The sequence below is a fragment of the Vulpes vulpes genome, chromosome 13, assembly GCF_048418805.1.
Source record: "Vulpes vulpes isolate BD-2025 chromosome 13, VulVul3, whole genome shotgun sequence".
NCBI lineage: Eukaryota > Metazoa > Chordata > Mammalia > Carnivora > Canidae > Vulpes > Vulpes vulpes.
The window spans coordinates 15,336,186-15,458,081 of record NC_132792.1 but is presented as its reverse complement, the minus strand read 5'-3'; the positions used below and the strand labels follow the sequence as shown (position 1 = coordinate 15,458,081).

Here is a 121,896-nt window from a genome sequence, read left to right as displayed (position 1 = left end):
TCTTTTTTTTTTTTTTTTTTAAAGATTTATTCAGTTCAGAGAGAGCAAGTGAGCACGGGGAAGGGATAGAAGAAGGAGAGAGAGAATCCTAAAGCAGAATCCCCACTCAATGCAAGACTTGATATCATGACCCTAAGATCATGACTGGAGCCCAAACCAAGTCAGGATGCCCAGCCAACTGAGCCATTCAGGAACCCCCCAAATATGTTCTTTTACAGCATAGGAGCTTGATAAATCTAACAGCAGTAGCTTCTAAAAATATAATCAAAATAAATTTGTATCTTTTAAAAAAATTAGACGCTATTAGCTAGATCCTACTCTTTTTGAGGCATGGGCCTCCATTTTCAACTTCATATCTTCCCATTCTGCTCTTAATCTTCTGCTTTCCTTATCCATTACCCATTTGACCAAATGATATTTAGCATTGACAATGGGTATTATGTAAGTGCTGGATCTATAATCATAAAACAAAATAGTTCCTGATTTATAAAGCCTATAATCTCATGGTGAGACAGATGTCAAGTAAACACTGTAAAGTAATTGTTACAAATTATAAAAATGTCGTGTATTAAATGGAAGATTAACATAGTAAATCTCATTTAGATTGAAGGGGCTATTGGGAAAACTTCTCTAAGATAATGACTTTTATGCTGAGAAATGAAGGATAGGAGTTAGACATGCATTGGTGGAGGGAAAGGCATTCTACACAAACAGAATAGCATGTGGAAAAGCCCAGAGGTAGGAAAAAATAACACTAATGAGTATGAGCAAATGATATCAGATCTAAGATCCGTAAGAGTATTTTGACTACTGAATGGAGAATTAATGGCAGGGCAAGAGTAGAAGCAAGGCAAATCAGCAAGCTCTTGCAGTATAGGCATGTGATTATGAGTCAAGAGAGCTAGCGGAAGAAATGGAGAATTGTGAGGTATTTGGGAGGCAGAATACAAAGACGTGGTGATAAGCCGGAAGCTGAAAGAGAAGGAAGCTTTAGGTTTCTGGCTTCAGCATTTGGTTGGATGGTAGTAGCATTTATTGATAAGAGGAATTCTGAAGGAGCAACAGATTTCAGGGAAAGATCAAGATAATGGCGTTTGTCTCTAGTTCAGGAAAGGTCATAAAGATTTGTCTTTATTTTCTGTGAACTTTATAATTTTAGGTCAAATTTGGGTCTTTGATCCATTTGTGTTAATTATCATATATGGTGTGAGGCAGAGGTCCAACCTCATTCTTTTGCATGTGGATGTCCAGCTTTCCCAGCACACCATTTCTTGAAGAGACTATTCTTTTCCCATTGAAGGATCTTGGACATCATTTTCAAAAATCAACTGACCATAGATTAATGGATTATTTGTTGACTCTCAATTCTATTTTATTGATCTTGTATCTATCCTCTATGCCAATGCCATACTGTCTTACTGATGTAATTTTACTTTTGAAATTGGGAAGTAGGGGTCTTCCAAGTTTCTCTTTTTTCAAGATTGTTTTGGCTATTCAGGGTCCCTTGCAATTCCATTATGAATTTAGGATAGACTTTCCCATTTCTGCAAACAAAGCCAGTGGGATTTTGATAGGTATTATACTCAATCTGTAGATTGCTTCAGTGAATATTGCCACTTTGACATTAAGTCTTCCAATATGTGAATATAGGATATCTTCTCATTTATTTAGGTCTTAATTTTTTCCAATATATTTTTTTAAAGATTTTATCTATTTATTCATGATAGACAGAGAGAGGCAGAGACACAGGCAGAGGGAGAAGCAGGCTCCACACAGGGAGCCCAATGTGGGACTCGATCCTGGGTCCCTGATCACACCCTGGGCCGAAGGCAGGTGCCATACCGCTGAGCCATCCAGGGATCCCCAAGTCTTAATCAGTGTAGAGAGTCTTGTACTTCCTTGGTTAAATTTACTCTAAGATGTTTTATTATCTAAGATGCTCTTATAAATGTTCATTGCTAGTGTATAGAAATACAAATGATTTTAATGATCTTCTATCCTGCCACTTTTTTTTTTTTTTTAAGATTTTATGTATTATTCATGAGGGGCAGAAAGAGGGGCAGAGACTGGCAGAGAGAGAAGCAGGCTCCCTATGGGGAGCCTGATGAGGGAGGGACTCGATCCCAGGACCCTGGGATCATGCCCTGAGCCAAAGGCAGCCGCTCAACCACTGAGCCATCAAGGCATCCCATCAACCTTATTTTTAAACCTTTAGTCTAGGTGAGAAATGGTATTCCAATGTGGTTGGATGAATTTATTTATGGATTTATTTTATTTATTTATTTATTTATTTATTTATTTATTTATTTATTTATTTATGAAATGACTGAATGTGAGACAGAGAGAGGCAAAGACACAGGTAGAGAGAGAAGCAGGCTCTCTGCGAGGAGGCTCTTGCAGGGACTCAATCTCAGAACCCCAGGATCATGACCTGAGCCAAAGGCAGAGGCTCAACCACTGAGCCACCCAGGTGCCCCTATCCTGCCATTTTGCTGAATTTATTAGTTCTAATAGATATTTTGTGAATTCTTTAGGATTTTGTACATATAAAATCATGCCATTTGTGAATAACTTTAATCATTTCCAATTTGGGTGTCTTCTATTTCTTTTTCTTGCCCTAATTACTATAGACTGATTGTATTTTAAGCAACAAATGATAAACATTCTAGGCTTGCAATTTCAGCATGATTTTGTGAGTCTACATAGAAAATGTAGATCTATTACTTCCCATGTCTGCAGACAGTACATCATGAAAAGGACAGGGAGCACATTCATCTTTGTAGCTAATGAACATATACCATATCAAGATTCAAGTGTCAACAGTATTTTAAACCATACACAGTAATAAAACAGATTTTGTACTTGTTTTGCATTAGATTATCTTTAGTATGCTTTAGAATAATTAAAAAATAGAAAAGTTTGAGAAGCATTTTTTACTTTTAAAATTTATTACAGAAGCTATACATACAAAATGAAATCCTAGTTATAAAAGATGTATCTGGAGGGACGCCTGGGGAGCCTGTTTTTTCTTCTGCCTATGTCTCTGCCTCACATGAATAAATAAATAAAATCTTAAAAACCTTAAAAAACCCCACAAAAGATGTATCTGGAGTAAGTTATAATAATCTTCAATAAAGAATGAGTATGTGTGTATACATAAAGGTAGAAATACACTACTTAAAATTTTTTCAGTGACTGGCACTGCTTTATGCATTACATAAGTGGGTATCTATTTATTAAGGTATCTAAATTATTAGGTTTTATAAGGCTTTAAATAAAATATCCACATAAATCAACAAAAGGTAACTCAATTCTGTAACTGTTTTATTAAAAATTTTTTTTTCTCGAAACTGTTTCAAAATCCAGAATCTCTCATATGAGATCATTATCTCCTATGCCCCTTGAAAAAAGTTTCCAACTATTTTACAAACTAATATTAGAATGTCTCTGTAAAAAAAACAACACAAGAGAATATGCATGGCAGTGAACAGTTTTATTGCTTTAAGAAAGAAATGTATTTTTGATATCATTAATACAAAATTTATAGTATTTATATTTATATAATTGTATATAAAAGCTATCTACAGTATATAACCTAAACACAAATTTAGAAGGATATAAAGCATTTTCAAATATAAAATTTTTGTGCTATTAAAGATATTTAACAAACTAGTTATTAATACATTTGCTGTGTGTATAATCATAAAAATAAACCAAAATATATTTAAAATCTTTATTAATCCAAATGAGAATTATAAAAATGTTTATGTAAATTTTGACATTCAAGTACAGAAACTGTTCTGGGGGGGGCCTTTCCACAAAGTATGACTTGAACCCTAGCTTTTAAGTAAACAGAGAAAGAAAGCTCAAGGCAAATGGGAGATGGGCACTGAAAAAAAGGAGAACAAAAAGGGTGACAAAGACACAAAGATACAATGGCTAAGTAAATTTCTAGTCCAATACATGAAACTATTTTTAGGAAGGAAAAGCCTTAAAAGTGCTTAAAACAAAAAGGATGTCAATGTCACTAATTACTCTTACGTGCCATAAAACATTAGTTATCAAAATAACTTTTAAGAGTTGGCCATACTTCAACTATTAATATGCTACAGAATTACTATCACTACAGTGCCCTGTTCAAAGTTCCAATATTTATTAGTTATCTCTGTAATTTATCTTACACATGTACATAAATACCAAGAAAATTTAAATATTTTTATTTACTATTTTAATCTTTTTCTTAAAGATGCAGGATTTTTGTCTTGCATCAGTTCTACGAACATAACAAAGGTAAATTAAATAGCAACTAAATATAAAGAACATTTGATACCATGACATCATGATCTGGAACAACTGAAGTTTTCTACCTCTTGCTCCATTTTCTAGATAAAGGGTACAAAGGAAAAATAGTAACTTTCAGGATGAAAAAAGTTGAAGAAACATGACTCTATTACTATTTTTTTAAAGTCAAACTCAAGAGTATTATTAACTCATTTATATATCTGAGAGTGAAAACAGAAATTTAGTTTAGTATTTATGACTGTTACATAAAATTGATACCACCAATGGGACTTCATTATTTTAAATCCTCTTGAAATGAGTCTGAGATGCGTTCATCTTATGTTAAGTTCAAGTAGTTATTATAATCAAGTCACTGGTGTATTTTTAGATATTAATATTTTGTAATTTGTAGGTACTAATATTATATACATATATACTGTGTAGGTACCATAGTACTCTTAGTAGGTATATTAATTACTATGTATATTATATACTAGCAGGTACTAGAAATAAGATCTATTATTATACTGTTATCATCCAATATCTTAGTACTAATGCCCACTATACAGCAAGATTAAGTAAAGACACATGGGTCTGTCTTAAGTATATCTTAAAAAGGAGCTCTTCATTAATACATACACAATATAGAGATTTTTTTATAGTCTGATACTATAGTTCCAATGTTTATTGAAGAAACACCAAACTCGATTTTTAGAAGTACAGAACTTAGCTGTATCTACAAATAATTCCTAGTCTTTATATTAAAAAATAGTCTTTAAAAATTCTTATAATCTTATTAATTTCTTATATAGATTAGTTTACCTGAATAAGTCTTGTTTTGTCATAGTCCATGCGATGCTGATAAATACACTGGCTGATTACTGCATATAAATTTTCCAACTGAAAAATATTGTATTCTTGACTTTTTTTAACAACAGTCTTCAAAAGATTCTAAAAGAAAACATGAGTGTTTACACATGTGAGAGATAAATTCTGTGAGATATTCTGTAGATTTTGGGAATTTTTAGCATATAAACCAGAGAGAGGGCACACCTAATTATCTGATGAGACATGGTGACCTCTGATAATGGCTCTGATATTTAGCAGTAGTTAACCATCATTCTATGATCCTTATCTTTGCCTGGGTAACTCTCAACCTAAAAACTATAGCTGAGGAGGTGGCCAATTTCAATTTTAGCCATAAATCTCTATAGACAAATTAAATATAATCTCAGAGTAGATTAATAAGGAGAAAAGCAACATTTTTTTTGCAGGGTATTTTATGGCACTGCAGGTACATTGTAATGTGGAAAAAAAAAGAGACAGTACATAAAAAATGAACCACTTCACTACTTCAATTATTTTTAAGATTTAGTTATCTATTTTAGAGAGAGAACACGAGTGAGTGGGGGGCAGAAGGAGAGGGAGAGAAAATCTTAAGCAGACTCCCCACTGAGCACAAAGCCTATGTGAAACTTGACATGGAGCTTGATCTCACAACCCTGAGATCATGACCTGAGCCAAAACCAAGAGTAGGATACTTAACCAATTGTGCCATCCAGGTGCCCGTTCTTTTTCTTATAAAAGACTTTTCCATTTACTCAGTGTTTAATGATTGAAATGGACTCACTAGATTTCTGTGACTCTTCAACCTGGTCCTATGGGAATATATGCCATTACCTCTCAGTTAACAACAACAAAAAAAATGCCATTATGGTTGAGTAAAAACCAACTAAAAATGGTTACTGGTAATGGTTAAAAAATAATGTATATGGGAGCCTGGGTAGTTCAATCAGTTTAGTGTCCAACTCTTGGTTTTGACTCAAGTCATGATCTCATAGGTCCTGAGACTGAGCCCTATGCCACCAGGCTCCATGCTCAATAAGGAGTCTGCTTGTGATCTCTCTCTCCCTCCCCACTATGTTTGCTCACTCTCTAAAACAAATAAATCAATCTTAAAAAAAAAAAAAAAAAAAAAAAAAAAAAAAAAAAACCAATACATAGGATCAATAATGCAGACAAGTATGTTAAAAACCAGAATATCAACACATTAGCCATCTCCAAACACTGCTTTTATGAAAGTTATTCTATACCAAGTTCAACTTTTCAAAAAAGATTATTTATTCCATGTCAAAATGACACAATGTACTATCACAAGTCCAGTTTTGGTGGGTTATGTTACTAATCTGCATAGCAAAAGCATTACGATTTCAATTCACATACTTTTATTTTTTATTTCTTTTTTATTTTATTTATTTATTTATTTTTCAATTTACATACTTTTAATCGCTCATGGTCCACAACAAGTGAGGGCGTAGGCTGGGAAAGAATTGCTAAAGCCTTTTCAACACTGATCAGCTGCTGCTGCTCTACTTGGGAACGTCTAGCTCGAGTCATTCGCAGAATACACATTTCTAGAATGAAAAGTTAAATAACTATTATTTGGTTCACAGACATTACGATTAAAATAAACATTAGGCAGATTAAATAGCAGGACTAAAACAAACACCAACTCTGGCGTATTGGGTCTGCTGTAAGATTAAGATGCTGCTACTTCTACTCTTAAAAAAAAAAGAAGTACTTCTTAAATGGAGTATTTCAAAAGATCCTCAACAGGATCCTTTGCACAGGATTACTTCAGCATGAGATTCATAGAATGAAAATGCTGGAAAGGACCTCAATAATCTAGGAGTTGCAAACTACCACTCATAGGCCCAATCTGCCCTACTGGTATACATGAAGTCTTATTAGAACACAATCATGCCCATTTTACATGTCTGTGTCAATGTGGCTTTTCTAACAGGGTTGAGTAGTTATGACAGAGATTGTACCACTAAATCTTTATTATCTGTCCCTTTACAGAAAAAGTTTGCCTATCTCTGATGTAGAATAATCCACCGCTGGTAGATAAGAAAAATAAGGCCAAGAGTGGTGAAGAGACTCTTCTAAGGTCAATGTACCTAACTGTTGTAAGAGCCAAAGTAAGAACTGAAGTATGCTGATATGTAAACAAATATCTGTCCCCCATTAAATAGTGTCCTTAAAAAAAAAGATAATGATAAAAAAAAGATAATGATAAAGGAAAAATAAAACAATTCTGAACCTAAAGAAAACATACTACATTATGTAGCCAGAGGATTAACATTTAAAATACTCATATTGGAAAGACTATATATCCTAGTCCATTCTGTTATGATTTTTTTTTTCATTCTGCTATGATTATTCAAACACACTTGAACTCATTTTGAGGAAGTCCTTGAAAAAGATTTGCCTATAGTCTATAAGCCACTGAAAAAAAACAGTCTCATTAGCACTGTCAATACTTGTTTTTGACCAAAACAAATTTTTAATTGTTACCCCTCTTTTTGCTTTATAAGACTAAATAATGCTTGACTTTTCCAAAACCCAAACAAATCTGCTAAAGATCTAAAAAGATGCAGATAGAAGACAATTCTAAAAGACAAACTTTGGGAGAAGGATCATTAGAATGGATAGAAGGATCATAAATAATCTTGGACTTAACGTATAATAGAAACAGAGCAATGATCGGAGTAACATTTGTTCTATACCACTCAGCCAGAATTACAGAGAATCGCTGATCTTGCTTAAAAAAGAAGAGGGTATCCTGCCAGTTTTTGAAAACTGTATAGCCAAGCACTTTGCTACATGCTTTAAATGGATTATTTAAGTTTCAAAATATCTGATTACCTGACCACTATCTACCCCAATTTTGCAGAAGTTAGAAAATAGAGAATGATTCGTCAAGACCTTGCCCAAGGTCACAAGTTACTGAGTAGTGGACTAGCACTCAAATCCAGGCCTAGTGATGCCACACTGTGCTTTTAACAACAGTGATTTATAAGCTCAATAGTTATTAAGATAATACTATTTTTCCTAATTAACACCTACATTCTGGAAGACAAGAAAAAGGAATAAACTGAGATAGTAATTAGTCATTTAAGAACTTTGAGTGAAACCTCTTTTTAAAGATTTGAGAGAGAGAGAGATGGGGGGGAGGGAGAATGAGCAGGAGGGGAATAGGGAGAGAATCCCAAGCAGACTCGGAGCTGAGTGAGGAACCTGATATAGGGCTCACTCTCACAACCCTAAGATTATCTAAGCCTAAACTAAGAGTCAGGATGCCCCGAAACATCTTTTAAAAATCTTTTAAAATTAAAATTAGTAAATTGCTTGAGACTTACCCTTTGCTTCATTTTCATTAGAAATATCTATTATCTGAGAACCAGAAGCATCTCCATTGCAAACAATTTTATCTTTCCTCACTTCTGTGCATGCTGTGGTCTTCTCAGATTCTTCAAGCTCATTCTCAATACCACAAATACTTGAATTATTATTCCTCAATTCTATTCTGCTTTCAGAGGCATTTTGGTGTTTCTCATTTTCTTCCACTGAGGACTCTCCTGTGTTTCCAGTCTCATTGTGGTCTACACTTGTATCTTGATTTTCTTCTGTATCACTCTCAACTTTGTCATCTGTGGTATTCTGGCTCTCATCTTTCACCTGTGAAATCCTCCTTCGTTTTGTTATGGTGCCTAAGTACCACTTTGACTTTTTGCGGATTTTTCTCTTCAACTGAGCTTCAAAAAATTTAAGAAAACGATAAAAAGACATTTGACAATTTTCCAAGTAACTGGGGGGAAAATACCTCCTGAGATATAAAAGGGTAGAGTTTGAGAAACTGCTGTAGTTTTGTATGGCTGAACACAGAAACAAGGGTAGAAAGTACTGTGAGAAGGCAGAGAGTAGTAGGCAATAATGTGTCATTCTAAGGAGTTTGAATTTTATCTTGAATAATTTTAAGGAGGGCAATGATATGAATCATCCGATGACTCTAATTCAACAATCACTGTGGCAGGAATACAAGGAATGAACTGGAGGAAGGGTAAGGCTAAAAATGGCCTATACTTACTGAGTGCTCACCACATAGTGGGGACTCTTCTAAGCTCTTTATGTATGTACTGACTCCCTGAAATTTCACTTTCCCTGATCAGGTTTGCTATCATTATCAACATCCTTTTATAGATGAAGAAACTAAGCTATCCATAGATGAAACATTCTGCCTGGACCAGATACAGAATGACTACACTGTAATATTCTGTTTGGGAGATTCACTCATATGGCTGCTGCATGTGTTTAGTCATTCTCACTGTTGTTTAATAATCTATATTTTCCCAATCTGTTGTTGTGGGCATTTGGGTTGTTCCCAGTTTTGGGCTATTAAAATATTGGTTCTAAGAACATTCTTGTACATGTCTTTCAGTGAACACAATGTATGCAGTCCTGCTGGATATATAGCTAGGGATGGACTGTTTGAGAGGAGACATTTTCCATGTCCTCAATTTCCACACACACACACACACACACACACACACACACATTTGCTCAAAGCTGATTTGACCAAGAACACCTGCTAGTACAGGTTCCTTGCTCATTTGCTATTCTCATCCTCCCTTTTCTAATTGCCTCCTTACATTTTTACAAAGAAGGGCTTACCCTACCTATCTTAAGTGATTTACTCCAGGAGACAAACATGCAATACAATAAAGGAATGTTCCAATCCCAGCAAAACATACACAAACAGAGTTTTAAAAATTCTGTTTAAAAACATCTGAGATCAGGGCAGCCCGGGTAGCTCAGAGGTTTAGCGCCGCCTTCAGCTCAGGGCCTGATCCTGGAGACCCGGTATTGAGTCCCATGTCAGGCTCCCAGCATGGAGCCTGCTTCTCCCTCTGCCTGTGCCTCTCTCTCTCATGAACAAATAAATAAAATCTTAAAAGAAAAAAAAAAAAAGATCTGAGATCTAATTAAGGCACTGAGGAATTATGATACCAGACTCTGGGAAAACAAATGAATAACACAGTCTGAGGTGCTGAGGAGAGTCAGGACATTCGTGGGCTTAACAAAAACTGGAATTAAGAGCCTGCCAAGGAAAGGAGGCCTTGGGAAAACCCATGGGCTCCAAGTTAGTACCCCCTGGAGTTATACCCTAAGAATAAGAAGGAACAGGAAATAGACTAGAATTTATAGAAATGAAAATCAATTTCAAATGAGTTAATCTGCAATTAGATGAAGGTGAACTGGGACTGCAATTGGTATGTCATTATAAACCTGGGTTTAATTATATGGTCTCATTCATTTGGGGAATATAAATAATAGTGAAAGGGAATAGAAGGGAAAGGAGAAGAAATGGGTAGGAAATATCAGAAAGGGAGACAGAACATGAAGACTCCTAACTCTGGGAAATGAACTAGGGGTGGTGGTGAATGGGTGACGGGCACTGAGGGGGGCACTTGATGGGATGAGCACTGGGTGTTATTCTGTATGTTGCCAAATTGAACACCAATAAAAAATAAATTTATTATTAAAAAAATAAAATAAAAAAATAAAAATAAACCTGGGTTTACTTTAAGAATGCAGAGTTGCCTTAATATTTATTAACAATATCAAGGTAATTTACCACATCAACACAGAGAAAACTAAGGAGAAAGTGAATGGCATCAGCAGAAAGTGAAGGCTAATGTCCTAAGTGAAAATTACCCAAGTGCACTTACCAGGAGTACTGCAAGCCACAGGAGTACTAGGTGTCTTGAGTTTTTCATTCTGCTCTGGATCTGATCTTTTTTCACCAGCAGAGGTGGAATTTTGCTTTGGCATCACATGATAGTAAGATGGGGCATATTTGGAGGAGCTACAACCTTATAAATAGACATGGAATATCAAGTCAAATGTCCGAATTTCAAAATTACATGAAGGGTTAATTAAAAGGAATAAGTAATACATGACATCAGAACATCAGAAACATCATCAGAAACATCTTTTTCTGATGCCAAGTCATTTTCCTACCTCTCTTCTTTCTAGATTCCTGAATTTCTTCACAAAGCTGCTCAAAGTCTTCATCAAGTTCTTCTTTAATTATTGCATAGGCAGTATCTCTTAAAGCACAGGCTCTATGCCTAATGAGACGATCTGAGAAATGAATAAAGAATTCAATTTAAAAATATCTCCTTTTAATAATTTACCAAAAATAAACTCAACATGTTAGGCTAAGATTGTAGTCATTAAAATTCCTTTTTTACTTTTACCATGAAGAGTAAATGTTACTGGAATTGTATTGTTCTGTTTTTGCTATTAATTGTTCTGGATGTTATTGGATGTTTTGGACATCCAATTCAGTATGGCAGACTAAACCCAAACAATTTTACTACTCTGTCCTAGATCTAGCTCCCCTTGACATATCAGGAAAAAAAAAAAATCAACAGCAGGACTATACAACAACATGACAACAACAAAGACAGCAAGGAAGGCTATTAATGTCATTAGTGAGCCAGAGATGTTAAAGAATTTTAGAAGAGAAGTTGGTACTGCATTGACAGAGAAACTAAACAAATAGCAACCTTACACAGGAAAACACTAGAAAAGCTCCTCTACTCAGAATCCAAGCACCATAAGCTGGAATATGCTTTGAGATAGAGAGCAAGTAATAAGCAAATGTAAAATTGCTTGAACAATCAGATCAGTTCCCTCACAGGGTGGTAGGCTGCAATATTCATGCCTAGATTAGAGTTGGCAACAATAGTTATAATATCAGGATTCTTCAGGGGATTTCTAACATGGCATTTGGGCCTGAAGAAAAGCAGAGGCAAAAGTCTAAGCACTGGTTCCCTGAGTAGGGTAGCATCACGTAACCTGGAAACTTGTCAGAAATCTAAATTCTTAGGTCCCAACCTACATCTACAGAATCTGAAACCATGGAAATGGGGCTTTGCAAGCTCCATCTTAATAATCCTCTTAGAAGATGCTGATTGCCTGCTAAAGGCATACCACTGGTCTAAAGTAATTTTAGATTGTCACAATGGACAGAAGGAGACGTAGCAGCAGCATGAGTGCAAGGATACAGAAAAAGTCCTCAGGTTCCAGGGTAATGCTTCACTCTACAATTAAGGAGTGTTCTCAGGTTGGTAGCCTGTTCCCAGTGCTTACCTACAGATGTGAACTACAGGGAAAAGCCTTGGGGAGGTGAGGGCAGAGGCCTGGGAGAGGAAGAACAGTGAGCTTTTCAACTGTTGAAGAAACTCTCAGTAGTTCTCTATGCTAATCAGTCTAATTTATAAACACTACCAAGAAAAGAGAAAGCCAATGTATTGGGGGAGAGAGGTAACACAGCAAACAGGACTATTAAAAAAAAAATTATCCACTGAAAGTTAAGGACACTATCCACAAAACAAAAATAGGAAGCTAGGAAAAAGAAGTGCCTAAGAAAGAATATTTCTGGATATGAGTAAAGATTATATCAAATATGTAGAAAGTTGAATATATTATTACATATATGAAGTTAAAAAAATCCCTTACTTTTAATTTACTTATAGATTGTGTAGGTGTAGACAGAATGGGTATATGTCTAGAAAAGGTCTAAAAAGATATCTCCAAACTTAACAGTGTCCACCTTTGGAGAGAGGAAATGAGGGACTTAATTTTTATTTAAGTGTACTTGACTTACAATATTGTATTAATTTCAAGTGTACAACATAATGATTTGACATTTATATATTATGAAGTGATCATCATAGCAAACTTAGGGGGCTTAGTTTTGCTATTATTAGCAAGTTGGAGTGTCTCAGTCAGTTAAATGTCCAACTCTTGGTTTTGGTTTGGGTCATGATATCAAGGTCCTGGGACAGAGCCCCACGTCCGGCTCCATGCTCCACACAGAGTCTACTTGAGACTTTGTCTCCCTCTCATTCTGCCCTTCTCCCAGGTTGCTCTAAAATAAGGAAGTCTAAAAAATATATTATGAGCAAATATTATATATGTTACTTTTGTAATAAAAATAATAATGGTCCTAACTAAGAAAATTCTTTCAGATCTTTCTTACTACAGAATGTTTCTACTACTTGGAGAAAGAGCACTGATAAAGAAGCTAAGTTGTTATGCAATTCTGTGTCTTGTTAGTAGATACACCATGAAACTCTTAATTAATAGAGGTATTTTGGAGACAAAGAAACCCACATTCAAATTCTGCCTCTGCCACTTCCTGGGTGTATGACCGTGAATAAGTTTTTTAACCTAACTTCATTTTCCTTAACTGTAAAGTGAGAGTAATGCTCACTTTGTAAGTGGCACTGTGAAGGTAAAATGTTTATATCATCTGGTATGAAGTCAACCCTCACTAAAATGTTCGCAGCCCCTGTTCCACCCCCCTGGGGGAAAAAAACCCACTAATGCTCACCTCCAGGATCTCTATCTGGATTGTATTCTAAAGCATTACTACAGATTAGATCAATATCACTCAAATAGTCTTTCACAGTCAGATACTTGTGGAGATCAATTTTACTGATTACAGATGAAAGGTCCATTGGTTGCTTTATCACAGTGACATAATCAGGAACCTAAAATTCAAGCAAATGACCAAATCACTAAATTAACTGTGAACATCAAAAACATTTGAGTCCAGTTGCTCTGCCAGGCAATATAGGGGAGGGAGAATAAATATATAAGAAATGATGTACTAATGTATTAATATGAAACCTTTGACTCTATTTAAAGCTGGCTTTGTTTTATATTTACTCTTGTTCTTGGGCACCTGTCTCCAGTAATATCTTATACCTCTTCCCTTATCCAAATGTCATTCATCTTTCAATGTCAACTTAAGACTTCACTCTCAAGCTCACTCTAAATCCTGTAGATCACAATAATATTATGTAGCATTAAGTCACTCTTAAATCACATCTAGAATGTTTGGGTTGGGCAGATAAAGTTAACAGGCTACTCTCTGGAGAAAAGGAAAATGCATTACATAGCTCCATGTGCTTAGGACACTACTCTGTATATTCTATACAAAGAAAATAAGCTCAGAGTGTAGACAAGGAACCACATAAACTACCCAAATATTCCCTAGTTCATTACAGTTTAGAGCACATTTGATCCAAAGATTAAATCAATACCTCATCAGGGTCAACAGGTTTAGTAAATACTCTGAATCGCTTGTCAATAGCAAGCCTATGTGTAACATTTCTCAAGAAAATCCTCAGTTCTCTAAATGTGTCTTCTTCTTGTTCTTCTAGTCGTTTCACTTCTTCTGCTGTCAGTGGTCTTGGCTCAGGTGGTGGTGCTACAGGGAGTACCTCCAAGGCCTGCAAAACTTCACATGAATAGAAGATACTAGTTACTACTCTTCTATCATATCAAGGATAACAAATGATTCAGTGAACATAGTGGCCAGGCTTTCAACTGTTATCCTCCTTATATTCCTGGCAATCAGAGGATTTGAAATACTCAAGTGCTACCATAATCTCTATCCTTACCTCCCCCTCTAGCAATAATTGTAATTTGTAACATTAGTTCCTACATCATTCCCTCTGTTCCATTTTAAGATCATTTGAGAGGTTATCAAAACTTTCAAAATGTATTCTTTCCAATATAAGAATATTCTATTAAAAAAAGCTTTTAATAGTTAATTTTTGAACTAATAACAAATTGTGGCATATTTCAAATGTAGTAAGTTTAATTTTGTTTAAACAGAGATGCACTGAGTACTCAGGACAAGAAAAAGAAGTATGAAAGTGCTGCTACAATAAACTGGCAATCTATTAAGGGAGTAAGAGACAATTATTACATCATTGTAATGTCATATTAGTAGTATGAAAAAAGTACAGTGGAAGGAGGAAAAAATGAGTTATAGTAGAAGGACAACTGGTTCCTTAGGCAGAGATAGGCAATGAGGATAGAAGCATTGCTGACAGGGAGCAAGCATGAATGAAATTATGAAAAGCAATATGAAATATGCTGCAAGTAGTGTAATGACAGAATGTTTTGCAAGGAAAGAGACGAGGGAAAAAGAGAACAAAAGTGCCAAAAATGGGTTTGGTAAGACAGACTGGGGCTTTATTATGAATTCCAGCTGAAATTCTATAGACTAGGATTACACTAGGAAAGGCCTTGTATGCTTTAAGATCTTTTTTTTTTTTAAGATTTCAATTATTCATTCATTCATTCATTCATTCATGAGAGACACAGAGGGAGGCAGACATAGGAAGAGAGAGAAGCAGCCACCCTGGTATCTGGTATGCTTTACGATCTTTGGTCTATTTTAATGGGAAGCATAGAGACTTGTAATCTGTAGAGATATCAACCTAATGATCGAGGTTTTTGAGTTTGTGTTATTAGAAGACGATAATGCCATTAATATTTTATTCCCACCTTCTTGAAATTAGTATATGTTAAACTTTGATGGAGAAACTAACCTGCTTTCTTTTTTGATATAGGAGGCTTAGCAGCTTGCTTCAGAATTAAATCTTCAAAAAATTTTGTTCGTTCTTCTTTACCAGGTAACTGGACATTAAAAATTTCTCCATAATCACGGATAAATAATTCTTGCACCTTAAAAAAGAAAACACATGAATTATATATGTGTATAAACAATACTATGGGGATGCCTGGGTGGCTCAGCGGTTGAATGTCTGCCTTTGGCCCAGGGTGTGATCCCAGGATCTAGGATTGAGTCCCACATCAGGCTCCTTGCAGGGAGCCTGCTTCTCCCTCAGCCTGTGTTTCTGCCTCTCTCTCTCACTCTCTCATGAATAAATGAATAAAAATCTTAAAAAAACAAAACAAAACAAACCAATACTACATATGTATCATTCAGTGTTAACAGGTTATTATACACAAATTTTTAATGCCCCCCCCCCAAAAAAGAAAGAATAAAAGGAAATAAGAAAGAAAGAAAGAAAAAGAAAGAAAGAAAGAAAGAAAGAAAGAAAGAAAGAAAGAAAGAAAGAAAAAAAAGGAAATAGTAAGTGCTGGTGAGAATATAAAGAAATTAGAACCTTTGTGCTGGTAGGAAAGTTAAAATGGTATAGCCACTGTGGAAAACAGAATTACCATGTAATCCAGTATACAGATCTGAAGAGCAAGAAAAAAAAAACACAATAAAAAACCCACTCAAATACAACTTGTATGCATAGTAGGCAAGAGGTGGAAATAATCCAAATGTTTATCACTAGACGAATGGATAAAACTGTGATATATATATATATATATATATATATATATATAATATATATATATGAATAAAATAGAGTATTATTCAACCTTAAAAAGGAGTGAAATTCTAATGCATGCTACAATACTGATGAACTTTGAAAACATGCTAAGTGAAATAACCCAGTCACAAAAGGACAAATACCATAGGAGTCCACTTTTACAAGGTATGCAGAATAGGTAAATTCACAGAAAGAAATTTATTACAACAGAGGTTACTAGGGGTTAGGAAAAGGAGGGAATAGGGGAGTAACTGTTTAATGGGTATAGAGTTTCTGTTTGGGATGATGAAGAAGTTCTGGGAATGGTGCACAACATTGTGAATATACTCAATGCAATGTACTTGAGGTCACTGAATTGTACACTTAAAAATGGTTAAAATGGTAAATTTGTTATGCATATTTCACTACCAAAAGAAGGGCAAAGGAGATCCCAAAAGGACGTTTCTAAGCAACCTCTTGACCTTTTCCAGTATTTTTAAAGATTTTTAAAAGATTTTTTTGAGAGAGAGAGAGAGTCAGCACAAGTGGGGGTAGGGGAAGAGAGAGAAGGAGAGGCAGACTCCCTGCTAAGCAGAGAGCCCAATGTAGGGCCAATTCCAGGACCCTGAGATCATGACCTGAGCTGAACGCAACACTTAACTGACCAATCCACCCAGGCACTCTTGTTTTTCCAGTATTATTATTAGAGGATAATCATGTTTATTCCTTGTGTGATGCTTATGTATTTTATTTTGGGTTATCTTTGACATACAGAAGTTTACATTCATAGATTTAAATAACCTGATTTATAGGGTCTTCCACGTTTCCATATATGAAAATGTTCCAAGTATGTTATATGAAGCTTTTCCTATTGTCTCAACATCATTTAAGAAATGTCTCTATTTTTGCTAATTCATTTACTAAATTATGTAAACAATTTACATCAATTTCTCAATGCTGGCCCAAATCCTACAGTTTTAATTTCTAATTTTTAATATGCAGGGACCCTGAGATCATGACCCGAGCCAAAGGCAGGTTAACCGATTGAGCCACCCAGGCACCCCTTGTTACAAGTTTTAACAGACATATCTAAGTTTCCTTTTCTAGCAAACTCTAAGGTTAATCAATTTCTATGTATCAGGCAAAAATCTGAATGTGCTTTTACTTCTTTAGTCTCCTTTGCTATGTCCTATGTCCTTCCTGCCATTATCAAGTTCAGACCAACAGACCAACTTAGCTTCACATTCCTTAAAAAATTTTTCTATCACAATTTTGTGACAGTAAGTTTGTTTTCTTTGTTCACTGCTTTTGTTATGCAACTTCTACAAATAAAAATCTCAGAGAGGGATCCCTGGGTGGCTTAGCGGTTTGGTGCCTGCCTTTGGCCCAGAGCGTGATCCTGGAGTTCCAGGATCGACTCCCACATCGGGCTCCCTGCATGGAGCCTGCTTCTCCCTCTGCCTGTGTCTCTGCCTCTCTGTGTCTCTCATGAATAAATGAATTAAAAATCTTAAAAAAAAAAAATCTCAGAGAAATAATCCTTTAATAATTCAGTCAAGGGTTTATGAGTAATAGTTTCTTAGGAATTGCATATTCAAAAATGTCATTGGGGCTCCTGGGTGGCTCAGTCGGTTAAGCATCTGACTCTTGATTTCAGATTAGGTCATGATCTCAGGGTTGTGACACTGAGCCCTACATCTGGCTCTGTGCCAGATATACAGCCTACTTAGAATTCTCTCTCTCAAAAAAAAAGTGAAATAAAATATTTGTTTTGTTCTTTCACTCAAATGCTAACGTTGTTGGGAAGGAAATTATAAGTCTAAAGTTATTTTCCTTAAAAACTCTGGAAATACTGCTCAGTTGTCTCCTTAGTAGCTAGTGTTCACAATGAGAAGGTAGAAGCAATTTGACTTTCAGTCCTTCCTAGTAATATTTTTTCTCTCGGTTGATTTTTAAAATTCTCCTCTGTACTTCTGAAATCCTAAAATTTATCTAGATGTGGGCCTTTTTATATCCATTAGTTAGAACACAGGAACCCTTACATCTGGACTTAAGGTATTCTTTAACTCTACAAACTGTTTTACTATGTGAATATTTTCTAATTTTTTCCTCCCATAAGGCCCACTAAATAGGTGTTAGACCTGAATTGAATTCTATTTTAGCTTTTTCTCTTCTTTTTCAAATCTCTGTCCTTTTGTACCATATACTGTAAGAATTCCTGATCTCATGTTTCATCTCACTAATTCAGTCTTTATCTGTGCCTGTTCCTTTTCAAAAGCCTCATGGACTTTTTATTTGGGGGGAAGGGGGAGTTATTTCATTTATAGTATCTCCAATTGGTTCTTTTTACAACAAACAGTCTGTTAAGTGATGCATGGATATGATTATTCATTGAGCTGTCCTTCTCAAATGCTTATTTATAAGCTCATCTTTGCCTTTGAATTCTCCCCATAGATGCTTTTTCTGTTTATTTTAGCTTCTACATCCAGTGATTATGAAGAAGCTAGCTTATACTAGAAATAGAATGTGCCTGTAATTTTCTTTCTGGACAACAGGGTCTCCCCATTCCTCCTGATATTGGCAGCCATAGATAGTGACTGCTGACACAGTAGTCTTTGGGCCCATCCTCACTGCTCTAGCTAAGGATGAACAACTCTGCTAATTACTGCTTGGCACGGTCAAAAGTGAAGAAAGCCAATTAACTTAAAGTTGTCCAAGAGCTCTTTCAATTCCTTTCTAGCATTGACTCAGAGCTAGAAACTACTGCCATCTTTCAATACAGCCCTCTCATGCACATGCTTTGAACTGTGGTTACCCTCATCAGTCTAATCCCCACTTTGCCTTTCATGGACTCATGAAAATTTCTAATCTATTCATAACATTCTTTCTCACTTTCCCCATACTGCTGAATTGTTAAGTGCTCATACATATAGGTACTCTGACTGCAATTCTGATATGGACGGACTTTAATGCAGCTAAAAATGGTACACACAGTGTTCTCATTTATTATATAGAACATGCTACATTGACAGCATCACAGAACCACTAAAAGGCTCAAAGTGGACTTGCTTATTTATATGTATATAAATTAGATTATTCATTTTTAAAAAATAAACAACTCCCGGTCCTGTACCCATTCCTCCCTACCATGCAGTGTAGTACTGGGATACTTTACCAAATTTATATGTTTAGGAAATACTACCCTAAGAAAATAAAGTAGCTATTCTTTAAAAAAAGATCTTTGAGTGCAAAATTCCCATATTCTTGATAAAGTGATCTTAGATTAAAAGGACTTGTTTTTCAATCTTCCTACATCCATAGAAAGAATGCTCAGCTGGGGGTGCCTGGGTGGCCCAGTCAGTTTAAGTGTCTGACTGTTGATTTCTGCTCATCATGATCTCGGGGTTGTGAGACTTGAGTCCTGTGTATCAAGCTCCACGGTGGGTATGGAGCCTTCTGGAGATTTTCTCTTTCCCTTCTTGTCTGCCCTGGTCTCAAACAAACAAACAAACAAACAACCAAAAAGAAACTCCCACAACTCAGCTAGTTTGTCTTGTTATCAAGAGTATAAACTTATTTTGTTTCAAATTTCAAAATGATTAACAAAGTTTTAACTGACAGTGAGTACAATAAGCCAATGGTATAACATGGCTACTAAATAGTAGTTCTTTACTCTGTTAACCAGAACAATGCTAGAGTACTTAATTTATTCTGAGTACAGCTTTTCAAGAGGAATATAAAGACATTCAGGAGAGTGACTAGAATTCTGAAGAAAAACATGTGTTGTGTAGCAGAGCCTGCTATTATCAAGCCCATATCCTCTTCTTGGGCACACTGTTCTGTCATACTTTCTAGTCTCCCTTGCTGTTGGTACAGTCATGAGACGAAATGATATAGATCTTTCAGATCAGGCACATGAATGGGCTACACTTTCCAGCGAGGTACAGTGAAAGCAAACTGGAAAGCCATGTGATGAAAATGAGAAACGTCTCTCAGCCCAATGTCTGGAACGACTATACGGGGGAGGATAGACCTGAATGTAGTCACCTGAGTAGTACAGTTAAGCAATCGAGAAATAAACTTGTTGTATTAATAACTCTAAGGAGGGATCCCTGGGTGGCGCAGCAGTTTGGCGCCTGCCTTTGGCCCGGGGCGCGATCCTCGAGACCCGGGATCGAATCCCACATCGGGATCCCGGTACATGGAGCCTGTTCTCCCTTTGCCTGTGTCTCTGCCTCTCTCTCTCTCTCTCTCTCTGTGTGACTATCATAAATAAATAAAAAATTTAAAAAAATAACTCTAAGGAATATACCATATCACAGAAGCAATGTTTACCATACCACAGAAGGAATGTTTAATGTGAAGCATGGGTCAGAGTGGGGAGATACAAATAAATATAACAGAGTATTCAAATATCAAAGAGTTGTCATGATGAAAACAGATTCAACAGGTTCTATATAGTACCTACAAAACAGAGACTAAGAATAAATAAATAGATTTTTTAGGAGTCAGAGCTAACAAACTGAATAGTGAAGAAAGTGTCTCAACAAAGGTGGGATATCCACATAAAGGAGCCAATATGGAAGAGTCCAGAACCAGATTAACTAATCAGAGGTCTTTGACTCCATAACATATAACACATTGACGTTTATTTCCCAGCGTTTTCAACTTTTAGTTGAATAATTCACAATCAACCATTAAAACAGCCAGCAGGGACATCATTTTGTCCTCTTGATGACTTATCTCATGTCCTTAATTCTGCTCTTCTCACTCACTCTGCTCTAGCCACCCTGGTTTCACTATTTTTCCAACACACCAAACACACTTTTGCTTCCAGGTCTTTGCACTTGCTTTTCTTCTGCCAGGAACCTTTGTCCCTCAGATGCCCAAATGGTTTACTCACTATCTTACCTTTTTCAGGTCTTTCCTCAAAAGTCACCTTCTTAGTGAGGCCTTACCTAAGACTATTAACATTGTGACCCTATCACACTCTACTGGTATTGTCTAGCTAGAATTTTCTCTATAGCGATAGGTTAGTATTATATTTTATTTATTTTTCTCTCCCCCTCAATTATAATATAAGCTCTAGGAAGAAAAATTTTTGTCTCTATCTTTCAATGCTATATGCCCAGTATCTAAGAACTATGCTTGACAAAGAATAAGTACTCCATAAATATTTCTTTAATATTTGAACTAAAAAAAAAAATATTTGAACTTATTTTCCTACTCACATTCTAAAAAATGCAAACCAATTATGTCAAAAAGTATGGAAAAACTTAGTAAATAAAAACAAAATATATAGAAGCCTACAATATGATTATGTACTCTGAGAATTGAAAAGGTGGGAGGAAAAAGTCTTGCTTCATGTACTTTATATTCTCTAAGGGAGACAGAGTCAAACAAATATTTAATGGCAGAGAGTGATAAAAACAACAGAGAAAGGGAAAAGAGAGTGATGGGCAGAGGAGCTAGTCACTATAATTGAGAAACTGATCAGGGAAGGCCTCTCCAAGGTGACACCTGGGTAGAGACCTGAGAAAAATAAAGGATTGTGCCAGGCAATTAAGCATGAACTTGTGTCACTGGTAGTTGTCTAAACAGGCACAAACCTGAAAGTAATTTAGTGACGTCAAAAATAGTATATGTGTGTACTCTTTGATTAAGCCACAGTTATTCCACTTTTAGGAACGGATGCCAGAAAAATCCACACAGTAATGCTTATACAAAATAAAACCCAAGGATGCTCACTGTAACAGTTCAACAGAAAAAAACTAAAAAACCACCAAAATATCTATAAACAAGAATCTGGATAAATTCTGGTACATGAAGACAGTGGAAAAATCATGCTGCTTTTAAAAGGAATGAGATTGTGTACTGAAAAACACATTATATATATATATATATATATATATACACACACACACACACACACACACACACACACACATATTCTGCAAATTGCAGAACAGTATTCAACATATAACTCCTATTTTTGTGAGAAAAATATTTATAATGTAGCCCTACTATACACCTATATATACATCATCCTGTCCAACAAACAAGTCTATATACTACATAGTTAACACAGCATTTCTGGTAAGAAAACTCTTCCATATCCTTTTATTCATCTCTGTAGCACTTGAATTCTACAATAAATTCTTTTTTTTTTTTTACAGTCTAAATTAGATTTCTCACCTTTTATTTTTTAAGATTTTATTTATTCATGAGAGATACAGAGAGAGAGAGAGAGAGGCAGAGACACAGGCAGAGGGAGAAGCAGGCTCCATGCAGGGAGCCCAATGTGGGACTTGATCCCAGGACCCCAGGATCATGTCCTGAGTGTGAAGGCAGATGCTCAACCACTTGAGCCACCCAGGTGCCCCTACAATAAATTCTTAATAAGTCTCTTTTTAAAGTATAGTGATTTCCTTCCCCCTCAAATTACCTCTTCTGGCAGAGCAGAATGGGGTTTGTCAGAAGTTGCAAGTAATAAAACTGGAGCAAATGAAGGAATATTCTGTAACAACGTAGTAAATGTGGCTTTGAGTGTTGGTCCAACTATTTCCCACCACAAGTGGATATGAGGAACATAGACTATACTTGGTGCTGTTCTCTTAGCTTCACGAATCATCTAGTAGAGAGGGAAAAATAAATTATACTCAGTTGAAGAGTCATTAAATTAATTATGCTTGATTAGTCTGGAACTTCCTGGAATTATCATATAAAACCCTCAAGTTTTTAAAATGCTTCCCCCAGTCTCATGATCTTATTTTTAAATGTTTTATAAAAGTCTCATTTTTAGGAAAACATGGTTGCTTCAAGCAATTAGAAAGAAAACACCTTAATAGATCTAGAAGATTTGTGTTAAATATAAAAATATAAAACTTTTACATGTGAAAACTTTTAACATGAAAATAGCAAAAACATAAGCAGCAGAATGAGTACATATCATGTAGCAGTCACTGTTTTAAGAACTTTATTCACTTAATTCTCAAACCAGCCACATAAGGTTAGTACTATATTACCTCCATTTTGCACATGGAGAAAACATGGCAGAGATCTAACAACTTCCCTAAGGTCAAACAGATATTAAATGGTGGAAACGTGATTTTAAACCCATACTCTTTAATGACTAGCAATTACATATAGTTCTGTGTCATAAGCCTGGAGGTAGGAATCGGAACAATAAGAAAACACAGCTCAAAAAGCATAAGGCAATTCTAGATTGTCTCTGAAGCCTGGATACTCTTACAGCTTATTTGGGCAACAATGAATTACCTGGGCACATGTTTCTTCAGGAGATGTAGCACTGACTCCAAAAAGAACAGGAATGTCTAATGTATACACTGCAAATTTTTCCAAAGCATGGATGACAGCTGGTGCCAAATGAGAACCTTGCCCAAAGCCTGGTTCTCCTACTATCAATATTCTTGGTCGAAAGGATATAGGCTGATAACATGCATTTCTGAAAGAAATTTAGCTGTATTTTAGAAAAAAGCAAAAATTTAAAATTTCCTCCCAAGTAATAAATTTTTAACTCTCTTAAGGCAAAAGCAGCTGGTCAATCCATAACAGCATGGTTCACATGGTTTTTGGAAAATATCAGCCTCCACAGATTTTAGGAATAGTTTATACAGTGAAATTTCTACTACAGTGACAACTGTCATGATAAAAATACTTGATATTTTAACTTAGAAAAAGATCAGTTAGCATCTTTTATCTTTACAAGCACCATCTTTTAGTTTCAGGGAATTTATACACCAAAAAATTATATATATTCATTTGCAGGGGAAATATACCTATTCAAATGAAGAAAATTAAAATTTTCTTTCGACTTATTAAAGGATTTTTGAGAAATCCCATTTTCATAAACGGATGGAACATCATCATCACTGTATGCCAAATCACTTTCTAGCAGAGGACATGAAATATCTATAAAACAAAAAGATCACACATTAGTAACTTTTCTGGATTGCAAAGCAAATGTTTACAAAATGCTTTAATTAGCAAATCAATGAACATGAATGAAATGTACAATAAAATTGTTTAAGAATCACAAATATTTGTGTAGATACGAACAATATAAAAATGCCATTTCAAACTTAAATTAATTTTAATTGAGGGCAATCTGTGAAGTGAATTTCCTTCAAATATTCAGGCAAAGTATGACTAAATTGCTTCCAAGAGGCTTATTATTCTTTTTTAACAGATTTACTTATTTATTTTGAAAAAGAAAGAGCATGTATGTAGACAAGTAAGGGGTATGGGCAGAGGAAGAGGAAAAGAGAAACTTGAGCAGACTCCAGGCTGAGTGTATAGAGCCTGACACAGGGCTTGATCTCATGACTGCAAGATCATGACCAAGCTGCAACCAAGAGTCACATGCTCAAATGATGACCACCCAGATGTCCTGAAAAGGATCTTTTCTAAAGAAACGTTTCTGGGATTTATAAAACATTTAGCTTTACTTATTATGAAAACTAACCTTAAATGGCCAATCAAATTTCATACCTGAGTCTAATGCTTTATTTGTTCTGATTTCTGCATGTGGGAATACTCTCTGCAGGGCTTCTAAGATCTTGTGAACAGTGCTTTGCAGGAGTGGTTTCACAACAGTAGACAATGCCTGCCCAGGTGATGTCACAGCTCTCTGGGCAGCTGGTATCATCTTTTGCATAGCTACCTCAAAATCCTTAGCTGAGATGTTAATTGAAGAGAGATCCAACTGTAGTTTCTCACTTGTAGTATAGATTTGTGGGTAGCGTCGACGCAGAGCACATAAAGCAGCCTCAGAGCATATCGACTTAATATCTGCACCACAGTATCCTATCCAAGGCAACCAAAAAATTTTTAAAATGAGTATCTTTATCCTATTAGCATGATCATGGTTAAAAGAAAATTAAAACTCAACCCAGCAATACAGTAGGAAAATATTTAGAAGTAATAAGGCTAACTAAAATCTCTCAATCACCCAGTGAACTTATAATGCTAGTAATAACCATCAACAAATCTACCAACTTTTACAAGTGACATATACAAACACTTAAGTACAACATAGCAGTCAAGAACAAGGGTTTTAAAATCAGACAGATGAGGTTTTAATTCCAATATTCCAATTTATCATTTACTACGTGTATAATCTTTGGAGAATCATTTATGCCCTCTCAGCTATTTCCACCTCTGTAAAATAGGGGGAATGCTACCTACCTCACATGACTGATAAGAGAATTTCTTGAAATAGTATATATAGAATGCTTAACACAGTGACTAGGAGAATGTAAACTGCATATTATTTTCTAACTTTGCTTTCAAATTTTCCAACAGCTAGTTCATCAAATATCTCTATTTAACATCCCCGATTTTGGAAAAAGAAAATATGCCACAAATAAGATATTAGAAACAAATATAACCTGTATTTTTTTTAAACATAATTTGCAAAGCTACAACTTGTTTTATCTCTGAAATGCACGCATTTTATCTTTTAATGTCTAAAGCAATGTTTACCAACACAGTTTTCTGCTAGTTCTTCTAGAAATATGTCCAGTGGTTTAGGATTCCAATCCCTCGTGTGAATCTTAAGAATTTCTTTTCGAGCCTATAAATGAGAACAATTAAATTTTTTTTAATAACAAGGTGCTATTCAGATTTTAATAATTTCAATTTAAAATAATTTTATCTAAAATCATAAAGAAATCAATTCCTATTAAAATAAAAATATGAAACACTGAAAATGAAAAGACGTATTTGTAAAAGCATTTAAGGAGTTTATGTTAAAGATTTATGTTGGGGCAGTCCTGGTGGCTCAGCGGTTTAGCGCTGCCTTCAGCCTAAGGTGTGATCCTGGAGACCCGGGATCAAGTCCCACATCGAGCTCCCTGCATAGAGCCTGCTTCTCACTCTGCCTGTCTCTCTCTCTGTATCTCTCATTAATAAATAAATAAATAAAAGACTTATGTTTATAGTGCTCAAGTTTTAGTCACCATAAATGTGTATGAGAGAAATTAAATAATGATAGGACTAGTGTTCATTCTGGTACATATTAAAAATTGTAGGTTTTTTAAAATTTAAATTCAATTTGCCAACATACAGTACATTAGTTTCAGATGTATTTTATTTTTTATTTTTTTAAATTTTATTTATTTATGATAGTCAGAGAGAGGGAGAGAGAGAGAGAGAGAGAGAGAGAGAGAGATAGAGAGAGAGAGGCAGAGATATAGGCAGAGGGAGAAGCAGGCTTCATGCACCGGGAGCCCGACGTGGGATTCGATCCCGGGTCTCCAGGATCGCACCCTGGGCCAAAGGCAGGCACTAAACCGCTGTGCCACCCAGGGATCCCTCAGATGTATTTTCAATAATTCATCAGTTTCATATAACCCTCAGTGCTCATCATATCATGTGCCCTCCTTAATGCTTGTCACCCACTCATCCCCCACTCACCTCCCCTTTAGCAACCCTCAGTTTGTGTCCCAGAGTTAAGAGTCTCTCATGGTTTTTTTTTTCATCTCTGATTTTCCTCATTCAGTTTCTCCTCCTCCTCTATGGCTCCCAAAACTTTCTTAAAATTTATTCATTCCAGAGCGAAAGCACGAGTGGGGAGAGGGCAGAGGGAGAGAAGTGGACTCCCTGCTGAACACAGAGTTCAATCTCATGACCCTGCGATCATGACCTGAGCTGAAATCAAGAGTTGGATGCTTAACTGACTGAGCTACCCAGGTACTCCTCAAATTGAGAAAATTTAAAGAGTATTTTTAGGGAAAGCATTATTTTACTTAAAAAGAAAAAAAAAAAATTCAACTTCTTTAAATAAAACAATGCCTCCCTAAAAATACATGCATACATGTTTTGATGTTAATCACATGACTTTTGCTTTAGAACATACAAAATTCAGTCTTTAAATTTTCACTGTGCCAAGATTTGTTCATGATATGGGCAACATATTCTGTCAAAATTTGAATGTTAAATTCCTACATCTTTGTCAGGTAGGCTGAAAAGGAATTCTCTGTCAAAGCGACCAGGTCTTCGTAAAGCAGGATCGATAGAATCCAGTCTGTTGGTAGCACCAATGACCACAATTTCTCCTCTGCTGTCCAGTCCATCCATAAGAGCTAGCAAGGTGGAGACAATGGAACTAAATGTAAAAATAAGAGAGATTAAACATATAATACTGAGTGTATTATTTCTACTTTTGCTAAGATTTAATAAATATGTGAACAAATTTTCTCAGAGCATGCCATTACTTCTAATAGATTTAAAAACTGTAAAATAACATACTAAGTGGCATAGAGGTTAAAATCAATAAAAAACATAAATGGTCTTTAGAATGCCACAAATGGATCCTAGAAGACATTTCATTAAGCATAACTTCACATAGGAACTTGAGAGTTTATCCCAAAAGGATAAAATATAAAAAAAAAACTAGGCAAACTATATCTAAAAAATGTTCCATTGTGTATACATTATCAAAGAACCCCCCAAATAGAATATACATAACGTATTAAAAAAAACAGAACTTTAATTACATTTTAATTATGGATAGAGAATAGTAAAACAACCTCCACATCTCTATCACCCCATTTTTTTTTATCTCTACACTCACTGTGGGGCTCAAACTCATGACCCCGAAAATCAAGTCATGTGCTCCTCTGAGCCAGTCAGGCACCCCTTCATCACCCACTTTCAACAATTATCAGTGTCCTTTTTTCTGACTTAACCCAATAGTTTTCTAAGAAAGAAAACCCAAGAAACTACACACAGATCATTTAATCCATACACATTTCATACTAACTACTTCATGTATTTATTTCTGAGATAAGGACTTTGCACAACTCCCACAGTACTAGGACACCAATGGAGATGACAGTAGTAATCCTTTAATATCACTTAATATTTAATTTTCCTGATTGTTTCAAAATATCTTATGTTTGATTTTTTAAAGCAAAGATCCACACACTGCACTTGGTCAAATGTCCCTCAAATCCTAAACATTTCCCATCGAACCTTCCTTTCTTTTTATTCCTTCATGTCATTTATTTGTTTTTGTTTTTTTAAAGATTTTAATTATTTACTCATGAGAGACCCAGAGAGGGAGAGGCAGAGACATAGGCAAAGGGAGAAGTAGGCTCCCTGCTAGGAGCCCGACGAGGGACCCAATCTCATGATACCCAGTCTGGTATCATGACCTGAGCCACAGGCAGACACTCAACTGCTGAGCCATCCAGGCGTCCCATGCCATTTATTTGTTAAAGAAACTGAGTCATTTGCCTTGTAAAATTTCCTCCCCAAATTCTGGATTGGGCTGCTCGCTTCCTCATAGGGTCATTTAACCTGTCCTCTATCTTTCATATTTCCTATGAACTGGCTGTTAGATCTAGAAGCTTAACAGATGCAAGCTGAACTACTTGTGATAGCTTCTATCAGAGGAGTAAACCATGTACTTGCTACTGTATACTCATGTTTAGGTGAGGTCTTATGAGCTTACTACATTTCTCATAAACTTCACTATCAACCTTTTTACCTCATTGTTTTTGCAGCTGCTGGTAATTAATCTTTAGATCAAGGTTTCTTAATCTTGGCACAATTAACATTTGGATGAGATAACTCATCCAAATGTTGTACAGAGCAGAGCTCTAGTGTACAGAGCAGAGCTGTCCTCTGTACTGCAGGATGTTTAATAGCAACTGTGGTCCTCATCCAGTAGATACCAATATTGTACCACCCACATCCTCCACTTTGTGACAATCAAAAATGTCTCTAGACATTTGTCCCATGGAGCAGCGGGGAAAATCCACTCCCAGTTGAAAACCACAGATCTAGATCCACTATTTCATCAGGGGTTGTGAAATGGTGATTTTCTATTTCAGTAATTTCCTTTCCATTTATAAAAACAATGACTTTCCTATGAAGAACAATGTTACTCCATCAATTATTACTCTGAATCATGACCTGAATCATAGTTACAGGACAGGAAAAAGAAATGCGTGATTCATTTTATCAATTTTCAGAGTAATGAGTGACTATTTTATTCAGCATCCTTTGGATGACCAATTAGGTTTTTATTTTTTAAAAAAGAGATTAAAGGGATCCCTGGGTGGCGCAGTGGTTTGGCGCCTGCCTTTGGCCCAGGGCGCGATCCTGGAGACCCAGGATCGAATCCCACGTCGGGCTCCCAGTGCATGGAGCCTGCTTCTCCCTCTGCCTGTGTCTCTGCCTCTCTCTCTCTCTCTGTGTGACTATCATAAATAAATAAAAATTAAAAAAAATATTAAAAAAAGAGATTAAAAACTAACAATCTTTATGTATTTAATGCATTTTACTCTTGTAGTATTTTGTACTTATCTTGTATTTTGTAAATATCTTATACTATTTTGTAGTATCTTGTAGCATTATTTTTGATGCTCAAAAATTATCCTGTCCTGGCAGTGGAAATACCTTCAAAATTGACTATTTCATTCTGATGTGACCCCAGTAGTTTTTGTTTCCTTGCTTCCAGGAATTCCATGATAGTCCAGGCCTGCTTGTCGTGCTTATTTCCAGACTCATTTCTATTATCCACCATCTCTCCTAAGTGTCCTAGTATGTAGAGACTACATTTAGGGTGCTAGGGGTACGAACTGCTATTGGACTGTAATAGCTTCTAGGCCTTTTTAAGTGTCTAGAGCTAGGAACCATTTTTTTCTTAAAAATATTCATTGTGAGTTCATACTAATATTTTCAATTCAAAGTAAAGGCTAAAAAAATCATAGGCTAAAAAATCATATTTTCTAAGGCAAACTTACTTCTTTGCATTACCTTATTACTAACAAAAAAGTCATGTAACTTTTAAAAATACTTTTTTCATTTTTATTTTTTTAAATTTTATTTATTTATTCATGAGAGACACAGATAAAGAGAGAGAGAGAGGCAGACACAGGCAGGGGTGGGAGAAGCAGGCTCTATGCAGGGAGCCTGACATGGGACCCGATCCCAGGTCTCCAGGATCACGCCCTGGGCTGAAGGCAGGGCTAAACCGCTGAGCCACCTGGGCTGCCCCCAAAATACTTTTTTTTTTTTAAAAAAAGATTTTTATTTATTCTATGAGAGACACAGAGAGAGGCAGAGACATAGGCAGAGGGAGATAAAAATATTTAACAAAAATGTTTATGCTCAGATTGTTTGAATCTTTGGTTAAACGTCCCCAACAAAACAAAACAAAACAAAACCTCAAAACAAAATTTGCACATTTTCTCATATATATATATATTTATTTTATATATATATATATATTTTATTTTATATATATATATTTTTATATATTTTATATATTTTATTTTTATATATTATATTTTATTTTATATATATATATATTTTATTATTTTATATATATATATATATATTTTATATATATATATATAAGAATGTAGCCACTTCTTTTTCCCAAAGCCATTTACTAAAAAGACTATCATTCTACTTCTTATACACCATGTCCCCATTGCATACTCTTGCCTCCTTTGTCACAGATTAATTGACTCTGTAAGTGTGGGTTTATTTCTGGTCTCTCTATCCTGTTATGATCATGTATTTTTGTGCCAGTGCCATACCATTCTGATCACCATAGCTTTGTAGCATGTCTTGAAATCTGGGACTGTGATACCTCCAACTTTCCTCTTTCTCGGACTGCTTTGGTAATCTTTGAAACTGGACCACTTTCTTACACCATTCACAAAATCCATTCAAAATGGATTAAAGACCTAAATATGAGACCAGAAACCATAAAACTCCTTAAAGAAAACATAGGGAGTAATCTCTTGGACATCAGCCTTGACAACATTTTTCTAGGTATATCTTCCTCAGCCAAAGGAAACCAAAGCAAAATTAAACTATTGGGACTACAGCAAAATAAAAAGGTTTTGCAAATCAAAGGAAACCATCAACAAAACAAAAAGGCAGCCTATTGAATAGGAGAAAATATTTACAAATGATATATCTGTAATGATAAGGCGTTAATATCTAAAAAATATAAAGAACTTCTATAACTCAACACCAACCCCCCAAAAAAATCTGATTTAAAAATGGGGCAGAGGGATCCCTGGGTGGCGCAGCGGTTTAGCGCCTGCCTTTGGCCCAGGGCGCGATCCTGGAGACCCGGGATCGAATCCCATGTCGGGCTCCCAGTGCATGGAGCCTGCTTCTCCCTCTGCCTATGTCTCTGCCTCTCTCTCTCTCTCTGTGACTATCATAAATAAAAGTTAACAAAAAAATTAAAAAAAAAAAAAAGACTTAAAAATGGGGCAGAGTACATTCTTTGAAGAATAGACGTTTTCCCAAAGACGTACAGACAGCCGACACATGAAAAGATGGTCAATATCACTAATCATCAGAGAAATGCAAATCAAAACCACAATCAGATACCATTTTATATGGACTTCCCATTCAATGGGGAGTCTGTTTCTCCCTTTCCCTCTGCCCCTCTCAAATAAATAAAATCTTAAAATAAAAAAAAAAATCATCTTATACCTGTCAGAATGGCTAATATCAAAAAGAAAAAATTAGCATTGGCAAGGATGTGGAGAAAAGAAAACCCTTGTACCTTGTTACTGCGAACGTAAACTGGTATAGCAACTATGGAAAACAGTATGGAGGTTCTTCAAAAAGTTAAAAATAAAAATATCAGTGCCCCCCAACAATCCCAAAATCCCAACCCATACTACAATCCAGTAATTCCACTAGTTATTTACTCCCCAAAAACAAAAACACTAATTCAAAAAAATATATATATATGTATATATAAATATCCCTCTATGTTTATTATAGCATTATTTACAATAGGCAAGATACAGAGGCAACCTAACTGCCATTGATTGATGATGGATGGGTAAAGAAGATGTGCTATACATGTATACGATGGAATATTACTCAGCCATTAAGAAGAATGGGATCTTGCCATTTGCAACAACACAGATTGACCTAGAAGATGTCATACTAAGTGAAATAAGTCAGAAAAAGAAAATACCATATGATTTCAGTTATATGTGGAATCTAAAAACAAAAACAAAAAACATAGAAACAGAACCATAAATATAGAACAAACTGGTTAATTGACAGAGGGAAGGTTTTTGGGGGGATGAGAAAATGGGCAAAGGGAATTAAGAGGTACAAACTTACAATTATAAAATAAATCATGTGGATGAAAAAGTACAGCTTAGGGAATGTAATCAATATTGTAATAATGTTGTATGGTGACAGATGGTAACTATACTTATCCTGGTATGAGAGCATAGCTTAGTGTATAGAACTGCTGAATCACTATGTTTTAACACCTTAAACTATTAACAGTGTATGTCACTTATCCTTTAATTAAAAAATACATGTATGTATTAGAGATGGCATGTACTCTCTAAACTGTGCTATAAATTTTGTTGCTAAAATTTCTCCAATCCCCCCCCCCTTTTAAAAAAAGATTTTATTTATTTATTCATGAAAGACACAGAGAGAGGCAGAGACATAGGCAGAGGAAGAAGCAGCTCCCTTTGGGGAGCCCAGTGTGGGACTTGATTCCAGGACTCTGGGATCATGATCTGAGCCAAAGGCAGACGCTCAACCACTGAGCCACCCAGGCATCTCTCTCCAATTCCTTTTAGAACTATTCCAAAACACAGTAAGCACTCAGTTAGTTTAACATAATGAATATAGTATGGCTGATGATGACATGTGTCGTGTATAAAAAGTCTATGTGATTACTGGTAGGATATTTTAGACACAGCTATTTTTACTACAGTATTTAACATTTTAATTTACTGAGGGCAACAAATGAAATTGTGTAGCATCAAGTCAAAGAGGGCCATCAGACTACAGTAAATATTGTTAGGTATTAGAAAAATAAAGACCTATCTATTACATTTTATGTCTTGTTCCCTTTTATATTATTTGGAATAAATAAAACAATACTGGCCTATATGAAGGCATACAAACATTTGCTTTAGGGTATTCCAAATTAATTAGCAATTATGGATAACACATGAGACCAGCTAAAAAGAAGTTGTGAAAATCTGAAGATGAACTAGGATTAAAAGTAATTTAGATTCAAGTTGAAGCAGGCTCCCCCCTCCCCTTGGGCAGTCAGCTGCTCACAGAGGAGGTATAGAGTTTTCCCATCCTAAAACTGAAAGAGTTAGGTTAATCTTTGAATCTCAAACTAGTAGTCATACACTAAGACATATTTTGTTTAGCCAAGGCAGTGTCTTAAAAATACCTGCATTAGTTGGCAGCATTTAAAAGATACCTAACACAAAAATTTGAATGTAACATTTAAGAAAGAGAGCAAGTTCATTTTTCAAGTCTGAGTCAGCTTCTGCACTTCAGTAATAGGCTGGGGCTAAAAACAACTGGCTGCACACAGGATTAGATGCTCAGCCCCATTCCCAACAGTAGCCCCATTCTTACTATTGGCCTGTCTCACTCATTTCATTTGCCTTACACCTCACTGGCCTGTGGACTTTTAAGTTTGTAATCATGAATTAAACCTGTAACCAAGAGTTTAATACTGTGCTTGTTAACATCTTGCCATGCAGAACAGGTCTATTTTTTTCTTTTCATACTATGTATTAGGATTCTACCCAAAAAAGGGAAACTGTTGGTTTGTAAAGTACCTTTCACTACTTAACATTCTATTCCTCATGCAGCATCAATACAGCTCAGAAAGTGCCATCAAGCAAGTTTTACCTGTGAATCTGATCTTGCCTGCTTGATCGTACTGGAGCCAGACCATCGATTTCATCAAAAAAAATAATGGATGGGCGCATCTGATAAGCCTAGAAAGCAGGTCCAGTGGTTGCATGTTATCATGAAAAACTTCAAATATATAGACTTATTATGAACCATTTTAATACATTTTCATTTCAACTTGATTATAAAAATTTTATTTATAATTTATAAATCTAAATGTAAATCCAAGAACTGTATTTTAAGGATCTAAACTATTATATACAATTTAATTTTATTTGCATTCTCAATTGGAAATATTCAAAATACATACTCCACTGATCACACACCTTAGGTTTCAGATACCTTAGCTTTCATATAGCTATAGTTACTGGGGCACAAAATTACCTATTCAAGACTAACTGTTGAAACAAGACAAAGACCAGAAGACAATGACATAGCCTTCCTCCAGGTAAGGATAGGAAAATGTTTAGCAAGATGCTATAGTTCGTTTTTGTTTTTTTAAAGTCTATTTCAGTAAACTCAAAGAAACTATAAAGAGATTTTTAAAGCATTTGCAGCAGTATGCCTTGGTATATCAGAATGCATTATCTCACGATGTGCTGTCAATACAATCTGAGATATGAAATTGAAAGCCACACTAGGGCAGAACTAATCTTCAACCACATACTGAGACATAACACACTGCTGCTAAGTATGAGACTACCAGTCATGCTCTAGATATGAGACCTAAGAACGTAGATCTAATGATTCCTTTGTCTTTTTCCTATAAAACTGTTCATCGAAGGTGAGTATTATCATGACATACAAAGGAAAATAATCCATAAGAAGTAGATATTTGGTCTAATTCTTCTGAATTCATTTCTATGAAATGTGATTAAATACAAGACTTATCTAATCCTTACATCTACATTGATTATAGATCTATGTAGGTAAATCTTAATATCATACCTGATCAAATAGTAATCGTAGCTGTCTTTCAGACTCTCCTACCCATTTACTTAGACAGTCAGCACCTTTCCTCATGAAGAATGCTACTCTCTTATCCCCTTGACTGCACTCATTAGCAAGTGCTCTAGCAACCAGAGTTTTTCCAGTTCCAGGTGGGCCATAAAACAAACAACCTCTATAAAAGAATAAGTATTATTATAGTACTACATTGAAAGTAGACTATTTAAAAATCAGAAATCAATTTCATGAAATGTAGTTAATTTAGGAATAAAAAAGTAAACAAGACAACTGTATTGTTTCAATCCACAAAGCACAACTTAAAACCTGAAAATATCAATACTACAAAATTAATATTGAAATAAAACCCTTTATTTGAAACATATTTGCTTTTATTCACTCATTATATTCATCATATTACTTGCCTAGAAGTCAGGCTTAAAGACTTGATAGTTTACTTTTGTAACATATCAGGGGAAAGAATGGCAGATTTCATCTACAACTCTGGTCTCAGGGCCAGGAATACAACACCAAAAGTTTTGCAAGAAAACATGCTGGGAATAAACAGAAAAGAAAGTAAGATAAAAGAAGAGATCTTAGAGAAATAAGTGGTGTTTGAACGGTAGGGACTAGGACAATGTAAATAATCTGAAATCAGTCTTGGTGACATCACTGTAATGGGGTAATCTATAGTTTTAAACATATTTCCAAAGTTATTCATTGCTCTTCAGATAGAATTCCAAAAAAAATAGGCTATACTCATAATTCTTATTAGAAATGTAAAAAGGGTATAGAAATAGAACATGTCAAAGATCAAGTGCTACTAAAGTAACATGAAATAATCAATTTCAGATCATACAGCTCCTCTTGAAAAGTAACATTAAAAAAAAAAAAAAGAAAAGTAACATTAAAGAAGATTTCAGAAAAACAAAAATGACAAAATGAGAATTGTGGGGAAAAATTCACATGTACTAGATGAACTCTATTCAAAGAAAATATAAAAAAAAATAAGAAATAGATATGATCAAATGCAGATAGAAAAAAAACAAAGCAACTGTTAAAAATGAATGGAATAGGGGGGCACCTGACGGGATGAGCACTGGGTGTTATGCTATATGTTGGCAAATCGAACTCCAATAAAAAAAAATACAAAAAAAAAAAAAAGGAATAATAAATGAAAAATTCAAAAGCTAAGGAAGGATCAGATTTTTAAAATGTATCTATTGAGCTAACAATGTCATCTGTGGGGCTGTATCTTAAAGATGGAATTAAGGATTCACACAGAGGAAGCAATGAGATATGTTCCATGCTCAATGTGGAGTCCGCTTAAGACTCATTCTCCTTCTGCCCCTCCCTCCTGCTCTTTCTCTCCCTCTCTTAAATAAATATTTAAAAACAAAAACAAATATGATCAAAACTATTACATCAAAAACATAATAAATCCAGGTGTTAGCTATATACTACCAATTTTTGGCATAAAGTTCTTCGGCTGCAAGGAAGAACATTTGATTTCCTTCACTAATAGGAATTTCATCTGTTTAATGCTGGGATGGCCTCTTCTTGGTATTTCTTCTGCTGTTGGTTTTTAGCTTATAACTAACTATCTGTGATTATATGAATGTTGTTGAGTGGACAGAGGTACTCATCATGTTTATTTCGAATAAGAGTTAATAATCACTACAGTAGTGGGAGGAGATAGGCAATGCAACTGCCCTATATTTCTGAAGCCAATAGGTTTAGCCTAAGCAGGTTAGCCAAGATTCAGGAATAAAAAACCCACAAAAAATGTAGTATATAAAGCCAAATTGGGAGCTTAAGAAAAAAACCATAAATCGCTCTTTGTGGCAATGGGGACGGTGAATTTTCCACCATTTTCCTGTTGCTTTAGACAATCTTGGGTCCTTGAAATGCCCATTCAGGCGCCTCTTGACAGCTCTGCGACCTCAGTGGCAAATCACAGTGGGGGCAGAGAGGGAAAATTGAGGGAAAGGCTGGGTCATGACAGGCCCCACCCACCTAGACTAATTTACTAAATTATCTTAACTAGGTACTTCCAATACTTACTTATAAGCAGTAATATATATTATAATATTATTTAATATAACTTCCTTGCAAAAAAACCTTTAACTTCACCAATATTTAACTGTGATTGACGTATGGTATACATAACTTTCATAATAAAAAAGGAAAAAGCTTAGTAATTTTATTTTTTTTTAAGATTTATTTATTCATGAGAGACAGAGAGAGAGAGAGGCAGAGACATAGGCAGAGGGAGAAGCCCGATGGGGGACTTGATCCAGGGACTCCGGGATCATGCCCAGAATCAAAGGCAAACACTCAACCACTGAGCCACCCAAGCGTCCCAAGCTTAGTAATTTAAAAAAGTTTACTTAAATCAATGTTTCTGCACAGGATGATTCAGGAAAAAAAGTTGCATAAGGACAAAGGAATAAAGTGATTAGGGTTTAAAAATGGGTTAATGAGTAAGGTATAAAAACTAGAAGAAAAAGGAAGAAGATAAAAAATGTGGTGATATGAAAGCTAAATAAAGCACCCAATAAGAAAGCTAATTTGTGGGACAAATTAGGTGGCTCAGTTGCTTCAGTGGTTGACTCCTGATTCTGACTCAGGTCATGATTTCAGGGTCACGAAATTAAGCCCCAGAGGGGCGGGGCACTCAGCGCAGAGTCTGCTGGAGATCCTCTCCCTCTGGCCCTGTGCACACCTGTGTGTGTGCTTTCTCAAATAAATAAATCTTAAGAAAAGCTTCACTCTTAAATATTAACAGAGAGCCAGGGATCATTAGACACTTAAGGAAATCCCCTAAAAGAGGTGAAAATAAGAAAAAAAAAAAAAAAAGATTAATCTAGAAAGTCCAACATTCAACTGACATGAACTGAGGGAAGAGAAAATATGGGAGTGGAAGTTACTGAAGAAGCAATAAAAAAAACTTGTCCAGAAATCAAGGACATGTAAACGCATAGTACAATGAAAAGTGGTAGGGGAAAAAAAGCCCCATCAATAGAGTGTGGTTACATGACCACTCTCAAAAAGAAAGTAAAAATAACCTCTTATGCACTCTTTTTCTTTCTCAGGATATTCCTTGAATGTAGTCCATCAAAACACAGCTGTAAAAAAAGGTCTTAGGAGCACCTGGCTGGCTCAGTTGGTGGAGTGAGTGGAAGACTCTTGATCTCAGGATGTGGGTTCAAGCCTCATGTTGGGTGTGGAGATTACTTAAAATTAAAAAAAAAAAAAAAATCTTAAAAAAAGGTCTTAGCTGATTCCAGGAAGCAGGTATCCAGCACTGAAAAATGAAGGAAATCCCATCGATTGTGATGAGAAGTCCCAAAGCTTAGTTGTGCTTCAAGAATAGAATAGTCTAGATGGGAGCAAGGAAACAAAGTTCTAAGATGAGTCTAGAAAAATAAGGAAGAATCAAGAAATTATTTTATATATTTAACTGTACTAAGGAGTTTTATCTCTACCAAAGACTCTGTGCATGAACTGAAAAGTACATATAAAACTAATTACAAAAAAACAACCAAAAAACCACACACACGGGCAAACAGTACTAAAGCTGAGGGGAAAGAGCAGGGTTGTAAAAGAGGGAAAATGTAGTCTTAACTGTAAGAAATATTTATATGATCATAAAGCACACACTAAAAATTGATTCAACATTATTCTATGTGTGTAAAGCAGCTGCCAGGAGCATATGAGCATGGGAAAAAAAATGTATATATTTGGAGGGTGAGGAAAGCAAAAGAGAATGTTCATGTTAGAAATCAATAGATTCTGTCTAAAACAGAAAGACCAAAGATTACAGTATAGAGTATTATTTAAATATGTATTTAAATAGGTAAACAGGAGTTGAAAGTAGTTGGTTCTGGAAAGCGGGAAGAGGAAGAGAAGGGACTACTACCATTTTTTCCTTTTTAAGACTAATAGTAGTACTATATGACTTTAAAAAATATTTACATATATTACTTTGGTATAAAATTGAAACTAGTTTTTAAAAGTGAAAGAAAAAAGTAAAGAATATGTACGGGGAAGAATTTCACTAAATGTATGAAAAGCTGTGGAAATTATTTTTCTTTTCATGTAGACTCAATTCTGAAACCATTTTTCAACTTAAATATTAAGAAATTAAAAATATTCAAAGTACCCAGGAAAGCATAACAAATTACTACAGACCTGAAAAATGTCAACGAAGAAGTGTTATCTTTCTGTACAATAGCACAGCCCAGATTTTGGCTAAAATTAAATTACCTTGGAGGTTGAATTTTAAATTTTTCAAAGACTTCTGGATAAAGTAATGGAAACACCACCATCTCTTTTAGAGCTGCTATATGATTAGACAGACCACCAACGCTATCAAATCGTACCTGATAATGGAAGGGAAACAGACATTCTCAGATTTGAAGTCAAAGTTAAAATGTCACTCACTCCCTAAACTATACTCAACCCATACACAGTCAACTGAGTAACAGCATTTTAGCTGTAGCCTGAAGATTTGAAAAGAAAACAAAAAGGTCTGTAAAGTTTCTGAATTAAAGGAAGTTGGTTATTTTAACTTTAAAACTAAACTACGGGATCCCTGGGTGGTGTAGCGATTTGGCGCCTGCCTTTGGCCCAGGGCGCGATCCTGGAGACCCGGGATCGAATCCCTCATCAGGCTCCCGGTGCATGGAGCCTGCTTCTCCCTCTGCCTATGTCTCTGCCTCTCTCTCTCTCTCTCTGTGTGTGTGACCATCATAAATAATAAATAAAAAAAAAAATTAAAAAAAAAATAAAACTAAACTAAAACAAACATATATATGTTCAAATACACATTTCAAGATAGTACTCACTGAAGAATCTAGTTGCATTGGATCGACATCTGCAAGACTTGCTCCAATCTTCATTCTATCTTTATAAATTCCTTTTAATTCATCTTTCCGAAAATTTAGTGGAAGGCACCTAATTAGAAAAGATTTTTAAAAACACCCATCAGTTCACCTTTCTCCCCCAAATTCTATGTTAGAATATGGAAATTTTTCTTAAAAATTAAAAAGTTAAATTTCAAACACAGCAATTGTGAAATTATGTATTTCAACTTCCTCATTTGCTTCTTTAGGTTGAGAACTTCAATGTTGGAAATATTTATCTCTGTTGTTTTATTATTAAAGATATACAGTCAAAAAAAAAAAAAAAAAAAGATATACAGTCAAATGAAAGACCAGTGTTCAAGATGCCACAGCACCGTAAAGTAATAATTCCCGTAATTCATGTTTGGGAATCCAGTATCAATATACTTTATAATGACTGCGTTTCACATATACAGAGTATTTACTATTGCCAGGCTGCTTTAGGTGGCTTGATATGTAATAGTTTGTTAAGTCTTCACAATAGTCTTAAGGAGTATTATTATTTCCCTTATTTTAAAAGAAAACTGAGGCGCAAGAAGGTTAAATAAAATGCCCAAAGTAGGGCAGCCCCAGTGGCACAGCGGTTAAGCGCCGCCTGCAGTCCAGGTGATCCTGGAGACCCTGGATCGAGTCCCACGTCAGGCTCTCTGCATGGTGCCTGCTTCTCCCCCTGAATGTGTCTCTGACTCTCTCTCCCTGTGTCTCTATGAATAAATAAAACCTTAAAAAAAAAATGCCCAAAGTACACAACTAGTAAGTGGCATATCTAGGACTCAAACCAAAGCAGTGTGTCTCCAGACCTGCAACAACTCTGCTACTATACCTCTCAGCAAAACATTCACAGTCCACTAAGCATTTGGATTCACATCAATCCTGTCAAGCAAGAATGAATCATTCCTTTTTTTTTTTTTTAAGCTACTTTCAAAAAACAGTTATGGTAAATTACACAGAATACACCTAGAAGAACCTGCTTGTTTTATAGATGGAGAATGCAAACGGCTCATGCTGGAGGCTGAGACACATCAGAGCACCTAAGCAAAGAAAGATGCTACAGCTGAACACGAGTAAAAGTACTCCAGAACCACTCGAGGGCCAGCTCCTGCTAGCCCCAGACTCTGTAAGAAATTTACACTGTGAAATCTGAGATGGACATTTTTTCAATTGGGCTTTTTAAAAGGCATTTCTTAAATAATTCTTAATAGAAATGTAACTGTATGCTATAAAGTCCATAGGATTAGATGCACATTTCTAGGAATGAAGGCAAAGAAAAATCCAAGTAGCCTAAATAATACAGGTTGTGGATGATCTAACAACTTATTGCTGCCAAAAGAAATGAAATGCAAGTCAAAATTTTGTATTAGACACACTAAACAAAATTTTAAAACTAATTTTAATAATATACTTTACTTATCTAAAACATTACTGTTTCAATACACAACATATATACAAAATTGAAATAATTTATATTCTTGTACTAAATCTTTGTAATCCAAGAGTATATTTTTGAAAAAAAGTGTAACATTTCTCAATTCAGATTAGCTACATTTCAAGTGCTTAGTAGCCATGTGTTAACAAGTGACTACCACATCAGGGAAGCTCTAATGTTATCAAAGAACAGAGCTTAGGATACAAAGAATGGTTGGGTTACATACCTCTTCAACTTTTATGTTCTAATTGTTTCATTGAACATTTTTTCTACTTTATAAAAATATTTTATTAGGATAGCGGCATTGCATTTTTCACTCACCCACTCATATCTGTAGAATGGGCATTATTATCCTTGCTATGAAATTATATATGAACTTACACTACAAAGAACTATGAAATGAGAAAACTCCTTAATTTTCCTAAGGAGTTTTACAATAAGAATGCACTATTAAATTATTATAAATAGAAAAAATATATTTGAAAAAAAGTTATTTCCTCAAATGAGCGTTAACCAAGCACCATTTTGAGCTATACAATGTTTGTGTAAGAAAATAATCTATTGCTAGTTTCAAATACAGGTATTTCAAACAAGATGGCATTCTGGTTTATATGTTAACCTCTTAGTAATTCTGAAATTTGGTCAAGTTGTATTTATTCCCAAATTATTCAGCCTTCTCATCACTTAAAAAAAAGTTTGTAGTTTTAAAAGGCATCACTATGACACTTACCTGTTGATGGCTCTATTACGGCTCCTTTTTCTTCGCCTCTCAAAGTGCTGTTCATCTTCAGAAGAGGAAGATGAAGTAGAGTCACTACTGTGGATCGCATGCCTTCGCCTAAAGCAAAGAGGAAAGCTGAAATCATGACGAAGGAGGGCAGGAAAAGCAGGGGCATAAGATGCAAACATCAGAAATACCTAAGGATCCAAAAAGGTTTATTATAACACTAATACATTGCTGAACCAATGAAGTAGGCTTTGTTGGTTGAATCTTTTGAAGATCTTTAAAAGATGTGGATAACTGAGAGAAGGGGGTGGGGGGGACAGGCAGGTGGCTGTGATAGAAGTGACAATCACATGTTCATTATGATAGGACACAGTCCAGGCAGAATGACTTCTTAGTCTTAATAGAAATCCATTATTCCCAAAGAGAAAGGTGAGGAAAAGAGGGTATTAGACTCTTTGGGACTGTAATTTCAGAAAGTATTTTCAGTATTATGCTATATATAATTTCACATTCAGAAGGGACTTGCCTTTTGAAATGTCAACCTTAAAAGGAGAACATGAAAATTTTTATGTAAACCAAAAAGGATCAAGAAGTTAAAAAATACTAGGAAACAGTGAGAAATAAGAAGGCCTTTTATCTATAGCACATCACCAAGTGTAAATTCATAACTGCCACTTAACAGCTGTGTAAATATGGATGTGTTACCGAAACCACAAAAGCCCTAATTTCCCCAAATTCTTAGGCTGGTTGGTAGTTATTAACTAAGATGCCAAGGGCTACAAATACTGAAAAAATTTTCTATTACTTCTACCTTTGTATTGTTGCAAAAGACCGACAGGAAAGACAAAGGATCTAAATTTTTTTTTTTTTTTAATTTATGATAGTCACAGAGAGAGAGAGAGAGAGAGAGAGAGAGAGAGAGAGAGAGGCAGAGACACAGGCAGAGGGAGAAGCAGGCTCCATGCAGGGAGCCCGACGTGGGATTCGATCCCGGGTCTCCAGGATCGCGCCCTGAGCCAAAGGCAGGCGCCAAACCGCTACGCCACCCAGGGATCCCAAGACAAAGGATCTAGATAGGAAAACCTTTAATCATTCTATTGGCTCAGGGTCTAGAGCTCTTCCTGAGTTAGAGTGCGATCACAGTTAAGTAGGTATTTCCAAAAATATAAAAGGTTCACATTATCTGTATAATGTAAGTCCAGAATCTTGTACTCTGCAAACAAGTTTTCCCACTATTCACATAGGAGGATCTGAAATATCTTAAAAGGCAATTCATAGCCTCTATTTGTTCCATTTATTATGATTATTCATATGTTCTACTATAAAACACACCTGACTAGGTGGTACTAGCCCAGATACCCTTAGAGATGTTAATATTGCACATTACCTTCGTGACTCCCCCATTCCCTTCAACCTGATTTCTGAAACACAAATAGCCCCAAGGACTTTGGATAGGGGTTCTAGAAACACAGATATAAATGAGAAGGGATCCTCTACTGCAATTTTAAAAGAGAGTCTGCAATTTTATATGAGAGAAATTTATTTAATATTCCCATTAATATTACAAAGACTCTAACTTGTAAGCACATAATTCACATAACTGCATGTGAATTCAGTATGTATTCACATAATTAAGAACAACTTCACAATAAAAAGGACTAATACTTATTAAGAACTTCTTGTTCCAGGTAGTAGACATATTACCTCATTTAATCTTAATTAAATTTTGGACAGGGATCCCTGGGTGGCGCAGCGGTTTGGCGCCTGCCTTTGGCCCAGGGCGCGATCCTGGAGACCCGGGATCGAATCCCACGTCAGGCTCCCGGTGCATGGAGCCTGCTTCTCCCTCTGCCTGTATCTCTGCCTCTCTATCTCTCTGCGACTATCATAAATAAATAAAAATAAAAAAAAAAAAATAAATAAATTTTGGACAAGTACATATTGGCATGCTCATTTAGAGTTGGGGCTAGTGTGGTTGACTCACAGTTCAAATTTGCTCAAAATTAGGCAATGATGGTGTCAGAATTCAAGCCTTTGTCTATTTCAAAAAAATCCACATTCTATATACAATGGTGATTTCCAGTTGTTTATTTCACAAACCAAAAAACAGTTATAGGCAAACAACAAAACCTGTGGACTGAATCAATTTTCCATTTGGTTTGCAAAGTAGGTAGGATTTTTAAGCACTGAAATAGTTATTATAACAAAAATAGCACTCAATATGAGCCAGATAGTATTCTAAATGCTTTACATGTATTAACTCATTTAATTCTCACAATAGTGTGAGATAGTATCATCTCCTCATTCTATGGGTCAAAAAACCGAAACAAGAGAGGTTAAATAGCTTGCTAAAGGTCACTAATAAATGGAAGAACTGGACTTGCAATCTCGGCAGTCCTGGTTATGGGTCCTGGTTCTTCATAACTCTATACTGTAAAAAAGCCATTATTTCAGTTTTAAAAAGATTCTAAACACACATACCCACACTCACTCATTTTTTTCCACTTTGTTTTTTAAAAACATTTGATTTTTTGGCATGGATAAGCACTGGATCAGCACTGTGAATCTAATCAGTGTCTAGAATTGGCAGTTCTAACACTTTGATAACAGGTGAAGGAATTGTACTTTTATGTTACCTTCATGTTCAAAGGGACTAGGCTTGTTCCAGAAACTGCAGACTGAAGCTAAAGAATAAACCTTAGATGAGTAGAGGTTAGCAATCATTAAGAAAGAAAATCCTGTTTAAAGGCAGCATTTCTGAAGCTCTGCTAAGTATACCAGAAGATCCTGTGCTGTGGGTGCAAGGTTTCTTGACCATTTGACATGGATACCAAGGAGCAATGTTCAAATGATTCTTTGGATGTGTGTTTTGTTTCCATGCCTATGTAGATGAAGTAGGATATAAAGTATACACATGCTGGTCTCTTCAAGAAAACGTAAAAAGACTGAGCAAAATTACCATTAAGGTTGTTAAAGGGGAAGAGATGTTTACACAGTCTTGGCAAGGGTGTTACCAAAAAATCCAAAGTTTAAAGGGCTATATTCAAAAGGTCAGATAAAGGGGAAAGGAGAGAAAATGAGTGAAAATATCAGTGAGAATGACAGAACATGAGAGACTCCTAACTCTCGGAAACGAACAAGGAGTGGTGGAAAGGGAGGTGGGCGGGGGATTGGGGTGACTGGGTATGCACACTGAGGGGGCACTTGATGGGATGAGCACTGGGTGATATGCTATATGTTGGCAAATTGAACTCTAATAAAAAAATAATAAAATCAGGAAAGGAACCTCAAAAAAAAAAAAAAACCCACAAAAGGTCAGATAATAAATGTTAATTAAGATGTGGAGAAACTGGAACTCTCATACATTACTTGTGGGGACATAAAATAAAGAAGCCATTCTGGAAAATAATCTGACAATTCCTTGAAATAGCAAATATAGTGAGCATTTGATCTAGCAATTCCACTTCTAGGTACATACTTAAGAAAAGTGAAAACATAAGTCCACACAAAAAGTAGTTTGCAAATGTTCATGGCAGCATTATACACTGTAGCCAAAAAGTAGTAACAACCCAAATGTCCATCAACTGATAAATGGGTAAGCAAAATATAGTATATTTATACAATGGAATTGTATTTGGTAATAAAAAAATGAAACACTGGTACATGCTAAATGTGGATGAACCTTGAAAATGTTGTACCAAGTGAAAGAAGCCACTCGCAAGAGAATGCACATAAATGAAATACCTCGAACTGGCAAATCTATGGAGACAGAAAATAGATTACTGGTTGCTTAAGGCTGGGGGTACAGGATGAGGGGGGATTAGAGAAAACTAAAGGGCATACTGTTTCTTTCTGAAGCAAGAAAAATGTTCTAAAATTGTTTATGGTGCTGTTTAGGCTGCACAACTGTAAAAATACTAAAAGCCCTTGAATTGTACACTTTATATGGGTAAACTATATGGTATGTGAATTATATCAATAAAACTATTATCAAAAAGCAAAAATCTTTACAAAGCTATCAAAACCAAAACCAAAATCATTAAGTCAAATAATGTGACTCAGGGTACAATTTGAATCTCTTAGTTCATACTTTAATTTAAAGGTATCAGAATGCATAAACAAAAAGGAGACTCAGACTTATAAATACAGAGAACTGATGATTGCCAGACCCAGCGGGGAGGGTGTGAGAGAGGGGGATGAGCAAAATGGGTGACCAGGAGTGGGAGATTCAGGCTTCCAATAATGGATGAATAAGTTACAGGAATTAAAGGTACGGTATGGTGGGACGCCTAGGTGGCTCAGTGGTTAAGTGCGTCTGCCTTTGGCTCAGGATCCTGGGGTTCTGGGATTGGGTCCCACATTGGGCTCCCTGCATGGAGCCTGCTTCTCCCTCTGCCTGTGTCTCTGCCTCCTTCCCCCAGTCTCTCATGAATAAATAAATAATTTTTTTTTTAAAAGGTATGGTATGGAGAGTATAGTCAATAGTATTTTAATAGCATTGTTACAGTAACAGATGGTAGCTACACTTGTGGTGACCATAGCATAACATAAAGTTGTTGAATCACTATGTTGTATAACTGAAACTCATATAACATCATGTGTCAACTACACCTAAAGAAAAAATTAATAAAATACATAAATAAAAAAATGTTAGAATCTTATAGTCTACAAGAGCCAAGGGCAGGAATCCTGACTTAAGTCATTTTTATATATATAGTGCTTAGCACATGGTAGTACTCAAACATTTGTTAAATTGTAGTGAAAAAAAAAAAAATCCTGTACTCAAAAGAGCTATGAAATGCTTTCCATAAAGGGTAGACTCTGTGAACCAGATATGGGAACTTGAGCACCAAATGGGCAAAAAAATATTCCTACCTGCCTTAAGATATATTGTAGGTGGTAAGTACAGAGGCAGGCAATCATTAAGTATGTTACTTCCACAAACATATATCCATTAAAAATGGAAGAAACTAAATCTCAAAGTGCCAGCCTTTGACTTCTGTTGGATCTAATAGAGAGGTTTGTCCTCTGAGACAGGCAACCAAGACAGCTACCCCGGGCCTTATGTTTGGTGGGGATTCCAGGGAACATTACATCGTACCCTGCTTTTCTGAAGATCATTAGGTTTCACTACCAAAATACTGGTCTTTAACAATACCCTAAGGGGCCTATGAAAAGTAATGACAGTGTGGCCTCCTTTCAAGTGCAATTTATCTTGGGCAGCCCTGATAGGTTGCCCCCTGATCCTCCATCCTTCTGGGCTCTGTATGTATGTATGAAAAGGGATGACAAAACAGGAAATCTAGAATGTGCACATTTGTGATGTTTTGACACTCAATGAAATTAAAAGACCCAGAGACACAGTAGTATTTCATATTTTTCCTAGAAGAATTTGTCAGTGTCTACAAAAGTGTTGCTTTTCCTGATCAGATAGTCTGCTTCAATGAGGAGACTTCCAAGAACTGTGCAAACAGTTGAAGTCTCGTAGGATTTCAGTCTTACCGTTGAGCAAATTAATATTAGGAAAAAGTAACACAATGTCATTTTTTTCTGCCTTCTTTCATCTTCACCAACAAACTCTCTCATTCATGAACTACTATAATGTTACTATTATCCAGAAAGTTGTAATGAATCAGAAAATCTTTTACTACTTGGGAGAATAAGAAAATAAGGAGAGTTCCCTCTTTGGACTTAAATATGACAACCAACAAATGTTATGATGTAGAAGTAAAAAAAAATCTACAAATAATCTGAATGATCAAAGAAGATTAATATTTCCTACTGTAAGAGACAAATGGATTTTTAAAAAGTGGAAATAAAATTTGGAAAAAAAAAAAAAAAAAACGACCCAGAAAAGGATGGTCACCATCATGAAAAGTCTAGAAAGTTATATAACCTAGAATGTTTGTCATAGTGAGGAAATATGTCTGTGATACTATGTGGAAGACAAGACCTACACTTGAGCAATGTGAAGATTAAATGAAACAGTCTACGTAAGATGCTTAACACCAAGCCAGGAATACAGTAAACACTGAAGCAAAGGTAGCCTCTATTATTAAATTGTGGAACAATAGAATCAGCTACCTTACCATGGTAGTTATTAACAATTTCTATTAATGGAAGCAAAAGCAAAAACTAATCAGTGGTAGTAGTGATAAGAGCACTATAAGCATAGAGCTAACTCTCCCAAATATATGATTCTAGAATCTTATTTGGATATACCCAATCCTAAGACTCTAGAATCCTACGCTAACATAGCCACAATTATGTTGTCATAAATCAATCACTACGTCAGAACCAAACCTGTTCATTCGTTTACAATAAGGACTTCTTGGTCCAGCAGAGGATAATCTATATCTTGGTCTTGCAGGAGAAGCTGGGCCACTATAAAATATGTTGGGCTTTCTCTGGTGACGTGGTTCTAAAAAGAAGAAGAAAAGGTATGTGACATATGTAATTTTAAGCTAGTTGAAAAATATAATTTTGGTATTCATCTAAATACAAAGGTGCAGCCTTTCATGAAAATACTAGTAATATCTACCTTACACTGTTTTACTTTTCACGTTTTAAATCATTTACATCTGCAGGGTTGCTGTTGAAAATATGTATAGCAGACACCAACCAACCAAAACATACACTGGCCATAAACAACCATTATGATTATACTGATGCATAACAGCTGGTTATCAGCCCTGCATATATATGTTCATGAGTACTGAGGTACAACATCAACATAAATCAAAACCAGTCCTATTTACACAAAGTGGCAAAATAAACTAAGTAGAAAGCTGTAAAATATGAATAAATAAATCTCAAATAATTAAAGACAGACACGAAATTTCAAAATAGCCCATTATTTGCTTTGGTCAAGGATAACATCTAACTTTCTTGCACATTTAGGATAGTTTATGAAAGACAACAGCCATGAGTATTCTGCAAAATGAAAACATGAAAAATAAGAATAACAGAGAAAAAGGCAGTAAAGATAAAGGCAATATATTTACAGCTTCTCCTGGAAAAAAAATTATATAGCACTTACTTTCCAGTGGAGCTTGGTAGTACACAGTAGCTTTTCTCTGTCTAAGATAATATCGTTTCTGATTATCTTCTTCCCCATCTTCTTCATCATCATCATCTTCATCTTCACCATCATCATCTTCTTGGTCTTCACCCTCTTCAGATGATTCTACATTTAAAAAACACTTACTTTCAAGATACTCACCAAAATATTAACAATTTTTAACACAGTGGTACTGAGGAAGAAAGAGACCCTTCTCTAAAAATTTATTTACTTCTAGATTGTTCATAGAAATTATGTTAATGCATTTGCAACATTAAATGAAGATTTTTAAAAATGAAGTAAATTGTAAAATTAAAAATAACTAGAGGAAGGAAAAAAGGAAGGAGGAAAATACGTTTAAAGGCTACTATCAGTAGAACCAAACTAAAGTTTATGGTATTGCTAATTTTATTATTATATATAAGTGACTATACTTAAATTTCTAAGTTAATTTCACATGTGGAGAAATTAGAGTATCTCCTCCATTCGTTTTCTTAAAGTTTTAAATTCCATCCAGACCTTCTTGCTGTTACTTAGTTACATAAAGTGTAACTCAAACAATCTACTTATGAAAATGTGAAACACCCTCACCAAATATTTAAAATCCATTTCAGAAAACTGGTTTTCACTTAAGAGTCTTAATAAATCACAGTAGTAATTTCTAAACAGAAGAGCAAAATTCAATTTTAATCACCTTTTAACTAGAACAGGTAGAGGTGTGTTATCTGCAGGTGTATCATACAAGCAAACCAGGTTTATTTGCTTTAGGTTTGATTTCAAGTACTTTCCCAAGTAAGACATAGTATCCTTTTAAGCTCTCTACTGCCCTCACTTTTCCATTATGACCAATCCTTTAATCTCTCACAAAGTACCATAAATGTTACAACTTCTGAATAAAAAAGCTATTTCCTATTAAATAAAAGTGCTGAAATTCAAACCCAGAAGTAGAACAAAAGACTAACCCACACTGCCTTCTTGATTGTCAGTTGTTTCCTCATCAGTTCTTTGAATACCTTTTTGTTTTCCTCTTGTGTACACATTAAGATTCTCCTAAAAATGTTTAAACAAAAGCCATTAATATTTAGTATATTAAAAAAATTCAATAGGATCTTCCTATCTTGCTTAAAATGAAGATATTTACAGTTATAAATTCTTACAACTCCAGCAATAACTAGTGACAGATCAAAATGCTGGACAGTTTAAAAATGTTGAAAATGATGAATAACAATCAAAAAATGGATAGGTACCATAGAAAAAAGGTTAAACTGGAGATCATTAAATCATCCCTTATATGGAAGGAGATATATATATTCTTTTTTACTGAACTGTAGTTGACACACAATGTTACACTAGTTTCAGGGCTAACGAAGGATATATTTACTTCTTCTGTTTCATTAAACACTCCCAAGTCTTCAAGTTCCCTCATTCTCTGTCTACGCATCTTCTTCATGTCATCCATCTTCTGAAGTACAGCTTCGGCAGTGCTTTAAGAAAATTGACATAACAGAAGCTAAAATTTTAAGAGTAGTACACATTTTTAAAGACTTGATTTTTCTTCCATTGTATTTTTTGAGTGCTGGGATTTTAAATATATCTATATAAGGCATTGATTTCCATATGTAAAAATATTCTAAAATTTCTTTCCAAGAAATTTAAATACATACATAGAACTATTACTAAGCCCTGTACTAATTTATTTTCCTTTATGCTTTACACAGCTGAATGTATTAAATATTTAAGCTAGTTGAAATTTATGATCCCTCCCCAGCAAAGTTTTGCCAGTTAAATCATCTTGATCTAAATAATTTTTACTTACTTTGTTATAAGTTTGTCAAACAGCACAGACTGGTTCACACTACTGTAGCGACTTCTAATCCTACAACTACGGCGAACTTCAATGTCACCATTCTCTTCATGCAAGTGTTCTTTAGTTTGAACAATGTTTCTCGTCCTCAATGACCGAGTAACTGGAATCACTTTGTCTTCAAGATGTGTTCATAAAAATAAATGCAAACGTTTTAAATAATGGCATTTACAAAACAATTCTAAAATGAACTGAACAGCTAGACTGTCATAACAAAATCATTGTATCTTGATTTTTTTTTTTTTAAGATTTTATTTATTTTATTTATGAGAGAGAAGCAGAGACATAGGCAGAGAAATAGGCTCCATGCAAGGAGCCAGACATGGGACTTGATTCTGGGTCTCCAGGATTACGCCATGGGCCGAAGGCAGGCACCAAACCGCTGAGCCACCCAGGTGTCCCATTGAACTTATCTTTCTTAAAAATAATAGAAAACAAAAATAAAGTTATAACATACACCTACCATATGATCCAGCCATTCCACTCTCCAGAGAAAGGAAAGATATGTTATATAAAATCTGTACACAAATGTCCAACAAAGGTTTGTGATAACCTCAAACTGGAAACAACCCAAATGTCCGCCAAAGATGAATAAGCAAATTATGGGAAACAACCTAAGTGTCCATCAATGAATGAATAGATACAGAGGGTGTAAAATACACATACACAATAGAATACTATTCAGCCATGAGAAAGAAGAATATCCTGCTGTTTGCAATAACATGGATGGACCTTGAGGGCATTATGCTAAGGTAAAAAGTCAGAGAAAAACAAATGTTGTGTGATATCATTTAAATGTGGAATCTAAAAAAAAAAAAAAGCCAAATTCATAGAAATAGAGACTAGAATGTTAGTTAACAAGGACTGGCAGGTGAGGGAAAAAGAGGAATGTTGTTTAGAACATAAACTTCCAGCAATAAGACAAGTCAGTTCTGAGGATATAATGTATAGCACAGAGATTATAGTTAATAATACTGTATTATACACTTCAAAGTTGCTATGAGAGTGGATCTTAAATGTTCTCATCACAAAAAAGAAATGGTAATTATGTGACATGATGCTGATGTTAGCTAAAGCTATGATAATCATTTTGTGATATATAAATGTACCAAATCAACATGTATTGTACACTTTAAACATACACAATGTTATATGTCAATTATATCACAATAAAACTGGGGTAAAAACAACTGTGGTATATCTATATAATGGAGGATTTGGCAAGAAAATGCAACCACATGAATGATACTCGAAGTAATTATGCTGAGATAAAGCAGGCCAGACAAAAGGAATGCAATTGTATAATTTTCATTTATACAAAACTCTAGAAAATGACAATTACAGTGATAGAAGGTAGACTGGTGATTGCTCAGGAAGCCTGGTGCATGGAACGTCTGGAAAGGAGCTGGGGGAGTGATTATATAAAGAGGCCTGAAGAAGTTTTTGGCAGTGACAGTTACCTTCACTATCCGACTGTGGTGGTGGTTTCATGGTATATACTTATGTCAAACCAAACAAATTGTACACTTTAAATATGCACAATTTATTGTATATACCTCAATACATCTGTAAACAAAATATGAATTACATGTTTTCAATTTGAAATGTCTTTAACATTACTTACCTTCTTTGCATTCTTCTTTTTTCTTATCAGCCTGCTGTCTGGCCAATTGCCTATATGAAAAAATATATTAAATAATTCAAAATAATTGACATAATTTCAAAACCTGTTTCCTAACACTACAAAGTAGGGTAAAAAGATGTATCAGCTTAGAGAGTAAATACTCATAGATACTTAAAAGCTTAAAAAACACTGTAAAACAAAAAGCTTTAGAATATAATATTTATGCTTATGTCAGTTACGGCTAAACAAAGTCTGAGAACCCAGTTGTGAAACGCAATGATTCATGTATTAACTCTTGGTTAAACAGAATAATCAAATCAAAATATCTTACTTAAAACAAAAAAATTATGTCTGTAGCCTACGTATTTAGTTATAGTTTAAGTACTGAGCAAAAACAAGACAATGTGTTTTATACCACAGGGATATAGTGATCCCACATACTTGAGATATTTATAACTATAAACAGAACTAATGTCTCTTGGTGATATGTTAATTTCCTTCTAAAAACATTTGCTGGCTACCACCTCTGTATGACATGCATTATCATTCACATGCAGAAACAGTCCCATTTGTAAATCAGATACCCTACTTACAAACTGGCAGACGGAATCTACTGAAATTGGAAAGAATACTTTCCAAGGCTTTAAAAAAAATAAGTATCCTCCCTTCCACTGAGCAAACAAAACAATATGTTTCATTAACTTATTTTTAGGGACTCAATTTTCCATACTTGGATAGCTACATCTATTAATCAACCTATGTGTCAAGCTATTTCCAAGTGGGCTGGTTACACAGGGGATTTCAAATGTGACATTTTAAAATAAAATGGGATCATCTTATCTAGAAGAGTTAGATCATGTATTCTCACAGCAATATAAGTCATCATTCATTCATTATCTCTTTTGGTAAGAACCAAGAACAAAATAAAACATTCGTGCAATCCATCCACAGGTCAAGGCCTAGTTTTTCATTGGCTCATAGACATTTCTCATAAAGAAGCCCCTCCCGGGATCCCTGGGTGGCACAGTGGTTTGGCGCCTGCCTTTGGCCCGGGGCACGATCCTGGAGACCCGGGATCGAGTCCCACGTCGGGCTCCCAGCATGGAGCCTGCTTCTCCCTATGCCTGTGTCTCTGCCTCTCTCTCTCTCTCTGTGTGACTATCATGAATAAATAAATAAAATCTTAAAAAAAAAAAAAAAAAGAAGCCCCTCCCTCCATACCACGTAGGTCTAGATTTCTATAAACAAGGCCCCAATTAAATGCTAGAAACATAATGATTGAAGCAATGTCTGTCTCTCTGCCTTTCCTCCTCTCTTTTCTCCTTCCTTCCTTCTCACCTATAGGGAAATGGAAGCACCTTGGCCCTTATAGGGGTTGATAAAACTTCTTAAACAGGTAGTCAATGTTTTAGGCTTGTGAATCATACAGTCTCTGTCACAACTACTCACACAACTTTAACACTGAAGCAGGAAAACACCCATAGAACAAATGGGTATGGCTGTGTTCCAATGAAACTATTTACAAAAATAGGTGTCTGCAAATCTGATAAAAGCTATGGATCTTTTCTACCTAGAAAACTGCATACACACATACAAATTTATACATTATTTTAGAGGTTTCATGTGCCCCCTTAAAAACTATGATTACTGGGTCCTAGTTAGGAACTCCAGAACCAAAGAGGTGTAAGATCCTGCTATCAGGTACAGTTACTCAACTCTTTCTGTATTATTCTAACAGTTTTGGTTTCCTGGTCTTTGAGCCTCAGATAGAAAACAAAATGGATGGAGGGACACAAAGGAAGTAAAAAGACTACTACAGTCAGGCAAACTAGCAAGAGCAAAAGGGGTCACCCTGATAAGCGGGAAACTACATAAAACAAAATTCAACAATAACTAAGGGTCGGTTTATCTAAGTCTTCCTGTACAAACAGATCCAAAGGTTATCACTATGTAATATAACAGTCTTTGTAATAATAATCTGAATATACAGATCATTTTTAAGAAGTTCTTCACAGAAGACATATAAATGCCCAATGAGCACGTGAAAAGATATTCAATGCCATTAACAACGAAGGAAACATAAATCAGAACCACAATGAGGTATTTTCACACCCTCTAAAATGGCTAAAACCAAAAAGACAGACTATGACAAGTGTTGACTAGGATGTGAAGAAATTAGAACGTTCATGTGCTGCTAATGGGCATGTAAAATGGTACAGCTGCTTTAGCCAACTGTTCAGCAGATCCTCAATGTTAAAACAGTTACCATTTGACCTAGCAATTCACTCCTAGGTATATACCACCCCAAACAATCAAAACCTTATGTCCACACAAAATCTGAGCACCAATGTTCACAGTATCACAAAGCCACAACCCAAATGTCCATCAACTAATGACTGGATAAACAAAACATGATATATTTATGCAATGGAAGCTTATTCAATGAAAAAAGAATGAAGTGCTGATAGGTACTACAATAAAATGAACCTTCAAAAACATCATACCAAGTGAAAAGCCAGATACAAAAAGACATAAATATGATTCCATTTATATAAAATGTCCAGAATAGGCAAATTCATAGAGATGGAAAGTAGATTATTGGTTTCCAAAGAGCCACTGGAAAGGGAGAAGGGAAAAAAAAAAGAAAGGTAGAAGGAGGAGGGAGATAATATAACAGGGCTTCTTTCTGGGGTGATGAAAATGTTCTGAAATTGGATAGTAGCGATGGTAGCACAATATTGTGAATATTCTAAAACCAATGAATTATACATCTTAATATTGTGAATTTTATGGTATGTGAATTATATCTCCATAAAGTTGTTATTTAAGAACAATTTTTGAGGTGCCTAGGTGGCTCAGGTCATAATCTCACGATTGTGAGATGGAGCCCTCTGTCAGGTTCCACACTGAGCATGAAGTCTGCTTAAGATCCTCTTTCTCCCTCTTCCTCCCCCCTCCCTCTCTAATAAAATAAAAATAAACTTTAAAAGATAGCAATTCGGGCAGCCCGGGTGGCTCAGCGGTTTAGCGCCGCCTTCAGCCCAGGATGTGATCCTGGAGACCTGGGATCGAGTCCCACGTCAGGCTCCCTGCATGGAGCCTGCTTCTCCCTCTGCCTGTGTCTCTGCCTCTCTCTCTCTCTCATGAATAAATAAATAAAATCTTAAAAAAAAAAAAATAAAAGATAGCAATTCAATATATTGTAAAAGGAATCAAATTTAAAAATATAATATAATATAATAAGTCACTCATCTTTAAATCTAGATTGAAACAGCACTTATTTTAATACTCCTTTAATACATCTTGAGCATAAAGGACAGTATGATGTTTCATATATTTGAGCAAGCTACATTAACTTTTAAAGGTATAGACTTTAAGGACTTCCAACATTAAATTTTTAATAGTTCTTTTTTTTAAGATCTATTTATTTGAGAGTGAGAGAATGCAAGTGAGAGTGAGCAGGGGAAAGGGCAAAGGAGAGGGAAAGGAACCTCAGGGAAACTTCCTGCTGAGTGCAGAGCCTAATGTGGCACTTTGATCCCAGGACCCTGGATCATAACCTGAGCTGAAATAAAGAGATGGTTTTTCTAAATTTTATTTTATTTTATTTATTTATGATAGTCACACACAGATAGAGAGAGACAGGCAGAGACATAGGCAGAGGGAGAAGCAGGCTCCATGCACCAGGAGCCCGACGTGGGATTCGATCCCGGGTCTCCAGGATCGCGCCCCGGGGCCAAAGGCAGGCGCCAAACCGTTGCGCCACCCAGGGATCCCAAGAGATGTTTAACTGAATGAGAAACCCAGGTGCCTCCCAAACATTAAATTTTTTATGACTATGTACAAGACAAATTAGAGAGAAATTCATTTATATTTTATACAAATAAGCCAACAAAACCACTAACAAAAATATTAACATGAGGTTTTGGTGAAACAAAATAGCCATTTGCTCTGTGAATGTGATAGACTGCTATCAGTTTCTTTTGCGTTTGGTATGTTGTACATCATGTTTGTATTTCTCTTTATTTCAAGTGCTCCAAATATTCATATGAACAGCATGTTATGACATCATATCCATGGCTTCCTCTTCAAAGCATCATTTATATATTAAGGTCAGACTCCATTTTTATCTCATAAACCTGAGCTAACTCAAGCAGTACTAGCTGGTATCGACTTAGTTGTAAATACAAATATGGGGCCTGAAATTTTATGACTATTCTCTACAAGGCAGCCATTAAGACGATCTAGAATGTTTACTTTTTCTTCAGATCATGAAATAAAGTCTAAAATTCTTGCAGAGAACCCATGGGCCACTTTCTCCACTCCCAAGACTTCAATTTTCAGAAATACTTAGGTAGCTTGAACTGTATTTCATCAATTCTGTAAGTTACATTTCCCTCCATTTTAACATCTCTGAAATTGGGATGTGTCTTAAAATTGATGGAATGTCATAGCTTAACTTTCAGTGTTTTGTTTTTTACTGTTTCATAAAACAATGAGTGTTTCAATTGTTGCTATCTTGGATCCTACGAAACACGGTAGTAAGCACACCATAAATAATGGATGAAATGATGCCAATTTTAAAATACATAATGAAAGACTATTTAAATAATACAAAAAAAAAAAAAAACAAACTTAAAAGGGCACAATGTCACTTATCTGGAAAATCTGCTACACAAAATAAAGTCTACCTAAGAATAGGAGTGTCCTATGTAGGGGTGCTTGGCTGGCTTGGTCAGTGGAGCGTATGACTCTTGATCTCCAGGTCATGAGTTTGAGCTCCATGTTGGGCATAGAGATTACTTAAATAAATAAGTCTTTTAAAAAAAAAGGTAGGAGGGTTCTAGTCTCTTAAGTCAGTATGAGAAATATTTTATGACAATAAAACAATTATTTCATCAAAGAAATTTTATTCTAATTGGCACCCTCCCCCATTTATGTCAGGCCCACCAAAGTGAGAGGAAAAGTGAAGAATTTTTAGCTAATTAAATTTAAATCTGCCCCAAACCAAACAAATCCAAGTTCCTTGAATTACTAACTTACTTAATTCACTGAAAAGAATTCCTTGAGTACTATTATTATTTTTTTAAGATTTTTATTTATTTATTCAGAAAGAGAGAGGCAGAGACACAGGCAGAGGGAGAAGCAGGCTCCTCACAGGAAGCCTGACATGGGACTCTATCCCAGGGCTCCAGGATCACACCCCAAGCTGCAGGCGGCACTAAACCACTGCACCACCGGGGCTGCCCTTCCTTGAGTATTAAAATGGAATTCATGCCATCTACCTCAGGGTTCTTGAGAAATGAAATTTAAATATGTATAAAACATCTCATCCCCTTAGACAAGTCAAAAAAAAAAAAATCACGTTCCACTTCCTATGTGAAAACTACTTTAGGAGCACACCAACACACAAATTCATAAATGACGCAGAATTAACAAAATACTTGATAGCAAGCGATCACAAGTATAAACCACTATTTTGAACAGAGGCTTTGTGTAAGTATGAAGAAGAATCACATCACAAGCAAGTTAAAAATCACAAAAATAAGTAGTTATCAAGCGACTTTGTCAGCTATACTCACACATACCACAAATACTGTCTTTGAACAAGAAAATAAAAACTGGTTACATATTAATATTTCAAGTCAATAATATTAATTTGTGGCAATTTCATTTCAAATTACATTTTGTAACCCTGGAATCTTGATGACTGGTCAAGAGTACACTTAAAAAATTAAATACAAATCCTAAATTACTTTAAAACTATTTAAAATTAGCATTCAACCATCGTGTATTACCTTGTAAAATGCCTTTGATTAGCATGTTTTTCTGTTATTTCCATATTCTTATCAAAACTAGAATCTGAAGAATTCTGTGCTTTTTTTCTCAAAGACCTTGAAGCACGTGTCCGGTGGTAAGTTTCAACTTCTTTAACCGAAGACCCATCCTTTAAGAAAAATTGAGAAAGTGATCTAAGTTTTTCTTTAAAACCCCCAAGTTAGGGCAGCCCTGGTGGCGCAGCGGTTTGGCGCCGCCTGCAGCCTGGGGTGTGATCCTCGAGACCCGGGATCAAGTCCCACGTTGGGTTCCCTGCATGGAGCCTGCTTCTCCCTCTCCCTGTGTTTCTGCCTCTCTCTCTCTGTGTCTATGAATAAATAAATAAAATCTTTAAAAATAAAATAAAATAAAATCCCCAAGTTAAACTCCTAAGAGTTTTCTTTGATTACAAGTTTGTAACAACTGTTTTTTATGCAGCATCATTCTGTATCTCCCCAAGAAACTATAATCATATTTAAAACAATCATGTTATGATAAACAAATACCAGCAATGTCTAGTCTAAGATTTATTGATGGTTTATAGCTCTATTTCACAGCAAGTGGCCTAATAAAGTTTTCCACCACTGACAAAAATTTGTAATAGTTCATAACATTAAATACTCCTTTAAGGCTACAGAAATTAGAAAGATACACAAACCATTGCCTGCCATGCAACCACTGGCAACAACTTTAAAAAATAACTGGACCATCAGAATTGTAATTTGGGCTTGGATGACAAAAAGGAGTTATTACTTATCTATTTCACAGTTTCACCCAGATGATATAACACTTGAATTCAAAGATTGTTTATATGTATGTTAATCTGGTGTAAAAACCACAGTGCTCTACATGACTTTATTCTTACTCAACAGACTATAGAGTTTCTTAGTGGCAGCTTTATGAGCTATAGAGGCTCTGTCATAAAGTATTCAAAAGTTCACAAACATTTCTCTGAAATCATATAAAGGCTACTTTTACATGAGAAGATAAAAGTACCTAACAACTCTCTAATTATATGCCATATTACTCTGAAAATTGATAATTTTAGAAAAATGGTCAGTATTTTAAGAAAACCTACAATATAAGTATACCCTTCCACTTAGGCTGGCTTTACACAGTCATTTCATTTTATCAGGACATTCTGTCATCTAATTTTGCTTTGAGCAGAATACTTATTGGTTCACAAGTAAAATAAGGATATTTAAACCACAGGATTTGTGTTAAGAATTAGATAGGTACTTTATAAAATATTAGTAATATGTATGATTTGTTAATCACTTTTATCTGTGTACCTATATATAAGAATGTCTGAAAAGGAATACCTACACTTTTAGGTAGGTGTTTTTTTTATTTATTTATTTATTTATTTATTTATTTATTTATTTATTTATTTATTTATTTTTTAAGGTTTTATTTATTTATTCTGAAGAGACACAGAGAGAGAGAGAGGCAGAGACACAGGCAGAGGGAGAAGCAGGCTCCACACAGGGAGCCTGATGTGGGACTTGATCCCGTGTCTCCAGGATCACGCCCTGGGCCAAAGGCGGGCACCAAACCGCTGGGCCACCCAGGGATCCCAGTGTATTATTTTTTAAACAAATTTCTACATCTTAGGAATAATATAACAAGACTAAGAAAAATTTTATGGGAATCTATTTCCAGATTCTTAACTTCCACATGTACTTTTTCTTAAAACTGATCTGCCTGAGAAGGCATCCTCTTTCATTCACCTTTCTCTCCTTTTACAAAAGAAAGTCTTCTCTCACTCATTCTAAATCTTCCTATTGTGGACTGCCTCAAGGCCTTAAAAACCCTCCTAAAGCTAAACAAAGAAAAACACTAGTATAGGTGTTGTTAAATTGAATGACAAAGCTAGGCAGCAAATCCTTTCCTTTGGGAGGTGGTTTCTAATTCTCTGCTTTCAACAAAATTGAAAAAGAGACCTAATCAAGTTAAGAGACCATGAAAAATAATTTTGGCGTTTTTCAGCATATAAGCCAGAAAAACTGAGTGGCACTGCTAAACTCCTTTCATTACTGTCTACTTATTTATATGAACAATGTTTCTCAGTGCATGGAAATGATGCCAAACACTGTCTTCAGCATTAAGATTCCCCCACAGACATATGAAAACTAATTGGGGGGGGGGGACCTCAATCACATGAAATCCCAATGAAATCTTACTTTCTAGGTTTCATTTTTTTGGTTTCATTTTTAATCGAAATAAGTATGTTTTTGATGTTTGAATCAACTGAATATTATAGATTGTATTTCTCAGAGCCTTATGATCACAGAAAAGTATAAAAAATTTCAAATTTTGTTTTACAAGTATGAAAGGATACTTAATAAAGTACTTTTAAGTATTAAAATATATCAAGATAAAATGCTGTGGCTTTGTGAATTAGAAATACAAGCTAAAAGAGGAAAAAAAAGAATCAAGATAAAATTTCTAATTGCTAAAGGAGCATGTTTATGTATTATGTTTTTAATGTTTCAAGACAGGTAATCAAATAACTATGGTTTTTAAATTCCAGTGGATCAAAAGACTGACGTAATTATTTACTTACTTATTTATTTTATTAACATACTGATTCAATAATTCTATACATTACACAAGGCTCAGCATGTAAGTATAGTTACAATCTGTCATCATACAATGTTATTACATCATTGACTATATTTCCTATAGTATTTGTCATCTACATGCCTTATTTATTTTTTTAAAGATTTTATTTATTTATTCATGAGAGACAGAGAGAAAGAGACAGGCAGAGGGAGAAGCAGGCTCCCTGCAGGGAGCCCAGTGCGGGACTCAATCCCTGAACCTGGTATCACGCCCTAAGCTGAAGGCAGATGCTCAACCACTGAGCCACCCAGGTGTCCCAATCCCTACCATGCTTTATGATAATTCACTAAACTGTATACTTTTCATTTTTCTGTGTTGTGTTATACACCAAATTTTAAATAATCTCCCAAATGTTGTACATATCAACTGTTATTTGCAGTACTTTTCAAACTTTTAAAATAGCTAACTTAGGGCTGCCCCGGTGGCGCAGCGGTTTAGTGCCGCCTGCAGCCCAGGGCGTGATCCTGGAGACCCTGGATCGAGTCCCACGTCGGGCTCTCTACATGGAGCCTACTTCTCCTTCTGCCTGTGTCTCTGCCTCTCTCTCTGTGTCTCTATGAATAAATAAAATCTTTGAAAAAAAAAAAAAAGGCTAACTTAAAAAGTACCTCCTACACACCACAGCATATCTTATTTTACTTAACATACAGAAAAATAAAAATGTATATAAACACAACTTAAAAATAATGTACACTCACCATCCCACTACTATCTAATATTAAGAACCGTAAATTTAACAAATCAAAGAACCTCAGACCCATGGAAGCACAGAAATAGGCAATAGCTAGTCTGACTCTGGAGGAAAAAGAAACCACAGAAGGGGCTTCTGAATGGGTGAAAATGCTGTATCCTGTGATCCAATTAGGATGGAGATAAAAGTTTATGAAACAAAAAAACAAATTTAAAACAAAACTTCAGAGAAATCATACTAAATCAGGAGAAAAAAAAAAACCACCCCAAAACAAGGAAATCCTTAAGCCCATCTGATTAAGCTCATATTCAAAATGTAAAGGTAGAATGAGGTTAATAAATAGGTAACTAAACCTTCAGAAATTAAATATAAGGTCGGCTTCTGAGATGAAGAAAATTCCAAGTTAACAAATTAATATGAATAAATTTAACCATCTTTAAAACTTACCCTAAGAAATGATCTGTCAAAAAATATGAACCTGAGGAGATAAGAATATCTAAATACAATCAGGGTGACCAAGTGTTAAGTTTCTGAAATGCTTGACTGATGTAAAAAAAAAAACAAAAACAAACAAAAAAAAAAAAAAACAGCTGTAATTAAATCAAATGTACTGAATGTACTTCAATTAGAAAATATTCCAATCACAAAGGTATGTTTCATTTTTGGCATTGGTGGGCTTTGACAGCATGAATACATTACCCCTCAGGACTATCCATTTCTTTTGATCCAATCCCATGATAAGTAACCCTCTGATTATAATTTGGTCTATGGAGAATTTATAGAAGACAGAAGTACTATGTCTCAAAGGTATAATCCCTACTGGAAATCCTAGCCTGGGGAAAAAAAATCCCTTTTACCCTACAATATCTATCTGAGTGCTAATTGCTCAGCCACCACATACTACTGATACGGCAAGAATGGCAAACAGCCTCTGTTATATTGATGTGTTAAGTCTCGTCTTCTAAAGTTCCTTTAAAGAAAGGATAATTAACAATGAGTATTTATTACGTATCTGTTACACATAAGTTCTATTCTAGGTCCTAGGGATACAATACTGAACAAAAAATCAAAATCCAGAACTGTACAGAGTTACATTCTGACTTAGGAAGAGGGTAAAATACTTTAAAAAGTAGGAAATTAATAGAACACATGAGGAGGTGATAAGGAAACAAAGCACAGTAAAGAGGCATGTCAATGAGAGTGGTAATTCTAAATAAGGTGTTTAGGGTAAGCATCACTGAAAAGGTGAAGTTTTAGCAGACTTGAAACGGACAAATTCCTAAGTTCTCCTAGGTTGAACCTGGAGCTCTACTGCTTATTATAAAGTTATTTAAGTCTCTGTGTCTCAGTTCTCTCACCTGCAAAACAAAGATGATCAATATCTACCTCATAAGGTTAGGAGGATTGAGTTAAGAGTTGTGAAATTCTTGGAAAATGGTAAGTATTGTGAGTTCTGAGATTTTTTTTTTAAATTAAAAATGTAAAAAGTAACTTAGGAATGTGTCACACAGATATTTAGAGGAAGAGTATTCCCATCAGAGGGGAAAACAAGTACAAAGGCCCTGGTATTCAAGGAGCAGCTACACCAAAGGGGTGGAAAGGACCAGGTTTTCCAAAAGGGAAAATGGAAGAGGATGTCATCATAAAGAGAAAAGGGCATAGGGCTACTCCTAAACTTTTCAGTTTTTACACTTAAGAAATTTTTGAGCAGAGAGATCAACTGTTTCTTTTATAAAGATCACTCTTGTAAGCTATGCCTGAGAACTGATGGTTGTGGAAAGGGACCATTACACACATGGGTGGAAAACCAGGCAGCTAGTGAAGAATCCGTTTTAACAATCTAGGGAAGAGATAGATAATAACTTGGGCCAGCATGGCAACAATGGAGGACCTGAGAAGAGATCAGATTCCAAATACACTGAAAGTAGACCCAACAGAATTTGTGACTATGAAATGAGAGAGGAGTCAGGATGATTCTTAGGTTTTTGGCCTGAAGAACTGGAAAGATGGGGGTGGGCATAACATTGACCCTGGTCTTAATTGCTGACAATGCCTGAGTCCTAACTATAGGCCAATCTGTTTGGGTAATGTCTTCCCATGTATGATCACCTCTTTTAACAAATGTAGATTATTGGTAAGCTGAGATTCAAAACTAGTAATTGTTTTAAGCACCTATGTTACTTAATCAATGTTCAATATATCATTACAATCATAGGAATTAGCACTGTCCAGAGGATAATTACTCAATAAATATTTATTGAGATAATTAGGTTTTCTGAACATGGGTTAATAAGGGACTCCAGTTCAGTGCAGAAGTGTCTGGCCTCCTCAGATCTCAATCTCAATATGTGATTGAGAAACCTATCCTGGGATCCCTGGGTGGCGCAGCGGTTTGGCGCCTGCCTTTGGCCCAGGGCGCGATCCTGGAGACCTGGGATCGAATCCCACATCGGGCTCCCGGTGCATGGAGCCTGCTTCTCCCTCTGCCTGTGTCTCTGCCTCTCTCTCTCTCTCTCTGTGACTATCATAAATAAATCAAAAAAAAAAAAATTAAAAAAAAAATCAGGGATGTTTCTGAATGTTGTGAAAGAAGAAGGGATGTGTGTAGGGAACAGGGCCTTACTGTTATGGGTAACACGAGTTAGGAAGTTATCTTCTTAAAAAAAAAAAAAAGAGAGAGAAACCTATCCTGAAAGTTCAGGAAAAAAATTTTTTTTCTCAATTCAGAATCACAATTTCAGAGATTAAACAGACTTTTCACTTCCTTCAGTAGAGAAGCAGCTAATACAGGGTGCCTACAAAAGATACTGACAACCAATTTCATGTGGTGATCCCTCCCATAACGATGTTTGTTCAGTCTCTCCCTCTTGGCCTCTCATTCTGACTTCCTACTTCCTAACCCTCTCTCCGGTCCTCTTTTTCTCAGCCCCATGCCTACCCTCCCTCCAAGAGAACTAAACTACTTCCTGCTGCCTTAACTTTTCTAGGGTTGCTCCCTCCACTTCTCTAACCTTTTGTTAACCCTGTCTCCCCCACCTGCGCCTCTCTCAGCAGCTCCGGTAGGGAACTGGAGGGTCTCTTCCCCCCGGCTTTAAACCTACGTTCAAAAATCCAATCTGTACTTCAGACCTTCAGAGAGAAGGAATTCTTTTCAAGACTTTACTGCTCCACCCCCTTGGAAACTTCCCCTATAGACACTGTTTATAACTGCAGCATGATATAATAGAAAGGGAAAGGTTTTGGAGGCAGAGGATCCAAGTTCCAATTTTAGATCTATCTACCACTCACTGGCTACCTTCTTGAGTCCGTTTTTTCCGCGTCTGTAACATAGATACCGTAACTATCCACTCTCCGGGGGCTGTTACCGAGGCTTAAATGAAGGTGTACGTGAAATGTTGGTCTCCCCATCTCCCCCCCACATTATGCAACCTGCTGTTATTCACGGCGCTCTTATTACCGAACCTCTCTGGATCGCGGATGAAGGTCAGGAAACGAGAATCACAATCTTTCTATTCCCGTGGCCCACCGTGCATCCAGCGGGGAGTCAGCGAGCGCGTGCGGCGCCCCCCCCCCCGCCCCGCCGCCAGATGCGAGCCTGACGAGAGGTTAAGGTGTGGGGGATGGGGGTGGGGCAGCCCCGCACCAAGCTTCCTGAGGGCTTCGGTCTCCCCCTCGCATGAAATGCGGTAGTAAAGGAACCGCTGTGCCCCCTCCGACCGCCCACCCGGCCCACAGCCCCGGGGGCGCGGATCTTAGGAAGCCTTCCATTTTACTTGCCCTCGACAACACTCTTCCCAACCTCCCCCCTTCCCCTCCCCCCTCCCCCGCCAACTGTCACCCGGACCGCGCCGCCCACCCCCGGGCCCCACCCGGCCAAACCGCCGCCCGCAGGCCCGCAGGCCCGCAGGCCCCAGGCCCCAGGCCCCAGGCCCCAGGCCGGTACTCACGCCCGAAGCGGCCACGGTGCCGGCGGACTGCTCGGCGGCGCGGGCCGAGCGGAGCCGCCTCCCGCCGATCTGCTCCAGGCTGAGGAACTCGTTGGACAGGTCCAGGGGGTCGGTGGCCGAGGAGACCGAGGGGCTGTGCAGCTCCAAGCTGCTCCGGAGGACCACCATCTTATCTTCTCTGTCTCGTCGCCCGGCGTCCGCGGCGGGAGACGAGTCCGCGGCCGGCCGCCAGCCGCTCAGGCTCTTCCGCGCTCCGAATTCTGGCGCCACAAGCTCCGCGCCAGCGGCCGCAGCGCGCGCGCCCGGAATCCTTCCGCCGCCCGGCCCGCCCACGCCGCGGCCCTGCCACTGCGGGCTCGAAACTTTCTGCCCTTCTGCCGGGCGACGGACTTCGGCTTGGAGTGGGGGAGGACCTGCACCGCCGGGGCCAGGACCTGAGCCGACAGCGAGGGGAGAAGGCTGACTTCTTCTTCTCACATAGTGCCGGCTCGCGGAGCTCGGCGGAGGGAGACGGCGGGGAGCGCGGCGAAGTCCCGTTTGGAATTTTGGCGCGTGGCTGTCGGGGGGGGGGGGGAGGCAGGGAGGCTCCTGCCTGCTCTGATTGGCTGGCGGCGGCATGGCGGCTCCTCCCAGCCCCGCCCAACACCTGCCGGCGGCTTCCCGCCACGCGGGATTCAAACGAAAAATGGGGAGGACTGGCAGGTTAAGGAGACCAAAAGGGAAAGAGCTTCTAGGAGTAGTTCCTGCAGGGCTGTGTGCCTCAGCTTTAAGGTTTTCTGCTTTTAAAAATTTTTTTGAATTCAATTAACATATAGTATTATTAGTTTCAGAGGTAGAGTTTAGGGATTCATTAGTTGCATGTAACACCCAATGCTCATCACATCATGTGCCCTCCCTCCTTAATGCCCATCACCCAGTTACTCCATTCCCCCCGCGCCCCCTCCCTTCCAGCAACCCTCAGTTTCCTATAGTTAAGACGCTCTTCTGGTTTACCTCTTCCTCTTTCATCTTATCTTTATTTTTCCTTCCCTTCCCCTATGATCTTGTTTTGTTTCTTTAATTTCACATATGAGTGAAACCATATCATTCTCTTTCTCTGATTTTATTTCTCATAGCATAATCCCCTCTAGTTCCATCCAGGTCGTTGCAAAAACTAAGATTTCATTCTTTTTGATGGCTGAGTAATGTTTCATTCTGTACATATATTACATCTTTTTTAACCGCTCGTGTGTCAGTGACATCTGGGCTTTTTCCGTATTTTGGCTATTGCTGACATTGGTGCTAGAAACATTGGGGTGCAGGTACCCCTTCGAATCACTATGTTTGTATCCTTTGGGTAAATAAATACCTAGTAGTGCAATTGCTGGGTCATTGGGTAGTTCTATCTTTAACTTTGAGGAACCTCCATACTGTTTTCCAGAGTGGCTGCACCAGCTTGCATTCCCACCAGCACTGTAAGAAGGTTCCCCTTTCTACTTGCCAACATCTGTTATCTCCTAACTTGTGAATTTCAGCCATTCTGACTACTTTTTATTACAATTGAGGTGAAAGGACATCATAGGAATTTGAATAGAGGAGTTACTTTTTGAGTTCTTCAAAGAATTTCCCTGGTTGCTGCATGGAGAATGCAATATTTGGGTTTACAAATACTAAAAAAAAAAAAAAAAGTTGATCTGAATTTCAACTGGGTGTCTTACATTTTTGTTTGCTAAATTTGGCAACCCTAGTTAGGAGGCCATTGCAGTTGTTCAGGTAAGAGATGATGGTGACACAGGCCAGTGTTAGCGCAGTGGAGGAACTAAATGGTTGAATTCTGGATGTATCAGGAAGAAAGAGCCAAGGGAATTTGCTGATTAATTGGATTTAGGTGTGAGAGAAAGAGAGGCAACAAGGATGACTCTAATTCATTTTATTTTATTGTAATTTTTATTTTTTGCTTGAGCTAATGGAAAGAGGATGCTGCACTTAACTGGGATGAAGAATGTTATGGCTATTGCAAGTTTGGAAGGAATGTGAGGAATTCGTTTTGATGCACATGTAAGATGCAAGTTATGTATGTTCTGTACCTAAAATTTGGCCTTTTAAAAAGTTTTCAAGCATGTATGCAGCAGGATATTTACCACAGTGTTATTTGTAATATCAAAAAACTGAAGACAACTTGAATGTCTTCAGTGAGGCTTCACTTGAGAAGGGCGCCTGGCTGGCTCAGTGGATGGAGCATGCAACTCTTGATCTCAGTTAAAGCTCCATGTTGGGTGTAGAGATTCCCTAAAAAATAAAATCTTAAAAAAAAAGAAGGATGCTAGACAGTAATTACAAATTATGATGTAGTTCTGTGTTAATTTAATTAGATAAAAGTTTGGGCACAATGCATTGTAACTTGTTAGGAAACTACAGAGATGGTTCCCATCTTTGTTTTAAAAAAGTGTATGTGTATACTCACATTGGAAAAAAAAACAAACCATAACAAAATGTTAATAGTTAATTTCTGAATGGTAATACTATTGTTGTGTAGTTTTTGTACTTTTCTCAATTTTTCTGATTTGTTTTTTTGCATGAACTGTGTCATGTTTACAAGAGAAAAAAGCTTTAAAGTGATTGTTTACCTAATACAAATGGAAGAGGAAAGAACAATATTTAGGGTAGCATAGTCTACCCTTCTGTGCACTTTTCCTTATGCATATTATGCTTCACAAGTTATTTTAGGGCAGCCTGGGCTGCCCTAAAAATATTATTTTAAAAATTTCTACCCAAAAGGCATATGATATGCATTTGTGATTTTGTTAGATATCAGATTGACCTCCACAGAAGCTTTAGGAGTCACTTTAGTTCTTTTAAAATAAAGACATAGAGGGCAGCCCGGGTGGCTCAGCGGTTTAGCGCCACCTTTGGCCCAGGGCCTGATCCTGGAGACCCGGGATGGAGTCCCATGTCGGGCTCCCTGCATGGGGCCTGCTTCTCCCTCTGCTGTGTCTCTGCCCCCCCCCCCCTTATGAATAAATAAATAAAATCTTAAAAATAAATAAATAAAAAATAAAGACAAATTTCAGAACACCAAGAGACAGAGGCAGCCAAATGGCTTTCTGTTCCTTTATTCTCTTTACAACAATATTAATAACCACACTTGCTTCAGGCTTTGGTTGGTATAGTGGGTTGAACTGTGTATCCCGAAGGACTTGTGTCCAAGTCGTAAGCTCTGACACCTGTGAATGTGACCTTATTTGGAAATAGGGTCTTTGCAGGTGTAATTAAGGACTTCGAAATGAGACCATCTTGGATTTGTGGTAGACCCTAAACACAATGCCTGGTGTCCATAGGCGAGAAAGGAGGGAGGGTGTTTTGACACATTAAAACACAAGAAGAAGAAGGGAATGTGGAGATGGAAGCAGAAATTGCAATGATGCATCTCTAAGGGAATGAATGCCAAGGATTGCTGGCAACCACCAGAAGTGAGGCAACAGATACAGAACAGACTCTGCCTCAGAGCCTCTGGAAGGAACCAACCCTGCTGACACCTTGATTTCAGACTTCTGGCCTCCTGAGAACAAGTTTCTGGGTTTTCTTTCTTTTTTATTTTTAAAACCACCTAGTTTGTAGTAATTTGTTACAGCAGTCTCAGGAAACTTACGAGTTGGTGTGGAATTGGTCTTTGGCAGGTTATTTCTTCCCTTCTAGTTTTAGCTATTGCAGGTAGGAATTATTTGTTACGAAAAAAAAGGACAGTGGAAACTGAGGTTGTTCCCCACAGCCCCAGATGGCTCACAGAGGATTGTCTTTTTACCTCACATGTGACAGAAGACTGAGGTAAGAGCCAACCATAATGCCATTACCTCATCTGAAACGAGGTTATAGGTGGGTCCCTTTCTGTTCTTTGGTGACAAGGTTAGAAGTAAACATCAACTTGGACAGGCATTTCTTTCAGGAATGTTGTAAACGTGACCTTATGTAAATACAATAGCTCATCTCACTGATTTGTCAAAAGGAAATAAAAAAAGCATTAACCATATGAAGTGGGAGGGAGTCATAGTTGCCATTTTTAAACTACTGGGAATTTAAACAGACACCCCTCCTGTTTGAGAGATTTTTCTCTGATTGGATTTGGGTTAGGCAGGGTCCCACCTCCTTTGATGGATATCGTACAGGGACAGAGACTTTATTTCCCTGTTAACCTGGAAACCAGGACTCAGGCATATGACCTCCACTCAGGCAGTGAATTGTTTCCACCTCAAATGTTCACTGCCTGTTGAACGAGTGACCCAAAGATGTAGGGGCAGTGATTATTCATGGAGACAGCACAGACGGTACAGAGGCGGTGGCATTAATGGTGGCATTCTAGCCAGCTGGTTCTTGGAATTATGGTGAATTAGATCAGTGTGACCTGGCTGGACTTTCTCTCCTCCAAGCCCTGCCTAACCTCCCTCCTTCCTATCCTTCCAGTAAATTTGATTTCCTGTTTTGCTTAGCCAGAGGTGGTTTCAGTTGTTTGTAATCAAGAATACTGCCTTGCATAGAGGTTTCAGGTCTGAGGGAAAATATTACCAATGGTTTCCCAGAATGGACACTGACAAAAAGAATGTTTGGAGGCCATGTGAGACCAATACCCCTTCCAGACCTGGGGGACGGAGGGTTGGGAGAGAGGCTATGTGGGCACTGGAAGTAAGCTGGGAAGAGATACCATAATATTGTGATGTGTTTTTCAGACTTTCTTTATCAGCCTCCCCTGAATATACTTCAATTTCTCAGTTTTTCCATGTAAGGTATGGTACACAGCTCTAACACCACAGACATAGGCTGGCCCACACAGGGGGCCCTAGACTATTGCCTTCCTCCTACCCCATTCTATGTAGGATGAGTATTACATTCCAATCCAGCCTAATTCCTCACCTCTAATGGCGAGGTGCCCCCCATTAGCTCCCATTGTATATTGCTATCTTAGCACTTTATATTGAAATTATCCCTTTAAGGGCACCTGGGTGGCTCAGTTGGTTGAATGTCTGGCTCTTGGTTTCAACTCAGCTTATGATCTCAGGGTTCCTGGGATTGAGCCCCACGTCAGGTTCCATGCTCAGTGGGGAGTCTGCTTGAGGATTTCTCCCTTCTCCCTCTGTCCTTCCCCCCTGCCCATGCGCGTGCTCTCTCATATAAATACATAAGTCTTTAAAGAAAGAAGTTATCCCTTTAACACAAGAAAGTAATACTAATATAAATGGAAATTAAAATAATAATGGGAATGCTAGGGGCTTTGGGGGCCTATTTTTTGTCTGTTTTTTTAAGATTTTATTTATTTATTCATGAGAGACACACAGAAAGAGAAGCAGAGACACAGGCAGAGAGAGAAGCAGGCTCCCCGCAGGGAGCCTGATGTGGGACTTGATCCTGGGACTCCAGGATCAAGCTCTGAGCTAAAGGCCGATGCTCAACCGCTGAGATATCCAGGCATCCATGTTTTTTTAATAATAATAATGTAATACTGAAGTATAGGCCCATTTCTTCAAAGCAATATAGACACATGTATCAAGAGACCAGGAAAATATTTAAAACCATTGGCCTAGAAATTCCACTTCTAGGACTCTACCCTAACATAATAATCAGAGGCATGGACCAAGGTTTACATCCAAAAATGTTAATTGCAGCTTTATTTATAATAGTAGGATCTGAAAACTAAATATACAAAAGTAGGGGGAAAGTTACATGAACCATAGTCTGTCCATTCAGCTTTTTTTTTTAATGCAGCTCTTTATATTAATGTTGATAAATTTGATTTTTTTGTTGATTGAATTTTTTTATTAAAAAATTTTTTTGTTCTTAGAAAGTAATACAGTTGACCCTTGAATAACATGGAGCCTAAGGGCACTAACACCCGTGCTGTCAAAAATCTGCATATAACTTGACTTCTGCAAAATATAACTACTAATAATCTACTATGGACTGGATGCCTTACTGATAACAGAAACAGTTAATGAACACTTATTTTGTATGTTATATGTATTATATACCATATTCTTACAATAAAGCTAGAGAAAAGAAAATGTTAAGAAAACCACAGAGAAAATACATTTACAGTACTGTAAAAAATGTGTGTAGGTGGACCCACACAGTTCAAACCTGTGTTGTTCAAGGGTCAACTGTACATGTAAAAATGTCAAGTATAGAAACATAAAAAATAAAGGTACAAGTTGCTCTGTGTGATTGCTATGAGGAAAAGGGAGGTTTCTCTTTCCACTGGGGCTGCCAAGCCTGGAAAATATGAATATGGGGCTGCCAGCAGCCATCCTCCCCACAGCAGGAAGTGAAGTCACCTCGGGATGAAGCCAAGCACTGAGAAGCAGGCTGAGAACTAGGGAGAAGGAAAGCTTGGGGAAGTGGGTTTTGCTGCTGGTCCCTTGAGACTCGGTTTCTGCAGATCATCTTTTGACTCTGAGAGCCACTTCAGCATCCTTCCCATTAAATCAGCTAATAAACAGCCTTTCTGCCTTGACTTCTAACTGAATGAGTCATGACTAATCCTGGGCCAGCTGCTTTGTTGGAATCAAATTATAGTGTGTGTGCTATAATTCTATTCTAATGATCAATTAATTCTTCCAACAACATGAAATGAGGTCCATTTGGCATGAAATGGGCTTGGTAAACCACTAAAGGCCCCTAAATAATCACCTTTCTTCATGGCCACGGATCATCCTGGGAATAGGCATCAAGTTCACAAAGCATAATGTCTAGAATATGTATTTTTCCTTTTTATGGAACTTAAGCCAGCAAGTATTCATATTTAGTTTTATGTCATCTCCAACATATTTTCTCTACATCCATAATAAAGGCTTTGGGGTCATAATCTACAGCACTTCGAATATGCTGGGATATAACTTATATGGGTCTGATGATTTTTAACCCATTTAAAGCAAGTTGGTGCTTCTTGCCACTGCACCTATCCTGGGTTTCATTTCCTTTCAACTGCTATTTCCCTTATTCTTTACAGCCTGAGGATCATTTTCTTTGATAGAGAAAAGAGAAAAAACACAATCAAAATAGACATTGGGTATTTGTTTCCTTTCACTTGTATGGTCCCTTACCACATATCATATGGGCCCAAGTAAGGGATTATCTCTTTCTTTTTTCTTCTAGCTCTTAATATTGGGCATTAAAAATACCTCCTCCTCCGATTAAAAAAAAAAAAAAAACCTTTTGTGGTTAAACCTCAGTGTATTATGTGCTGCCTACTTCTTGATCTCCCCTTTCACATCTGTGGCTCTCTTTTATACTTTCCTTTGTTCTGTGTCCTGTCAACCCCAGCCCTTTAACATCCTGATTTCATTGGGTTTTGGGCTCTTTGAGTGCACTCTTATTTTTTCCTCAAACAGATCTTTGGAGTTTATAGGTCAGAATCTGTCTCTAAGCATTAGAACCTTATTCCTCTGAAACCATATCCCTTAAATCACATGAATGTAAAAAACACGATCTATTTTTTTTTTTTTAGTTAAAAAATTCCTACTTATGTCAAAGTCTGAATCATAAAGAGAGTGCATTATGGCAGAGACTGCTGGCTCTCCTCTCCCCCCTTCTCTGTTGTTTGCCCAGCGACTTCAGACCACCTCCAGACTGGGTAAACCTTCTCTGCAATCTGGTAGCAACCCATGCCTTCTCCAACCAGGTGCATTCTCCTTTCAAATTTGTCCTTGAGTACTGGTCCTCAGCCCTAGGTACCATATAATGTCCTTATGTCTTCTGGCTACCCTTTTATCACAGTTAATGCTTGACATCCACCTTCCCTTAAGCAAGACAGAGAAGCCAGCAAAGGGAGCAATCATCAATCAGTGTCAGGGGGATGCTTTAGGGGTCTGGGAGCCAGCTAGAGTAGAAAGCTCTCAGAATGTCTAAGAAGGAATGGTGGGGTTGATGGAGGAGGGGGAGGCTTGGTGAGGGAATGACTGCTCAGTGTGTGACCCTGTTGGCCACAGGCAACTGTGCACAGGCCATTGAAGGGTTTGCCAAAGAAGTATGGGCAAGTGGCTGCCTGCAGGCTTCACAGGACTCTGGTTTCTGGGTTAAGAGGGCTGTAGGAAGGTTATTGCCAAATTTGGGCTGTAAGGTCGCAGAGGAACTGGGTTTGAACCTGTGGCTGGGGCAGACCCCACAGGATGTTCTCAGGATCACACTCCCAACTCTTGTACTGCTCTAGAAACTGCAAGGAGCTTCTTCCTCCAGCATACTTTACTCAGAAGGCTTAACTTGGTGCCGGCTTTGAAGGAGAAATGCTCAAAGTAATTTCTATTTATCACAGAGCCTATGTCGAAGCGTGTTCAGAGCTGAGAGGCAATGCCTTGATAACTGACACAAGGACATATGCTCAAAGTGTTTAGGATTTACATATGGGCTTTCGAACTCCTGACATTGGGAAAGCCTGACTGCAGATAGCCTATAAACCGACTAAGAATTTAAGTTTTTATCATGGGAAGTACCCTGATGAGTTATGCATGCTCATTACTAGTCTAAGACAATTCAGAAGGCTATTAAGTACAAAGTGAGAGTCCTTCATATCATTCATTCATCAAAGATAAATATCGTTTTAATAATTTGGTGTCTTTCCTTCCAGGCTGCTGGCAAATAAAAATACGATTAACACAAAATGAATGCCATGAGGACTCCTTTTAAACTTTTAAAAACTTTACCAAGGAATCACTATATTTTTCTGGGTCAACGTACACAATTCTAGTAAAAACTTGTTACAGTGAGCTTCGGGGTGGCTGGCCCTCTCTGAAACCATCCGATGCGGACGTATTTGGAATTCGGTCCCCCTTCCCCTGCGCTCCCGCGGCCTCTAGGAAAAAACTGCTAAAGCTCCGTTTTTTACGTACAAGGTTCTCTCATTTCGCGTCTCTCCTGGTTCTTCCACAGCTGTCTGCAACCCCAGACCCGGGCTGGAAGAGGGCCTCCGACGCCTCCGGGAGATTCCCGAAGCGCCGTTTAGGGCTGGGCGGTTGACCAACCCCACGCTCTGCCCCCACTCCTCCGAGCGACCTGCGGGTGACCTCTGCCCTCTCCACGCTGACCCCAGTCTCGCGGGGCACGCCCGGCCCCGCCCCAGCCGCCCCAGCCCCGCCCCGCCCCGCCGCGGCCCACCCGCCCTCTAGGCCCCGCCCACATGATTACGTCATCCTCCTCGTCCCAGGCCCCGCCCACTGGAAACCCACGCCGATCGCCGCCCTGGATCCGCCCACTTCGCCCGGCCTCCACGCTCCCGGAACCCGCTCGGCGCTTCCCTCCAGGCCCCGCCCACCGGAACCGCCAGAGCCCGCGCGGCCCCCGGCTCCGTCCACCCGGAACTGGCCCCGCCCTCCCTGGCGGCGCGCGCCCGGAAGCTGCGTCGCTCGCCCCACCCAGGCCCCGCCCGCCGGGTCCCTGGCTCCACCACCCGGGAGGGACTGCACCCCCCGCCTCAGGCTCCGCCCCGGAGGCCCGCGCCGCGCGCCGAACGCCGGCTCCTCCCCCGGAGCCTGCCCGCGGGGCTGGTGCAGTCGCTTCGCCTCAGGCCGTGCCCGGGCCCCAGCCAGCCCGCCATGGAGGGGGATGTCCCCGCCGCCGCCGCCGCCCGCTACCAGCCGGCCAGCCCCCCGCGGGACGCCTGCGTCTACAACAGCTGCTACTGGTGAGGGGGCGCGGGCGCAGCCCCCGGCATCCCGCTCCCTCGGCCTCGGCGTCTCGGCCGGGCCCCGCCTCTTCGCGGCCCCTCCCTGGGGGCGCTCTGGGTCTGGTCCGGCGAGGTTCCCGCGTGGGGGCTGAGGGAGCGGGAATGGCAGCCCTCGTCCCTTGAGAGGCGCAGGCACGGGGCGGGGGCGGGATTCCCAGGAACGGTAGGGCCGGTGGTGCATTACTGACGCCCGAAGCAGTGCCTGGGGGCCAGGAAAGGGGAGTTGGAGGCGGAGGGTGGAGCGCAGAGAGCCTTTGCGGATTATCCTGCTGAAGCCTTTGTGGTTTCCCCACTGATGTGAAAGGTCATTTTAATTTTAGGAAGAGAATGGGAGAACGGAGATTTTGCAGTAACTTTCCCAAGGTCATCGGCTAATAGCCAGGAATCCAATTCAGGCCTTCTTGTACCAGAAACCATGAGCTTAACCACCATGTTGCCCTGATCGTGCCCATTATATTTACATAGCACTTGCTGTATGCCACTTTTTTGTTTGTTTTTTTTAAGATCTTATTTATTCGTGAGGGGGGGGGCAGAGACACAGGCAGAGGGAGAGACAGGCTTCCTGCGGGGTGCCCGATGTGGGACTCGATGGATGGATCCCAGAACGCCCGGCAACAACCACTGAGCCACCCAAGTGCCCCCCCAAACACTGTTTTTTTTTTTTTTAAGATTTATTTATTCATGATAGACATAGAGAGAGAGGCAGAGACACAGGCTGAGGGAGAGGCAGGCTCCCTGTGGGGAGCCCGATGTGGGACTCGATGGGTGGATCCCAGAATGCCCGGCAACAACCACTGAGCCACCCAGGTGCACCCCCAAACACTGTTTTTTTTTTTTTAAGATTTATTTATTTATTCATGATAGACATAGAGAGAGAGGCAGAGACACAGGCAGAGGGAGAAGCAGGCTCCATGCAGGGAGCCCGACGCGGGATTCGATCCCGAAACTTCGGGATCGCCCCTGGGCCAAAGGCAGGCGCTAAACCGCTGAGCCACCCAGGGATCCCCCCAAACACTGTTTTGATTGGCTTATGTAAACCAATTCATTTGAGCCCCACAATTACCCTGCGGGGTAGGTGTTATTGTTACCCCCGTTTTAAAGATGACAACACCGAAGCACAGAGGGTGCAACTAATTTGCATAAGGCCATCCTGTCTAGTAAGTGAAGAAATGGGGATTTACCTGCAGGGTTTGGCTCTGGAGTCCACACACTATCCCCTTGGCCTAGGCCACCTGTGTGACCCGATCACCACTCCTACCTCCATCTTTTTCACTGGTACACTTGAGTAATTAATGACTTCTTCCCCAACTTTCAGTTGCAAAAGAAACCTTAGGCCCATCTAAAACTACCTTTTCCTCCTTTAGCTGGCGGTCAAACCATGTCACCAATTTACATCTGTTCAGCTCTGACTGCATGTCAGGGCCAGTGCCAAGTGTTTCCATCCATGGCTCCGAGATAGGTTCTGTCATTTACCTCATTTTATTAACGAAAAGACTGAGCCACAGACAGGCCATGTCCAAGATCACACATGTAGCAAGAGGCAGGGCTGAAATTGGAACTGTAGTACAGGAGTCCATGATTCTTAAAGACCTAAATTACCTTACCTTACCTCTCACCTAAATCCTATTAGTTTTTGTCCCTAGCACCCATTCATTATTTTACTTGTTCATCTGATGTTTATTAGGCATGTGGACTGTGTGATATACAATTGTGGGCACTTGGGAGACAGCAGAAAATAGATTCCCTAGTTAAGATCTTATGGTTCTTAATATTTTGGTTCAGGGAAAGCAGGCAAAACCACGTAAAACCATGTTTGGTGTTAAGTGCTATGAAAAAATAAAGCAAGGTAAGGGATGGTGACTCACTATTTCATAATGGATATTTAGGGAAGGCGTTGTTGGTAAAGTGGTATTTGAGCAGAGATCTGAAGAAAAAAAACGGGTGGGAGCTTTGTGGATATTGGAGGAAAATCATCCCACTGCAGGGGAGCAGTGGTGCAAAGGCTCTGAGAACGAAGTGTGCAGGAGTATTCTAGGAACAAGGTGGCTGGTACAGCGAGAGTGCAGTGGTCTGCTGGAAGAATGGTCGGGAATGGATATCTCTTCAATAGATGGCCTCCCTTAATTAAGTTCCTTCAGCTGTGGGCTGAGCCCTCCTGGGCTGTCAGGGGCCTGTTCCAGCCCTTCCTTATAGGACTCTGCCCAGATCTCTTTCCTATTCCCTCAGGTCCTAAACCTTAACTGGCTTCACACTGCTAAAAGCCGTTCTAAATTCAAATGAGCCATAGAATCACTTGGGAGCTTGTAAAGCTTGCAGATCTTAGGGTCCCACTCCAGAGAGTCTGGATGTGTAAATAGTACAGTGGAGGAGTCTTACGTTTGTCCATTGATCACGTTTTCAGGAATATAGGCATAAACAGTAAAGTCTGTCTCCTGAGCATATTCAGAGATCTGATCACTTGTGTTTCTGCAATCTTATTTTGAGCCTGCCTTCTATGTCCTAACCCAGGGTTTCTCAGCCATGGCTTTATTGACATGTGGAACATGCTAATGTTGTGGAGGGCTATTCTGTGTATTGTAGGGTATGTAGCAGCATCCCTGGCCTCCACTCACTAGAAGCCTGTAGCACCCCGCCCCAATTTGTGACGAGCAAAAACGTCACCAGATAGTGCCAAATGTTCCCTGGGGGGCAAAATTGCCTCAGTTGAGAACCACTGTTCTATCCTGTTTTAACCTATCAGATAGTGTACCTTATTATGCTTGCTCCTGCAGGTTTTTATAACTTGGAATAAATGCCTCCTCTCTGTGTCTTTTAGCTTCTGTCAGATGTTGTTTATCTGTTCAGACCCAGCTGAGTGTAATAGTGGTAACCAGTATTTATGTGGCACTAGGTGGTTTGCAGAACATGTCTGATTCTTTGTACTCTTCAGATGTTGGTTGAGCTCCTGCTGTGTGCCAGGGATCCTTACCTTCATGCTTCTCTGATCTCAGCCCATCACCAGTAACCCTTGCAGAATCTTGACCTTAATGCTGCGTTGTTAGTCTTTCTGCTACAACAAAGTAATCAACCAGTAGGTTGGAACATTATTATCACAACCCCCCCCTTTATAAAAAAGATTTAATTTATTTATGATAGGCATAGAGAGAGAGAGAGAGAGAGAGAGGGGCAGAGACACAGGCAGAGGGAGAAGCAGGCTCCATGCCAGGAGCCCGACATGGGGCTCAATCCCGGACTCCAGGATTGCTCCCTGGGCCAAAGGCAGGCACCAAACTGCTAAGCCACCCAGGGATCCCCCCCCTTTTTAAAGAGGTGCTAGGACTCATACCAAATCTGGGCTTCTTCCTATTCCACCAGTAACCCCAGCATTTCCAAGTATAAGTACCCCCCCCCCCAACCTTTTAAAAGTAGGCTCCGTGCCCAGAGTGAGCCCCATGCAGGGTTTGAACTCATAACCCTGAGATCAAGGCCTGACCTGAGATCAAGAGTTGGATGCTTAACCGACTGAGCCACCCACCCAGGTGTCCCCAGGCCCCCTTTTTTTAAACGTCAAGTTTCTTGAGATCCTCTTACATGTTATTAATTGTACTCTTGGGAAAAAAATTGATAATAAAAAGGGGCTACAGATTCAGTGACTCTTAGTTTAAATTTTTATTTCTCTTTGTAACATTCACACATATTTGAAAGATAATAGACAAAGTTTGTCCAGCCATGTACATATTCAGCCTGCCAACAGTACTTGGGGTACACACAGATTCTTAAAATCTTTGTGTTAACCCTGTGCCCGTCCTTAGGCCTGGGGGAAAGGCAACACAAGGAGAAACCACTGACCTATATGCCCTCCATCTTCCTGTGCCCCTCAAAATCAATGACGCTTCCTTCTGTGCATCTTTTATGGCCTTCTACGATGCTTGCTTATTTATGGATCTGTATGTCTTCTCTCACTGTCTGCAAGCTCTAATTTATCATTACATTCTCCAACCACTTAGCATGGTGCTTTTATATCATGGGCTCTTGATGTCTTTGATCAACTCAACAATGTCTAGAGGCTGGACAGACATGTTTTCTAAAAATGTGGTCTTAGAACATCCAGGTTTTTTTTTTTTTTTTTTTTATTTATGAGAGACACACACAGACACATAGGCAGAAGGAGAGGGAGAAGTAGGCTCCATGCAGGAGCCCAATGTGGGACTCGATCCCGGGTCTCCAGGATCACGCCCTGGGCTGAAGGCAGCGCTAAACCACTGAGCTACCAGGGCTGCCCAACATCCAGGTTTTTAAAAATGTAGCTAATACATGTCATATGTCATGTCGAAACTGTACCTTTTTGCTTACCCCATACTACATAGCCTATGGAAGTAGTAGCAGTTTCCTGTTTTTACCTCTGCCACTACTTTTTCTGTTAAGATTTCTTAGGTATCTTATAGAAAAAAATCATAGGAAAAAAAATACACTTCATTTCGGTACTTTAAATGTAGTCGTACAGGTAGACAAGGTCAAAACTGTGCATTGAACGTGTGTCATAAAATGGTGGTAGTCCTTAGTGCCGTGTATGCCTTACTTTATTTTCAAGTGGCATAGTGTAGGTGTTTGGAAATTAGACTTTGACAGATTGAGTCATGAGTATGAGCAGAATGTTGATGCAGGTTGTTTTGAACGAAGGTGCTATGTGCCTCATTGAAAAAAAATAATCCAGGGGCTGAGCTGTGAATACTGCCAGCAGTGAATGTTTTTACCTGTGTGGGAGTGTGCCTGTGGCCACCAGTGTGGCTTGGTTTGATGCACTTGGCATTGCTTAGGTGGTTCTGACTACTGCTTTAAATATCTAAAGGCCTGTCATAGAGACATTTATCTGGGGCTGAAATATAGGAAGGTGGATTTTAATTCAGTATGAAAAAACTTTCTAAAAGTCAGGACCTCTATTGTACCAGAGGGATGCAGGGAATCCCACTCAGAGTCTCTCTCCAAAAGAATTCCTAGGCATATCATGTAACTGCCCTCAGTCCTTTCCAGCCAGAAGCCCTCCTACCCAAAATATTATTCTTGCCCCTTTCCTAAGGGGAGCAGTGAACCAATATTAACTAAAATTTTTCAAGTGATTAAAATATGATTATCCTCATTTTACAGATAAGAAAACTAGATACTCAGGTCAAGATGTTCAAAGCTTCTTACCTTGTTTAAGTGGCTGAGTTGGAATTCCAGCTGTGTCTCGAGTCACTGGATCCAAAGCTGTGGAGTATTGATGTAGCATTTTATCAGTTATAAAATGCCTCCATTTGCAAACACTGCTGGGGCAGGTAACAACTGCTGTGTTTGGAGACAGCTTAGCACACAGTATAATTTGGGTAATACTTTGTTGGGGATATTTTAGAGAAGGGTCAGGCATCAGCTAGTTATTGAATGAGGTGGTGTTTAAAATCTCTTCCAACTTTTTAATATCCTCATCAGTCTTCTGTTCAAATTTGAAAGACGCAGAGAGTCATTGTATAATTATGTTGATGAAACTATTATTTTATTTCAGTGAAGAAAATATCTGGAAGCTCTGTGAATACATCAAAAATCATGACCAGTATCCTTTAGAAGAGTGTTACGCTGTCTTCATATCTAATGAGAGGAAGATGGTAAGTTGGTGACTGATTGCAGAAAGAGAACAAGAGATTTAGGGTGATAGTAGAAACTAAATATAGTCAGTGCTGTCCTAACGTGCTTTATAAAATAAAATAACATTTTAAAGTTTATTTTTGAATGAGATTTTTTTTTTCCCCTCATTTCAGGGCACAGTTGAGTTAGAAAAGTTAAGTCCCTTATTTGTAGGTCAAGAAATAGATGATGGTGTATTTACACAAGTTAAAGCTTTTTAAATTCCTTAGACTAGAGCCATGTACTCTCAGGTTTGAAGTAAACATGTTTTTGTCTCTGGAGTTTAAATAAAATTATGATAAACTTACATGAATTATTAAAAAAGCAAACCCTTAAAAAAAAGCCCTTAATATTTTGTAAAGCACCTTTTAAAATTTTTTTTTAAAGATTTAGATTTTTAAGTAATCCCTACACCCAATGTGGGGCTTGAACTCACAGCTCTGAGATCAAGAGTCACACACGCTACCAAATGATCCATCCTGGAGCCCAGCTCACTTTTGTAAGCATCATCTCATGCTGATGGAACCATGATAAAGTAGGCAGGGTTCAGATGGCTGTTTCTGTTTTATAAAGGAGGAGATAGAGACTCAGGGAGCTCCCATAACAATCTGGGAAACTAAGACTTGAGAATCTGCCAGGTCTTCTGATTCCCTGTTGAGGTCTCTTTGTACTCTTTAAAGAATATCAGATAATGAATTCTTGCATTTTCATTGTTAAGAATGCTTGGAAGAAAAAAAAAAAAAAAGAATGCTTGGAAGGATTTAGATTTCTTCATTCACATTGATTGTTAGTTGCTTAGAAATATTTTATATTTTATTTATTTTTGAATTTTAAAAAATATTTTATTTTAATTTTAATTTTTTAATTTTTTAATTTTTTTTAAGAATTATTATTTTTTTAATTTTTATTTATTTATGATAGTCACACAGAGAGAGAGAGGCAGAGACACAGGCAGAGGGAGAAGCAGGTTCCATGCACCGGGAGCCCGACGTGGGATTCGATCCCGGGTCTCCAGGATCGCGCCCTGCGCCAAACCGCTGTGCCACCCAGGGATCCCTAAAAATATTTTATTTATTTGAGAGAGAGAGAACATGGTAGAACATGAGTGGGCAGGGTGGAGCAGAAGAAGAGGGAGAAGCAGATTCTCCACTGATCAGGGAGCCTGACTCAGGTCTTGATCCCAGGACCCTGGGATCATTACCTGAACCAAAAGCAGATGCTTAACTCTCTGAGCCACCCAGGCACCCCTATATTTTATTTATGTGTTGCTTTAAGGGAGATAGTAATGGTTTAACTGAAGTTGTGGCTTATGAAATTGATTATATTTTGTAGATACCTATCTGGAAGCAACAGGCAAGACCTGGAGATGGACCTGTGATCTGGGTAAGATGGTTAACACATAGAGCCTCTGGTGCATTAGTACTTGTAATCCCTGAGTGGTCTCTATGTTTTGGTAAAACAAAGATGATAGGGCAGTAGAGAATGGCTGTCATAATTATTGGTAATTGACCTCTTGGGAATAGATGTTCTTTTGTCTAGGGTAGTACTTACAGACATGTTTTCATTTAATTTTATTCTTATAGGAAAAATTTTATTTATTTTTTAATTATTATTTTTTCAGTGAGCTCTATGCCCAATGTGGGGCTCAAACTCATGACCACAAGGTCAAGAGTTACATGCTCTAGCAACTTAGCCAGCCAGGCACTCCGTAAAGATTTTAAATCGCTGATGGGGCAAATATATTTGTCATCTCCTAGACTATTATCCATTTAACACTGGAAGGAACTTTAGCAATATCTAGTACAGCTGCGCATTAGAATTATCTGGATATCATATTAAAAATACAGGTTTCTGATTTAATCGATTTAGAGAAGGGCTTAGGAGTTAATATTTTTAGCAGACTCCTGAGTGACCCTGACTAGCATTTAAAAAACCCAGATGTACAACAACCCTTTCATTTTTCAAGTGAGGAAACGAGCCCAGAAGACAAAGCAAGAAGCTCAGAGTTATCTGATTAGTGGCAGGACTGCATCTTAGGCTAGGGCCCTTTCCAGTACACATGTATGTGTTACTTTAACCTGTTCCCTTGAATAATTGTCTATGCTAATAACATGAAGATAAAAGAAAAACTCCATTTGTGATAATGTAATGAACATCTTGTTTCTGATACTTACTTAAAATAAGTATCACTTAAATTGCCTTCATTCATTCACTCATTTAACCTGTATTTATTGAGTGCCTATCATATGCTAGGCATAAAATAGATGAAAGTCCCTGGCCTCACAGAGCTCATGTTCTTGCTTCCTTTACCAGCAGGTAATTTGCTATGCTAACATTAAATCCCAAATCTCAAATTGGGGGTTAAGTCCCAGTCCTCCCATTGGTGGCAGTGTGAGCTGGGCATGTTATTTACCCTCTCTCTTCAGTGTCCTCTGACCAGTGGCATTGTAAGTATTAAGTGAGATAATACATGTAAGGCATTATTCTGGTACCTGGTACAGTGTCTGGTACTGGTACTCAAGAAGCATTAGCTTTTCTTGTTAGCAACAATGGCTACATAATCCCTATTGCAGACTGTCCATGTGTCCTAGAAGTCATCCCCATTGCTGAACCACTCAGCTGACTTTGAGTCCTAGTCTTTCTTCTCGTTTTAGAGAAATGGCCTGTAGTCATGTCCCCCTTACCCAGCATCTCATGGCAGCCCAGAGTGGGGACTCCTGTTGCAAGAAGTCTCCCAGCACCCTCCAGCAGATGTGTCTTTGCCTCACTGCTGCCCTGTGGTAGGAAATGAGGACCTTGAGTGGATAGAGACACCCAGTCCCAAGAAGCTGATCGCCTTCTAGGTGGCGTTCCCTCCCCCTAGCCCAGCTTGGTCTTGTCCTGGCATCTGGGCAGGCGCTGAACCCAGCTCAGTGAGGCTGCTGCTTGATCTGGATTCCTTGACTCCATATCTGTGCTATAAAGGCAACATGGAGTTGAGGACTGCTTTCCCTGTCCATTTCACCAGCCATCTAGGATCTAAGGGTATGGACCCAAACTAACTGGGAGGTTGTGGATATTCATTACATATGCATTTTTGGCAAGTTGTACTATCTTCCTGGAACACTTTCTCCTCAGGCAGGATTCAGCCGTGGCAGCCTTTCCTCTGTGAAACTCTCCTTGGCTTTTGGGCCCCACTCCCCTCCATTTCTGAGTTGGCTTTTAAAAAGCATTTACAAAAAAAAAAAAAGTGTTTACTAACAATCTCCGTAATTGTCCCAGCAACAGTCTGAGGTAAACACTACACTTATCTCAGTTTATAAAGGAAGAAGCTCAGGCTGGAAGGGGAGAGGCTGAGGTTTGACCCCAGTGCCCTCTCGTGAAGCCACCTGCTCTCTGCAACTGTCACACTGTCCTGTAGCCCTTACTAGTTCCCAGTCTGCTCCATGAACTCCTCGAGGGTCAGAACCTACCTTTATCATCTTTGCATCTTTATTTCAGTAACAATTTCCCACAAGTAATAGAGAGTAGGCATGTCGAAACCACTGTAATAATGAGGTAGAAAGTGTCAAGAGAGAAACAGATTTTGGATAAGGCAGAGACTTTCTGGTAGGAAGTGGGAGACTCGTGGAGAGCCAGCATGCAAGGGATGGATGTGGGGAGAGAGGTGGAAAGCTTGCTGCAGAAGGACGGGAAAGACATGGACACGCCCAGTGAAAGGAGGATGCTTTTACTTTATCTGGAAGGTAGCATGCATTAAGGGGAATGCAGGGTATAAGCATTCATTTCTGATGCTACTTCTGCTTTACTAAGGTAGCATTGGAGCCAAGGAAGCTCTTTGGGCTTTGATGGCACAGCATCTCCAGTCTTAATTAATCACCTCCACCCCATCATCTTAGAGTCGATGAAACAACATTAGAGAAAGTGCTCTATAAGCTCTGAAATAGTAGAAATATAAGGTGGTGTTACTAATGTGGTACTAATGTGATTGAGCCTTTTTATTTCCCAGTCATGTTCTCTGTGAAAGCACCTTCCTTCTGAGGGACTCAGAGCATCAGACTGCCCTCATGCCCCTTGATAAGCTTCCTGATGTCCTCCCTTCTAGCCATTAACTGGTGTCGGGCAGTGCCCAGCATCAGGGACTGGGTGTGGTGCATCACGCCGAGCTGCACAGGAGAAGCTGTCTTCATCTCTCCCTTAATGGCTGCAGAGTGGGGGTTGGCTGACTTAAGAACAATATTTAAAAGTCCTTTCACATTCCAGGCTAGCCTGAGAAATCCTTTTTGTTAATGATTTGGAGGATATCCTTGCATACTTTTTTCTCTGTATTCATATGGATGTATGTGTTCTTTGGAATGCACATGTATGTCTTTGTATACATAAAGCTTTTACTAAATAGTACATATTTTGGAATTTACTTTTCCCATTCAACTATGTAACATGTCCCGTTTTTCCATTTTCTACATAAATTTACCTATTTTTTTTTTTTTTTTTTTTTTTTTTTTAGTGGCTGCATTGTGGTTTATTTCTCTTGTGGTGGACTTTGTTTCTGAATTTTCACTATTGTAAATGGTGCTGCAGAGATTTTCTTTGTTTATATACTTTTATATGCATATTGCCGTTTTTTTCTGTAGGAATGGTTCCTAGAAGTGAAATTGCTACATCAAAGGGTATACATCTAATGCATATGAGCATCTTCACTACTTAAGTGTTCCCTGTCACTGGACATTGAGTCTTTTTTTAGGGTTTTGTGTTTGCTTTGTTTTTTACTATTTTGAGAAGGGTTATATTAATCTTGTAATCATTTTTAATGGTTTTACATATATATGTGTGTGTATATATGTACACACACATATATACACATATGTATGTATATTACTGTGACCTTGGAATTCACCATCATGAGGTAATTTGGTTAACTTTAGCAACTTTTACTTCTAGGATTACCATGTTGTCCTGCTTCATGTTTCAAGTGGAGGACAGAGCTTCATATATGATCTTGACACTGTCCTGCCATTTCCCTGTCCTTTTGACACTTACGTGGAAGATGCCTTTAAGTCTGATGAGGACATCCATCCACAGTTTAGAAGGTGAGGGGACTCAGAATGGCTTTACCTACTTTCTCAAGTTAGACCTTGACAGCTGTACAGAGAGTTTGTATGAGTGTATGAGGGAACTTTTCTGGGTTTTTTTGGGGGCATTTTTTTTTGCAAAGATCACTTGTTTTGGTATCACCATTGAGTTGATATTTGAAAATGATGTGCTACATAGAAGACTCAAAATGTTTCAAGGTTTTAGAGGTTGTCCAATATATAAAAGCTTGGCATTCTTTTAAAAGAGATCCCAAACATTTTCTGAAAGCCATTTTGGGGATTTCTCTCATACGTGTGTATGTGGGTGGGTGAGCAGTTGTGGGTTGTGGCTTTAATGATGGCAACATTGAGATATCTGTGATGGCAGCAACTGAACATTAGGCCCCCTACCCCTGATGTACAACTGAGCAGATAAAGGCACCCAGATGTATTTCTGTGCCTGTGTAGTGTTGGATTTCAACTGATCCTTTCTTGTGGCTTTTTTAACAGGTGGTAAAGCTGCATACATACTTGTGTATTACTGATAGTAATAAATACTGATACTGATAGTACAAAAATGCCTGGGTACTTTTTTGTATGACATAGAAAATGAGTCTGTCTAAAAATCGAGGAGAATTTTACATGGAACTTTCCTAATGGGAGCAAATATTGTTTTATCTGCAGGAAATTTAGAGTGATCCGTGCAGATTCGTATCTGAAGAACTTTGCTTCTGACCGATCTCACATGAAAGATTCCAGTGGGAACTGGAGAGAACCTCCTCCATCATATCCCTGTATTGAAACTGGAGGTGAGCCTCAAATGCCTTCTTAGAAAGCTTTCTGGTCACTGTACAGATCAGTGCCCCTTAGCCAGGGACAGAAATCATGTGTTACTCTTTGTATGAAACTCCTTGAGTCGTAAGAAGGTAGCAGCGAGCACAGATGTACGCATTTGTTAGATTTGGGAATTGAAGCACAGAAAACAGGAGTGGAAAGCAGAAGAGCTCATAGGGGAGGGGAGAGGTGTTCAGGAGCAGAACCATGACACTTGCACACCACCAGGGTGTTAGGTGTGCCTACTGCTACAACACTGCACTTCAGGTCTGCATAGCACCTTGCTATTATGGAGTTTCACATTAGGGCCAAAGTCCCTATGGCATTCTTGTGGTATGTGAAATGTCATTTCCCTGGCTCTGTGATAAATCTACAGTAGAAGGAAGTGAGAGCCAGCAGGTTTTATTGTACCACTCATCTCATTTATGTGCTTTTAGGCATCAGTCCAATTAATAATTTTCTGAGATTTAAGTAGATAAAGAGTTCTTCACCCCATTACCATTGTTTGGCATTCCACATGAGTTTGAAATGTTATTTACGATTATAAGTAATTCGTAGCATTGCTGTTTCTTGGTGAGGTCATCCCATCCCAGGGGATGGGACCTTCTGTGTGAAAGTGCTTTGTACATGTACAACATGCCAGAAAAATAGGACTGTAGTGTTTGGAGTTCAGCAAGGAAGAAAGTAAATATATTTGGTGTATTTGAACACTGGAAGAGGATTCAAACTGATTTTTTTTTATTTTTTTGTTTTTTCAAACTGATTTTGGAAGGCTCTCTGTGAGAAGCTCTCTCTCATGAATTTAAACATTTATATTGGAGCTGCTTTTTGGCTTACCAGCCTGTTTGCTATCCTCAGTGCTAGAATTGGGATAGCTTCTAGGTTAGAGGGCATCGTAGATCTTCCTTTTAATCTCAGGCAACCTGCCATATAGGTTGTGGTCTGGGAGAGCATGCCTTCAGCCACCCCCATTTCTCTTTTAGACATCAGCATCCAACGCAGAGCCTAGCACATAGCAAGCACTCAGTAAACACCAGCCTGTCAGCCTGGCCCCTCTTTGAGTCATTCCTTTCAGTTTTGATGACTACCGCCAGTAGATGCTATTTTGTGCCAGGCTTTGGTGCCAGCTGCTTTTCAAACTAGTTTGATATAATTTTTACTGCAGCTCAGGGACACTTTATTTTCCTCATTTGATAGATGCATAAAGTGAGGTGCATGAAGATTAGGCCCTTTGCCTCAGATGCATAGCTAGGCAGGATGGGGGGAGGGGATGCTGGTGTCTGTTTCTACCCTGTGTGTAGCTAGTTCATCAGGGATCTCCTGAACTTGAGATTGAAACTAAAAGAAGTCTCCTCTGAAGTGTGGAGCAAGCATGAGTTTCCCATCTCATAATTTCACCACACTATAATGTTCTTTCATGTAGTAAACTCATTACTTCAAATCCTGTGTTTATCAAGGAATATATTTGAAGTCAGGATAAGTGAGAATTACCTTTAGCTAATTCATAATGTTTTATAAAAAATAAGGTTAAAAAAGCAGTTCCTGGGATGCCTGGGTGGCTCAGCGGTTGAGCGTCTGCCTTTGGCTCAGGGCATGATCCTGGAGTTCCAGGATTGAGTTCCACATTGGGGTTTCTGCATGGAGCCTGCTTCTCCCTCTGCCTTATGTCTCTGCCTCTCTCCGTGTGTCTTTCATGAATAAATAAATACAATCTTAAAAAAAAAAAAAAAAAGGCAGTTCCCTCTGTCCCCTGCATTCAGTGGTGGGATTGACTCTTAGGGCTTGAAATTTAGTACATTTGATGTTTCAGACATTAGGGTTATATGTTTAATAATTTTGGTGGCCAGGTGTCTGCATGACCACTATTTTCAATTCAGCATTTAGTGTATTTTAAAGAAAGGATCCCCCAACCCCCTGCCCCGATGAGAAGGAAACTGAAATTTATAGTTGTAATACCTTGCCCTGAAGAATCAGTTCCAGCATTGGCCACCAATGGGTCAGTTTTTAAAGACATTTCCTGTCTTGGGCTGAATTTTAGAGTACACCAAATTCCCTTCTCTCTTTCTGAGTCCTTTCTTGCCTCTTGCCTGCATATACATCTCATTTTCTTCCAAATGTATAGTAACACTGGCTAATTTGAGCCAAGCTGGAGGACCAGTGTTAGGTAAACAGAAATGTTATAGTGCCTCGTGGGGGAAATTAGAGACAGATGTCTATTTGTTATACCTTGACCTTTAAAAAATTTTTTTTATTTTGTTCTTAATACATTGATCTTTTTATTTTTTTTATTTTTTATTTTTTTATTTTTTTTTTACATTGATCTTTTTAGATAGTAAATGGCTGCATATAGTAATCATCTTTTATTTAATTACATTAAAAAGTCTTAGAAAACAAAAAAAAGGGGGGGAGGGAACGTCTTAGAAAACAAATGTTGTATTTCAGAAGTTGGGATTTCCTTTTAAAGCAGTTTGTTAGAAATTTTCACAGACTTACTGGCCTATGTGGAGTCTGGCACCTACCCAGGTTAGCAAGAGCTTCCACCCCATATTTCTTGACAGGTGGCTGTCTTCCCCTTATTTCTGGTTATGTGATAATCCTGCACCTTAGCAAAAGTTCTGTGTTTGCTGATTATCTAGGTTTTTTGTTACAGGGGGTTTAGCAACCCTGTTTCTAGTTTTCTACATCCTAAGTGCTTACCTTCACTTTTGAGAGAGAGAGTTGTGGGGTAACCTATACTAGATTTATGTGTTTCTACCTTTAGTTGTTTAAAGGCACCTCTCCTTTGTTTTCTGCTTGTGTGGGTTCTGATCTCGTATTTGTTTCTCTGTGTTCCCTTTCAGTATTTTTAAAGGTTTTTAGCGTTTCAATTATGATGGACTGTCATGTAGTTTCCTTTAGGCTTAGTTCACTTGAAGTTTGTTAGATCCATAGATTGGTGGATTTATAGTTTTCATCAAATTTGTAAACATTTGGCCATTATTTCGTCACACACATTTTTTTTTTTTTTTTTAGTGTGGAGAATTGAAATCATATACCAGACTAGACAAAATAGTATATCAGACTTTGAATAGTTATCAGCTCATGGCCAATCGATTCATTTGTATTCCATTCACTTTTGCCCTTCTCTTATTATTTTGAAGCTAATCCCAGATACTATGTCATTTCAACTTTCAATATTTCAGTATGGATCTCTAAAATATAAGGCTTTCTTTTAAAAAAAAAAAATATGATCAGGGCAGCCCAGGTGGCTCAGCGGTTTAGTGCAGCCTTCAGCCTGGGATGTGATCCTGGGGACCTGGGATCGAGTCCGACATCGGGCTCCCTTCATGGAGCCTGCTTTTCTCTCTGCCTGTGTCTTTGCCTCTCTCTCTCTCTGTGTCTCTCATGAATAAATAAATAAAATCTTTAAAAAACAATAAAAAATAAAAAAATATCATTGTACCATTATTACAGCTAAAGAATTTAGGGATCCCTGGGTGGCGCAGCGGTTTAGCGCCTGCCTTTGGCCCGGGGCGCGATCCTGGAGACCCGGGATCGAATCCCACGTCAGGCTCCCGGTGCATGGAGCCTGCTTCTCCCTCTGACTATGTCTCTGCCTCTCTCTCTCTCTCACTGTGTGCCTATCATAAATAAATTAAAAAAAAAAATTAAAAAAAATAAAAAAAAAATAATAAAAAAAATAAAGAATTTAATAATTCTTTAAAATCATCATATATCTAGCCAGTGTTCAGATTCACAGTTATAAAGTCATAAAGTCATCATCTTTTTGTTTTGTTTTTCTTTAAGATTTTTTAGTAATCTCTATATCTAGCATGGGGCTTTAACTCATAACCCCAGGATCAAGAGCTCATGCTCTACTGACTGAGCCAGTCAGCTGCCCCCATATCTTTTATTATACGGTGTGTTTATCTGAATCAGTGTCCAATTGAGATCCCTACATTGTGTTTGGTTATGTCTCTTAAGAGTCTTTTTTAATATATAGGTTCCTTGCCCAACTTTTTTTTCTTACAACTTATTTGTTGAAGAAACTGGATCTGGGAGAAACAGTCTGGATTTTGCTGATTGTGTCTCTTGTGTAGCCTCTGAATTTCCTATAATTTTGTAGTTGAATCCAATAAATTGGTAGTTTGATTATTCATGCATTTTTTTGTTTTTTTAAAATTTTATTTAAAATCAGTTAATTAAAAAAAATCAGTTAATATATAATGTGTTATTAGTTTCAGAGGTAGAGCTTAAATATTCAACAGTTGCATATAACACTCAGTGCTTATTACATCAAGTGCCCTCCTTTATGCATTTTTCTTTTAAGTTTTTATTTTGAAATAATTTTGGACTTCTAAAAAATTTGCTAAAACACTGTAGTGTTTCCATATACCTTTTACTCAGATTCTGTCTGCTGATGTTGAATTTTTCATAACCATAGTGTAATTCTGAACCAAGGAAATGATGTACTTGATATAAAAATATTGATCCAGTACTGTTGACTTATAGACCTTACTTAAGTTTCGCAAGTTTTCCCACTAATTTCTTTATTCTGGTCCAGAATCTACCCCAGGATATTCCATTCTGTTGTCCTGTCTCAGTCCCCTTCAATCTGTAACAATTTTTTTCTTTTTCTGTTCTTTTATAACTTTTACACTTTTGAAGAGTACTGGTCAGCTATTTTGTAGAGTGTCCCTCGGTTTCGGTTTTTGTGATGTTTTGTCATGATTAGATTGAGTTACGTGTTTGAGACAAGACTACTACAGAAGTGATATTGAACACTTCTCCATTTGAGTAATTTCCCCTACTTTTGGTCTTCTGGATGTTTTTATTGTATTTTCAATGGACATTTCTTTCATAAATTTTTTAGATTCCAAAATGAACCTGAATGATTTTATCAGTATGGATCCTGAGGTAGGATGGGGAGCTGTCTACTCCCTATCTGAATTTGTACATCGGTTTGGCAGTCAGAACTACTGAACTTGACATCTGGATGGAGATCCGTGGAGAAATTCTAGGACACTAACAGTTCATCCCTTCATTTGGGACAGCAAACACTATGGTACATTTGGCTTGGAATTATATTTTCTTCTTTTAATTCAGTTGAGTTGAAACATGAGTGAACAACAACAACAAAAAAATTTTTTTTTGATATGTCACGTTGAAACTTGATGTAGTGCATATTTGTTAAGATATTCCAACGTTCATTTGTTAAAAACATGTGATGACTTATGCCAGTAATTCCTTTTGTTAAGATAGATGTGTGGACTTTGTTCTGGATGTTTTGTTTCTTTCCAGCTACACTGTAAGCTCCTTGAGGGCAAGGCTGTGGCTCATTGCTCTGTGAATCCCTTATGCCCCTAAAAGGTGCCCATAAAATGTTTGCTAGTGATTGTGCTGCTGCTTAAAGGGGGCTGGTACTGTGAGCTGAATCAGCAATAAGTATTAGTCTTTTTGGACTATTATGTTCTTAAGAAAAGATTGCAGCCCTCTCAGATTTGAGTGTTATTTGGCCTAATTTATATATGTTTTTAAATAAAATTGGTTTAAAAGTAATTTTGTTTTGAAGATATTTATGTCACCTTTCCTGAGATACCCAGGAATACTTCACTTGTAGACAGGAACCATTGTTTTAAAATACATGTATCAGGGGGCCGGGCCGGCCGCGCAGGCGCGGTCCCCAGCCCCGGTAAAAAAAAAAAAAAAAAAACATGTATCAGGGTGCCTGATGGCTCAGTCGGTTGAGCATCTGCCTTTGACTTAGGTCATGATCTCAGGGTCCTGGGATTGAGCCCCAGGTTGGGCTCCCTGCTCAATGAGGAGTTTGCTTCTCCCTCCACCCCGCCTCCCTGCTCATGCTCTCCCTCAGTCTCTCAAATAAATCAAATCAATAACATCTTTTTTTTTTAAGATGTTATTTATTTATTCATGAGAGACACAGAGAGAGGCAGAGACACAGGCAAAGGAAGAGGAAGGCTCCGTGCAGGGAGCCTGATGTAGGACTCGATCCCGGGACTCTGGGATCATGCCCCGAGCCAAAGGCAGATGCTTAACTGCTGAGCCACTCAGGTGTCCCTAAATAAATAAAATCTTTAAAAAAAAATATGTAGCAATCTTCCTTCTTGAAGATGTTTTGGAAATTTGTCTTTCATAGTATAATTCCAAGTAAAAGACATCTGGCATTAAACCAGCTTATAATGTTAACTCTCATATATGTCTCCACGATTCTACTGTAACAGTAGAGCAATTTCAGAAATGAGCAATTTCTGAAAGCAAGGATGTTCAGGGTTTTGATCTTAGATGAGTTTCGCTTATGAGAAACTTTCATTTAATGTAGATCCTCTGCCTTGTGCTATGGAGGGACAATTGCATCATTACTAAAGAATCAATCAAAGGAAATGTCATGTATCCATTTAGTTCAGCCAACCAGGAGGATTCTGGGAGAAAGTGAATGAACCTTGGTAAGAGGAATACAAACACAACCTCTTAAGTTATTTTATAATTTAGATCTAATTATAGACCTCGTACTTACATATCTTTGTTGACTTTTAGGTGGTCATTTAAAAAGCATGTGGCTAAAATGAAGATAAATTTTGGCAGGCTGTACTATGGAAATACTTTGTCTTGAGTAGAAAGTTTCTGACTTTCTGATTGTTTCTTACAATCTGATTGTAATCTGATTTACAAATTGCATTTTTGGAGGGTCTTTTTTTTTTTGCCAATTTATGAGCAGGTTTCCAATCTGGTATTCATAATTGTGTCTAGTACAGATGAATCAGACAATGTGTGTGTAGGAGTTTGAGCTTTGCAGCCAACTTGTTTTGTAATTGAAAACCCCTTCCTTTTAGCCAGTGTAGGGAGCAAGGTTTATAGTTTTAAGCTTGTTAAAATGTCTAGTGGTCAAAATCTTGAGTTGGTAGAAGTGAAAGAGGACATTTGTTTTTTTTCTACCTACCACTCCCCACTTCTATAGCTCCTTTTGGGAACTCTTCTTTGCACATTTCGTATAGTCCTGGTGGCCTGTATTTTAAGGCAAATGGCTTAAGCTGGGCCGGGCTTAGAGCCCATCCCTGGACAAGTCTAAGAATGACCTGTCACAGAATTCTCTGGATTTGCTGTATTGACATTTAAAGACCAAAAAAATTCTCTACGAGGAATGCTAAACTAGGGGCCTGGGAGGGCCTGGGAGTTTGGGGCTTATGGTGCCCAGGCCGACTGCTGCTAAAGGGCTCCATTGCAGAATGCAGCCCAGCAGAACTGAGAGCAGAGCAAGAGCTCTAAAGGCATTTCTGAGTGCCTGGATCTTTCTGTTGCTTCAAGCCAGCCACAACTTTGGAACATCCCAGTTACATAAACCAGTGGATTCCTTTTCCTCCAGCCCATGTGAGTTGGATTGCCGTCAGTTTTAACCTAAAGGTAGGTTCCCTTGCAAGATTTTTCTTGAAAAGTTGTTTATCAGGAACTGTACTTTTATCTTTCTGTGCTTAATTGTTGTTTGAGGTCAGAGTTGCTTCTCTTTATACTCAACATGTGTGAGAGAACTAAAGAAATACTGATAAATGCTTGTCTGTTTGGAAAGAGGAACTTTCAAGAAAAGCAGTCGACTAAAATAGAATTTGCGAGTTGACTATGAAAATAAGAGAAATGAAGTATCTCTGAGAATCTGATATATGTTAGAGTGGGGGCAGGTGGGGATACCACAATGCAAAACGGCTCACAGTGCAGTAGAACTGACTATATCTGATTGGAGATGCGACCGTGGCTTGTAAGAAGGATTATGTCTTTCAGAAGAGGGGTTGGTTAGCAATGGAAGTAAAGGCGAACTGTTTTGTGTATGTGGTTTTCTGAGTAATTTTTAATTAGTTATTTTATTTTATGTATTTATTTTTTTTAGAGATTTTATTTATTCATGATAGACACACAGAGAGAGGCAGAGACATAGGCTGAAGCAGGCTACCGGTGGGGAGCCTGATTAAGGACTCGAACCCAGGACATTGGGATCACAACCTGAGTCAAAGGCAGACACTCAACCACTGAGCCACCCAGGCATTCCAAATTAATTATTTTAAAAATAGATGGTACATGCATATTGTATACAGTTAAAATATAGAAAAGTATATGGTAAGAAGTCCTGTATTTTAATTTTCAGATTTCTTTCTCCAGAAACAATCTGTCTTCAGTTTCTTCTGTGTTCTTCCAGGAATTTTTATGTCCATGTTAGCATATAGGTTTTATACGTGAATTTCTGTTGTGGCTTTTTTTTTTTCCCCCACAAGTAGTAACATTCTTTTTTTTTTTAATTTTTTTATTTATTTATGATAGTCACACACAGAGAGAGAGAGAGAGAGGCAGAGACATAGGCAGAGGGAGAAGCAGGCTCCATGCACTGGGAGCCCGACGTGGGATTCAATCCCGGGTCTCCAGGATGCGCCCTGGGCCAAAGGCAGGCACTAAACTGCTGCGCCACCCAGGGATCCCAAGTAGTAATATTCTAAACATTGTTCTTCATTTTACTTTTTTTTTTTTTTAATATTTTATTTATTTATTCATGAGAGACACCTGAGAGACACCAGAGAGAGAGAGGCAGAGACAGGCAGAGGGAGAAGCAGGCCCCAGGCAGGGAGCCCGATGTGATCCTGGGACTCCAGGATCACGCCCCAAGCCCAAGGCAGACACTGAAATGCTGAGCCACCCAGGCGTCCCTTCATTTTACTTTTTAAAGTTAAAATAGTTGGATATTTTCTAATCAGTACATGTTGAACTTCCTCATTCTTTTCAAAGGTTATATTGTATTCTGTGGTATGCATGGCCCATAATTTTTCACAGTCCTTTTTAAGTTGTTTTTAGTCTTTTGGTATGACAAAACTGCTTGAAGGAATATTTTTGTCTATGTGTCTTTATAAGTTTCTGAGATAAATTTTGGAAGTGTAGACTGCTAGATGTCCCAGTGAATGCATGGTTTTGTTTTGTTTTGTTTTTCCTGAAGAAGGGACTGGCGAATGTTTTCTATAAAGGGCCAGATAAATGCTTCAGGCTTTGCATGCCGTAAGGCCTTTGCTGTAACTGCTCAACCCTGCGTTTGTAACTGGAAAGCAGCCATAGGCAATATGGAAATGAATATATGGCTGTGCTCCAGTAAAAACTTTTATAAAACAAAGGGGACTTGAGGGTTTGACCTTTGGGCTATAATTTGCTGTCCCTTGTTCTAGAGAAAGCGTTGTCTCCGGTGTATGGCTGATCTGCCAGGGACTACAGTTCCCAGATTCCTTTGCAGCAAGGTGTGGTCATGTGATCAGGTTCTCACCATTGGAAGGTAAGGGGCTGATGTGGGAAACACTGGGTAGGCAGTGCCTACCTTTTCTACCCTGCCTCCTGATGAATGGCTGAGGACTAGAATGACCCCCTCAGAAGCTACCCATTGAAAAATAGCAGAGCTGCCATCAGCCTGGATTTTTGAATGACCCTATGGAGCAGAGTCTCATGTCTAACTTGAAATAATGTGGAACTGATCCTCAGAGACAAACTGGTATATTTCTTTAAGTCACAGAATTATTGGTGAGTCTTGATTTAGCATTTAGCCTTCCCTAAATAATAAAGTGCCCATTCAGGTACTTGTGGGACGGTATTTTTGACTGGATCAGAAATTGTGATGTTCCATGTGGAGTCAGATCCTCTTTGTACTTTTGCCCACTACCCCCTCGATGTCCTGCAGTGTTTGTGGAATTATTGCCCTTCAAAGAATGTCCGGGAACACCGAACACAAATGTCCATTCATACCTCTTGTTTTGCAAGAGGTTGGGAGCCTTGTGGGAAAGATGCCAGAGGAGCCCTGTTTTCATATATGGTTCATCTGTGTTCAGGCCTGTCTGATGGCCTAGGAGTCCTGAAAGCAATCCTTGCTAGATGACAGAAAAACAGGTTCCTGAGAGAAGATGACACCTGAGTGGGAGACATGTGGCTGAGTAGCTCAGACTGAACGATGAGTGGAAATTAGGGGAATCACAGGTGGCAGTTACAGTGGTGCCTTCCTACGACTGCCCCCTCACAGCGTACTCTGGCCCCACTTCCCCCACATTCTTGAAAGCCCCATCTTCTGGGAAAGAGAGGAAGGAACCATCATCAGAGCTCAGCATGGCTCTGTGGGAACCTTGCAGGGAGCTGGTCTTGGGTGGGTAGAGATCAGCAGTCTGACAAAGGATGGAGTTTCAGTGGTTGAGTGCTGGGCTCAGAGCACCGAAGCTGGAGCATGATGAAGCCTGAAGCCTGAGGCTTTGATTCTCTGTGAACCCCCATTTCATCACGACTTTGAAGTAGAAAATGACCTTATATGGGACTCAGGAGCTGGTGGGGGCTTGAGTACACTCAGCTTATAATAGTGAGCGCCCCCTGGTGCTTTGCTGGAGAATGCTTTTCTAAAAAGCTGGACTTGGTGAAGGTATGCTTAAATCATCAAGATTTGGGATTACTATAAATGTAATGGGTTTGGATTTACTAGTGGTTGGAAGCCTGGGACATACCAGATATATACCATTAAGGGAAAAGGAGGTCGTACTCATTTGCCTTGAGTAAATTTTGGAGAACAGGGGTACAAGAAGTACAAGAAGGTACTTTGCAAAGCCTGTTCTACAGAAATCTTTCGATAAAGACTTGGCACTTAAAAGATTGCATTTTGAACAAACATGTAAGCCCAACTAAAGAATTGTCCTGTAATTACTTAAAAGGACCTTGAAGGAAGGAAGTGACTATTGTAGTACAGACGCGATAGAACCAGAAAATGCGGAAATATATGAAGATCCCTAGGATCAGAAAGAGAAGTCTAGCCTGAACCAGAGTTACTCACTTAGCTCCTCTCTTCAGGGGTTACCATCAGGTCTCTAGTGAGGACTTGCTGGAGACTCATACCAGCACCTGCTGCTGCTTCTGTGTGGTTGGCAGCAGGTAGATAGGTTTGGTATAGAGTACTCATTATGGAGGTGAATGACAGTCTCTGCAAACAGGTCCTTCTGTCACCTTCATAGAACACCGAGGTAAAGAACACTGAGGTAAAGAACCTCTCCAATTATGACAGCAGTGAGTATCCAGGCTGAGTGCTGGAGCTATTATTTAGTCCAGCACCCGATACTCATGGTAAGTAGTATGCTAAGTAGTCCCCCATATGAAACTGTCTTGCAGAATGAGACACATGGTGGATGCTCAGTAAACATTTACTGAAGAAACGAATGTATGTTCATGAGGTTGTCTCGATGTGTTTCTGTCAGTGGTAATTATAAAATCAATGAGATGGTTATGTAGTTGTGCACCTAAGGCAGCTGTTGCCAGTTGATGAGTTTGAATTGGGTCAGGGGCCACACAACTGACACCAGCAGAGTCATTTTTCTCTTGGTGAAGAAAGGACAAGAATGTTCTGTGGGAGGGCTTCTCTCTGGGTCTCCTTTTGCCCTTGGTCTCACTGTGCTCCCTCCCAGTCTTGTGTATAAGGCTTGTTGTCTGTGCCAGTTCTGAGAGGATTCACAAGTATCTCTAACTCATTAGAACATTCTGTTGAGGAATCTACTTCCTTGTGTGCTGTGGCCGAGGGACACAGAGGAGAGGGGACAGTATCCCTGGATTTCAGGGTAAGTTGAGCCTGTTGTACTATATCAAGGGGCCTGTGGTCTCCATCTCCCAAATTCGTATGTTGAAATCCTAACCCACAAAGGTGATGTGGTATGAGGAGGTGGGGGCCTTTGAGAGGCGATTCATTCTTGAGGGCAGAGTCCTCATGAATAAGGTTAGCACTTTCAGGAAAGAGATCCCAGAAACCTCTCTAGCCTCTCTCCGTGTGAGGACAGGATGGTAAGTCTGCAGCCAGTGAGCTGACCCGGCCATGCAGGTGCCCTGATTGGTCTTCCAGCATCTAGAACTGTGAGCAAGAACTTGTTTTTAAGCCACTCAGTCTGTGGTATTTTGTTAGGGCAGGCTGAAAGGATTAAGACCAAGAATTCCTAACCTGCAGTCCCAGCACATGCTGTGTGTGGCTGTATGAACACATTTTTCTGGAGAGAGGACCCATAGCCCGTATTATCTGTTTATCCATTTAAAAATATTATCATTTTTACTTATCGAGGGGCTCCTGTGTGCCATGCTCCAAGTTAGATCCTGGTAACTGAAACCAGAATAGCACCTGCCCTCCAGTTGTTTATGGGCTGACTGATGGTAGAGGCTGATGTCAACCAAACAATCATGCAAATGACCACACAGTGGCAGCTGCGCACTATGCCATTGAGGAGAGGCAATAGCTCCGTGAGGTGAGAGAAGCATCTGGTTAAAGGAGTGAGGAGGCTTCCTGGAGGAGGTGTTTTATCCATCCAACAGATGGCTCCTACTCTGCCAAATACTTCCTGCCCCGGTGATTGAGCGGTGAAGAAATCAAAGCCCCTGAGCTCACAGAGCCTATACTCTGCTGGAGAAGACAGACACCGAACATGTAATGTACTATGTGTAAAAAGGTGGTTACCATTTACTGAATTGGGGAAAGATTGAGGGTGGAGCATTTTGGGGGAGGAAGATCAGGAGTCTTATTCTGGACGTATTAAATCTGAGATGCCAGTTGGATGTCTGAGAGGAGATGTCAAATAGGAATTGGGTAAAGAAGTCAGATTCAAGGATGAGGTTCCGGCTGACAATATGCAACTGGGAGACAGACATCAGATAGTATTCGAGGGCACTGGGCTCAGTGAGATCATGGAGATGCTGGGTGTAGATGGAGAAGAGGTCTGGGGACCTAGCCCTGGGGGCTTTTACATTTAGAGGTCAGGAGAGGAGGAGGTCCCAGAAACAGAGAGGATAGGGGAGCAAGGGGAGGAGGAGAAAACCAGGAAAGCCCAGGGGAGAAGTGATTCCAGAGGGAGAGAGGAATCAGTCTGGTCAGATATTGCCGATCAGTGGAGTCAGCTGAGGACTGAGGTACTGTTGGCTTTGGCAACACGGAGGTCTTCAGAGCAGTTTCAGTGGTGTGATGGGGATGGAAGTAGTTGAATGGATTCAGAAGAGAACAAGAGGAAGGAGGCAGAGTACTATGATAAAGGGAGCGGAGAAATGGGGCAGTGCTGAGGGGGAAGGGGGTCATGGAGAGACTACTCTGTCCCTGGCCCTTGTGCAATTCTTCCTTTATGAACAGATGAACCATTTCTACCCCTCCAAAGAGCGCTCAGATGACATCAGAGACCTCACCTCCCTGCCTGCTGTCTTCTCATGCAGGGCTAACACTACTCAGCTCTTGCTCCAGGGCTTATTCCCTATGACTAGATCTGTCCCATGGCTTGTACTTTTTTTTTTTTTAAGATTTTATTTATTTATTCATGAGAGACACAGAGACACAGGCAGAGGGAGAAGCAGGCTTCCTGTGGGCATGCCAATGCAGGACTTGATCCCAGGACCCCGGGGATCATGATCTGAGCCAAAGGCAGATGCTCAATCACTGAGCCACCAGATGTCCCTATCCTGTCTTTCTTGAGCATCCACATGGAGGAAAGAATGCTGGATGGCCTGCAGGGATATTTCATCCTTGGCGCCAGCCCTAATAAGACTCCCTGCTTTTTTTCTTGTCTCCTTCCCACCTTGCAGTCTATTATCTCCACCAAGCAGCCAGAGTGGTCTTCTAAAAATACAAACCAGAGCACCTCACTCCCCTGCTTTAAAACAACAAACCGTCACCACCACTACTCTTAAAGTGGCTTCAACATGAACTTAGATAAAATCCACTGTCGTTTCTAAAGCCATCAAGGCCCCTTGTGATCTGGACTGTGGCTGCCTGTGTGGGTCCAGCTCCCCAAATCCCTGTCCTGCCGTCTCCATGAAGTTTCTGTTGTGGGCCAGGCCTAGCTCATTCCTTCCTGAAGGACCTCACATTCTGCTTGCTCTGACTTGCCCCTTCCTTCCTGTGTCTTCTCTGGGCTGACTGCTCCCTGATATTTAGGTCCCAGCTCCGAGTCTGCTAATCCAAGCTGCCTGACCAGGCGAGGTCATGTCATTTCATCACTTCTTTCCTTCATAGCTGTTGTCGCTAATGGAAATGACCTTGTGTATATATTTATTTAAGAGCCTGTTTGCTACCTCCCTTCCCCAGACTGTGGGTGCTGGCTCTGCCTTACTCAACGCCAACAGTGTCTGGCCTGGTAGGTACCCAGCAAGTATTCCTCGACTGTTTCATGAAGGAACAATTCCTGTTGCCAGCAGGGTCTGGAAGATCAAGCCACCCAACCACTGGTTTCTGGATAAAATGCCAGAAAGGTGCTGCTAAGTTCTTGGTCTTTGGATTCCTTGCTCCAACTAGGTTCTGTTCCTTTTTAGATCATGTGGTCCTTGGCCACATAGCTTTCTTTCACAGACTCTGGGCTCCAGACCTTCCTCTTTCACCTCTGTCTGGAGGGCATGTCACACATGACTTCTTCAGGTGGCCAGGATGGTTGAGAGGTGATTTTATGAGCATCACCCATACTATACTCTCAGTGGAGTCCTCCCTCCACAAATGTACTTGAAAAACACCTTGTCCTGCATCTGGCTGTAACAGTGGGGTCTCAGGTGGTGTCCCCCTCTCCTCTGAGCTGACCACACACAACCTGGCACCAGAATGGGCTATCTCCTTCACCCTCTCAGCCACAGATAATGTGGCTCTGGCCATGAGCTACAGCAGGCGTCTGTTGGGGCCAGGCTTTTAGTAATATCCATTTGTTATCAAGGGAGCACTCACAGCTGAAATTCACGTAGAGTCAACAGGCAGGCTTTCCTGAGGTTTCCATGGGGCCCTGGAGTTTTAGAGCAATTTCTGGGAAGAATATTGGAAAGAAATTGAGGGGCAAAATGTTAATACAGTCACACTGCTCTGGCACACACCATTTCTAGAATCATGGGTGATGGGTGAGTCACTCCCCACTCAAGGCCCACAGGATGCAGAACTGTTGTGATCTCTTTAAGGCCAGGTGTGGGGGAGGCCTAATTCCTGCACTCAGAATACAAGAAAAATTTAGGTTTCAGTCCTTAGTCCCCATCACAGCTGTGCTTTTTGTTCATCACTTGCTGTGTTACCTTGAGGAAGTCACTTAACCTCTCTGGGCCCTTATTGCTTCACTTATGGTTATTCTGAGATTGTGTGTGTGTGTGTGAGAGAGAGAAAAGTTTTTATACTCTGAAAGGTAAAGTGTTTTAAATTGCTAACACTCACTTCATGCCTAATATGTGCCCTGTCTTTTTCTTAATCTCATTTTAAAGGGATCCTTTTGCTTTCCCATCCTCTTGGATCTATCATTTAATGACTTTGCCACCTGTTGGACTTCTAGGCATCTTGGAAACTTAAAGGCAAGTCAACCTCAATGGATATTTATCTTTAAAAATGACCTATAAAAATACTCTGACTTAGTAATTCCCCATGTAGGGATTTGTCTTCCAAATACACTGCACATATGTGAGCTATGGATAAACAAGGTTATTCACTGTACACATGGATAACAACCCCACCTGGAATCCACCTGTAGGCCCATTCACTGGGGACTGACTGAATGAATTGTAATCCAGCTGTAGTGGAAAATATTATGAAGCTGTAAAAATAAACGAGCAAGGTTCTTCCTCAAGCTGAGTGGGGATGTTTTTATTCTGTTATGTTCACTCTTATGTTACATTCTTTTGCCTCAGTGAGATATTTAATAAAGTTAAGTTTACAAAGCAAGTGAAACAGTGCGTTTTATTTATTTTTTTATTTTTTTATTTTTTATTTTTTTTAAAGTGCGTTTTAAAAGAGAAAAATATATATTTGCTTGTATTTGTACAGGATATCTAAAAGAATATCCACTCTCCAAAAGAAGCTGGTAATATTGGTTGCCTCTGGAGTGGAGAACCAGGTGGCTGGGGTTGTTGGGGAGGGAGAGAAACTTCATTGTATACCCTTTTTTGGTTTTAAGAGTTGTGATCTCTGTGAATATGTCACTTGTTAGAAACAGATTTAAAATAAAAAAAAATATGCTTTCCATCACTTACACATGTATCCATATAACTTTTTTTTTTTTTTAAACACAACTTTTAACAGCTATAGCTTCAGGTGCTCTCTATTGTGAAAGTCGCTTTGAGCCACAGCGGGAAAAGTCAGGATGTGTGATGCACACTTAGGGAACGTGGAGGGAAAGTTCACATGGTGAGAGCCTGAGGAATGAGGAAACTGCCCCCAATTGTTTTTCCATTATACTTCGTTTAGCCCCGTGTTCAACGGCTCTAACCTTTGATTTTGGTGTCGGGAGTGAAGGTGAGACCTCCAAGCAGCTGAGGAGCACTTTGTTTTGTGTGCTGGTAAAGGATGTATTTCTGTGCTGCCTATGGCTTTGAGCTGCACTTTGGGTACAGAAAGGCTCACAAGGCCCATGAACTCATGCAAAGACACAAACCCTTCTTAGTAGATTTGAACCAGGGTCTGACTCCAGAATTACTCCCTCATAAAATGAAGATGCAGGCACATTGGAATAAACCCAAAGGCAAAATTAGGGCATTGTTCTCTGAGAAGCAGGGTGGATTATAGAAGCAAAAATCTGGGGAAGTAATGGGGGTGGCCTGTCTCAAACCACAGGTTGGGATTTAGGGCTTAATCTTGTAGGAGAAAGGAGCTATGGTGGCAAGCTGTTAAACAGCAAAGGGCTGTGGGAAGATTAGCACTTTATGGAGTGTCCATAGACTGGGGTTGACAGGTTGGGGTTGGCAGAGGGATGGGGAAGAGGGGGGACCAGGAGGAGAAGGCCTCCACATGCAAACTGATGGTGTCAGGACTAGGGAAGGTGGCATGGGCATGGAAGGATGGATCTGGGTGATTTCTTTCCAATGATTTGGTAGAGTTTGTATTCATTGAAGGTTGAAAAGGAAGCAAGTGGAGAATAACATGGTTAGCGTGCTCTATCACGAGGGGATGGGTCATTGAAGAGGTACTTCATGCTTCTATCACATTCTGGTGTATTTAATGCTCTGCCAGCTACTCTGCTCAGGGCTTTCATGGTCTACCATTGTCTGCCCAAACAATTCTTCCAGAAGTCACAGCAGATGTTGTCAATCCCCACCGCCCCAATAGTTCCCATCTTCCCTTACTCTTCCTCACCTAAGTGAAGCCCCTGTGTGTCCATGAGAGGCTTTCCCTGGTCCTAACATGCTTGGCTGGAAGTGTGGAAGAGTTAATACACCCTGGAACAGTCTTCAGCCGATTCTCAGCTGATGCTTCAGCTTTCTTGTTCCTCAGAGGGTACAACTCTTGAGTGAGGTGCTACAGGTTTCCTGGGATCCCAAGCAGTGTTGGCCCCCAGCTGCCCACTAGGCACACCTGCTTGGCACCTGCTCAGTAACCTGCTTCCTTGCCTCTCCGGACTCACCTCCCCACTCCTCACTGATGTTTCCTAGGATCCTTTCTCAGGTAAACTACCTGTACCCCAGTCCCCATCTCAAGGCCGACTTTGGGAGAACCCAATCTAAGGCAGTTAACAGATGATACTATTTAGGCTCAGAGACATGATTTCACTTGTTCAAGCTCACAAATCCAGTCTGTAGCATACCTAGGTTTTTTTTTTTTTTTTTTTTTTTTTTTAAGATTTTATTTATTTTAAAGAGGGAGAAGCAGGCTCCCTGCAGGGAGCTCGATAACAGGACTCAATCCCAGAACCTCAGGGATCATGCCTTGAGCCAAAGGTAGATGCTCAACCACTGAGCCACCCAGGTGTCCCTACATATCTAGGATTTTAATCCAGGTCTCCTGAGCCCAGTGGGATTCTGATGTTGTTTTCTGCTAGACCATATCTAGTATCTGCTATAATGCCTCCCTGGGCCTTTTTTACATGTCTGGGTTTCCTACTAGAGTCTGGCCTAGTAGACTCTAATATAAACTCCAAAAAGGCAGGAACTATGGTCTTGAGATTTTTATACCCAAGACCAGCAGGAACTGTGCCTTTTAGATAACAGATGCTCCATGAGGATTTGTTGAAAGGAAGAGATAGAGCAAGAGGAAGAGTGGAAGGAGGAAGAGTAGACAGTTGGGTGCATGACCCTGGGGAGCATGAAAGAGACTCTGCAGGCATCTTGACCTGGAACATGAGAGTAATGTGCTTTGGAGGAGACAATGATTAGAGTTTCAAAAGCAGAAGACGCAGAGGAGCCATGATGATGAGCAGAAAAACTGGCAGAGAACTCAAAAATGTCCATTTTCTTGGAAATCACTTATGAGGAAACATTACTAGTGAAATAGCCCTTTTTCAGTGTATGCATCCCTGAAAGGGAGTTTTTTTCTTATTTATTTCTTGTGTCAGTATGGTATTAGTAAGCATAGTTTTGTAGGAAAAACATCAGATGGATTCTCACCAAGGATTAAAGTCTACAAATCAGTTACCCTAGGGAAGTATTTTTCAAACTATGCTCTACAAGCCAGTAGAACTTCCAAGGAACTCTCCTGGAAGCCTCCTCAAGAAGAGGTTAATAGATCATGATATTTGATTAATACTGGATTCTTTTTAAGTAAATTTTTTTCATTTTTACAAGTTTATTTATTTGAGACACAGAGAAAAGTATACAAGCACATGAGCAGGTGGTGGGGAGGAGCAGAGGCAGAGGGAGAAGCAGACTCCCCGAGGAGCAGAGAGCCTGATGTGGGGCTCGATCCCAGGACCCTGAGATCATGAACTGAGCTGAAGGCAGATGCTTAACCAAATGAGCTACCCAGGTGCCCCTGGACTCTCTCTCTTTTTTTTTTTTTTAAGATTTTATTTATTAGAATATGAGTGAAAGAGTGCAGGGAGAGAATCTCAAGCAGACTCCCTGCTGAGTGGGGAGCCCCATGTGGGGCTCAATCCCAGGACCCTGAAATCATGACCTGAGCTGAAATCAAGAGTTGGACACTTAATTGACTGAGCCACCCAGGGCCCCTGGACTCTAACCAAGTGGTGGACCTAGGCTATGTCTTGGTCTGCATTATCTCATTTAATCCTATCTATCCCTCCTCTGATTACAAGGGCTGTTTTCATCTCTTCTTCACAAATGAGGAAGCTGATGTTCACAGAGGTCACTCAGCTAGGAGGTGGACAAAGTGGGATTCATTCCCGGGGCTATTTGACTCTAGAGCCCATGCCCTTCATAGGCAAGGTACCCTCCTCCCCACCCTTTGCCAACTATGCCTTCCCTCCACCAGAACTGAAACTCCAGTTTTGACACCATGCAGAGCAAATGGGAGATAGGAGCTATACTATTGGTTGCAGGTTGGGAGAGGGTGTACTAAAATGTGCTATCCTTTGACTGCCTTCTCTAAAAGTCTTGGGGTCTTGCTTTCCCATCACACAGAGGAGGTTTAGAGTTCATTTTGATGAATGCATTCTGCTCTCTTGGTACACAAGGTGGAGCATTTGGCACAAGAATGAAATAAGATCACTGCAGAGAGTATTCTTGCTCTTTGCAGGAAAAGAGTTCTCCTTTTCTCTCTCTCTCTTTCTCTGTTGCTCACAATTGTTTGCTGAACCATTTGAAAGCAAGTTGCAGATATCAGGAGACTTTGACTATAAAAACTACAGCAGGATTTCCTAACATCAAAGTCATTTTTCTGCATAATCACAATATTATTTTCATGTCCAGGAAGCTTAACACTGATGCAGTGATATTATGTAATCCACATTCTATATTCACATTTCTCCAAATATTCCCAAGATGTCCTTAAGTGCTTCCTCCCTCTCCCCTGCCACCATCCAGCATTAACCTTGTATTCTCTTGATATTAGATCATGGTCATTTTTCCAGAATATTGTACTTCAAAATGTCCATAATTTTTACTGGCTATTTAATATTTCCTGGAGCAGATTTGCCACAATTTCTTAATAAATCTCTCCTTGGTTATTCCTATTACAAGTATAATGTGCTCTGTGGGGCTTTTCCATTTTCGCTTTTGACTTAGGCACCAATTCGATAGATACTAGATTTCAAAATGAGGGTGAGGCTGACCATCATGTATGGAATTCACCAAGTGTCAGAGGTCAGTTCTCCAGGAAAGATCTGTGATGGAGGTTTGTTTTTGTTTTGTTTTTTAAAGATTTTATTTATTTATTCATGAGAGACTACAGAGAAAGGCAGAGACATAGGTAGAGGGAGAAGCAGGCTTCCCATGGGGAGCCTGATGTGGGACTAGATCCCAGGATCCGGGGATCATGCCCTGAGCTGAAGGCAGACACTTAACCACTAAGCACCCAAGTGCCCCTGGAGATTTGTGTATAGAGGTTCATTGGGCAGTGCTTGGGGATCACCACCTGTGGGGGAGTGAAAGAAGTGAGAGTGGGCAGAGGGAGTAGCACTTTGATGCAGTCATTGTAAAGGCCTCAGCTGCTCCTCCACTAGCTCTGAAGCTGAGATAGTCTTACAGAGGTGTCCCCTTTTGGAGCAAGGAGGCCGGCTCTTTATGCCTCTATGTGGACCAGTCACTGGATGCAAATTGCCCCTGGGAAGGGGACATGACACTGGGTGCGACTGCTGTCTTCAACTGAAAGCAGTTTTCAGGGAGACTCAGGGTGGGAATGAGGGTTTCAGTCCTGAGAGGAGGGCTGGGCAGAGACTAGAGCATCCACCACACCAGGGGAATTCTCATGAACCTGTTGGCTGTGGGACCCAGGAAATTTAACAAAAATCCCCTACCCCTGGACAAGCAGAGCAGGACTGATTCCATTTTGTGCTGCACCTGCCACCTCCTGTGTGACCCCCACATAACCTGCTTATTGCTTAAGGCGCTGCCCCACCCTAGTCAAGCCACTGGGCACACCCTAATTGGAAATCGGCTCATAACAATGTAACCCTGTTTTGTGCCCGCCAAAACTGCCTACCAATTCTGACCAAAGTAATAGGCCAGCTCAAATGGATACTATAGGGTAAGATGTAATTCAATTGGCCACCTGCATGTGGACCGACATGACTGTGCAACTTCCTGCATATCCCATGGGCCACTGGCCCCTATAAAGCTGCTACGCCTCTTAGTCTCCGGGTCCAAGTCCCTGCTCCGCTGTGTCGGGTACACTTGGACCCAAGCTCGAGCTTGTAAATAAACCCTCGTGTGTTTGCATCGGTGTCGGCTCCTTGGTGGTTTCTCGGATTCGCAATCTTGGGCACAACATTGGCTAAGTCCTTGACCCCTGCAGCCAGATTGAATAAGCAAGCAGTCAGCTTGGTGGGGGTACATTGCATGCTGTGACTCCTCCCTCACTCCCCAGGGGAAAGGTCTTCTTCCAAAGTATATGATGGGGGCTTCCGTAGGACCAGATAGAGCTTGAAATGTATTTTCCACAGTTGGGGCCAGAGAGAACTGGCTAAAGTGGCCTGTGGCAGCAGGACACAGAGGTCCTGCCCTCCCAGGCTCTGTTAGGGTAAAGGATGAGAGAATGTTTCCTGGGCTCAAAGGTGGGCCCCTTGGGAAGAGGGAACTGGGCCAGAGCCTTTTTTTTCAAAAACTTTAAAAACTTATTTAAGATGCACAAACTGCAAAAATAGAGTTCTCATGTGCCTTTCACCCTGCTTTCCCTAGTGATATCATCTTACATAACCATAGTGCATTTGCAAGACTAGGGAATTGATATGACATTGTATAATACTATGAACTAAGTTACAGACTTTACTTGGGTTCCATCAATGCTTATATGTGCTGTGCTGTGCGTGTATTACTATACAATTGTATCACATGCCTAGGTTTGTGTGATCACCACTGCAATCAGGGTACATAATTGCTCCATTACTAAGAAGAAACTCCCTAATGCTACACCTACACATTCCCCCCCTACCGCCCGCAGCCACCGATCTATTATCTCCATCACTGGAATCTTATCATTTCAAGGGTGTTATATAATAGTATCATGCAGTATGTAACTTTTGGGGATGGACTTTTTCCACTGGGCATAAAATAATATCCTGGAGTTCCATCCTTGTTGTTGCATGTATCGATGTTCATTCTCTTTTGTATCTTAGTAATATGCCATTGTATACCCACCCACAGTTTGCTTATCTGTTCTGGGCAGGAGTCATTTAAGTCCTGGCCAAGAGGACCCACTCCAGGAGGGTGAGCACTTCCAACGATGAAGTCCGAGTGGAGAGGCGTGCCAGGGACCAGGGCAGAGGAGGCAGTGGCAGCTGGGATGGATTGCTTCTCCCTTGTCCTGAGAACTCAAACTAGAGAGGTCCCCAGAGATGGGGATCTCCAAAGATCCCATGAGGTGTGTCACACGGGAGAGCAGTTTTATAGAGCCCCAAAGCCCAGTGAGCATGAAGTCAGCTTACAACAGTACCCGTCACAAGCCAGTTAGAGTATTTCCAGACATAACGACTTAACCTCTTTGCCTTCCACCCATTTTGACATGGCATTCAAAACAGCAGCCAGTGAGCAGGGGAGGAAATGTGAAGGAATGGTAGGAGAGAGAAGTTGACTGCATATGAGCCCCTGCTTTCCCTTGCAGCTCTCACTGAGATGGTGATAGCTCTAGCTGAGAAGTGGGAGAAATCTTTGAATGAAGCCGGGATTATTGTTTAATATAATGAATGTCGTAACACATCAGATTTTTCTATTATGACCTTGTTTGTGACTTGCTGTGACCATTAGCATGTCATTACTTGAAAGTGACCTGAGCAGGAAGGGTCCTGTGATCAAGTACAGCCTCCTTTCTTCTTCCTATTAACGCCCCCCCACCCAACTGAACAAATTTTAAAGGGATGGTAGGAGAAAAATGAAAAAGTGTGTTTTGAGGATGTCCACATAGTGGTATAGAAATAACTTGGAAATAAACTGTACATAAACTTTTTCCTTATATACTATAATTTCTCTAGAGCAAATTCCTGGCAATGGGGTTAATAGGTCAAAAGGCATGGATATTTTTATGGTTTTCAAAACATATTGCCAAATTGATTTTCTGTTTTTTAATTTTTATTTATCTATTTATTTATTTTTATTTTATTTTTTTTAAGATTTCATTTATTTTTCTGAGAGAAAGAAAAGAGAGAAAGAGAGAGAGAGCATGAGCAGGGGGAAAAGCAGAGGAAAGGGAGAAGCAGGCTCCCTAATGAGCAGGAAGCCAGGCATGAGGCCCGATCCCAGGACCCCAAGATCACGACCTAAGCCAAAGGCACTTCATTGACTGAGCCACCCAGGCACCCCACCAAATTGCTTTTCTAAAGGTTCCTGCCAATTTATATTCCCACTGGATACTGTACGAAAGTTTTATCACATATTCAGTGGTACAGGATAATATTGTAAGATTGTTAATGTGATGATGTTTAAATGCTATTTGATATTTGGAATACTTTTTTAAAGATTTTATTTACTTATTTGAGATAGAGTGAGCATGAGTGGGGGGTGAAGAGGCAGAGGGAGAGGGAGAAACAGGTTCCCCTGCTGAGCAGGGAGCCCAACTTGGGACTCGATCCCAGAACTCCAGGACTATGACCTGGTGCCCCTGGAATAATTTTTAAAGTGCTTTTATAATATGAAAATTTTTGCATTAGATGTTTTATCCATCTCTTTACCCTTGGCATTAATATCTGGAGTATAGAATATTGCTAAAGGTGTGATTTTATAAATTAATCACTGGCTATTCATGTGCAGCTTCGAGGGCTTTCCTGGACCACTTTCCTGAACCAAATTCTATAGGATTTTTGCAGGCAAGGAATGAAAGAAGAAGTGGATGAAGGCCAGAGCATCAGTGAATACAAGAGACAGGTTCAGAGCTCTAAGTTAGGGATGACACATGAAGCAAGGGACCAGGAACAAGGAGGTGGCCATGAGGTTGAGAGATGAGGTGAGAAAGGACATTGGGAGACAAAGATGCTGGAGTGGCCTCCCAACAAGGCAGCAGGGTAGGAAATAGGCCTCTTCCCCTGCCAAGTATCAATGAATTTAAAAAATTTATGTATGCATGTGTTTTATAGAACACAAAATTGATTATCTTAACCAGTTTTAAGTGTACGATTCCATGGTTTGAAACAGATCTGCAGAACTTTTTTATCTTGCAAAACAAATTTTTCAGCCACAGAAGAGCAATACATACCTTCCACCCTGGCCTCTGGATGGCCACCATTTTATTAATCGTTTCTGAGTTTGACTACTTTAGATACCTCATATAAGTGGAAGCGAGTAGTATTTGTCTTTTTGTGACTGGTTTATTTTACTTTTAGCATGATGTCTTTGAGGTTCATTGGTATTGTGTAGCACTTAACAGGATTTCCTTCCCTTTTTAAGGCCAAAATAGTATTCCATGGTATGTATATACCACATTTTGCTTATCTACTCATCTGTTGATGGATATTTGGTTGCTTTGATCTCTTGGCTATTGTGAATAGTGCTGCTATGAATGTGGATGTGCAGATAACTCTTTGAGTTACCTGGTTTCAATTCTTTTGTATATATATTCAGAAGTAGGATTTCTGGGTTGCATGTTATTCCTATTTTTAATTTTTTGGGAACCTCCATACCGTTTTCCATAGTGGTAATGCCATTTTACAATCTCACTAGCAGTGGACAAGAATTCCAGTTTTTCCACATTCTTAGCAATGCCTCTTATTTTCTGGGTTTTTTGTTTGTTTTTCTATTTTTTAGTATTGGCCCTCCTAATGGATGTGAGGTGATTTCTTATTGCGATTTTGTCTTGCATTTCCCTGATGATATATAAATGGCGACCAACTGGTTGCCATTTGTATATCATCTTTAGAGATATGTCTATTTAAATCCTTTGTCTACTTTCCTTCCTTTTTTTACCTCTTTTTTTTCCCCTTTGCTCCCTGAAGGCTTTCAGCATTGACTTCTGTCCATTTTATTTTATTTTATTATTTTTTTAAATAATAAATTTATTTTTTATTGGTGTTCAATTTGCCAACATGCAGAATAACACCCAGTGCTCATCCCGTCAAGTGCCCCCCTCAGTGCCCATCACCCATTCATCCCCACCCCCCGCTCTCCACTCCTAGTTCGTTTCCCAGAGTTAGGAGTCTTTATGTTCTGTCTCCCTTTCTGATATTTCCCACACATTTCTTCTCCCTTCCCTTATATTCCCTTTCACTATTATTTATATTCCCCAAATGAATGAGAACATATAATGTTTGTCCTTCTCCGATTGACTTACTTCACTCAGCATAATACCCTCCAGTTCCATCCACGTTGAGGCAAATGGTGGTTATTTGTCATTTCTAATGGCTGAGTAATATTCCATTGTATACATAAACCACATCTTCTTTATCCATTCATCTTTCGATGGACACTGAGGCTTCTTCCACAGTTTGGCTATTGTGGACATTGCTGCTAGAAACATCGGGGTGCAGGTGTCCCGGCGTTTCATTGCATTTGTATCTTTGGGGTAAATCCCCAATAGTGCAATTGCTGGGTCGTAGGGCAGGTCTATTTTTAACTCTTTGAGGAACCTCTGCACAGTTTTCCAGAGTGGCTGCACCAGTTCACATTCCCACCAACAGTGTAAGAGGGTTCCCTTTTCTCCACATCCTCTCCAACATTTGTTGTTTCCTGCCTTGTTAATTTTCCCCATTCTCACTGGTGTGAGGTGGTATCTCATTGTGGATTTGATTTGTATTTCCCTGATGGCAAGTGAAGCAGAGCATTTTCTCATGTGCATGTTGGCCATGTCTAGGTCTTCCTCTGTGAGATTTCTGTTCATGTCTTCTGCCCATTTCATGATTGGATTGTTTGTTTCTTTGGTGTTGAGTTTGATAAGTTCTTTATAGATCTTGGAAACTAGCCCTTTATCTGATACATCATTTGCAAATATCTTCCCCCATTCTGTAGGTTGTCTTTTAGTTTTGTTGACTGTATCCTTTGCTGTGCAAAAGCTTCTTATCTTGATGAAGTCCCACTAGTTTATTTTTGCTTTTGTTTCTTTTGCCTTCGTGGATGTATCTTGCAAGAAGTTACTGTGGCTGAGTTCAAAAAGGGTGTTGCCTGTGTTCTCCTCTAGGATTTTGATGGAATCTTGTCTCACATTTAGATCTTTCATCCATTTTGAGTGTATCTTTGTGTATGGTGAAAGAGAGTGGTCTAGTTTCATTCTTCTGCATGTGGATGTCCAATTTTCCCAGCACCATTTATTGAAGAGACTGTCTTTCTTCTAATGGATAGTCTTTCCTCCTTTATCGAATATTAGTTGACCATAATGTCAATGTTACCCAGGGCAATTTACACGTTTAAGACTTCTGTCCATTTTAAAATCAGGTTATTTGATTGTTTTGTTGTTGAATTGTTAGAGTTCTTTATATATTCTGGTTATTAACTATTTCTCAGATAAATGATTTGCAGATATTTTCTCCTGTCCATTGCATTTCATTTGTTGATTGTGTCTTTTGATGCACAGACATTTTTAAGTTTGATGTAGTCCCATTTGTCTATCTTTGCTTTTGTGGCCTGTGCTTTTAGTGTTGTATCCAAGAAGCCATTGCTAAGTCCAATGGTGTAAAGTTTTCCCTTGTGTTTTCTTCTAGGAGTTTTACAGTTTTAGGTCTTATATTTAAGTATTTATTCTCTTTTGAGTTATTTTTTGTATATGGTATAAGATAAGGGTTCAACTTAAATCTCTTGCTTGTAGACATCTAAGCACTAACACCAACACCATTTGTGAAGAGACTGTTCTTTTTCCATTAAATGATATTGGCAATCTTGTCAAAGATCATCAAATATTATTATTTTTTTATAGATGGAAAAATGTTACAGTTTATAGTTACAGTCTTATTCTTTGTAAGGTAGATTTGGGGGTATATAATGATTTTTCAAAGGAGGCAGAGAGGTCAAAGTAAAAGTACAAAAATGTGAATAAACTTTGAGACTATTGGATGTGGACCTAGTAATACCTTTTGTTACAATGTCATCAATGCTTGGGGCAGCTGTAGATTGATTAATTCACTACGCAAGTGATTATTGAGTGCCTGCTATAGCGGCACTAACCAGGCCAAGGGAATCCAGATGTGCATTAGAGCAGGTCCCTGCTATTGACACTTGCTCTAATAATAGCGTACATTTCTGTGTAGAATTTCATTTTCTGTTAGCAGCCATCAACAATAATGTGTGTGCTTTCCCTTGCTCTCCTAGGATTTTGGAGAGGCATAGGGGACTGTGCAATGCTTTCCATGCCCTTAAGGGCCCATGTGAGCTTATTCCTAATGACCCCCAGAAACTCTCTGTGTCCACTGCCCTTTGCTGTGGACTGATTGATACCTGATGAGAAGGACACTCCATAGCTTGGAGAATGAAAGGAATGAGGCCTTAAAGACCGAGGATTATGTCTAGATGTCTGAAAGAGTCAGTGTTCCATCTGAAGGCTCTCCCTGTAGGGCTGTTTCTTTGCACCTCCCCAGGGGCATTCCACTTTGGTTGAAACCTAAGGTTTTGTCATTTCAGTAACCTAAATGCTCCATTCAAGAAACACAGAAAATAGGGTAAAAAGAGATATTGCTTTTGCAAGCCACTGAGACATTCAATAGCACCTTCTTTTGGGCTGAACAATAGCAATTGTGTAGTAGTGAAGGTAATGCTTTGTTTTGCAGTTTCTTGTTTGGGTGTTTTATTTCTTCCTAATGGAGTGGGTCTGCATGTGTGACTGGATATCTTTTGCATTGACTCTTCTCTCAGCACAACCTCTCCCAGCTCTGTTTGAAGGGTTTTTAATATCATTGGAGAGGCATATCAAATTTATATAAGGAACCTAGTTTGTAATAGTCCTGGTTGTAAACAAATTACTTATGCTTACAAGAACTGTCCCTTGTCCTGCATATAGTTCTCACTCTATAATGTAGGGCTAATCATTTTTTAAAATGAACTTTTTACTTTTGTAATATTTTGGATCTACAGAGAAGTTACAGAGTTCCCATATGTCCCTTACCCACTTTCAATTTCTCCGGATGTTAACATCTTATATTATCATGATACTTTTGTCAAAACCAAGAAACCAATATTGGTACATTACCATTAAGTAAACTCTAGACTTTTATTTGGATTTCACCAGTTTTTCTCCATCAATGTCCTTTTTCTGTTCTACAGTTCAATTTAGGATACTACAATGCATTCAGTTGTCATGTCTCCAGTCTCCTCTGGTCTGTGATAGTTTCTCAGTCTCTCTTTGTTTTTTTTTTTTTTAATTTTTTTTTTAATTATTTATTTATGATAGTCATACAGAGAGAGAGTGGCAGAGACAAGGCAGAGACACAGGCAGAGGGAGAAGCAGGCTCCAGGCACCGGGAGCCTGACGTGGGATTCGATCCCGGGTCTCCAGGATCGCGCCCTGGGCCAAAGGCAGGCGCCAAACCGCTGCGCCACCCAGGGATCCCTCTCTCTTTGTTTTTTTGTGATCTTGACAATTTTGAGGAGAGTTGGGCATGTATTTTGTAGAATGTTGGGTTTGGTCATTTTTAGTCCATTATTTTGTGATCTTCCTAGAACCTAGAGTTAAGCCACTTCTTCAATTATCATCAAAGGTAGTTCTCTGGATTGGTTGGACTTGAATGGACCCTTGCAATTAATAACCAATTAGTTACGGTTATTAAGAATCCAGTGTCCAGGAGGGACAACTGCAGTTTTGAGTTGTCCTCATACAGTCTAGCCTTGGTCAGGTCTATATCTCTTTGGTTTTGCCACACGGCTACTGTCTTAGGGTCTTGGAAGGAAATCTAAGGCATATTTACCTAGCATTTTGAAGAGGACTTAATAAAGGGGCTATATATCCAGGTGGGACAGCGTTTTAGTTTGAGTTGTTCTAAAAAAAATACCACAGGCTGGGTGGTTTAAACAATAGACATTTATTTCTCACAGCTCCAGAGGCTGGAAAGTCCGGGATCAAGGTGTTGGCCAACTGGTTCCTGATGATGGCTTTCTTCCTGGCTTATAGCTGATTGCCTTCTTTTTTTATTCTCACGTGGAGAGGGATAGCTCTAGTCTCTCTTCTTAAAAGTCACTCCTGCCATCATGGGGACCTTACTCTCATGATCTCTTCTATACCTGTTTACCTCTTGGGTGCCCCACCTCCAAATTCCATCAAATTGTGGGTTAGAGCCACAACATATGAAGTTTGAGGGGATACAAATACGCATTCTATAGTAGGCAGCAATAGGGGGAACCAATAGGAATGTTGAGGCTCTCAGGGACTGGCAGCAGAAGGAAGTTCTCACCCCAAGGAAGGAGAAAAAGGAGGAAATTATGGAGCTCAGAGAGAGTTGAAGAGGTAGGGTGAAAGTGGGCAGGTGCCCAATAGGAACTGTAGTAGTAGAGAGTTGAAGACATTGCCAGAACACTGAGGCAGGGAGAGAGAAATCTCCAACCTCATGTCTTTTACCCTCACATTACCAGTTGTTGTCTTTCATTAGCCAGACCCAACCAGAAGCTAAGGACAAGGGAGCCTGGATACTGCATTCCTTAGAATCAGCCCTGCAGGGCACAGAGAACGGTGTAAAACAGAGGAGGGTATGTGTAAATAGAGAATAACCACCATAGACACTTACAAGGGTCCCTATGCTGTCTGTATCCACTTATTTCATAATGCAAACTTTTGGAGAGCAGGGCACACCACCTGCCAAAACAGCCTTGTTAAAGCAATTATATATGCTTCCCAGGCCTGCAAAACAAAGCACCACAAACTGGCTCAAAACAGCAAGGGTGCCTGGATGGCTCATTCAATTAAGCGACCAACTCTTGATTTCTCGGGGGTCCTGGGATCAAGCCCTGTGTCGAGCCCTGCGTCATGTTCCGTGCTCAGTGGGGAGTCTCCTTGAGATTCTCTCTCTTCAGCCCCTCACTCTACTCCAGCACTCTTTGTCTCTCTCTAAAATAAATAAATACATCTTCAACAACTACAAAAATGTATTCTCACAGTTCTGAGAAGCGAGAATTCTGAAATCAAGGTATCATTAGGGCCATGCTCCCTGTGAAACTGGCAGGAGAGAATAATTTCTGGCCTTTTCTAGCATCTGGTGGCTGCATTCCTTGGCTTGTAGGTGTATCACTCCAGTCTCTGTCTCTAGAGTCACACTGTTGTCCTCTCTCTCTGTGTTTCTGACTGGTTCTTTGTATAAGTACACCAGTCATTGGGTTAAGGGCCTCCACCCTACTCCAGCATGATCCCATCCTAAAGTAATCATATCTGCAATGACCCTAATTCCAGATAAGGTGACATTCTGAGGGATTGGAAGTTAGGGCTTCAACCTCTCTTTTTGGGGAGCACAATTCCACCACGGTGACCTCATGCCCAGAGAACATTTTTCAGCTGATGAGATAGAAGGATCGGTTCAAATCTATATTTATTGCTCTGTAGTATTATTATTTGAGAGGGGTCTTATCCCACTCCCACTCCTGAAATGGATAGTGTCAAAGGCTATTTTACAGAATTTGAGAGTTCCTGGTAGCTGGGCAGTGACTCAGAGTAGTTGTGGGTAGAGAAATGGCAGGGAGTGTGCCAACTAGTGCTAAAATATCCCAAGCTAAGAAACAGTGTAATCAAGCCAGACCTTCCTCCTCCTTCCTCCTGACTAAAGCAGAGCCATGATGTGGCTAAAAGATGATTAATTGCCCTTGGCTAGCCCCTTTCTATCCATTGCCTTCTGTATTGCTTACTCTGTGAGTTTCCTAGGGCTGCCAAAACAAATGATCACAAACTCAATGGCTTAAAACAACAGAAAGTTATTTTCTCACAGTTCTAGAAACTGGACGTTTGAAATCAAGGTGTCAGCAGGTGTCATCCTTCCTCTGAAGGTCCAAGGGAAAAAAAATCCTTCCTTGCCTCTTCCTAGCTATTGGTTTCTGGTGATCCTTGGTGTTTTTCTCTCATCTTGCAGTTGGATCACTACGATCTCTTTCTCTGTTGTCACATGGCCTTCTCTCTGTTTCTCTGTGTGTTCTCTCTTCTTATTAGGACACCAGTCATTGGACTTAGGGTCCTCCCTAAGCCAGTATAACTTTATCATAATTTACATTTGCAAAGATCCTATTTCCAAAAAAGGTCACATTCTGAAGTTGTGAGTGGATGTGAATTTGGGGGTACACTCTTCATCCCACTACACTTATTAAACCTCATTTTTTCAGTTAAGGAGAAAGAGTCAGAAAGAATAACCAGTTGTCCAGGTCACTGTTAGAAAGCTGCAGAGCTGAGGGTACATGCATATTCTTAACCATTAACTAGCCAAAAAGTCTTCCTTCTTCCCATCTGCCTGCCTTCTCTCTGCTGCCATCTTTGTGTGTTCATTACTTGTTTGCTCATTCAAGGATACTTTGGATGTTAGTTTATCTTAATTTCAGTGGACAGAAATTATTGTGATTGTTAGTTGTTGGGCATAGGGGATGGGAATATATTACCATAATGTTTGCTTATTGGGCATTTTCTATATCTTTCATGACTTCTGCATTTATTAATTGTAATTTCTCTGTAAGGAAGAGTTGTTTCTTCTCTCTTATTTATATCTTTCTATGAGGATGGGCTTATACATATTTATTTTATTTTATGGGTTACAATTTCATACTATCATTATTTATTTTGTTGTTCAAGTTGTCCCCGCTTTGCCTATTTAGGAGCTTAATTAGGTTGGTCTGTATCCTTTCAACTTGCTCCATCATTAGTAAGTACCTTCTTACTTTTTGGCACTTCCTTTTTTCCCCTAGGCTCAGCTTATATTTTCCTTGCCCCAATCCTGGAATCAAACTTTTTTTTCAGAAAAACATTAGCTCCTTTTATCAGAGTATTGATTTTGAAACCAAGACCTACCAGTGGTGCAGAAGCTCATTGCTTCTTGATCCTTTTAGTGGATAGACCTAGGGAATTTTTTTGCATATACTAACACACACACACACACACACACACACACACACTCTTCTACATTTATTTCAGTATGTGCCTGTTCAAATGTTAAAAGCCATGATGAATACATTCCTTCTAAAGTAAATGCATGAGTATCTGTAAGGCAGGCTTCTGTCTGTCTCCAATAATGAGAACAGGTCCATTACAGCACTGCAGAGTCAATAGTACTTGTTTACTTCTAGATTTTATGTTACAAATCAGATAGCTGAGGTTATTAGGGAAGAGACCTAGCCTTATATAATCCAGAAACCAGAAAAAAAGAATCATAGAGGTATCCAATTCATGTTCCCTAAACATTGTTTGGGGAGGTGTTAAAAGGCTTAATGATAAAAGGGTTCTGTGGTCCAATAGATTTGGGAAACTTGTCATGGTAGATCTCCCACACTTGAGTAACACTGCCCAGGAATTATTACAGGAGTTTAAAAAAATATGTTTTCCAGAAAAAATTACATGTTCAAAACAAAACATTTGTCAGACAACTTTATGGATGGGTAAGATATAAGCAGAAGAAACAGTAAATGTGTCAACTCTATATGGATTTTCTGTTGCACATATCCATTTGGGACTAAATGTTGGCCTGTGCAGTAACCTGAAAACTTTCAAGTGTGACCACAGTCCTTTTTAGGAGAAGCTGCCATAAGTTTGTCTTCAAGTGGTTTTAAAACGTAGAGGGAAAAATTGCATTCACTTTATGGAGGGGCAGATATATTCTTTAGGAAAAAAGGTGTTCTCTAGTCCTGCCATTGAAATACAGCTTCACAGAATTTAGGGAAAAGCTGACACCAAAGCCAAAAAGTCCTGTTTCAAAGTAGTCATTTTGTGGATGAAGGTAGAAACCTACAATCTTTCCTCCACCACAGCATTTCATATTTAAACCTTCTATTTTTAACATGATGGTGGGATTCATGGCTAATGCTTATGAGATCTGTGTCTAGACAGTTGAGAAAAACAGGAAATGAGTTACATTGTCGTAGCTTAAGAGAATTTAACCTTTTGTCTTCTAGCTCCAAGCTGTGCCTGTTTTTTAAAAAAACATTACTTCTCTCCTGAGAATTTCAGGGCATTCAAGGGACTATAATAATCCAGGGCCTCTTCAGGGAGCAGAGATAGCTATTTTGGTGGAAAAGGAAATGAGAACATAGGTTTACTGTGCTTGCACCATAAAATGAACACAGCCATTTGGAGGAACACATTTACTGTCTTCTCCTGAATTCTAAGAATGTGCTTGCAGCTGTCTCTGATTGTGTGCTCCCAAAGGGCAGGAGCTCAGCCCTGATCATTCATTCTCCCTCTGTGTTCAATGCATAGTTGAATGCTGCAGGCTGTAAAATGTCCCGCAGAAGAGCAAGTTAAGAAGAAGCAGCTGGCATTTATGGAACGAATTCTATGTGCCAGGCACTGAGCGAAGCACATCACATACACAATCTCATTTAATCCTCTGGACAACACTAACATGTAACAACCATTACTCCCATTTCACCCATGAAGAAATGCAAGCACAGAGCTATTAAGGGATTTTTCAAGAGAAGCAGAGCTGGCATTTGAACCCAAATCAGTATGACTCTAGAACCTATGTTTTTTTGTTGCTATGCTGTAGCATCGTGGGGCTGTTGTGAAGATTAACGAGGTGATGCATGTAACAGATTTATCACGGTTCCTGGCCCATAATAAGCATCATGATGAATTCCTGCTATTATTTACACATATAAGTAACATAACGCTGTTCTTCAGTATTGAGTAGGTGACGCTACTCATCCCTGCTTAGTGTTTCTCCATAGCTAGTGAATTGAAATGAATAGTGGTGGCAAGGATTTCTACTCAGTGCATATAGTTCATGTGGCGTTTTAGGGCTGGAGATACAGTGATGGTTATGGTCAGGTTGGAAGGCTGGTAAACAAGTGAAAGGAACTGGCCCACACTGCAATAAAGACTACAGGCTTGGTTTGATTACCCATTGCCTTCTAGAGTCTAAGAAATGGCCATATACCACATATAACAAACATATTAAGGGTGTACTTTGTCAGACTCCATGTCTATATGAAGACAGTATTAGACAAGACATAAGGCTTGTGCTCCTGGAATTTACAGTCTAGTAAGGAATACCTTAAAACCCAAAGACACAAATGAAATCATTACAAATTATAATAAGTGCCACCAAGGAAATAACCAAAGGGTTGAGATATGGAATAATGGAACTGGGACAGGAAAAGGGAGGTCAGATCCTACTTTGCATTGAGGTAGGAAAGTAAGGCTTCCTGGAGTAGGTAGCCTTTAAGATCTAATGATGAGAAGAACCTTGGAAGGGGAACAATACAGACAAAGGCTTTGAGGTGGGAAAAAGCTTGACAAGTTGGAGGGGCTCAAAGAGGATGAGTGTGGCTGGAGCATAACAGGGGTGGGGGGATGAGATGGGACCAGAAGGATGGGCAGGAGCAGACCATGGAGGGTCTTATGTGTTCTTAGTAAGAAATCAGGTTTTATTTGAAGTCTGATGGAAACCCACCAAGGGGTCCTAAATAGATGAATGATGTGATCTGATAAGCTGCTGTGGACTAGACAGGATAAAAATTCTGTTGAGGTGGCCTGGACCAAAGACTGTGTGCGGTGGCTGGGACCAAGCAGTACTTATAAGAGGGGGGCTGGATGGTCAAAGGCTATAGGATGATGGAAACAGAGGTCGGAGCTGTGTGGGGCCAAGAGCCAAGGAACACGAGCAGCCTCTAGACACTGGGAAAGGCAAAGAAATGGATTCTCCCCTAAGGCCTCCAGAAGAAATGCAGCCCTGCCAACCCATTTTATTTTTATTTATTTTTAAAAAAGATTTTATTTATTTATTCATGAGAGACACAGAGAGAGGGAGAGAGAGAGAGAGAGAGGCAGAGACACAGGTAGAGGGAGAAGCAGGCTCCATGCATGGAGCCCAACACGGGACTCGATCCTAGGTCTCCAGGATCGGGCCCTGGGCCAAAGGCAGTGCTAAACCGCTGAGCCACCCAGGCTGCCCTGCCAACCCATTTTAAACTCTTGTCTTAGAAAACTATAATAAAATGAGTTTCTTGCTTTAGGCCACTAGGTTGGTGGTAGTTAGTTACAGCAGCAATAGAAAACTTCACAGCCCCTAAGCCTAAAGGAGGGAGGGGAAGGAAGGTGTGAGCAGATCCAGGGAGAAAGCTGCAAGAGAGGGTCAACTGACAGCTATAAAGAAGGGGAGGCCGCTAGCCAGT

At 39.0% G+C, this 121,896-nt stretch overlaps 2 protein-coding genes and 1 pseudogene across 5 annotated transcripts; 1 reads left to right on the top strand and 2 right to left on the bottom strand.

Moving 5' to 3' along the window:
* Positions 1–3,474: 3,474 nt before the first annotated feature.
* ATAD2 (ATPase family AAA domain containing 2) lies at positions 3,475–66,200 on the bottom strand. Of its 2 annotated transcripts, XM_025993413.2 has the most exons (28): positions 65,653–66,200; positions 58,371–58,519; positions 52,573–52,622; positions 50,901–51,066; positions 50,466–50,568; positions 50,047–50,134; positions 49,064–49,210; positions 48,328–48,445; positions 42,028–42,135; positions 39,815–39,923; positions 39,234–39,349; positions 34,968–35,142; positions 34,017–34,105; positions 27,288–27,447; positions 25,824–25,914; positions 24,831–25,145; positions 24,119–24,251; positions 23,598–23,784; positions 22,765–22,950; positions 15,543–15,678; positions 14,244–14,440; positions 13,529–13,688; positions 11,146–11,268; positions 10,854–10,997; positions 8,484–8,879; positions 6,562–6,695; positions 5,104–5,232; positions 3,475–4,382 (listed from the first exon to the last, which is right to left on the bottom strand). In XM_025993413.2, exons 1-28 carry the CDS (start codon positions 65,818–65,820, stop codon positions 4,338–4,340), a joined length of 4,122 nt encoding a protein of 1,373 aa, XP_025849198.1. In that variant the 5' UTR covers positions 65,821–66,200; the 3' UTR covers positions 3,475–4,337. The 2 variants fall into 2 exon arrangements, with proteins under 2 accessions (XP_025849198.1, XP_072590079.1); XM_072733978.1 differs by lacking the exon at positions 58,371–58,519 and having other exon boundaries at positions 65,653–65,956.
* LOC112916001 (phosphatidylinositol N-acetylglucosaminyltransferase subunit P-like) lies at positions 36,192–36,894 on the bottom strand (annotated as a pseudogene).
* Positions 66,201–75,088: 8,888 nt separating the features above from the next.
* On the top strand, positions 75,089–102,446 carry NTAQ1 (N-terminal glutamine amidase 1). Of its 3 annotated transcripts, none has more exons than XM_025993416.2 (6): positions 75,089–75,292; positions 80,853–80,952; positions 82,304–82,354; positions 85,892–86,040; positions 86,707–86,831; positions 96,048–102,446. In XM_025993416.2, the coding sequence occupies exons 1-6, from the start codon at positions 75,204–75,206 to the stop codon at positions 96,074–96,076; spliced, it is 543 nt and encodes a 180-aa protein (XP_025849201.1). In that variant the 5' UTR covers positions 75,089–75,203; the 3' UTR covers positions 96,077–102,446. The 3 variants fall into 3 exon arrangements, with proteins under 3 accessions (XP_025849201.1, XP_072590078.1, XP_025849200.1); XM_072733977.1 differs by having other exon boundaries at positions 102,088–102,325; XM_025993415.2 differs by lacking the exon at positions 96,048–102,446 and adding an exon at positions 91,709–92,394 and having other exon boundaries at positions 75,090–75,292.
* Positions 102,447–121,896: the final 19,450 nt, after the last annotated feature.

Coding starts and splice junctions, on each gene's coding strand:
- ATAD2 (XM_025993413.2), bottom strand. CDS start 65,820: ATGGTGGTCCTCCGGAGCAGCTTGGAGCTGCACAGCCCCTCGGTCTCC. Junction 11,269..13,528: donor TCCAGATAGAGATCCTGGAG/GTGAGCATTAGT, acceptor TTCATTTCTCAG/ATCGTCTCATTAGGCATAGA. Junction 6,696..8,483: donor TAATGAAAATGAAGCAAAGG/GTAAGTCTCAAG, acceptor TTTTCATTCTAG/AAATGTGTATTCTGCGAATG.
- NTAQ1 (XM_025993415.2), top strand. CDS start 75,204: ATGGAGGGGGATGTCCCCGCCGCCGCCGCCGCCCGCTACCAGCCGGCC. Junction 80,953..82,303: donor TATCTAATGAGAGGAAGATG/GTAAGTTGGTGA, acceptor TATATTTTGTAG/ATACCTATCTGGAAGCAACA. Junction 86,041..86,706: donor ATCCATCCACAGTTTAGAAG/GTGAGGGGACTC, acceptor TTTTATCTGCAG/GAAATTTAGAGTGATCCGTG.